Raw genomic sequence first — 118,170 nt, forward strand, 5'->3', positions numbered from 1 at the left:
TATATTATTGGCAACCTGCTAGAAAAAGCTCTCTTATAAAAGAGCACAGTAAAATAATAGTAAATGGCATGGGTAATTTCACATAAAAAATATGAAATCAAATGAGAGCATGGACTCCAACAGATATTTGTACAGCAATGTTCATAATGACATTGTTCATAATAACCAAATCATGGGAACACCTCAATGTCCGTTACCAGATAAATGACTAAACAAAATGTGGTCTATTCATATCATACATGGAATATTACTCAGCCTCAAAAAGGAATGAAATTTTCATATACGCTACATCATCGGTGAACCTTGAAAACATTATACTAAGTAAAATAAGTCAGACTCAGAAAGACACATACTGTAAGATTCTACTTATATGACAGGCCTAGAAGAGTCAAATTCAGAGAGAGAATGTAGAATGGTGGTTACCAGGGACTGGGAGAGGGGAAATGAGAAGTTATTGTTTAATGGGTATGAAGTTTCAGTTTGGGATGATTAAAAAGTTCTGAAATACTTAGTGGTGATTGTTAAATAAATATGTGAATGTACTTAATGCCACTGAACTGTACACTTGAGAGTGGTTAAGATGGTAAGTTTTGTGTTATGTATATCGTACCACAATAAAAAAAATCAAATGAGAAATACTAAGTGGCAAGTTCTTTTATGATTTTGACCCATATGACATACGCTCAAAAAAATACAAACAACAGAAGAGAGGTATCGGCCACAGCATTAGAAATATTAATATTTCTAATATACACCATCAAATAAAAACAGACGTGGGTTCATCAACCCAAAGCCATTTATCCTGTGTGTTCGTTACTAAAATAACAAATGCCCACCATGATTATGAATAATGCATTTACATTAAGCACAAGTTCCGACCAAACATACAGAGAAAAAGACAGAAGTTGGAGCAGTGAAATTGTGTCAACACACTGACACAGCAACCATCTGTTGACATTACTGTCCTCTGAATCCAAGGGACCAAAGTCATGTGGTAGGGCTGGGAGCTTCACCTTAGTTGTGAAGTCCTACTTTCATGTCATAGGGCACTTCTGGAAGGAAGCCCCGTCGCGGCCAGCTCTAAGTACTTGCAGATTTCCTACGAGTCCTACCAGGAAGTCATTCTTGTGTCTCACCTGCGTGAGTTCCTGTTATGAGGCCAGGGGGCTAGTGAACTGAAATCCAGTTTCAGGGGGTGATGTCATCGAGTGAGCTATGATCCTGGTGACCTGCTCCCCATCCTGGTGTTGTTGCAGCCCTTTAGCTGGGGTTCAGGTTATAAGGGGACCAAAAAGGAAAAAGGGGGAGTAGGATAAGAGAAAAGGAAAAAAATGCTTGCACATTTCCTTTGTTTCACTAAAGCATTTTCTGCTTCCATTTAATTTGATGAGAGGACCTGGCCGATGGCAGATGGCAGATGCTCTTGGAATAGGGGTGGGCTCTCACACACATCTCGAAAATACAAAGGACTGGAACATACAGAAAGCTTTCATTATTTCTGGTAGCTCCTAACTTGGAAATGTGACTTATTCTTTTTTCTTTAAATAAAGTTTAAAAAAAAATACATTAACACTTTTAAAACATTTGTAAATTGTTGTAAACAATGTATAACCCCAGGATCTATCTTAGCAACATAAAAAAATAATACAAATGTTTGGAGATGTGCAAATACTCATTTTCTTTCTACACAATGTCAAGTAGATTAGGAGGTCGATCTGGAAATCCTGTCACTCTAAGTAACAAAATAGGATTGCCATTCAATTCCATTTAGATGAGATGCTTTGGTTCTTCATATACCAAGCCAAAAACTAAAACAAAGTCAAGCATAAGATGTAGAAATTGCTAACATTCCAATATGATAGGAGGAGAGGGCTTTCTTAAAAAAACAACCACAAAAAACTTAAGCAATTAAATGAAGGACAGATTTAAATTTTTACCATGTTTATTTTACATCATGATTTGTCCTTATTAGGTTGATACAATCTGGGGACATAAAGACTCCCTCTCCCCTTTTTGTTGCATATGGATTAGTAAGGGTAAGAAGAGCAGAATATGGGAGAATAGGCCGGGGTGTTGGAAGTGGAAAGACAAAGCTGGAGAGAGAAAGAGTTTGTCTGAACCCTTCCATGAGCAGTACCAACCAACCAAGTACAAAGCTGACGCCGTGACGTGTTTTCCTCCCACGTGGACTTCTGAAAGTATGAGACAGTTTAAGACCACATTCAACATACAGTAATTATACAGAATCCTGGTGCGTGTTTCCTATCAGACATGATGAGTATATTCATTTTTCCTCACTTTTTAATCTTCACAGATGACATTATTCATGAAGCACTTTTTATGTATTATTCAACAAATGGCAATTTGATCCTGCAGACCAATCCTGGCCAGCAGAGAGCATGGTTAGCTGCCACGTACAGGTCCTTCTTTCAAGTAACACTCGGCTGTACACTTGGCACTTCAGACCAAAGGAAGTTCTGGGTGGGCGTTCCTTTCAGTTGGGTTCACAACTCATCTGCAACACTAAATGCAGATAAAATAAAGGTCACACCTTGGTTAAAGGTTTGTACAAAACAGCCTCTTGCAGATGTAGCCAGTATCTTGTCCAGAGGGTGACTGAGAGGAATTGTATGTTAGCCTTTTTATCCGCATTTCCTCTAAAGGTCTTCAGCCCAAGCTTTGCTGCTCCACGACCCCGAGGCCGAGCTGCCTCTGTGCTGGGGACGCCTGTCCCAGAGAAGATCAGCATGTGTGCAGATGGCCCCGCGTCATGTTCATCGCATCAGTTCTGCCCAGTCCACAGGGGTAAAAAATGGGTGAGATTTTATATCTTCAACACCAGCGACTCCAGCACCGAGACGCTCCAGAGGGTTGAACTGCAAGAGCTGAAACAGAGGGTTTAGTGACTAACAGGAATCCAATGAGCGAATCAAAGGGAAACAAACAATATGAAAGGAAAGCACTTGTAAATTCAACCCCAGAGAGAAACACACTTAATAGCCAACTGACTATACTTTCTTGAAAGGCAGCTATGTCTAGTAGCTGTGGGGTCGTGGGGGATATCTGAGTTTGTGGCTTTTCAGCTGATCTGAAACATGATCTTGAGTAGCTCACCTTCTCTCTTCCTCATCTAGTTATACTTATGAATTTCCTATTCCAAAAGTACAGTGTGATATTCATGTGATACCGCACCAAATTCCGAGAGGTCCAGTTACTCCTTTCATGACTGGAAAGTTTGGGAGACACAGTCAGTCTTTCACTCCCTAGTGAATTATATGTGCCCTGGGATTAAATTTTACCTCAAGTCTGAATTAGCCAACTCGTATTCCAAAATTATTTTCTTTAGAATAGCTGATTCACATGGAATAATTTACTCCTATGAGTAAAACATGTCTTGACTTCTCCCCTGTTAAAATTTATGTATAAAATAAGTTAATAATATTACATGCAACAGAATTGTTGAGTGTGGGAAAATATAGTAGTCATATACAATTACTGTAGATCAGAGGCACGCTGGAAGAATGTGTCTTGAGACAGTCATTCATCCTCGAATTTTTGTTTCAACAGCTTTACAGAGGCATAATTTATATAGCACAAAATCCACCTATTGTAAGTGGTATGTAATATAGCCACTCCCACTCTCTTATGGTTACTGTTTGCATGGTTTTCTTTTCCCATCCTTCTTCCTTCAACTTTCTTATGTCTTTGAACTTAAGGTGTGTCTCTCGTACACAGAAGAGGTTTGGATCTTACGTTTTTATCCAGGTTAACTCTCTCTGCCTTTCGTTTGGCATGTTTAGACTTTCACATTGAACGTAATTATTGGTATGATGGGTTTACATTTGCCATTTTGCTCCTTGTTTTCTACATCTATTGTCTTTTTGTCCCGCTTTTACTACTTTCTTTTGTGTCAAACACTTTTTACTCTAGTATTTCAGTTCTTCTATTAATTTTATTTTTTTAGTGGTTGCTGTAAAAATTACAATATATACATTTGAATTTATCACAATCTACTTCAGATTAATACTAACTTAATTCCAGTAAAATGTAGAAACTTTGCTCCACTATAACTACATTCCTTCTGCTTTTTTGGCCTATTATTGTTATATATATTATAAATTGCATCTATATACATTATAAACCCAACAGCACTGTGTTATAGTTAATGCTTCATACAATCTTATGCCTTTTAAAAGAAGTTTAGAAAAGAAATTTTTAAAAATATATTTAGTCTTTTTTATTAACTCCTATTTACCATCCTAGGGCTCTTCATTTCTTCCTACAGATTCGAGTTACTATCTGGTGTCATTTTCTGTCAGCCTAAAGGACTTCTTGTGTTATTTCTTATAAGGCAGGGTCTACCAGCAATAGATTTTCCTAGTCTTTATTTGGGAATTCTTTATTTTATCTTTGTCTTGGAAGGGTTGACAGTTACTTTCAGCACTTCGATTATATCATTTCACTGCCTTCCGTCTTCTCTTTTTTTTTTTTATTGAGGTAAAACTGACATACGACATTATGTAGTTTCAGATGTACCACATGATTTGATATTTGCATGTATTATAGAATGATCATCACAATAGTTAACACAGTCTTCAATTGTTTTTTGATAAGAAGTCACACATTAATGTTCCCCTGTCTACAAATTGTTTTTCTTCTGCTGCTTACAAAAATCTTCCTTTGTTTATGTCTTTCAGTAATTTGACCATGATATGTCTACATGAGGATCTCTTTGCTATTTTCCTACTTGAAGGTCCACTGAGTTTCTTCAATGCGTATCAATGTTTTTCAGCACATTTAGCATTTTCAGCTATTATTTCTTTGAATATTTTTGCTGCCCCTTCCCCTCTTCCCTTTCCTTCTGAAACTCCCATTATATGTATACTGATATATTTGATATTGTTTTACAGGTCTCTGTAGCTCTGATCATTTTTCTGGACTGTTTTTCAGATTGGATAACTTCTATTGTTCAAATTCACTGAGTCTTCCTTCATCTATCTCACAATTGCTGTTAAAATGAATTTGTTTCCCTTAGTGACTTCTTCATTTCAATTACTGTATCTTGAACTAAAGAATTTCTACTTGGTTCTTTTGTTAAAAATGTAATTTTTATATCCTTAATGAGAATCTCCATTTGTTGATTCACTGTTGTCATACTTTCCTTTAATTCTTTAAACACAGTTTCCTTTAGTTCTTTAAACATATTTATAATAACCACTTTGAAGTCTTTGTTAAATCCAAAATCTGGGGATACTTTAGAGACCATTCCTATTGGCTGCTTTTTTCCCCTGCATATAGATGATACTTTTTTATTTCTGTGTATCTTACATTTTGCTGGGGGAAAAAGGACATTTTAGAGAATATATTTTAGCAACTCTGGAGTCTGATTTTCTTTCCATGAAGACTGTGAGCATTGCTGTTGGATGGTTTAATAACTTGTTTCAGCCAAATCTGTAAATCTGTTTCCTCCACCCCACTATAATAAGCAGCTGTTGATATCCCTGCTCATTTTTTTTTCTTGTTTTCATTTTTAAGCTTGGCTTCCTAGGGGTCATCCCTCTGTCTGCATAGCTTAGTGGCCAACCAGTGATTAAAAAGAGATTGAATTCAAATATGACAAAGGAAGCAAGGACATACAATGGTATAAAGACAGTCTCTTCAATAAGTGGTGCTAGGAAAACTGGACAGATACATGCAAAAAAAATAAAATCACACCACTTTCTTAAACCATATACAAAAATAAACTCGAAATGGATTAAAGACTTAATATAAAACCTGACACCATAAAATTCCTAAAAGAAAACACAGGCAGTAAACTCTTTGACATCGCTTTTAGCAATAATCTTTCAGTATATGTCTCCTTGGGCAAGGGCAACAAAAGGAAAAACAAAGAAATGGGACTACAGTATCAAACTAAAAATTCTTTGCACAGCAAAGGAAAGCATCAACAAAATGAAAAGGAAACCTACTAAATGGGAGAAGATATTTGCAAATGATACATCCAATAAGGAGTTAATGTCCAAAATATAGAAGGAACTCATACAACTTAACACCAAAATAAACAAACAAACCAATTAAAAAATGGGCAGAGGATCTGAACAGACATTTCTCCAAAGAGGACATACAGGTGGCCAACAGACATATGAAAAGATGCCCAACATCACTGATCATCAGAGGAATGCAAATCAAAACCACAATGAGATGTCACCTCACACCTGTCCGAGTGGCTACCATCAATAAATCAACAAACAACAAGTGCAGATAGAGATGTGGAAAAAAGAGAACCTCCGTACACTGCTGGTGGGACTATAAATTGGTGCAACCACTATGAAAAACAATATAAAGATTGCTCAAAACATTAAAAATACAGCTGCCATACAACCCAGCAATTCCTCTTCGGATATTTATCCAAAGAAAACAAAAACACAAAATCAAAAAGATATATGCAGCCCTATGCTCACTGCAGCATTACTTACAACAGCCAAGATATGGAAGCAACCAAGGTGTCCACCGATAGATGAATGGTAAAGAAAATGTGGTGTATACATGTAGAATGGAATATTATTCAGCAATGAAAAGGAATAAAATCTTGCCATTACAACAACATGGATGTTAAGTGAACTAAGTCAGATAAAGGAAGACAAATACCGTTTGATTTCACTTATGTGTGGAATCCAGAGAAACAGAACAGAAACAGACCCATAGATATAGAGGACACGCTGATGGTTACCAAAGGGAAGGAGAGTGGGGAAATGGAGGAAAAAAAATACTACAGTCACTGAAGCTTCCATCCTCCAAAACACATTCAAAATTTAGGCTACTTGCAAGTCTGCCCTGGTTTTTCTTTTCACTGGCCCTCTCCCTGCTCCTATGCACATGCATGCAGCCTCAGGGTAGGTCCTCATGGCCTGCCCCAATCTGGCAGAACCTGCATACCTGACCAAGCAGGGGAAAGAGAGTGGGAACAGCCCAGGCAAGAATGCCAGACAGTCCCACTCTTCTTTCCCAAAGGACTGCTGTTTTTCTAGCATAAACACTTTTCAGATTTTTGTATCCCTTTGATCAATTTCAAGAGCTCTGAGATGGTTGTTTTTGCCATCACAGACTTTATAATTCTAACTTTATAATTTCCTTTTTTGAGGAGAGAACTTGCCAACTTCCTCATAAGACTATACCATTCAAATCTGAGAATATTCCCATAGCAAATAATTTTTCCACATAATTTAGCCAACTGCAACTGAAACATTTAAATAATTTCTTTATATTACTTACTGATTCTATAGATATAGAAAATCCCACTATTCAAATTTAACCACAACTTCTATTTCTTTATCTTTCATTTCTATTTTTTCTTTCATTCATAATTCATTCATTCCATTATTTGTGAAAAAAAGTATCGACTGATTTCTTATTACACGCCAGCCCACTACTTTTTTGAGACCTTTTCATCATATCATTAGCAGTTGCCTCACTCTTATGTTAGCAACCCTATAATTCAACTATACGCTTCATCACATTACAAATTACTATATGCCATGAACTTTCAACACTATGTCCTATCAATAATAATAATACGAAAGATTTATATGACACTTTTTGTGTGTTCTAAGTGCTTAATATAGGTTAATTCATTTAACTCACAACTCTATGAATATATATACCATCATTTTCTCTGTTTTATAGATGAGAAAACAGAGACCCAGAGAAGTAGGAAGTAGCAAAGACAGGATTTGAATTCAAGCACTATGGCTCCAGAATCCATGCCCTTACCACAATGTTACACTGCCTCACAAGTGTGTGACCTGCAAGGCCAAGGACCTATTACCTCACTTTGATATTACCAAATCCACAAAGGGAGCGAAGCATATACCTCAAAAGACTGTACTCACAGTCTTTTGACTTGAAATTATTGTATCTAGCATTCAAAATGACTGTTTATTAAGTCTAAATGCTCAAAGGATTTTTGTATTAGAAGTTGCTAAAATGTGTTAAGAAAAGCTATTATAAAACAAACATAAGAATATCCTAAATATATCAAACCCATTTTCATGTCTACTGACTGAAATGTGGAAGGCATCAGACATTTTAATATAAATGTAAAATATCAAATATTGGTAAAATTAACTATGACTACAGCGTATTTTTTAATATTTCAAGAAACATGTAAGTTCTTTCTTCTTTGTTACAACTGGCAATAAAGCTGAGCAATAAAGACATAGAAATTTGTTTTGAAGGTTTTTTCTCATATAATATCTTCCAATTGTGTCATCATTAACTAAATGTACGTTGTAAAGTACAAACAGGCATGCTCTGAGGACCCATAAAATACGAGTATCTCCTTTAAAAACTGCATTTAAAATTTAACTGTGTTTACTTTAGTACCATTCATTTGACTGAGAGGACTGAAGCATGGATACAGGGGATTACAAGGTCTAGGAAGAAAGTAAGACGCTGACAGACCAAAGAGAGGGGAAATCTCCCCAAAGCAGAATAAATATTTCCATAAAGATCATTTTCTGATTTTTTTTAAAAGGACCTCTATGACCTGTGAGGTAGTGGAAGAGGAAAGTCAAAGTGACAAATTGCTAATCATGCCAAGAGACCCCTTTTCCCCTTCCTGATGATGTTTCCTCGACATGAGTGGTAGTTTCCTTAGGCAGGCCAATGACAGAATGCTGATTTACGACATAGGCGGTAAGTATCCGTATTGGGGATTTAACATACTTAAGCCTAGACTCCTTTACAACATAATTTCTAATAAAAACAGGAGCAACAGACCTTTATAAATTAATGTGGGGAATTCTATTCTAGACATTATACAGGGGGGGCAAAAGTAGGTTTACAATTATGAGTATGGGAAACAGTTTTATTCTTGTATTATTTATTATTTTCCAGACGACCAACTGTGAACCTCCTTTTGCCCCACCCTGTATAATAATGACTACTTTAAAGAAGAGAAACAAAAAATAATTTAATTCCTTAAATCATTTACGAAAAAAATGCTTTAAATTTACCTTTTTGTGCCATAACAAAAAAGATGAAATCAAACAAGTGGCTGTCCTTTTTCCCATTGGAATGAAATGTTTTATATTATCTTTGCATTATCTCTTAATTCTTTGGCAAAGTATTCTCATCTCAGGGTATTCTCATATCAGTATTTCCAACCTGATTGTGTTGCTTTATATTTTCAGAAACTTCGTGAAGTACAGTTCTGATCCTTCCACTCTTCTGTACAACTTCAAATCTCAACTTTGTTCTGCATTAAATTCTATCGCTCTACCCCGCCGTTCATGATAATAGAACCCCAGGAGAGAATCCCAACTTATCTTTCCACATTCAACCCTATATTCATCCCTCCACTCCAGATAAACCAAATTGAGTCTTTGAGACTTTTCCCTTTGTTCATTCCACCCAGCTATTTCTCCCACATCCAACCTTGTCACGCTGGAATTCTAAGGCGCCACAAAAATAACGCCCGCTGCACAAAACTTTCCTAATACTACCACTGGGTCAGCAATAACACTCCTTATCTTTACTTGCCAAAGCAACCTGTTTGACAGGCCTTACCACCCCGCCAGCAGTGCAGATATCTATGTCTTACCTTTACAGCTTACAGCACTAGGCCTGCATATATTTGCTACATGTAACCAAAGTCACTCTTCAGATACTAAGTATTTCTCTTCTTAATATATTAGCTGTTCCTCCCCTTTTTAAAAATTTTGTTTTCCCTGATAAAAAAAAAATAATTCATGTTTCATTAAATAAAAACTTTAGTTCTTGATCTTTTTCAAATAATCTTTTCCTTTATGTTTCTTATAAAAGGGTACAGACCCCAGGCCTGGCAATTATTGCTGATTTGCTGTGAGCCTATCATACCACAACACAGACAACCCTCAGTGCACTCACCAAATCCGCTATTCAAAACTGGAGGAGCATCATAAGTGTAGGGTATCAATTGAAGAAGTTAACCAGAGTTCCAAGACTACCTCTGGGATACTGAACTTTAATTATCAGTTGTCTCTTTCCTCAAAGCCACCAAAAAAGTGCACTAACTGGCACCAACACCAAAGTTCCATCAGTGGATGAAGCTAATTGAGAATCACCTAATTGGGCAAGATTTTCTAACACCACTTCTCTCCTACGCAACCAGAGTAGCCCATTTCTAAGTTTATAAATATGAATTAAAGATTGAAAATAACCATTTATATATCCTTACAAAATGTAGCAGCAAAAACAGAGCAGCTCCAGACAAGCTAAAAGCAAACACTTAAATCTCACACCTATGCAAATACATGGAATTGACTAAACATTAGCCTGGATTTTTGAAAAACAAATTTTAATACCAATAAGTTTTATCTGTTCTCTCTGACCTCATCAATACTTAGTTAATAGCAGGAACCTAAAGACATACTGTATTAGTTCTGAATTTGTGATTAGTAGAGGTCTTTCTTGCCTGAAACTGATTTCTTTAAGGTTCTGGAGCTGCAGGCTCTGCTAATTTGCATGGTTGATATACATGGCCAATAGGTCAATTAAATTACCTGTTGAATGAGTGAGCGAGCCTCTTCAGAGACACATTCTGGCATGTTCAAAGTAGTGTGAGTAGTTATTCCTGCTGGATGGCACTCAACCAGAGTCTGAAACAATCAATCAGGTACAATTCTTATCCCAGGACTGATGGACAGCGAGTACAGAGAACGCAGTGACAATCTTAACTGCAGGTGTAGTCACCAACGGTTTAGCATGAGGCTCTAAACCTACACAGCTTCTAACTGGAATGAAGGCAATCAGTGAAATCGCATCATAAGCTTACGCTTCTAGCCCTTTTCCCTTAGTTATAAAGAAAATGGCTCAAACATAGAAGAGCTCACATTATACACAAAAACTAAAAAGGGACTTTAGATATCTCTAAAAACTTTTTAATGTATTAAAAACCTTCAAAGTTTAGAATTTGTTAATAATATTTTTTTATATATATAGCACATTATGACTTAAATGTATGCATAGATGATTTATAAATTCCACAACTGTCTTGGGAATTCAGTATTATCTACATATTTAAGGTAGATGACTACTTACAAAACTATGTCTGTTCATGTCCCCTGTTTCCTTCCCAAAAGGCAATCTGCACAGTACTCTATTAAAGTCTATTAACCTCAAATATCTTACTTAAAAGTTATTGATCAGAGAGAGTATAAATTCTGTCCTTAAGCTAGAACAGGTAGGAAAAATATACAGTAGAGAGAAAAAAGATGTTACCGTTCATATCTACATTTATTTTCTAAAATGAGAGTTCCTTCCTGATTTCAGACGAGATGTTTAAAACATCCAGAGAATTCTAACATCCTGATATAAACCTTAGAGATTTAACTCTGTTAAAAGTGAATCAGAGAAAATAAAGAGAAAAAATGTTTAGTCTTATATCTTATTGTATACTAACATTGCAACATAACAGAATTTTACCATCAATCTATTCAGTGTAATACAACTCAATTTTTACTTAAATCTAAAATCTTGATAAACTTGCTTCGTGTGTGTGTGTGTGTGTGTGTGTGTGTGTGTGTGTGTGTCTCAAAGGTTTTCTTACCTAATCCCTTATCTAAAAATTACAGGCAAAGGCTAAATGTTCTCAATTTGAAATCAAGGTAGCATCTGGGTAAACTTATTAAGCGTCCAGGTCACTGCTTACCTTGCCAGTGAGAAGTTCAAAGAGGACAGCACCCAAACTCCACCAATCACAAGCTTCAGTCTCTTCAGTGATTGCTCCAACCTCTAAACACACCAAAAAAGGTTGATATTAAAATTCCAAAGGTCAATTAAACTTTCAAAATTAACATGTATTAGCAAGGTGACCTTTTTAATGCTGAGAGAGCATATCCTAAATACTACTGGGCTTTCAAAATTCCTGAAAGTTACTTATCCCTCTGGTCACCTACTGTGGTTGCATTTTTATTTTTTTTTGACGCAGTCATATATTAAACTGAGACATTTGTTCTTCAGCTGATCGAAGGACACCTTCAAGATGCTATACTTAAAAGTTACATGAATCTACTAGATCAGCATTTTGCTTAATTTTTCAAATTTGAGAAAGTGTAGCCAACTCTACCTCAGAGGTCATGTTTTGTTTTAAAAATAAAGACTCTAGGTTCAGAAGGAACTGCAAAAATCATTTAAAGCAGTATTAATTATCCTTGTACAGATTAGAAAGCAGAGAGGTGAAATGCCTTGTCCAATGTCACATAGTAAGTCAGTAGCAGAACTAAGACCTAGTTCATAGTATCATCCCCTCTCCTATAAAATCGTTTCCAACTAAAGACAGAGCATGTGAAATGCAAATTTACCCATTCGGTTATTACAAGTACAGAGAGATATGTTGTTTTAAGCCACAACTGAAACTACTGGCTAAGATAAGGGATTTTACAGTGTCTACAAATTACAATTTTGTCTGTTATCCCTCTCTCACCAGCACAAGTTCCTTAAATATAATATGAGTTTTCAGGTGTCATCTTTCAGGTTTCTCTACAAATCAGCAAAAACTCCTCATTTTACTATCTCTGAGGCTTTTAGCCCTTAAGTCACATTTGAGATACTCTTGTCCTTTCTAATGACATTCAGTTAGTCCCTAAGCCTTATCGGTATCTGCCCTTTCATTTCTATCTGACGACAAAACATGCTTATTAGTTGTCTGCAGGTAGCCCACAACTCATAACAATAACATTCACAAGGTCTTATAGTTAGGTCGGGACTTGGAAAGTAATTACTGGAAGTGGTGCTCAGGTGCCCAGCCCTGTAACCAATACTTAGTAAATCTGTGTGTGGGAGAACCACAAAACTCAGAACTGCTTGAGCTTTAAGTCTTGAAGCAAAGGCCCGAGAAAGCAAAAAGAGCCATTCCTATGCAAAATACTGAAATTACCCCTATTTGAGCAACAGCCTTCCATATCCCTGCACCCACCCTCTTCTTCTGGGTTTCATGACATATGTAGAATGACACCCCTCCGCAGGCCTTCCTCTCCCTACTGAACTTCATGCCAAATCACAGCCTCCACTCTCTAATTAGCTGCTCTCACTTAGGTGGCAAAAAGAAAACAGATATTAACTATTATGTGAATGACCAAGTCTCCTGGTCCTCCTAGATCCATTATCATTTATAAAATAGCAGCTTGTTTTAAAAAACAGAGAACTACCTGTCTAACAATAGAGATTTAATTATATAAAGTGGCACATCCCTAGGATGGAATACTACTACATAAGCATGAAAATGATGGATTCATGCAAGGTTTAAGTATATAAGTCAATGTCTGGATATATTAAATTTTAAAAAAATCTATAAAACAATAGAATTCTAATTTTAAAATCAGTTTTTTTAAAAAAAAAAAAAGATTGATGAGAAAATATGACAAGATATTTTGGTGGTTTGCCTCTGTGGTAGTGACAGTTTTACTTTCATTCCATACTTATTAGCCTATATGAACTCCTAAGTGGTACAATTTTAAATGTAGAACAAGATGACATGAAAACACTCAGGCATGTTGGAGCAGGGAAGACGAAGCTATATGTAGGTCAATCCTGCCCAAGAGTCTGCTCGCCTACATGATTTCCCCAACAACCTGAATGCTATCATACATTACAGAGCATTGGACTAGGAATCAGGAGGCCTGGGCTAACAGCTTTGAGGAATTCACTTGATCTCATTCATAATATGAGGGTTAGATCTGAGGGTCTCTACGTTAAATTTAGCTCCAAATTCTATAATTTTGACACTCAAGGATTTCCTAAAATAATGATTTTCTTTAAGAACGATTCAGAACAATTCAGTGGGGGCTCTCATTCAAAGTGTCCCTCCCAGATTCAAACACACTGCCCCACACTCATTCCCAACCTCCCCACTGAGAGTCACTATCACCTTCAAACACATGCTTTGAAAACTTTAGGAAGAGCGTGTGTTCTTAGAAATTTTACCAAAGTAAAATAAATTTACAGTGGTCCTGTCATCAAATATAACACTTTGCACATTTCCTTCCAGTATAAGCAGTCAATACAGCTTCCTGTTCAAAGCTGTGAAACGCCTTCTTGTTGACCATTAAATAACATTCGCCGGTCTAGCTTAATCAGGCTGCTCTACAATCAGGCCTGCACAGTGAGGTCTCAGCCTGTCAGAGGCATTCAACCAGCAGACAAAAGCAGCACAAACTAGGCACTATGTGAGGCACTAGGCACGATTCCTCCACAGAACTCCATGCGCTGGCCACATCACTAAGTAACATGAACTAAAAGTCAGCTTTCCCACTGGCACAGTTAGTGGTTTTATCTTTTAGTATGCTTTTGCTGAAGAACTTAAGTTATTCCATTTTCTTCAATCATACAGCAAGTAGTACATATTTCTTAGTTCCACAAGTCAAGACCCAAAATCATTGGTCAGCCATCTGTCTTGAATATGCTACCAACAAGTCTCACTTTTCTGTGTATCTTTGTTGCTTTGCTCACAGTAGGCACACACTGCAATGATGGTAATGGCAACAATAAAATAACAGCTAACATTTACTGACTGCTTGCTATATGTAAGCAACTATGTCTAATATTTTATACACATTATTTGAAATTTCCAAGCTGCCTTATGGAGAACTTATTTGGGTAGAGTGACTTTGGAGAACACAGTAATTGGGCATCCTGGGAAAAGAGGAACATCTGACCCAATCAGAAGTTGTGAAAATTAATAAGATGGTTTTATAGGATCTAACAACATGCCCTGAAAAGCTCTAGACTAAAGCCACAGGCCAAGTCTCTGCTCAGAAAGGTTTCCTGTTAGAATTGAGCAGAGGGTCACTGAGATAAGTCTACATAATATAATCAATGGCTAGCAATTTATAAAGGCTCCTTTTAAATTCAGCCAAAGATCCAAGTGCCATTACCAGTGTAGCCTAGACCATCAAAAGGGACATGTTATGCCAGTTTCCCATATCACTGCTGAGAATGTCTGGGGGGAAGGGGCAGTGAAATGTGTCACTCTGTGTGTATGTGTGGAGGGAGGGGTCCTTGAAACTACCAAATAAGCACAGTACATCTTCCTGAGCATAAAGATTTTTATATGTGTGGAAGGGAGCAGGATATTGTTTTACTATTAAAAGAAACACAGATCTATTATGGAACAGAATGTAAAATTTGCATGGACTCGCAAGATAAAAGACTTCAAAGGAACTTCAGGATCATATTTCACTAGTCCCCTGGGGTACCCATTTCATATCACCTCTACAATCAGAAGCACTTGGGCAGAAAAGTTTGAGAGGCACTTCAGGAGACAGACAAGGTGTATTCTTTCATTGGCTTCTGTGAACTTGCTCAACTGAGGAGTCTAAGAACTAGGTTCATTGGTTTTATGCTGCTTTGAAATCCCTCGCAATTTTCTGCCAGAGTCCTTAACAGGGAGGTAATGACCAACATACTGCACCAAATGTGAACTGCCACAGTGTCTGATGAGCTCCAATCTGAATATTCCCTACTATTATTATAGTATAATATTAACATAATATTATTATACATTAGCCCCAATTCTAATTCTTAGATTAAAACTGTAAAGACAGACCCTGAAATTACATTGACAAAAAGAAGTCTGAGGGTGTGTGGCTGTCAAAAGCACTTCTCTAAAACTGCTTTACTTGCAAAATCTATATAAAAAGTTTAAGCATAAACCAAGAGTACTGATTTATATACAAAGCTACGTGATAGCTACTACAAACACCAACAGGTAGATGTGTCTAGCTTCAAAAGTAGAAAACTTAAAGAAATAAATACCAAATAAGTTTGTGAGGCTATTTTAACAATAAAACGTGGCGAAGCTGAGAAATCCCTTTAAAATCCTACCTTAACTATTTTTAATCTCTCTAAAAAAAAAGAAGAAACATTTTAAAGGATAAATTTTACCACTGCTTTGTCAATTTTCAAAATATTTTTCCTATAAAACCCAATGTGTTAAGTTTCTATGCATGCCCCCCCACCCCCACTACATTCTGATTTGCAATTTCCAGGGCGGTAAGTAAAATAGTGTCTTTATTCTCACCAGGTGCAGCAGTGCTATAGGCATCGAACAAAGTGATGGGGGGGAACCACACCCTAAGAAAAAACATATTCTCAGGCTATTCCCACAAAAACTCAAAAAGGGATGGTGCTATCAAAGAATCCTACATATTCTTCTTTCTGAGCCAAAGAAATGTATTGACAGGGCTCGAGTTATGCTGCTGTGCAAGCCTGGCTCGGCACGTCACTGAGCTCCTCTGAAAATGAGGCCAGCCAGACCTCTAACCTTCTTCCTACCTGTATTTTATGATCCTGAAACTGTTCTCAAAAGCACTCGTGAGCCCTTCTCATAACTTTTTCTCCCTCCATTAACTTAAGATGCCCGAAGAGCAGGATTATGCTAAAATGAGCTAGCATCCCTCACTGTTCCTTTTCCTCCTATCTACACACAGCCGCTCTTCCCTTCCCTAAGCGACCTGGTGGCAGGCGAAACGAACCACTGTCACTAAACATAACTGCTACCACCTTTCAATGTAATGGAGACAGAATCAGCTCCAGATTAGATTTCAAATCATCTAGAATTTTTTAAGGACATCAAATATGTGAGAACAGCTTAGTAAAAGTCAGAGAACTCTTGCATAAGCACTATCAATTCTCTGATTCTAACACAACATAGAAACTTATTTTTCCTTAACTACACTTTTTTTTATAAAGAGAATCTTAGAAGCCTTATTTCTTTTCACTCTCAAAGTAATAGTAACTGTGGAACTATTATTAAGAGGTTATATAAGTCTCAATAAAAAAGCAGCAATTGCTGCAAATAAGTATTTATGTAATAGTCAAATTAAACCAACATTTAGATGCTAGAAGAATTTGTCACATAAATGACATAGCACTTTATCCAAATATCAGAAGGACAGAACAATTTTAAAGGCACAGATCTATATAATACATTAAAATGATAATGGGCAGTAAGTATATTTTGGGGATGAAGGAAAATACATTTTTCTAATTCCACAGAGTTTTTTTCCTAAATATTTTTAAAACACATTTTTTCCCCAAAATAATTTTTTTTTTCTCCAAAATAACTTTTAAAATTTTTTTAAATTAACCTAAAGAATTCCAACTCTTTCTTTTAGAAAAGAACCATAAGTAACAAAATACATTAGCTTTTGGAATAAAGGGCAGCTCTTCCATGAATAAGACATATGAAAACCAAGCCACATTCTTATAAACCTTAAAATTAAACACCATGTACATTTTTATAGTGTCAGAAAAAAAGTTGGGAGTGCCTAAATTTTCCATAAATTCTATAAGTGTTCAGTAAGATTTAAAATGCTGTTGTAAATGATCAAAAATTTGTTAACTTCCTTCCAAGGGAGTCAGACTTCATTAATGGCCTTAGACAGGAGTAAAGAAAGATTAACAAAACAAAAAAAATCTGACCTATCATTAGTGACATGCTGACGTACATACGTGGACAGAGGAAAAGCACGACCTTCTCCGCAAGGAGTATTCCATGTCAGCTAGAGCATGGAGACATTAGTGCTGTGTTCCGACACAGACAGCCTTTCCCTGCAGCATCTGTTGCTAATTGAAAGGGGCTAGAATTACAAAATTCTAGTCAATTTTTCTCACCAGCTCTTGCTGTGTATAAAGATTTTCTATGCAGGAGCTGAGCATTAGTCTTCCACTACAGCTGATGACTAAAGAGCAAAGAGAAAGAAACACAGAAGAAAGAATTTTTTTGTATCCAACATTATATGGAACCAAACCACTAGAAAAGGGACAGCTAAGCATATCTTTTGTTCGCTTGGTAAATTACCATTCTATAAATACAACTATTCACCTATCAAGATCTATTAATGTCCTACTTAACCAATAGTATGTGTCTTCTGTTTGGGTAATCTCTTTTATATATATAAATCTTCAAGAGTAACTGTCAACATTACACCAATTATGTCTTTCTTTTATTTCTAACTCCTAGACACAGTGCCTGGGAAACAGGAGCCACTTAATAAATGTTTGTTGAATAAATACATCAATCTTGTGTTTGGTAGCACTGTTCAAGGCATTCAAAGCACGTAACAAGGCCTCACCACACTCATTTTCTTTAGGTCCCATTGGGCACTTTTACATGTGATAGGCTAGAAAGTTTCAGATGTTATCTAAAGTGCGGTCTGCCTGCTGGATGAAACATAAAAGCAGGGTGAGTATGGAAGTCAGTCAGCTGATGACTGCAGTAGTCCAGGCAAGATATGACGGTGGCTTACAGTGGGGTGCTGGAGGGACACCTTGCAGTGCTCCCCTCTGCAGAGATGACGATCCCTAGAGTTTGTTCTGGCATAAATGGCATGTGGCAGAAAAGCCCTGGGAGCAGGAAGAAGACAGGTTGGGAGCTATCTCAAGGATTCCCCCGGCCCTTATCGAAGTAAGGAATCCAGGCACACAAGGAGATGAAATGTGCTGTAAATGTGTAAGCTGGCTATAACATCTGGCTGCTGGCCTGGTGACATAATTAGTATCAGTTAGAAATTTTATTTAAATGTTATCAAAATCAAATTCACTCAAGTGCACTGAAGGACAACCACACTACCTAGTTTTCTCTCAAAATACTATTTTAGATAAAGGACATATTTTTTAAAGTTTCCACAAACAAGACAAAATGTTGCAAATGAAAGCAAAACTAAAAGCCACACCAACTATGAGAATAAAATTTCATTTTAATTCCAAATCTGGATTGTTCCTCTAATATCTATAGCCTAAGTCATCAAAGTTTAGAAATTTAAAGTTTTAGTCTGTTGGTGTACAACTGTTGAAAGATACTGTGCCTTTGAAATGAGCTACTTTGGACAGAAGATATTTACTCGCCCAGGGTCTCACATGTCTCGGTACAGAGTATCTCAATTCTCAGGGTGAGAGGCTAGCTAGAGCCTGAAACTTGCTACACTAGCCTTTCAAATGGGCATTTTCCTCCTTTTTGCTAATTTTATCCCATTTCCGAAAACGTTGGCTGCCCACTTAGCATTTCTACATTGCATAAAGTCCTCCAACACTGTACTCAAATGATTATTCAAATGCCGTATTTGCAAGGCGGGTATTTGGGCTGTTTAGAAGTTGCCTGTATCACATTACTCCAGTTCCTTAGAGTCTTCCAGACAGGGTCAATGACAGGCTAGTGCTCTGCAGAGAGAAGTCTGCAAAGCTGGGGCCCTGCTCACCAGGTGGCCACTTGGTGATGGAGGGGTGTGGTGCTGGGTCCACCTTTCACACTTTCTTGGCTCATCCAGGACTCTAGCCTTGCTTCCTGACTCTACAGCATTAATTCAGTTGGTTTTCAGGTCATTTAATTACCTGGAACCCTGGGCCTGTTTTGTCATAGGTGGGAAACTAGATGTAAGTACACACCACCGTCAATTAATTCTGGATAGACTTGACAAAATACCGAATTCTGCTTTTTTCCCCACTACCTGGCTCTACATTTCTTGTTGTCGTGGTGACCTGGCAACCATGCTCTGAGCCTTCCTGCAATTATCTGCACAACTTGAGTCAAAACTCCTTGATTTAACTTGATTCAGCATTCCAGAGCCAAGAAATACTTGTTCAAGGGAGCTTATAGGTATCATTACTACACCATTTTCTTGTGAAATAAAATAAGAAATGGGTAACTACCATGTGACTTCTGGTTGACTGATTATAATTATAATTCTGAGCTCTATTCAATCTTTCTCACTCTCTCACCCTGCATTTCTAGTAGGAAAAAACCAACAGCATGCTCCATTTTCCATTGATCACATCACAACAACTCCATTCTGAAGAGCCATCGGGTGGCACAGTGTTACCCAACCAATGCCATTAAAGCTGATTGATGGGAAAGAGGCTAACTAAAAACTGAAAATGACAGGCACAGCTCCCTCTCTCTGCTGCTCTGCTGCTGTGTTAGGCTGGCAGAGCTACATGCACGGCTATGAAGGAACTTTGGGAATTTCACTTGCAATATCATCATTAATTTTTAAAAATCTTACCATTTTAAAACATTTATTTGAAGGAAGTATTTGTGAATAATTGCTTAGGAGGAGTAAGCCCTGGTTACTTCACAGAGATTCAAAATGACAAGATTTTACATGGCGGAGAACTGATGACTTGGTCAAAGTAGCCAGCCAACAGTTCAGGTACGTAATGTTTAACCCAGCATTGCACCTTCTTTGTTAAATATCAGAGGTAAAGAGAGTTCACTTTCTTCTTTAAAGTAATATGGTGGAGTCCTGGCCAGTGTGGCTCAGTTGGCTGGAGCACCATCCCATACACTGAAAGGTGGTGGATTTCATTCCCAGTCAGGGCGCATACCCAGGTTGTGGGTTCGATCCTCAGAAAGGGAGCATATGGGTAGCAACTGATTGATGTCTCTCTCTCTCCCTCTCCCTCTTTTCCTCTCTCTAAAATCAATTTTTTTAAAAAAATTCTCCAGTGAGGATTAAAAAAATAAAATGAAATGATATGGTGGTGAGGCCAATTAACTGAATAGTTGCCAAAAATCAATTTAGACCTGAAAATTAAGAACATTACACTGCAACTATTACTCAAAACTGCATCTAATTTTGTGGTCCTCTTCTAAACAAGAAATTTGTCCACGATCATAAATAAAAAGGTCTGGAGTAAATAAGAGGTTAAAATTAACCTCCTTTTAATAGTTTCAAGCTCAAGTAAACTCTCCATTCTCCAATATCAGGTACATTATAAAATGTGCAGGGATAATTTTTCATAGAGAAGAGGTGAAATAAACACAGTATCAATTCCTTCACCCTTACAAATTCTCTAGTTCTAACAGGTAAAGAATTTCTTCTCTTGAGAGGGCCCAATGTGTTATTCACTAAGGTGCCAAACAACAGAAGCTGAACACATTGCTATCACTCGCTCATTCCCACCACTAGGGACAGATCACATTCTGGCCTGATGAGAAGCGTGACTTCAGAACGAGTGGCCTTGCCATGGAGGCGAAGGTGACTGGCCCATCATCAAGGGGTTGTGAGGGGTCCAGGATACAGGGGTCCCACCTAGGGATGGATCCCAAGGGTATAGAACCTCAAACCTTTATAAAGCAGCCCTTGTAATCTTTCCATCAGAAGGGCTTCGCCTGGACAACTGAGACTTGAGTTGAGCTGAAGCTCTTCTTGCTTATCCTAACATGGCTCTATACTCAGGGCACAAGTTTCTTCAATACACAGGAACTGCATCAGGGAAGTCTTAGTGTAAAATTTTCACTGTTCTATCACACACTTGAGAAGTTACTGGTTCTCTCTCAAAGATACAGATTTCATTTTTATGACAATAGCAACTGAAGGTAAAAGATTAAAAGTACTTGCTAATCAATCATTCAAGGAAAACACTAAAACATTTACTATGTACAAGAGAGATACTGTTGAAGTTTTGCTTAAGGGTAAATCAAACAAAAGAGTTACTGTTTGAAATATAATGTTTAAATATTAACCACAAATATTTTACCTCTTTTTAAATTATTTCTAAAAACTACCTCTTGCCTTTTTCTTCTTTCTTCTTCGGGGGGAAAAAAGACTACACCAGGGATACAGCTGTATTTCCTGGTTATATCATTATTATTTCAAAATAGACATCCATATTTGTTTGCTTTCTCTATCAACTCTCTAAAATTAGACTCCTCATGCTTTAATGAAGTTTACCCAGGGCCCCAAAATTCTCAGATCTAAATGATTCTTCTTTAAACAATTTTGTCTGCTGAGAATCCTGGCATTCAAATTTCACCCTACTCAAAAGTTGGCTCAGCTTTTTCCCTCTAAATAAAAATATTTTCCATAAATCCCTCATTTCTACAACATATTTTTTTTAAATCCTCACCTGAGGACAGCTGAGAGGAAGCGGGAGGGAGAGAGAGAGAGGCATCGAGGTGACTGAAACACGGACTGGTTGCCTTCCACAGGTGCCCTGACTGGGGATCGAACCCGCAACCCAGGTATGTGCCCTGACCAGGGATTGAACCGGCAGCCTTTCAGCGCACAGAACAACTCAACCAACTGACCCACTCTGGCCCGGCTCCACAATATATTCTTTATGTACAAACTCTATGAGTAAAAATACATACTTAGAAAGTAAAATAATTCTTTTATTCCTACTGTTAGACAAGAAATCAACATTTTTCCTTGAGTAAAAAAAATTCTTGCCCTAATAAGATGGATGTGAATTTTGACTAAATTTTGTATAAGAAGGGAATTAGGTGATTTGACACCTGTGATCTTTTTTATACTCAACAAATCTATTTTATTACCAGTAAAGTAAGGCCTGGAAAGTCTTAAGTAAGTTGCAAACAAGATCATGCAATGAGTTAATGGCAGATATGGGACAATATCAAGGTTTAGTAATTCTCAATTCCATCTCAATATTCTAAATTTTAAACTTAGGATGGCCTCATGATATTTTAAACCATTCATGGTCTGAGTCCTAGATCTAGTTATCAAATACATAACTATCACACAGAGCAGCATGCTTAAAAAGCAACAAACTGTGTGTAAAGCATATTTATGGAGAAGGACAGGGGAGACTACTCTCAAAAAATATATTCATGGACTACTTGAAAGTCAGGCTAGAAGAGCATAGCATGGTAGTAAATAATTGTGATGCTCTAAAACTGAACTTCGGAGATAGTGTTTAGCATGATTTTTCTGTTTCACTTTTCCCCGTCAGCTGTGAGCTGTTTCCAAGTGTGAAATCGCCTGAGAGAGGGAGCAAAGCTGTCATTTGACATCTGGGAGCATGGAGACTGGGATGCCGTAAAGAGCATTTTAGACTTTGTCAATTTACACACATATTCACCTATAAATCCCCAAGTCTAAAAAGTACTCAGTGAGAAATATTAATGTAAATTTCAAGGCTTACAACGGGGTGGAAAACAAAGGTGAAGGACACACTGATAGGATACCATCTCAACCTCTTAAGACTAGAACGAATGGGGAAACTTAAGTGATAATATTAGCATAATAACAAAGATATGAACAATTTTACTCACTTGTCTTAGGCTGCATATTAAACTGTCAAGTACAGTTGTTTGTATTTTATAAGCTTAATATTATAGGTTCTGTTTTCTAGCTGCTTTTTATGATGAGTCAAGACTGCTAAAAAAAATGCTAATAAAAGAAAAATATTTTCTTGACATTTTATTTTTCTATCATACTTAAAGTGCTATAACAAACAAAAAAATTATTCTATATGATAAATCACTCCAATGATAAAATACACAAAATCCTTTGTGTACATATGTGTGTGCAAAGAGAAATAAAATCAGAGCAACTACAAGGAAGTCCTGGGGAGGCTAACAATCAATTTACGCCAGCTTTTACTCTATAATCTCTCACAATGAGAAACAGGGCGCCTGTCTAAAAGTCTCTTAATACAGTATCTCAAAGTCTCCTACTATGGAGACTACACACTGTTATACTTACATTGTCATGCTATACAATGTATTACTACTTTGGGGACTATTTCTTTGCCCTTTCTCTTCCTGAACCACGTTCTGTTTCTCTGGTATGAAAGGAACCCATTTACCATGAATGATGTTTATTTAAAATAAAACCTTTCTAGAGAGTCATCCTAGATAATCTAAGGGTACAAAGTGAACCTAAAAGGAAGGGCTTCTACTTTGAAAACAGGGCTGGGTTTGATCAGTGAATTCGTATTCTCAAGACCCTCTTGATGGGCCTGCAGCTGCAGCCATTTATTCGCTGGCTTTTTCACAGATGTAGATAGAGAACACTCCATGGTTTTTGTCTTTTTGTTGTTGGATTTGTTTTCTTTAATATAAAAAGTGGCAACTTTTTAAAAGACGTTCTTCATTTTGTTATAGAAGCTTGTCAATATCAGACATCCTTGGTAGTATGCATTGTTGAAATGACTATGGCTTTTTAAAATCTATGATCAAAAAGTTGGCAGAAACTATACTTAAATAACAGAAGGTGATCATTTGCATTTCAAAATTTATCTATCTTGCTTTTCCCTTCAATTAGACCAAAACATGTTGATTCACAGGTTTCTGTGTGTGTGTATGCATGTGTGTGTGTGTGTGTTTCTTTTTTAAAACTTATTTATAGAGCAGAATAATGGCCCCCCTGCTAGTTTGGCATTTGCTCAAGTTTCTGTCCATGTAAATCGAATCTGTTACTGGAAATTTTTCTCAAAATATAAAGGCACATCATCCACAAGATAAAAAGATGCACTGCTGATACTATAAAGGACAGGGCAGGTGGGTAATGTTTTTAGGACAAATACGTGATAAGGATTCCCAGGAGGCAGGAGCAGTAGGGGTAGAGGTTGCACACTGTTTAAACAGAAGTGAATCATTCTCATCATAATCTTATGACAACTTTACTTTCTAAGCAAACATCAGCGGCTTAATATGCTTTAGAGTTACTCGGGCAATAATACTAAGGTTAGAGATGGGAAATGAAAGGGCAGGGGTGTGTGGGAGACTTAGTTAAACCCTTAGTGTTTCTAAGGGTAGATCAAAAGAGGACTGAGTATTCTATGTCCCCCTGAATTCACTGATTTGTGATTTTTAAGTGCTGACATACTAGTATATTATCATTACTCCCACCCCTGTGAGAGAAAGAGGAAAGCCTACTTGTAGTTTTTATCGGTAGGACTGCTATTCCATTTTGAGACACAGTAATTTATAAATTTTTGCTCCAATTCCTCTTGCATTTTAAGCAAGGGGCAGGAGTAGACACACTTAAAGGAGTCCTGTAACTCTCTAGGTTTAAGATCATCTAAATTAGAATACTAGCATTACTCTTCAGTTAAGGCCATTATTGGTTTTATTTTATCCCATTGATAAAACAAATTAATAAGTCCAAGGAATGAAGGGATTTTCCACATGTTCAATGCAAACCATAATGCTAGGACACTTTTGCAACTCACAAAACTTGAAAGCACAATTCTTTTATGCAAATAATTAAAACAAAGCCCTTCTTCAGATTACAGGTTTTTTTGAATGTTAGTGAAGGACAACCTGGAAGATGAGAGCAAAAATCCATTAATGGTAGACTGCCACCTGCTGGTCAACTGTAAGAATTGTGATTTCTGAAAAACGGCTTAAAAATTAGAACTTGGATACTGATGTATTAAATTCAGTATTTCAGTATATAAAATTGGAAGTTGTATCTATTGATGAATGTAGCATGGTTTTGTTCCACATATATTTAAGCTCTCAGCAAGTCAACATGCTATAATGTTCCAGTAAACATGACTACTTTAAACTGAAGAAAAATAACCAGCTGGAATGACAAAGTACAACCCTACAGAGTTTCCAATAAGAACGTAACAACACTAGTAGGAAATAATGAATCAGTTACAAACATTAAACATTTGGTTTTGATGTAAGGTGTATACTGCACCTGACTTCAGGATTTAACAGGATTTCATTTTTTAAAAATCCCCAGATTTAATTTTGATTCTAAAACCTCCAGTTCATTATAATTAATACATCTATTTATGTACACTGGTACCTAAAATGTTATTTCTCATCAAACTAGAAAAGGGGAGGGTCTGTTAAAAAAAAAAAAAAAGAAGAAGAAGAAGAAAGAAAAGAACCAGATAAGCATAACAAAATGATCTTACTATGAAAAAAATTGTTATTCCATTCACTAAATCACACTAACAAGGTCTCAAAAAACCAGCATAATAGTATGTATTTGAGAGAAACAAAAAAATGTAAGCAAGCTCTATTGTCCCTGGGAAGACATAAAAACAAAGAGCCCTAATTTGGAGTAATGGTAAGAAGAAAATCCAAATCATTGTTTTCAGAAAATAAGTTTTAGGATATTTGCTCTGGAAGTTGAAAAACTTTGAAATTCCCCAATACAAAAATCATTCTTAACAATGAAGGTTGTAACTAAAAACAATATAGGTCTTTCAATCCTAATTATAATCATTTCCCATTATGCAGGGAAACAATGTGAGCATCAATAACACACGGGTTAGCTAGTAAGCACTTAAACACTGTATTAATCAACTAAGCAGATCATGTCAACATAATCAGCTTGAACCTCCTTTGAAAGCCAGTGGGATGACAAGAGAAGAAACTTTGGCCATCCAAAGAGGCTGAATGCTAGGCAAAAGGTGAACAAATTCTGGATTCAAATATAGCCCTATCTGACAAAGAGAAACTAACTCAAATATAATTTGTACGCTAATGTGACCTGTAATTATGGACAAAGGATCTAACACCTCCAGAAATAAACCTCTAATTTTTTTTAAAAATTAAGACAATACATACCGTAAGAGGAAGAGAAGCCTATTATATCAAATATTTGGCAAAATAGGCTATTTTAAAACAAGAAGAATATGCTTCCAAAAGTTTCTCAAACATAGAAAAAACTCTTTAAAAAAATCTTTAAAATGCCAGGTTGGCTCATCACTGAAGTCACAACACTGCTTTTTTTTAAAAATTCTATATTTTATCCATATTTTTAGCCTTAGGAATTTTACCTGTTTAACCAATTGCCTCTCACATCTTAATAAAAAAATCATCCATTTAAAAAGGTTCAGGGTATCTAAAGGTCTTTTCCAACACTAAGAAGTTAAGACATTCCTAAGACATTGCCAGTTCCACGAGAAATACAAACCCATTTAACAACACACACACACACACACGAGCGCGCACACTACAGATTATATAATGGTTTCGTCCCCCAAATTCCTGTTTTGAAGGATTAAAGAGATAACCAAATCCAACATATATGTAAACTGCTAGTGAAAACTACACCTTCCATAAAGAAATGAGAGCTGCCGGACTACTTTTTCAAGTGAAGCATTGTAGGAGACGGCTCTAACCTGGGGCACAGTACATTCTCTCTATGGCATCGCTGTCACAGGAATCTTCAACCTCACTCCACCTGCTAAAATACGTTAGCTGAATGTGTCCTAAAAACAAAACGACAGGAGAAATCAAAACATTTTTCTCTTCCATTTTCTGCAGAAGTGAACTGTAATTACTCCTTTTGTAGCTAAAAACAGTATCATTAAGAATAATGGCATCATTAAGTACTAGAAGCTATTACTGGGGGTGAATTTGCTGCACTGATAATGAAGCTCTAGATAGGAAATGAAGATACTAATTACAAGATAAAACGCCTACTCAGTTAATTGGAAGCAACAGCGAATAAAAAGAAATGCATTTGCAAAAGTTCCTGACCTCTATCATTCAATAAGATGTTGTTTGGGTTCAAATCGCGGCACACAATTCCCTCTCTGTGTAAAGCATCAAGGGCTACCACCATTTCAGCTGCCCATCTCTGAATGCAGCCCTCTGGGATGTAAAACCTGGAGTTCAGTGCTAATTTTTTATCGAGGTCCTCAAAAATCCGATGTATCTCCTTGTCTCCTTCCAGGGCTAGCCCACTCGCTCCCCTAGTCACAGAATCTCTCTGAAACACAGCCGGTTCCTCTTCAGCCAAGCCATCAGCTTGATCTGTGAACAGCAATACCTCTTCAGCGTTTACGGTGCCCGTGTCTGCACTGTGCTCATGAGCACCTGAGAGTGGGTCAGAAGCAGGGAATAAGCTTTCTCCTGCATCATGTGCAGTCACCAACGGCTCGACCACTCCAAGTCCTTGAAAGTTAGGATCCAGGCTGTGTATCGAGGACATGTCTCCTGAACCACTATGATCAACAGCAGCTACAAATAGCATCCCAGGACCACCCTGCACATAGTGTTTTTCGGTTATACCATGAGATGGAAGCCTAGAGGGACCGCTCACTTCCTCTGAGCCTTCCTCTTGTGCTTGGCACTGTTCAGCACTGAGCCTAAGGCATAAAACATCGGGGGCTTCCAACAGTTTACTTTCTATTATGCCTGCATTAGTCTGTGTAAACTTAGTAGGCCCCACTGCTGCACCATCTTTTGTTGGCTCCAATTCACCAGGTAGGTTTACAAGAAGATCAGGCCTTCCTTCATCAGTACCACTGATATCATCAAAAGCAGCATCTTTAAAAGAAATAACTGGGACAGAGTCATCTGAGCCCCTGCTAATAGTGTCCTGAGCTATAACCTTGCTTTCACTAATATTAAAACTCCTGTTTCCATCTGAAAGAGTAAAAAATGGTTTCAAAGGCTCTGACTTTAGACTATAGATTTTTTCTCCAAAATCAAGTCCTAGGAGTTCACTAGTGCTGTCCTTACTGTCTATCCTAAAGAATTCCATGGGGCTGGTTTTAGATCTACTGAGGGAATCTGATGTCCTTGGAGAGCTTACTGCTTCCAGGTCATCGTTTCCAGAGAAGAATTTAAGCTCATGAGCTATCCGCTGAGTGCTGGGGCTGTCACTGTCAGCAGCAAGGTGCGCCGGGAAGCCTTCAGCAGCTTTGATATCAGCACCATTTCCTTCAGTCTTCGTGAAAGGCTCCTCACTCAATGACCCTGGTTCAATCTTCTCTTGCCCATATTCATTGCATAATGTTAAATAGCTAGTAGTGCATTCTTCGTCTGAACTTGAGCCAGAGTCTGGCCACTTTGGAGAGCTATCTTGGCCATCATCGTCTTGGTTGCTATCATCTTGAGAGCTCTGGGTAAGACTAGTCTTCAAAGGTAGAACTTGAAGCATGGCCCCACCGTCGCTTCCTCTGGATTCAAAGCTGCTGCTGTCCTGAAGACTAGAAGTTGGCTGCTGCAGGTGAACTTTAGTAAGTGCAGATTTTTTCACCTCCTCGATGTCAAAGCTTTCTTCAGGACTTCTGTTTAGAAATTTACTGATATATGACCAGAGTTTGCCACCTGTGAACAAGTATAACAAAACAAAAAACAAAAAAATTTTTAACATCCCCAAATTAATGGTTACTTATTGAAGCTATTAGAAAAGCAAAAAGCATTCTAATAATCAATTAAAAGCCACTCAATGATACCCACACATTAATATACCCAGAATGCTGGTGGACAAGCATTTTAATAAAGTATCTTTTGTTAATGCTGACTGGTGAGTACAGTTTCAGCATAACTCCTAATACCAATTATTTTTGAAATGACAACCTATTTCTTCCTTTGAAGGGAAATTAGTTATAACAAATAATATGAAATCTCACAGCTGACTTTCTGCTTTAAAGTTAAATATAATTTAGCTTTAGAAACATATGATTGTGTTCTGATTTGTTTATGTAATAATTTTTTCAAGCATGGCCCCTTGGTCAAGTGGAAATTCATAAATAAGTACTGCTTAAAATTGTATACTTTACTGGGGGAAAAAAGTCAACAATATTATTGCATTTTGAAAATGCCCATTCCAGGATTAGAGGAGAGATTTGGCATCTGGTATATAATTATGCCATTATAAATGACATATTAATAATATTTTGCCCATTTTCTCCCCTCCCCATACACATCATGTGTGGTATGAGACCAAGTAATGCAACTGAGAAATATTAATTGGGCAGCCATTAATGAGGCAAACTATTGTAATTCTAATTCTGAATTATGATATATATCAGAAACCTATAAAAACCAAAAACATAAAAATCAATTTCACATAAATCATAGAAATCAAACAAACAAACAATAATCCAATGTTTTACCAGCAATACTTGTTAGGCAGATATTTCACCTTAGCTTTCTTTTGTTTAACCATTAAAAACTAAACCTCTTTTGCGAATCAGAGTCTTTGAATAAACAAACTATGATAAGTATCAAAACCCTACAAAAGCTCTACTGACTAGAAACAGTATTACAAGAAGAAAGAAGAGTTAAATTTAATCCAGAAATCTTAAAAACAGTAATTGCAGATGCACACTTTGTGAAGATATAACTGTAGCTTCCAAAAATGAGAAATAATGTGTTAAAAATGAAACCCTCTAGCCTGGCCAGTGTTGCTCAGTGGTTGAGTGTCGAACCATGAACCAGGAGGTCACAATTCAATTCTCAGTCAAGGCACATGCCCGGGTTGCAGGCTCGATCCCCAGTAGGGGGTTCAGGAGGCAGCCAATCAATGACTCTCTCATCACTGATGTTTCTATCTCTCTCTCCCTCTCTTTTTCTCTCTCTGAAATCAATAAACATGTTGTTTTTTAAATGAAACCCTCTATTAATATGGTGAAGGCAACTTTTTCAGCACATTTTTAATGTTGTTATTAAGCATCATATACCAAGGGTAACTAAATCTTAAGGGGAATAATCACTGACAATTGTATGTGTAAAAGGTCAATGGAAGCATCCAAAAAAACTCTTTCTACTTCACATTTCACTTCATTTAGAGAAATTCAATAAATACATAAAAAGCTCCAGGTAGTATAGCATAGAGTAACTGCTCCATAAGGGGTAACTGTCATAATGTTAATCCTAAAATATTCATACACCTCCTCTACCAGTGACCTGGTTAACAGTCTTCTTCCATTTTGATAATAATTAGTGGCACAGGACATTATGGCATTGAACTTTCCCATCATTTTCTCTTAGGTAACTTTCTGTCCTCACTACATATACTTAGTTTTTCTTATCTCCCCACATTCAAACTGAAGTTTAAAGATTCACAGGTGGCTTTGAAACTCACTCACTCATATAAGGAGCTATGCACTGATTCCAACTTTTCTTAGTCTTCTGACAACAATATCCACACCCCTTGTCACATATACCTCTACTGTGGCACACTAACAGTAATGCCTAATTCTGTGTGCAATCCAAAAAAGCATGTGTTGTTTCAATTCATCTAGAGGGTGACTACTGTGAGGACAGAGCCAAGTCTTTTTCATCTTTGCACATGTACTTCCTACACAGTGTGCAGAACATGACAGGCACTCAGTCAACGCTTGTTAACTCAGACGGTAAGTCATCAGAATGAGATGCACCATCACAGAGTAGACAGTATCTACAGCGTAAAGCTCCAGGGATCAGCGGGGAACAGTATCTACTGAAGTTCTAAGAAAAGTTTCATTCATTCTTAGGCGAATTCCACCTGGATGAGTGGCTGAAATCTAAAATTCAAGATGCTTAACTTCTTTATTTTTGCCCCCAAATCACTTCCTCTTTCTGACTTCTCAGCCATTTTGGGAGAAAAGCTTTGGACCAAACTTGGGTTATTTTCTCTCCCTTGTTCTTTCTACATCTGACAATTTTCTAAGTCCTATAGGATCTACCCATAATGTTTGTCACAGTTTTCCTCTTCTTTTAACTCCTTTGGCCACTCTGTATTTCTTGGAATAATGTTATAGCTACAACTAAATCTCTACAATAACTGCTTCCATTTTAGCACAGATCTTATGATGTCATTTCTCCATTCAAGAACCCAAATCCCCTCCACCTACTGAATGAGACTTGGTAAAGATAATCTAAAATAGTGGAAAATTTGAAAACCAGTCTGTCTGTGTCTTTAAGACAGATTATAAAGATTTTCTATAATGCTGCAGTAAATTCGGTTGAAATATCAGCTTTAAAGAGTATAAGGGAAGGTGAGAAGACGGCAGAAGAAAAACTGAAGTATGGCTTGGAGAAGGAAGAGAACAGGAAGAGGAAGTTGTAAATAGCAGGGGTAAACTAGGATTGAAAATTTGCCACAGATAATCTCCAACATGAATAATCCACCCGGGGTAATAGCACATTGGCTATAATTACATTCATCCTACTGACCTTGTTCTAAATTATTATGGATTATTACTGCACAAGTTAGTTTTGTTCCACACCAGAGGTGGTTGTATTCTGCTATCAGATGACATGACCTCTAATTCAATAATGTCTGTAATGCACTGGTATCCTCAGATAAAAGCTGTCTATAATGTCTGAACAAAGGTGAATTAGTTATCCAATTCACACACGCAATTAACTCTCTTAATACCTGAGAGACCATGGAGCCCCTTCTGAATTTCCTATTAAGTACCACATATGGAGGTCTTCCCTCCATCTGTAGTTATCTTGTGCTGTACTTCATAATAAACAATATTAATAGTTTACTGCCGTCAAAAATCTTGCATTAGTTCTCATAAGAGACCTCAGTCTGCAAAGCAATGGCTCATTTTCCTGGGAAAATGCATTAAATTCAAATGTTATGCCTATTAGTAAAGCACAATAGTCCTCTATTCTCAGTAATATAAAAATAATAGCAACACCTTCATGAAATACAGAAAATTTAATTTTTTTCACCATTTTTAAGAACACCTCTTAAAAGCCAAAAGGCAATATTTATAATGTGGATTTATATTTATATGCTGTATTTAATCATTTTATATAAGAAACTATTTAAATTCAGGCACTGAAGGGCAAAAACAAATCAAAACATAGTATTTTTGCCACCTGTTCCCTCTACTCAGAGCGAAATTTCACAAATAGTTTGAAAGCAGAGTAGTGTGCCTCTCTCTGCTTTGTCCCCATATGTGACGCCAATGGCTGCATTCGCAAAAACCCAGATTAGAACAACTAGGTCATGTCAAATGTCAAGCAAATACCCAGGCCTTCTAAAAGGGGAGGTAATTAATTAATTCTTCAGGGGGATGCTTTTATTTAAGTCATCTAACATTAAAATATCCTTCCAGCAGAGAACAAGAGAACAGAATAAAATCTGTAAAATTAAACCTGGCTCTCTTAGCACACATTCACCTGGAATTCTCATCCTATCAGGTCAAGTCTAGGAGAAAGCAAGTAATTAAGTATATCAGAAGAATGGTGCTGCAGTTCCAGTGAAATCTGCTGCTCACCTAGGTTTTCTTTCAACATTTGACCTCCCAAGTCAGAGTAGGGAGGGAAGGCAGAGGAAGAAGACAACAGTTTCTTACACGTGTTTCATAGGTTTTATCCGCTTGTGTACTGACAGAGGAAGGGCACTCTAGAAACTAAAAAGCTAAGTAGGTGACATTCTTTGCTCCAAAAACAAATTAAAGTACAAACTAACCTTCTACGTGCTGCAGCACAAGGAAAACCGACTCGTCGGAAACGATGTACTTGTGCAGACACACCATGTTGGGCACGCAGCGGGGGATGATGGTCTTTCTGTTCCTGCTGTATTCACTGCTCTTCCTTAGACCCTGACAGAGAACAAAAAGGTCAGTTGTACCCTCAGTTGCCTTTGGAGCCTGCTGTGCTCTGTGTTTATCAACCAAACTAATCTATCCGAGTTACTCTGGGCTTCAGAGAAACCACTCATCTGCTGCTCTATGCCCCTCAGTCCCTGGAGGCTCCGCTGATGGCATCTGGCGTGAGTCCAGAGAACGGAAGATGCCACAAAGCTGCCATTAAAATCAATTACGTGGGTCAGTGTTTTTATTAGAGATGCTCTCAAACTAAGTCATCAGGATGACACACAGTTATTTCTCTATGACCTTTTCTTAAGTTTTATTTACTTGTGTATATCGTTAAAGCAGTAGACATTGTGAGGGCAATTCAAATTTCTGAGACACAAAAGGTATTCCTAGATTAAACAGGCAATTTTAGAATTCTACTCCAAAAAAATCACAAAGATTTTTTAGGTTTCCTCCAGAGGAACAGGTGTGTGTAGTTCCTGGTATCATTACCTTGATTTAAAAATCTGGGAAAATGCCAGTGATAAAGTATACTCATAAAAAGAAATTTGTTTCAGTATATGTCAACGTGACCTACTGCTATGCTGATAAAGTAAAATAAAAAGGATCAGAAAAAGAAATATAAAATTCATCTGAAATGGATTAATTCTGGATGATGTGGAAACGCTTAAATTGGGATATTTTAGAATGTGTACTGTCACAATCCATTTCAAAGACAATTTCAAAATTTAAAAATTGAAGGGATTTTCCTTCCTTATTCATTTAGTTACAAATTGAATTATGTAAAAGACTCAAAATAGAGACCAAAAAGAGGGCCAGGGATGTAGATAACAATATCCCAATTATTTGTCACAAAGACTTTAAGGTAAAAGTCTGCACTTAAGAACTGCAATCATAATCATAAGTGAGGCGGTATGTGGTCTCCACAAATTATACATAAAGTATTAGAGATGAATTTAAACTGTACAGTACACATTTAAACAACATGAAATGATTCTTCAATTTATCCAAATTATTTCCACCATACTCTATTACCTAAAACACTTTTTAAAATGTATGCTATTGAGTATTTATCAACTGGGATGAAGGACAAAAAGTAAAATAAACTCGGATCACCACAAACATAAATGCACATTCAAAAACGGAAAAACACCCAGGAAAATAATATTAAATCTTTTTTTTTTCAGAGCACAATTTGAAAATAAATTTCGAGATCATTAAACATACAAATAAAATTTAAAAATAAATTTGAATATTACTAAAAAAAGAATAATAAACATACAAATTCTACTTACTTTTAAAATGAATGTCTGTTCTGTCCTTGTGTCCATTACAAGTAAAACCTACATCAAAAGCACAAGTAATAATTATTCACAATACGATGAAACATTAACTCATAACTTTTTAAAACTACACTTTAAGGGTTTGAGGAAAGGTACTAGAACTGACTCCACCAAAATTGTTAATTTCCTAATAAAAATTTTTTAAGGCATCAACAGGATTAAAGAAGTCTTATCTAAAGTAGGTTTTATTATGGTTTCCTTTCTAAAAATACCATATTTTAGAAACATTACTGTTTCCTAGATTTATTTTAAAACATATTTCCTAAAAGTAAAGAAAAAATTATTTTAGACAAAGAATTTTTCCTCATGAAACATTTATGGTTAAGAAGTAAAAAAAAAAAAAAATTGCAGGAATTGCCAAAATCTCAATTTTCTATCTAAAATCCCTTATGTGGCCACTTGCTATAAAGTGATTTCGATAACTCAGGCTCCAGTCTAAGACACTCTTACGGTCCTACTTCTCCATGGTGGACTCATCCTAGCTCCTCTTTTTCCATCAGCAAATCCTGCCGGCGCATCTTTTTCTTTTTTATCTTTATTGATTTCAGAGAGAGGAAACGAGAGGAAGAGAGAGAGACAGAAACATCAGTGATGAGGGTCATTGATCGGCTGCCTCCTGCACGCCCCGGACTGGGGATCGAGCCCACAACCCGGGCATGTGCCCTGACCGGGAATCGAACCCCGATCGCCTGGATCCCAGGTCGATGCGCAACTGCTAAGCCATGCCCAGCCGGGCTGGCCCATCTTTAAAATGAATCTTGAATCTGAACAGGCCTCATCACTTCACAGCTACTTCCCTGATCCAAAGATGCATCTGGATTACAACCACTTGAATGGGCTTAAAAGTGGATTTTCCCCCAGAGCCTCCAGTAAGGAACGCAGCCCTGCCAGCACCTTGACTGTAACTCAGCATGACCCATGCCAGACATCTATCCCATGTGACTCAATAAATTTAGTTGTTTTAAGCTAAGTTTGTGGTAATTTGTTATGGCAGCAATAGAAAACTGTACAGAAATTGTGTCTTCTCCAACCTATGTGTGTCCCATAGTAAATGTTCAAAGTGAATGAATTCAGGTATAAAAGTTTGGAAGGTAGATGGCAATATGGGAATGGAGCTTAGAAAATAAGCTGAAACTAAATGTTTATATTTGCGTATTCTCCACAAAGATAACCGCTAAAGACATGAGAACAAACATACCCCACTGAAATGCTTACTTTATACCAGGCACTGTGCTGGGATTTAAAGAATTAAGTCACGTAATGCACTCAACAATCCAATGAGGTAGGTATGCTTTACCCAGTTTTACAGATGAGGAATCAAACGTGAAACTATGAACTTGCCCATGCTCACAAATCTAAGAAGTGGCAGCGGAGAAATTTAAACCCTAGAAGTCTGGCTCCAGGGTTCTTCCTTTTAACTGCTAAGCTATACTGTTTATGTCTAAATTTTGAAAATTATACATAGTTGTTATATTGAAGGTATATAGACAACAACCAACAAAAGTATAGTGAGAAAAGTACAAAGAAAACCAGAAAATGTAGTGGTTCAGAAAGAAGAAAATCATTTGGATGTCACGGGGGGGGGGGGGGGGGGGAAATGCTTTAAAATGAGAGTAATCATCTAGGAGAAGCCATAAAGAGTGAGAAGGGGGAAGGGATTACTGCCCAAGGCATTAGGAAGCCACTGGAAACTTGCAATACTGCTTTATGCAGTGAACCAGTGGGAGAGGAGCCAGACTCCTCCGAGTTAATAATGGGTGATAAGGAAATGGAGGTGACATATATAAATCTTTTAGTAGAGAAATACGTCAGAAGAAGGAAAACCATTAAAGTGAAAGAGTTGGTAGGATCATCAGGTTAAACCTATTTTCAGAGGGTAGACCTAGTTCCCCATAACTTCCCTCTGAGCTACCTTCACCGCCAATCTTGGACTTCCACGGCATGGAAACACATTCAAAGAACTTGAACCCTGACAGCTAAATTAACACATCATGAGAGCAAAAGGAGGCGCAGGGGCCTTGTCTTCTCTCTCTGCAAAAAAGGACTCTATGAACCCTGAGTCTGTGAAGACATGTAGGGTACCTCAGATCTCATTTGTTTTCATATCAAGTTGTGACTCCTTTAAGCCACTCACCAGAATGCCAGTCCTATTTAAACAAGATACATCTCTCTGAAATAGAAATGTGTCGCTGGGTAAAAGTATGGAAGCTGTACAAAGGAAAGAACTTCCTTCTCCAACCAGAAGCCTCGGAATTGCAGGCTCTATGTGCATAAATCAGAAGTGATATCTCTCTTCAGGTCTCCCTTAGCCAGGAAGCATGAAGTGGATCAGACAAAAAGGCCAAATGAAGATCTATAAACGTGGCTGGGAAGGGCTGCTTTGTTTACATTTACTTTCTTCTCCTACCAAGTTTGTTTGCAGCTAGACAATGTTCACATTGAGGCCATAAACACAAGAACATATGTGGTTTTTTTAAAATGTGCCCTTTGACTGTCAATTTCTCCCAAACAGGTGTTGGCTAAATGATTATAAATTGGCCTCTGGATACACCTCTTCAACTGAGCCGTACAGGGCTGGTGATAATATAATTAGACCTAAAAACATCAGGCCGGTGAATGCTTTCCATCTGTTTGGCAATAATGTTTAGTTAACAATAGTCTTTAAAAGAAGCACCTTCAACTTCAGTTCTTAAAGTTATTTATAGAGCCATTCTTAACACACCAGCACTCCTGCTAACAAGAGCTTTAGCCACTTGGAAATTATTAGCCATACGGCTGTATACAAAGAGAAACGACTGCATTTAACATCTGTATCTTTCCAAATTTACACGCTTCAACCTCATTTAAAGTCATTTCTTAATGAACAGAGCTGTGGTGCTGCATTAATATTATAGTTGCACGCACAAAGATCATAAGGAGCCAAACATTTTTTTAATGCCAACAGTAGGCCAATCTGTAATGAAGCTGTCAGCATAAAGGACAAAATAATAGCTTCTTTAACCCTCAAACAGAATTTGTTCATTTGTAGACTAGAACACATCAATTTAAAAACTGCTCATGGGTTTGCTCACCTTTATAAAGACAAAAATCTAATTTGGTACTAATTTGATACAATTGTCTTTTCAATAAAAGGCTCCTAAACCCATCTCTTATTTCATAATAAAACAAGTACTATAACTAAAACTGTCATGAAGTAATTATCTCGGATAGCATACCTTATTGAGAGAACACAATTAATGTATTTCTCCCTTTCATTTTTCACACTTACTTATCAGCACTATATCGGCATATGGTCTAACACAAGAGATCACTCCATCTTTGCCCATAGTAATATCTAGAAGGACTGCTCCTCACTGGGGGAAAAAGCAGACGACTTAACCACAAAGATGAGCCTCATCTGTTCTTCAGTTGCACCAGCACAGTGAGACTTGCCCACTGTTCTTTCACAACAGTGGTAGGAAGAGCTCCAGTTGATCATAGGTCTGGATCTCTCCATTAACTAGAACACAGAAGAACTAATATTTAACTAGGTACCAGCTTTGGAAAGATAGGAAGGGTAGGGAAGTATAACAAAAGCATCAAATGATGATTACTTTTAAGCATATGAAGAATAAATTTGGAGGAAAGAGATACAATCATCAAGACCCTATGACTGTGCTGAAGTATGGAGAGCTCCCTTCACCAAAGACTGTCACCCATTCTTGAATCTTTTTAGATATTTAAATGTTGACATTCAAAGTCCATAAGTCTCTAAAAATAAGTTCACCTCCAATTCCTCTTAAAAGGAAGATTACCTGGGTAGTTTAAGGGAATATCTGTCTCTATTTGGTGCCTGTTACTTCACAGGACTCCAGAACAATTAATAAAGTTAGAAAAATATTTAAGAAAAGTCTACAGAGAAAGTCATTCTGGAGCAGCACAGCCTTTCCTTAATGGTGTCGCAGTACTATTCACATTTGCTACATACAATCTGAATGACCAGCTGTACAAGTTACAACGCTGGGAATCCACACACCGATAAACATACCAGGGAAGAATGAGGTCAACATAGTAAAGAAGCAGAGAAAACGTACAAGCCCAACTGTAAGTCCGTTCTTCTCCACATCATTTCAGGTGCGTAAGGTGATACTTACTGTGTTCTCTTTTACAATAGCTCACACTTAACCATTTTAGCGAGGTATTAATGAAACTCATGGTGGCAACATTACAGAAGCTGGTAGTAATATTATTCTGTAGGAATGGTTTTGAACAACCCTTTGCTTTCCCCCACACCACCTGATGATAACCAAATGTGATTTACATTCACTAAAAGCCCATCTCCTTTGGCATGCTTATTATATTCAGAATGTATTTCTAAAACTGTTCACTGTTCATCCCATACCTTATTCTCACAAGGTATCTCTCTTAAAAATTCAATGACCAGAAAACAAGGAGTAGGTGACCTTCAATACCAACAATTCTCCCCCTGGGGCCTGTCTCTTTAGCATCCGAAGGCTAGCAATGTTCCCAGCAAACGCAAAAGCGAAAGACACTAAGCCTCCAGTATTAGCGATCGGAAGTTGCAGCGTCAAGAGCATCAGCACGAACAGACTGTGCAGGGGCACTTCTCTCATGTGATGCCATGAAACCAATCTGTTCTTGGTGGTCAGATGCTCACAAAAGTTATTCCACCGATGAGAACTGGAGTATAAAGAGCAAAATTCGACACGGATACTTATAACCTTTAGTCTAAAGAATGTTTCCATTTACTATTCCCAAGGATCTATTTTCAGCAGAGAAAAGTATAAAAGGTATCTCGAGGATTTAAGGGGAACAGAAAAAAAAATCCTTTGGAGTCTTATCAGTCTCACTTGTCCTAGAACTTTCCATAAGCCACAGTATCATGAACAAACAATCCAAAACGAGTAATGCTTTGAGGATCGCTGGCAGCAAAATCACCAACCAACTCAGAGCAAGATGAAATACATCTCTCGGAGGCAGCTCGAGCTCTCAGGCTTCTGCAGAACCTGGAGATGTCTACGAAGGCAGGAACAACAGACCAAATCTACAGGGCTGTATGGAGGTAGCACTCAAGACCCACGCTTCTTTCTAGTTACTAAAGTCCAAAATACCATAATTCAAAGTATACTTCGAATGTTTATCCAATCACCCTTAACTCCTAGAAAACACTCCCTATTTCAGTTTATTTAATTGTCTTAACTACAGGCAAACTGGGGCAGGGACAGCGGGGAAAGAGCCACATCCAGAACAGCAAGCAGCACAAAACTAAGCTGGTAAATAACTAATTTATCTATAAGAAAACAACTAATTTTAGATTCCTCTAAACGCCCAGACGTGTGCAAAGGTTTTAGTATGCTGATTTTTTAATTAAAAGATATTTCAGCAGTGAAAGCTCTTTCATATGCACTACTGATTCTTCATCAAACGTTAACTCTCCAACTTAACACCAGCATAGCCGGTGGGAGCCTGAAGGTTTACCATCTGCTGCTACCCAAAGCCACTGTGGCACCTTCAGAACATATGCATCAAAGCCCCAAGATAAGAGACGGAAGGAATGCTGCCGAAGTCAGCATAAGGGGGATGACGGACCCAGAGGCCGGCAGCAGGCAGGCTACCAGGGAGTACGGCACACCGTGGACCCCGGTCACCCCTTAGAATGCGCACCCAAGGTCACAGGGGGCTCTATGGCTGAACCAAAAGACAAGAGAAATGCTACTTCTAATGGAATTTACTTAAGTAAGTAAATGTGATGATTTTTCTTTTTTAAAAGAGGAGGGGATCTAGTCACATTTAAAATCACCTCTGATTTTATTCAAAATAAGTATACAATGAGTAAAATATATAAAATTTAAGGTGTTTAAATCAGTCTGTCTATGAATAATAATATAGGTATATATTTTCATGTAATCATAAAATAAGGCACTTTGTTTTGAAAGGTTTGTTTCCTGGGTACCATCACACCCACAATCCAAATGTTACCCAAGAAAAATGTACTTTGAGATGAGGTTTTATAAAATCCACAAAATACCAATTAAAAACCCTGATTTCTGGCTACTCAAAAAATGCCATTTATTTATGGTAATAATCACATTTACTACAATACCTCATAAAAAAAAAAAAAAAAACAATGGTGTCTTTTAAAATATTTTTTTTTTAAAGATAATCTCAAGAACCTGGGTATATATTTAATTACGATACTGAATAACTAGCATATATTCATCTTAAAAGAAATTCACTAATATGAAATTTTCTTGTCCGTCTTTGCTTTCTGCTTTATAATTTTTTTTAATTTTTCATTTACTGACGAGAGAGAGAGAGAGAGAGAGAGAGAGAGAGAGAGAGAGAGAGAGAGGGAGAGAGAGATCTTTTTGTTGTTCTACTTAGTTCTGCATTCACTGGTTCACTTTTATACATGCCCCGAAGGAGAATCGAACCCACAACCTTGGTGTACAGGGACAATTCTCTAACCAACTGAGCTACCCGGCCGGGGCTTTGATTTCTGCTTTTTCTTTAGTATTTTAAATGCAGCTAAAAGAAAATCATTATATCATTATAGAAAATAACTTTTTAGAAAATAATGCAAAAAGCATTTTTTATTCTTAGTCTGGAAATGGCAACAGATACATTAAGTTTGCATAATTCTAACCTAAATCCAGATTTTTAAAAGTTCTTTCAAAGTTCCACAGGGAACTAGTTATTAATTAATTTAAAATTAGGGCATTATTAAACATTCATGTTCCGTAAGAACTGCCAATGAACCCCATTTGTCCTGTCCTCTATTTAAACTGAATGCAACCTTAACCTGTTGAATGCAACCCGGGACGGTTTCTATAACCTAATACAATACTGCACTGTGTATATATATGCCCCACGTGAACTCAATTTATACCTTTATATATTTAGTAAATTCAATAATAATTACAATGATTATTTAAGGGTCATAGTTTTTCATTGTGATAACTGAAAACAGTCAATGCCACCAGAGTAACTTTATCTTGTAAGATAGGTTATAAATATGCTATGAATCACACGGTTGGAAAAAGAAAATAACTGTATTTTGGTGGTACTAAAGCAGACTTGCCAATCCAAGTGATTTACTCAAAATGTAAAGCCTACAGTGTTTTCTTTCCCCAGAGGGCACTGAAATATGGCTGGCAAAGTTTGTTTTCTTTGACAGACTAATATCAGGATCAGAAAAGAAAAAGGGTTTAGAAAATGTTTCTCTACCCCCATCTAAAAGTCACTTGGCCAAACCTCCGGATTACTCACCTTTAGGCAAATAGCTAAATCTAGTCCTGTCCTACAGCAACACAAAATACATGCATTCTCCAGAAAACAGTCCAAGAAGTAGACTACTTCAACCACAAACATGAATTTAAAATTCCTTATATCCCTATTAGCCAGGGTCAATGAACGTGAGCCATCGAGGTCAATGACATCTCATACTAGGATGTGAGGTTAATGATTTAGTGAATAAAGCCAGGCAGAAATGTCTTTTATATACATACAAAAAAAGAGTTCTACTTTGTGTAATTTTCAAATCCTAGGCCTATTGTACATCTATTACTTCATAAGACCTGCTTCCAGAGGACACGGCGTGTCTTTGTAAGAAAACTGGATATAAATATAGCAAAAGGCAGAATATAAAAGACAGGAAAAAACTGGGTTTAAAACAGAAATGCTGAAGAGCTCGGAAAAAAATTCACTTAGGAGGCTCTTCTCAGATCCAAAGGCTTTAAAAGCCAGATCTCTACACCCTTGTCATTCTCGTTTTGTCTGTTTTCTGTTTTTGTGAAGCAACCTGCCCAAGGCCACAAAGAAATTATGCTAAAGACAGGTAAAAACTCTGGCACTGGCTGGTGTGGCTCAACTGCCTGGGCAGTGTCCCGTGTACAGAAAGGCTGCTGGTTAGATTGCTGGTCGGGAGCAGCCCGGCTTGTGGGCCCACGTGCAGGAGGCAGTCAATAGATGTTTTGCTCTCCTATAGATGTTTCTCTCTCTCTCCCTCTCCCCTTCTCTCTCTCTCAAAATCAATAAAAAAATCTTTACAAAAAAAACTTTGACATTTACATGAAAATTAATTCAATTAAAAGTCTAGTCTGTTGTATTTAGCTTTAGGTCCCTTATTTGCATTTGCTAGAAAAAACTAATACTCTAGTGCTGATATAAACTATGTCTATTCATACCTTGGTCTAATATTTTCATTCTGCTGCTAGATGTGTTCTATAAATATGCATGAATCAATTTGAAGGCCCTGAAAACAAACAAAAGTCCATAAAAAAACAGCAAGTATGCCTACATAGTTTTATATAGTGTTCAGAATTGGTACAGCGTATATACTCAGTTAACAAATGCTATCTTGTAATGATAATGAACACAGAGGCTACATCTTCAAGTCAATCAACACATATCCAACCAAGTTGCCAATGTCAAAGGTAGCCTGATTGCAATTCAGAAGAAAATGCCTCAAGGGCAAGGAAGCTATTATTTTTTAATGTTTTTAATGAGTTCTGTACTTTTATAGCAGATGGGACTGAACTTCTGGTATTGATTAAAATTGAACAATGTTTTAAGATGACCTAGAAAATTTATTTAGTATAAAAACACAATGTGTTCGTGTTCTGAAAAGTTCCAAAATATTTGAAAGCATATATGTAACACAAGGCACAAGGCTCATTCTCAAACTGACAATTTCATTGACTGCAACAAAGTACCCTGCCAACAATCTATAGGTGTGCTCTGTGAGAGAAGGTGAAAGGGGAGGTGGAGGAACGTTCTGACAGTTTTCAGTTCAAACTACCCTCTTGCTCTGATCCTGCAGGTGTAGTGTATTTTGAGGTGCAGACTCGCTGAGTATTTGAAATCTTAAAACCCATATATTGTCTCTTTTTGTTCCCTTTACAACTATTCAGCAAGCATTTATTGAATCCTTATTGCATGGACAGCACTGTATTCAGTTAGGCATTATCAGAGAAAATAAAAAGGAAGAGATGTAGTTCCTGCCCTCTAGGACAAGTTAACAACATATTTAAGGCACTAAAATTATACAAGTGAAGATAACACACAACTGAATGCTAAACTTAATTCAAAGAAAGAAACAATGAGTGTGTGTTAGAGTTGTAGAGGGGTAAGCTTGCAGCTGTCTTGGAGAATGGCCCAAATACAGGTGGCCAAGAAGAAAGAACTAGAAGAGCTGAAGATGCTAGATGAGTCCCCCACACCCTCAGCCTGGAACACTCTTCTGAGCTAAATCCTGCTCAGCCCTCCTTTCTTGGCTTTGCTTACTCTAAGAAGCCTCTGGAGAGCCCCACGCTAGGTGCCCCTCCTGAATGTTCTCACAATACCCTAGTGTACACTTCTCCTTCACCCAAAGCACTTTCACACTGTATTGTAACTGTCAGTGAATTTCTATTTCCCACTTGATTATAAACTCTGAGAGGGCAGAGATATGATGTGTTTGATTCACCGTTATATCTCCAGGGGCTAATACCACCCTTGACACAGAGCAGAAGATCAATAAATATTTGCTGAATGAATGAATGAGAAAACAGAAATGGAAAGGACATGCAGAGAAGTGGTGAGGAGGCATGCCAATTATAATAGTTTCAACACATATAAATTGAGTATCTGCTATTTGCAAGTCACTAGGCTAATGCCAAGAATCCAACATTAAATAAGATATAGTCACCAAGCTGCTGTTTGATATGTTATAGAGACGAATTCTCCAAACACATAGATCATGAGCACAGGACTTAGACTATCTTTTCTGTCTAACAGATGTCTGTAAATACAGTGCCAAAATAGATTAAATGTTCATTTTTTAATAAGAAGAAAAATGCTTGATCACTTGAGGGATATGAAGGCTTATTGTAGGAGGCAAAGAAATAATGTCAAAAGAAATCTTTAAAAGTTATATAATATAAAAATCTAGGCCCTGACTGGGTAGGTCAGTTGGTTGGAGCATCACCCCAATATGCCAAGGTTGTGGGTTTGATCCTCAGTCAGGGCACATATAAGAATCAACCAATGAATGCATAAATAAGTGGAACAACAAATCAATGTTTCTTTCTCTCTCTAAATTAAAAATAAAAATAAAAAATCCATTCAATGCTTGAATTCCTTCTACAATATCCCCACCAAAGATCCTTCGGCTTTTCCTGAATATCTCTAATGGCGGGAAACAAATAAGATATGAAGGAATCCAGTCTGCCTTTGGTCAAACCTAATTCTGGAAAGGTATCTAATCACTGGCCAAAATTTTGACAACTTATATTCCTTTAGTTCTAGTTGTGTCCTATATGGATTTTAACAAACAAGCCTCATCCCTTACTACCTTTCTCCCAGGAAAGCCAGACATCCTGGTTTGTCCAAGATGTTATTCTCGCATAATTAATATCCCCTTTCACCTTCAAGATTTGAACATAGTCCCTCTATACTGGATAGCCCTCAAAAATATAAACACCAAGCATGTTTTTATCAGGTTAACCATCACTCACTTTTCAGCTGTTCTGCGTAAGAAATTATTTGGAGGGCCTTCCCCAGCCTATGATTCTCGCTTCTGAATGCACACCACGTTATTTAGAATCCAAGAGCCCTAATGCTTAAATTTCTTGCTGCATATATATGTTAGTGAAGGATTTCCTAATCCCAATTGAAGAACAAAAACTCATTTATTTACCTTTGAATACTAGCCCAAAATACAGCTATGGAATTACTGTCCATCTGGCTAAAGACATCAGAGTGTCTTGAACAGTGGTGCAAGGTAGCAGTCTCATATTATACCAGCAGGTGTCACTCTATATATAATAGAGTATTTAAAGTTATTTAAGTTTCAATTCATTAACTAAGTATTTACTGAGTGCCCATTATGTGCCAAGCATGATTCTAGGTGCTGAGAATACAGATGTGAACAAGAAAGACAAAATCTTGTTTTTAAGAGCTTACGGTCTAGATATTAATCTGCTTTATTTACTTTCTATATAAAAGTTTATAAAATCCTATCTTAGGGCCTGGCCAGCGTGGCTCAGCTGTTGAGTGTAGACCTAGGATCCAGGAGATCACAGCTCAATTCCCCGTCAGGGCACATGCCCAGGTTTCAGGCTCAATACCCAGTCGGGGCCTGCAGGAGGCAGCTGATCAATGACTCTCACATCACTGATGTTTCTCTCTCTCTCCCCTTCCCTTCCTCTCTCTGATCAATAAAGATATATTTAAAATAAATAAATAAAAGATTAAAATCCAATCCTATCCTAAGGAAATTTTATTTTCCTAAGTTAATATACACTAACACTCAAAATAACCCATAAAGAGGAAATACTGTACTAAAGCAGAATCCAAGAAACTGTGCTCTGTGCAGGCTACAATAACGTATCCCGTGCAGTTTCTGGCCACAGCCTATTCACCCCTTCTCCTTCACACTTCAAGCCTGTGGAACACAGATTTCAGGTCCTCAATGCAACGGGCAGGAATTCAGGCTCAAGAACAATTCAAAGTTTTAGAAATCTAGTTACTCATGGTCTTGCAAAGTAGAGACTATGTCACATATTTTAAAAGATTATTTGCAAAGCTTATTTAACTCCCAGCGCTGGCCAGGTACTCAGCTGGTTAGAGAGCCGTCATGATACACAGCGTGGGTCCATCCCCGGTCAAGAATTAACCGACCAATGCCCAGATACGTGGAACCACCAAACAGACGTCTCTGTCTCCTTCTCTCCCTCCCTCTCTCCTTTCTTCTCTCTCTCTAAAATCAATAAATAAAGATTTGCTCTAGCCAGTTTTCCTCAGTGGTAAGAGCATCAGCCTGTGGACTGAAGGGTTGCAGGCTCAATCCCCAGCCCTGGTCACCTGTGGGAGGCAACCAATCGATCGATGTGTCTCTCTCATGTCGATGTTCCTCTCTCTCCGTCTCTCCCCTCCCTTCCACTCTCTCTAACAAATCAATGGAAGAAATATCCTCGGGAGAGGGTATAAATAAATAAATTAATTAATTAATTAATTAATTAATTTTAAAAGTAATAATAATATGCTTATTTAATTCCCATACATATTTCCTTATCTCTACTTAGAGAAATTAAACGTCACCTTCTAAACACCAAACACACTTTCCAGGTTAACAGAGTGAAGACAGTAATGAATTAAGCCTCGGCAGGCTTCAGGAATTCCTCCACTATCAAAGGGCCTTAGCTGCATAAATCAGGACTTCAAGGTGACTTACTCATGATTAGAGCATAGCAATGAAAGGACACACTTTGTCAAAATAAACAGGTCTAAGACAGGAAGCAGACGCTGTACATCAAAAAAATGTATCTGCCTGCACAGAAATCCAAGAAGAGCCTCGGAACTATTCAGTTCCTATTTTGCTTCTCTGTACTCTCAAACTGATCGTTCTGAAAGCTAGGGAAAACATGGTGAAGGCATTACTTCAGGCTCCAAAGTCTTACTGCGTAGAATTCTTTAAGTTCAAAATTCAGTCATATGAATTTATTTGAGAGAAATGATGCTTGTAAGAATTTAATGAGACACTGACAGCTTCATGTAATATCCAACCTATTGTTCCTTTTGGAATACCTCAATCAATTACTGTCTAAATGACCTGCGATATACTACATATAGTCAGTCTCAGCATGGAATCACATGCACACTTTAGAACACAAGGAAGAGCTCAGTAAGTTACAAATGACCACTAAGGTGCTTCATAAAAGATGTTAATGTGAAAAAGATCTAAATTAATTTATGCCTTAACATTAACTAAGGCATTTTCTTTGACTTTGAAAGGTAAAAGTAGTGGTTGATCAAATATATTTAAAACACAGTTTATTAGGTATGGTTTTTAAATTACACTTGTAAACTCTCTAAGAGGCCCAGTACTCTTTGTGTCTGACATATCTGAGATGTCACCAAATTGGGGGAACTCAATGGCAGATATCTCTGTCATCTCAGTATTTTTATTCCAAATATAAAAGTGTGTGTGTGTGTGTGTGTGTGTGTGTGTGTGTAGGGGGATTAAGTGTATTAGAAAAAGCACAGCTTTTTAAGTCACCAAAGATCTAGGTTTGATTCCCATACTACCCTAAATTAGCTAAGTGACCTTTGGCCAAGTTACTTGTTTTAAACACCATTTTCTCACCAAGATTCAAATAACGGAGTTGTGAGAAGGGTTAAATAAGTTGTTTTATATAAAATGCCTCGTATATGGTCTGACACATAGGAGGTGCACAATAAATAGTAGTTGGGAGGATGCCATTTTTCTTTTCAACTAATTATACTGTCTACACCAGTTAATGCTGAACAACTACTGGCTCCCAAGTTTTCGTCACTAACACAAAGTGTATCTTTACCCTGCTATAACAGATTTAAAAGACCAAACCCCTACTCCACTGAAGGCCAACAAATAAACAGGCACCCTCTCCTTTAGCTCCAATGCATTTTGCATGACCTTACGTGAATTGCTTAGATAAAAGCTTTTTCTCTCCTGCTTTTGTTATTTTAAAGTGCAGATGCATCTGAGTCATTTTCTCCTTTTGTTTCATATCCTTAAGATCCAAAGCTTCAAAGACATAATGTCAGCATGCAGTCGATTTATGACTGAACTCTTGAAGAGGCACAGAAGAATTACCTTGTCAATCACCCCAAGGACTCTGAAGGCCTTCAGCTCCTCGGCAGGGCTCCTTAGGTTCCAAGGGGGCCTTGAACTTAGTGATCCTGGAGGCTAATGGGAGATATCAAAGATTATACATCAATCAGGGAGGTACTTGAAGGAAGACTGCCTGCTGAAGCAAATGCCAGGCCAAAGGAAACTAAATTTATCATAAATCGGAGAATGGAAAGATGAAAGAAGTTTCTGTTTGTCTGTAATGTAAAATAAAATAAAAAATAATAAAATAAAAAATAAAGAAAATCAAAAAGGAAAAGCAAGAAAAAAGTTGCAAGTAAATAAATCATAACATTTTTAAAAGAAAAATTAATGAGCTTACAGTTTCTAGCACAGTAATTCAGTTCATAACTGTACAACTATAATGAAACTTTATAACAAATGAATAACTGAGCCAGCAATTAATCACAGCCTTATATTTACCTCAGGGGCTCAAGAGTAATTTAGAACAGAGAACTACAAACTATGTAAGAATAGGTAAACTTAGGGAGTAAGGGAACACAGCCATTCTCTCTCATCATGCAACTACAGTCCACTAGTGTTACTTTATAAATACATAGTATGTATTGTCAGAGGGACTGGCAGATTCAAGTTCAACCAGAAGAATTGCCATAATAGTGGAAAATTAAGAAACTCTACCATATAAGCAATAATTAATAATTATTAGAACTAAATTTGTTTAAGGTAGAAAAGAGATGATTTACAGGAGAAAGGAAAACTTCTTAAATATTTGAAAATCTATGTTGTGGAAAACTTAGTCCACTAGCTACAAAAAAGCCAGTGAACACAGGAAGGCATATCTCAGGACTGTGCATAATAAAAGAATAATCCTAACTTCCCATCCATTGATCTTGCTTTTTCCTGTCAGGAAAGTAATATTAGATAGGATAAACTCCAAACACACCTCCATTTCACATATATAACCAGAAGGCAATGCTATATTAATCCTTGTACTAAAATGCTGATGCTACAAAGGGTGACAGGAGACACAAGGCTTTGTTTGTTTTATTATATCCTCAAAGCAGATCTTTTTGTTGTCAAAAATGGAAACATGATTCCCCCATGAGTGGAAGATAAATATCCTGGTTAATCAATTGTGATGATTAACAGTTACTGAGGCACCATTCTTGGTACTCAAGTGCTTGTGCAGACCAATATCACCAGACAGGAAGCTCCTTGAGAACAGGAAATGTGTCTTACTCATCTTTGCTGTCATAATGCCTAGCGTGTTAGCTGAAAGGAGAGGGGAGGAAGAGAGGAGAGAAACAAGAGAGGGACATTGCATAGATAAATCAGGCGTCATTTACAAATGGAAAAATTTACTTGTGAAATTTTCTAAAAGCAGCAATTCATTTTGTTGTTGTTGTTTATTTGTATTTATAGGTTCAGCAAGCAAATACTAACTTCAATATGCCTGAAGAAGTAACGTTTGATTTAAAAAAGACAACTTTTTGGAAACACTTGAGAATGTTGGTGATAAAAACAATTGAACTGGATAATAGTTTTAAATGGATTTAATTTATACATCTAGGATATGTTTCAAAAATACTTACTAATATTTCATGAGATGCTGAGCTAGATGACATAAAAAATAAAAATAAAACAACAGATACATCTCTGTCTCCCCAGAAGCTTAAAATCCAAGAATTTTTAAGAATACAAAAACACTTAGAAGGGTATTTTAATAAACATATAACAAAAATAGTCTCTTCTATCTTAATTTACATAATTTCATCTTTCTCCCTCACTCTGCCCTGAGTGTAGAGTACTTATAAGAAGTTATTATAATCCTCATTTTACAGATAAATAAAGGGAAGCTCAGAATAGCTGAGTGTTTGTGGTCAGAAAGAACAGTGGAAGATCCTAGCCTAGACCCCAACTCTACTGCTTGCAGTCTTCCTACTATACAGCAGTCTGACAATCAGAAGTTCATTTCCCCCTACTCTGTTAACAAGAAAGGGCAAGGCCCTGGCCAGGTGGCTCAGCTGGTTGGAGTGCTGCCCCACACACCAGAAGGCTGCAGGTTCGATTCCTCATCAGGGCACATACCTAGGTTGCTGGTTCGATTCCTGGTGGGGCACTTATGGGAGGCAACCAATTGGTGTTTCTCTTTCACGTTGATGTTTCTCTCTCCCTCCCTCTCTGAAATCTCATCCTTGGGTGAGGATAAAAAAAAAGAAAGAAAGAATATGGAGTGCTTGTGATTTTGGTAAACGAAATGTTGAGGAACGTTTATAGAGGCAAAACGAATAAGTGATCATTTATCCATTACATTCATCTTTGAAAATAAGGCCAAATGTGTCTAGCATCCCTATCTCGTACTTGTACGTTCTTTTTTTTTAAGTTTTTATTTATTGATTTTAGAGCGAGAGGAAGGGAGGGAGGGAGGGAAAAACATCAATTTGTTGTTTCACTTACTTATGTATTCTTTGGTTGATTCTAGTATGTGCCCTGACCGGGGATTGAACCCGCAACCTTGGTGTATCAGGGTGATGCTCTAAGCAACTGAGCCACCCAGACAGGGCTCCTTGTACCTTCTCATTCACTGATGTCATTGGATCAGTTTCCAAAAGAAAGTTATCAGTTCACTTTAGCAATCTCAACAGCAGCAATAGCAAACTACAAAAGCTCTACTGCACCTTTCAATAAATAATTACTGTGTGCCACTATGTGCATGATAACTAAAGAGGATCTAAATCATCAAAAGGCATAGTCTTTAGCTTCAAGAAGTTTACAGTTTATTTGAGGAGATAAGCCAAATACATGAAAAGGTAAATAGCAATTAAACTTTTTCTAAAAATACAATAGAGACAAATCACTAGTTAGTGTATGACAAACTGGTCGCAGAAGGAAGTGGAACGAAAGGTGATTTTAAATGCTGTGTAGAAATTAGGTTAGGGAAAGGATATTACATATAGAATTGGGAGGAAACTGGCCTGGCTGGGGGGAAATGGTCAAATTGTAGAACTGAGGAAAATAAAATTACATTTAGGGTCAGTCAGCTTTAACAGGATTTGAATGCCGGGAAGAAAAGTTGAAACTATATTCTCCAAGTCTAGAAAACAAGTTTCTGTATGAGAAACAACCCAGGGAAAACAGTGATTTAAGACCGTTACTTTTGCAAGGACAGGAATGGTGAAATTGTAATGGCGGAAGACCAAGGTAAAGTGATCATTAAAGTTCTTTTTCTACTTTAACCATCTGTACAAGTTAAAGATCAAAGAAATGAACAAAGAGCGATCATGAAATAAAATCATCAATAAAAAAAATTCCTCTACTTCTTATATGCAGAGTTTAAATTGGGTAGAGTCCGTATAGATCTATTCCTTTTTTCACATGGCAAAGCGAAGCAGAAATCCACAGAATTTTAAGAACAGAAAGAGACTGAGATCAAGTTCAACTTTCCCTTTTTTTACATGAGAAAACTGGGAAGCAGCAAGGTGAGGCAATTTGTCTAAGATGACAAAACTAGGTAACAGATAACAGGGGATGAAATCTTACTTATAAAGTAATGGAAACAGCCAACGCTGTGGGGGCGGGGAAGGGATCAGTATATTACTAGGCAACATGGCTGATTCCCTTAATTATTAAAAAAAAGTAGAATACTCAGTTATATGTGTTACTGCAGCAGATGCCTAGAGAAGCAAGCAGCAGTGTAGTCATCTATATCAAAACTAAATACAGCGGGGGAGGAGGGGGGAGAGAGAGGCAAGAATATTGATGACCCAACAGTCTTCAAAACCAAGCACAGCAAGTACGTATCACTCACCGGCTCAAGCCCAGGGAGACATCTCTGTGAATCCCACACTCTCTCACTACACAGAGCTCCTGGGCAGCCACTACTGCGGGTTAGAGTTGGCACAACAGTAAAACCTATTCACTATTCCTGTTCTGCATTTTCTAAATGACTAGGTGAAGCTTACCTTTGTTTTTATTTTAAAGGGGTTTTTTTAATTGCTGTTTATCCTGCCCACGGTCTTTTTCACTTGATATTATTCCCTGTCCTCAATGTGATCTATACCTATTCTTATCAAGCTGTTAGTACGATATTTCTCAAACTTTAACATATATGTACGTTGCCTGAGGACCTTGTTAAAATGGAGATTCAGATTCACTCAGTCTGGGGGGACCCTAAAATTCTGCATTTCCAACAAGGTCCCAGGTAATGTGATGCTACTGGTCCAGCAACCACATTTGAAGTAGGGTTAGCTGTTTCTCCTTAAATAATCTGAGAGTAAGTCACCATTACTTGGAAGGAAATAAGTAATCAAAGGCAAAAGAAAAATACTGCAAAGAACTTATCTAGAACCCACACTCTGAACCCTGATAGCTAACTACACTAGTTTCTGAACTTGGCTTCATCTGTAGATTTTTGGCTTTGCCAAGACTTTCATTAGGAGCTATTAACCCTCAATACCCAGCCTCCTAAAGCCTCTCTTAGATCACATTTCAAGCATGACTCTTTATTTTTTTGTTAATTTATCTTTATTGTTGAAAGTATTACAGATGCCCCCTATTCCCCCATTGACCCATCCACCCTGCACCTGCCCCCCCAGGCCCACTGTACTATTGGCTGTGTCCATGGGTTATGCATATATGCATATAAGTCCTTTGGTTAATCTCTTCCCACACTTCCCCTCCCCCCTTCCCTCTGAGATTCCTCAGTCTGTTCCCTGCTTCCATGTCTCTGAATCTATTTGTTCGTCAGTTAATTTGTTCATTAGATTCCACATATGAGTGAGATCATGTGATCCTTGTCTTTCTCTGCCTGGCTTATTTCACTTAGCATAAAACTCTCCAGGTCTCTCCATGCTGTCTCAAAAGGCAAGGGATCCTTCTTTTTTACAGCTGCATAGTATTTCATGGTGTAAATGTGCCCCAGCTTTTCACTGAAGTCCTATTACTGATCTGGAATACCCCTGACTGCCAGCTCTGCTTTCTCATGTCTAACTAAGGGTGATACAAACTCATTTTAAATATTTTTCTCTAAAGAATTAAGAAATGCCAATAATACCAGCAAACAAATTGCACAACAGAAAACTATTTTCAATATCATTATAGCAATTATATTCAAAATCTACAAAATAATCAGGGAAGGCATACATTCTATATGTTAATTTTCACTCACACCTGATAATTGCATGACAAAAAAATATATTTACACTTTAGAAACTACACAGTCTTTGATGTCCTAAATTTAGACTATTTACCCTCTTTTTCTAAATTTCATTGATCTTGAGTTTAAAATTTCTAGAGCTAAAAATAGCAACAAAAAAAAGCTATAGCCAGTCTTTTCCAGGGAAATCCCCTTTTAATATTCATTCTTAAATCATTCAAAGTAATCTCCAATTTAATTTTTTAAAGTTTAAAAAACCTGTCTCCTTCAGTTAAGAATTCACCTTTACTTCAAACAAATATCTTTTCCTTTTTTCTGAAACTGTCCCTTTCTTGGCACCTCTCAGTAAAGAAGTAATGAAGTAATAAAGAAAAATAGTAGAAGAGAGCTTTTGCTCCTCCCTGTCCTTATTTGAAAAAGATATTACCATCAATGACGGGGAAACTCAGGACTTCTATATTTACTATGAAAGAGTCTCATAAATAAATTCAATAAAGCAAAAGCTTAAACCACCACAGAAAACTCGAGTGGAGTTAGTCATGACCTGGAGACCTATACCAAAAGGGAAAACAGTAATCAAAACATTTAAAACCAGAAAGGATCCCTTTATTTTCTTAATCAACCAGGCTGGAAAGAAATGTTTGCACATGGATTCAAAAGAGAAATAGTATTTGCTTTGCAAAGAATTTAAGAGCTAAGAGGTCCTCAGAAATCATTTATACCAGTCCTCTCACTGTGTTCATTGAAAGGAAGGCCCAAAGAAAGTTAACGGAGACAAGTAATGAATTCACCAAGCTGATCAAAAACCTCTAAAAGAAATTTAAGTTCAATTCTAGACAAGAAAATAATCAAGCATGTCCCTGACCTAATAAGGGCCAAGTTTACTAGAATAAAATACAAAATGAAAATAAAAAGAAATTGCTTACCATAAAAGAAAAACATCTTGTTCTAGCAAGACAACCTCTCCTCTAGTCTTCTTGCCTAAAAACTGAAAAAAATTCCTAGTATATCAAATCTGGTACCCCTCTTGACCCTTTCTGATCCAAGTTCCCGTTATTCCACACAGCTCTTACCATTCTCTCTTTTATTTTCTGAATTAGGTACATATTTTGGGTCTCAATTATGCTATAGGGTTTGCAAGAGCAGAGACTGTCATCATCTTTTGTATGACTCCAAAATGTACCTAGTTTGCTTTTGTAGACACAGAGTCTTAATAGATGCTTAGTGAGTTAATATAAAACCTAATACAACCAACTTTCCTACAGTATACCTCTTTAGTTTTATTTTCATTAAAAGCTATGCTTGAAGGGAAATTCTGACTGACATACTTCATGGTTCCTTTCTCCAAGTCAAAAACTATACAGTTAGTTTTATACATTTATTTTCCTAATAAATTATTGCTCATAAAAGTGATTATGAGGAACTGTAACAGGGGGTGCAAAAGCAGGGAGTTTGAATGAATAAGTGCAGGTAAAATATTCAAAGTTACTGTTAATGGAAAGAACAGAATACTGGTAACTTTGACTCTGTAAAACTTTTAGAATATTTACATACAAGATGATTTAATAAAACAAGTAAGTTCATACAGACCCATCCTATTTAATACATTTATAATGTCCCTAAAAATAGAATGGAGAATATGCACATCGGGATTGCACACCTGGGGGGTTGCCAACTCCACAAACAATAAGAATTGAATTCAAAGTAATCTTCAGATAAATAGTTCATTTTAAAAAGATATAATTCCATACTGAAGAGTTAAAGGAATTAAACAATGTAATTAAAACAATAATAGAAATAGGAAAAGATTGATAAACAATACAGAAGAGTCACAATAACAATCTGAAAATGAGTCAGCAGGTATCTTATCTAAAACATATTCATTACGTTAGAACAAGTCACAAAAGTATAATGCTTCTAAGCTGGAATATAATCATTTTGTTCCAAAAGGAACAGATAAGTATACTTTTGATAACTGAATGTTTTAAAAGGTCACACAGGAAATGAAAAGGGTTCAGAAAAACAGCAACGAAGAGTTTTAATGGTCCAACAAATCAAGATTAAATATTGGGCTGTTTTTTAACTAGAAAATTGAAATATTTTATAATTTTCAAAAGGTATATAAAGCATAAAAAAAAAAGATAAAGTTTATAAAGCAGTACACAAGAGGAGATGAAAAATAAGGGGAAAACTTATTAATCTAGTCTTATAAGTTTGGCTTATAGGAGGGTCTCTTTACAAGGTGGGCACCTGATTGGTATTTGTGTGTGTGTGTGCGTGTCCATTTTTTGGGTGATTTAGTTAAACTCAATGAATCCTAACAAGAACCCAGCATGGAATTACTACAATCCTCATCATTCAGATGTAGCAACTGAAGCTACGAGGTGGTTGAGCATCTTGTCCAATCTTCCATGGCTTCTGGGGATCTGAACAAGCCTGCCTGCCTCTTAGATCAATTAAGAAAATAAATACTTTCTCCCATCTCTAGGAGATATGATTCTTAAATTGCATCAAAAAAACTTTGTTTAATATAAAGAAAAAAATAACAGAAAAGTTTTTTCCAGAAACATGCCAAATCAGATAGATAGGATATAAACCAGTAATATTGAGCCACAATGTTTCAAGCATTCGTCTGCTTTTGAGACAAGACAAAGGGCGGTCCCAAATAATCTAAACATCCCTTCATAATTCTGGGTAATCAGATGCAGCTACTTGCAGGATTTAGGCTTAAATGGTTAGTTTTAGCACGAATCAATGAAACTGTACAGGAATTGTATGAGAATCGTAATTTAACTTAAAAAAATTTCAAATACAATTCCATATAAATTAGGTTATTAGGGGTAGAGTAAGAATAAAGGGCCGAGAAAAAGAAGTAGAAAACAAGCCCCATTTTATTCCACTTTTGGTGGTTTGCTTTAATGCTTTTCTTTCACCAATAACTGAAGAAAATTACTGATAAAATTCCAAAGACCAAAATTCTCAAACACTCTAATTAGAAATAAAGCTGAGAGGCAAGGCAGCAAAAGTGGCGAAAGGCAATGCACACGAAACATAAGACATACCTGAGATGCATCATCCAACCGAGGTTTTCTGTAAAAGCTCGAGAGGCTCTCGGCCCGCATGAGATACTCTGCTGTTCTTTTCTTCACAGCTTCTCGCCGACTAGGGCTGGATTCTCCTAAAAGGGGAAAACAAAACTCAGGACAGGGGAAAATAAATACATTTTCTTTTTTCAAACCTGAAGAGTAACCTCCCATTACCCAATGCACCACTGCTTCACATTTCTAACTGAAAAGAAGAGAGATTCAAAACTTGAACAGACATCGAAGTTATTAATACAGCAAGGTCTAAGTATTTTTTATTTGTCAATTGCAGTTGACATTCAATATTGTTTTATATTAGTTTCAGGTATACAGCAATAGTGGTTAAACATTTATATAGTTTAGGAAGTGGTCCCCCCAATAAGTCTAGTACCCACCTGGTACCATGTATATGTATTATATGATTGACTATATTTTCTATGCTGTACTTTCCATTCCCAAGCAAGGCCTAAATAATACCTACACGAATTTTATTTATCCAAATTCTGAAATTCTCCTACTGAAATATGTACACAGAGATTTCAACATTATTTTGTAAGAGGGGTAGATATGTAAGAAATGTAGTGTAAAAAGCTCTGCAGATAAAACACTAGCCTAGTCCAGACAGTTGTCTAACTCAACAAATAGTACTAAGTACAATAGATGTTTAATAAAAGCTATGACATGGATATGATATGCTGTAAAAGTACCACCAAACTGAAGAATACAATTATTTAGGGTAACTCTGAATTCACTCTAATTGATTTTTGTAAGCTTCGTGATTTTTTCATTAACAACAAATTGTCACTCACCTTACAACTGAAAACAAGAATGTGATTGAAATCCCTGTAATATGTAATTATGTGAAAGTGACAAGTCATTTATTTACCCTGTCTGGTTCTGTTTCCCTAAACAAAAGGTATTTAAAAGTTGCCTCCAGAACACTCAAGATCTCAAAAAAGAGGTGGTCCTACCCATGGAGTACTGGGCTCTCCCCTCTCCAGAGCAGGATGATCCTATGCTTTTGTTCATTTTATATGGTACTGTGAACATTTCATGGCTGAAAGTCAAAAACTTTGAGAGTCACTAAATTACTTAGGATCTCTAAGGTTCCTTTCCTAAATAATATTTCATACTATTCATGACTCATTTTTATCAAAGCACTTAACGCACAGTACAGTCAATAAAAAGGCAAGTATCAAATAGTGGGAAGTGTCCTGGATTACATTCCAGAAACCACACTTGGGGTAACTGAATTTGAATCAGGTTACTCCACTGATACTGAGCAGAACGACAACAGAAGCACAGAGCACAGTGCACAGTGCAAGTACAGATGAGCATGGAAGCAAAGACGAAGAGGAAGAACAGGAGGAATTGAGGCAGGAGCCTACCGGACACATAGCAGAGGACAGTCAGAGAGGAGGGGAGACGGGAGGTGACAGACACGCACACAGGAAAATGACAGCTGCAGACAGGCTAAATTCCACACTGTGTAAAAGAGAAGGGACCTGAGAAAAACTGGTCTCTCAAACATCCTTGTTACCCAAGGATTTCCTTGTAAAACAAAGGCCTTTGCCCATTTACCCACAAAAAAAGCAGAAAGGCATTTTTATTCATGGAACTAATGCAAATCAGTTGCACAAACTAGAATAAAAAGTTCTTCCAATTCTGTTATTCTACCCTTGTAGCTAAAAGAATCCAGCTACCGCCTCGTCACTGGTTCATCAAAAGACAAGCAATGCTGAGGGACTGGCCACGCTACACCTCTTCGGTGACAGTATGTCCACACCTGTATTCCATGGGAAATTTTAAGAGATTTTTAAGAGTATTTTGACTGTACTTGATTTTCGCCACCTGCATTGAATCTCCACATAAGACTCCACTTAGTCGCATCTTATATTCTTCTCTCTAGTTCCACCCTACAAACACTCCCCGGGGGCCTTGCCGCTGCACTCTTGGTCAAGCATGTGTAGTTTCATTCAGACTTAGCACATTAGAAAGAACATCCAAATCAACCTGGGTTTGCTGGAGTGAGTTGTTGTTTGTCGGTATTTCCTTTTATACTTTTTTTTTTTTTACAACTTTGGTCACATAAAAGAATATGCCTGTTTGAGATGGCCTTGGTGATTATATTTTTAAGTGCTGATTTATTATATTTAATGGTATTTTGTTCTTTTCAGATACAGCCTACCATTCCTGACTTATGCTAAGTGTTCTGCCAACAAAAGGCAACCTTGAGAGAACAGTGACTTATTGTCTTAAACATCTACCACAACTCGAGCCATGAGCCTCTCCGTGTATAGCACAAACCCGGTCAGTCAGTCAGGGGATCTGCTTCCCATTTGCATTTAACCAACCCCCTATAAATGTTTTCACAAAACCAAGTTATGTGACCCCTCCAAGTTCAAAGAGTCACCAAAGAATAGTAAAAGCCAAAGTAATAAAATTCATAACCACGCATTGCCTCAATTATGATTGTTTTCAATGCTGTTTAGCAGTTTTTCTACCACTGATAATACTGAATGAAAACTAACACATCATTAGATGATAAAGTATTAAATGCCCACAGAGAGCCTTCTCTTAGATTCAACAATTTCTTTCTGCTCCCTAATCTCTTTTTCTGTTTTGCAATTTTAAAGAGGAGTACCCCAAAAATTAATCATTCAATCTCTTCAAAACAACACTGCCTAGCCAGTCTCTTTGTGACAATAAACTCTTGTCAATAAATTAAAAAATTTAAAAATAATCCCCTAAGTGTCCCTTATGTTCTAATCAAATGGCTTCTAAAAGATTAAGATAAAAAGATTTTAAGGCCCTGGCCAGGTAGCTTAGTTGGTTAGAGCATCGACCTTATATGTCAAGGTTTCGGGTTCAATCCCCAGTCAGGACACATACAAGAAGCAACCAGTGAAGGCACAAATAAGGGGAACAACGAATCGGTGTTTCTCTCTCTCCCTCCCTCTCTCTAAAAATAAATAAATAAATAAATAAATTATTTTTATATTTTTAAATGCTAGAGATATAATGAAGGAAAAGGAATAAAGAATTAAAACCAAAGAGCTAAAATTTTACTTTGTGATATAAAATAAAAAATAGTATCTCCACAAACTTAAGAATTTTCTTATCTGCTGTACTGGTAAATACGGAAAGTACCCAACCCCCCCAAAGGCTTGCACTCACTCTTTCACTGGCTGGAAGAGACATCTTAAGAGACGTAGCAAATCTACGGAAGACTCTCCAAGTCCAGCATTTTTTTCTTGACGTTGTGACATTGAATCATATTTTTTCTTTGAGATGATGTAAAGTGATCACCAGAGTTACTGATTATAAGCAGTTAATTCTTCTCAATACTAAAAGTTTCACACATACTTTTAATGCATCTCCACCTTAAAAATTAAATTGACTTAGTGGATACCGGAATTACAATAGGCTCCATCCCATCTTTCTTCATCTCTACATTTAAACAATTCAAAGAATTGTGTCAAGCAATACTCCCAGAGGGGCCCATTTTTGGATACCAAAGAAAATCCTCCCCAGCAACTGGCTTTCTTTAAGTAAGCCACCACAGTGAAAAGTTCTCCATACCCCTTTTCAGAGAGATACCTAATAGTTACTGAGCATCTATTGTGTTCCAGACACATAGTCAACTCAATGTTTAGTCATTTCAACGCTGTCATAGAACATTACATATTGAAGGGCCTCAATAAAATTTTCCTGAACAAATGAATGGAAAACTAAATGAATGATTTTGCACCAATATTACATGGTCAGATAACAATACCTTTAAGCCTAGAGATGCTCCAATCCCCTCTTTCTCTAACTTAAACAATAGCTACACAAAATGCATGTCAGAAAATGTGTGTAATTATTGTCTTTATCATTTGTGTAGTAGGTGAAATGCATAAAAAAGGAATAGAGAGGAACATAACATACAAGTGGCATGGTTGAACAAAAAAGAAAATCTACATTTTTAATTAATTTTGTGAAAAAATTGTTAGAACAGTTATCAATGAGGAAAATACAGTGCAGATATTCTAAATAATTAAAAACCATTGTGTAAAATAGAGTGAAGTCTACGAACTCTTTTTATTGTTTGACAATTACAATTTTGGGAAATGTGTCTGCACAATGGCTGGTTATTTTTCAAATGAAACACATGTGAGACTACTAATGGCAACACAGTAAGTTTCTGAGGAAAAGCAGATTTATGTTGTCAAAACTTCCTAAGAGAACAGATACGCTGAACTTCTTTGCAATTTATACAAGACTCTATGTTTAATTATTAAGATATAATTTAAGCTATGTTGTATAAAACCAGGTAACTCAAGTAATTACAACCCTGGCCGGTGTGGCTCAGTTGGCTGGAGTGTCATCCCATGCGTGGGAAGGCCGCTGGGTTTGATTCCCGGTCATGGCCCATACACCTAGATCGCAGGTTCGATCCCGTCAGGATGCCTACGGGAGGCAACCGACCAATGTATCTCTCTCACATCGATCTCTCTCTCTCTCTCAAATCAATTAAAAAAATAATGATGATTAACTCTTTCTCAAAGTGCCTAATATTACCTGCTAGTACGAAAATAGCAGTGGTCTTCCATTTAGGGAGTTTTAGTTATGTTTGGCTTATTCTAAAATGCTTATAGATAACTACATTTCTTCTGATCAGAATCAAGGTCTTTTCCATAATCACAGGGATTAAACCAACCCCCTCATTTTAATGTTTTGAAACTGTGTGCTAAACATAGAAAAATGTGGTGATACTGATGACAGAGCCCATCTCATAAAAAACCCTTCGAGAATCCGCATCCGTCTCTCTGCTTTTGCTGTAGAGCAGCTGTGCCTCACACAGATCCACATGAATGAAAATATTTAGATGAGAAACCACCCACTTAGTTTATTTTCCATATGACTTTCCTGTAATTATTTTGTAAACTGTTCACACAACAATACATAAAAACATCTGCAAAAACAGGTAATTAATGTGTCAAGCCAAACTAATGCATTTTTTATGGTGTCCATGCTTCGTCAACTGTAATTATAACTCTTTTTAAGCAAATGATGATGTGTTTGTTGCAATGTGCAAGTGGTTATTTTAGATGCTCTGTTTACTATTCATACAATCTGAATATAAAACTCCACAGTTACTTCACCCCATACAGCAATGCTTTACCTAGCTTTTGGCAAAAGCAAGAAAGTGGTTCTCTCTTCTAAGCTATATTTTGTAGTAAACATTTTTCACATTAAACATGAAACTCTCAGCATAAAAGTTGACACCAAAATAGCCAACAACTCAAGAAACATATGCCAGCAAATGATTCAGCCAGACTTTCTTCCTTCAGTTGTAACCCTGCAGGAAGCACAGCACATGAGCCAATCGGCTGCAGTAGGCTAAAACCTCCTGGGTATCAGAAGTTTAGAAGGCTCGAAGGTTCATCACTGTTGTTAATGTACAATATCCATTCTATCTAAACCCACCAAACACACGTATCTTTGACATGAGACCAACAAATGAAGAAACAAATCCTGCCCAAAATACAGTTTCATAATTCAATTTATCCTGCTTGAGTTCTAACTACATGAAAGATCATTATCATTATTACTATTATTATATAATAATAATGCATATTAATAACTGTCCTGAAATGGAAATTCCTGAAGGCTCAAAGTATGTGATCTCTAAAGCTCTGTTTCCAAAGCTAACAAAATCTAAAACTAAGGAAGCACAACCCTGTGATTTTTTCTACAATCCTTTCTCTTTTTAAAAAAGGCAATTTTTAAAGCGTCTACGGTGATAACCTGTAGTATAGAAAAACCTTGTAATAAAAAACTTCCAGAAAACAAGGTTTTCTCTTTATTTATTTTCATAATCAAATCTTTTTAGAGCTAATACAGAATTGGCCCTTCCAGGTTCAAGTGTATGTAACTCTTTATTTTGATACAGATATTTCTAAACTGAGCTACTCCACTCTTCCCCTGAATATCAGCCACTATGATATGCTACCGGTGTTTAATCAGCTACTGGGATCTGCTATAGGTGTCTGCCTATCCCCACCTTGTCCCCAAAAAGAACATAAGAATTATAGCAAACCAAATGAGAGCTTCCTAAATGCCACGCTTAAGTTTTAGATCAAATGCTTATTTTAGAGAATGTGGAGCTGGCTGTGATCAAAAGAGAACAGAGTCCTAGTTCCAAGCATGCTGGAATAAGAAATGCATGACCAAGACAAAAGTTTATTTATTAAAGCTAAAAATCAAACTCGGGGTCAGATTAGCAAGAAGTCTCAACGCTGAGTTCCACTATTTATAAAGCTACAAACATACATGTAATAATGCATATAACTCATGCCATTTCTAATGGCTGAATTCTACACCTTGTGAAACCTTCGGGACAAATATACTGATGTCCATGTGGAGTATTGATAGACCAGACAGGAGGCATTTTAAACCTACTTGATATTTTCAGAAGCTACCTTAATGCATACTGGCTCTCTACTACACATACTTTAGGATTCAACTTATTTATCACCTCCTCCAGAAGCCTTCCCTATAAGCCTTCCTCCTGTTGGTCAAGTTCCCATTTATACGTATGTACAGAATCATTCTCATTCAAAAATGTTTACAGAGAATGTCCCATGTAACAGTCACTATGCCAGAAGATACAGTAATGAGAAAATGCCCAGCTTTCAAGGACATTACAAGTAAATAAAGAGATATTCATTCAATATATAATTGCACAAATAATTATTTCATTATATATAAGTACTTAAAACAGTGTGCAATGACAACAAAGTTCAGGAAATCTACTGTGGTCTGAACAGAGGTGAGGAGGAGACCAAATGAAACACAGTAAAGCACTTGAACAGAGCACAGATTATGTGGCAGTCCTAACATGGGAAGGACCTTGGTGCCTTCCAGGAGATAAAAGAAGACCACAGTGGCTACAGAGTAAATGAAAAGGCGTGGTTCAAGATAAGAATGGAGAGGGAGGCAGAAGCCACATCATTCATAGCTTTGTAGACCGTAGGATCTTTAAATTTTACCCTCAAAGTAATGGGTTTAAATCATCCCCATTTCAAGGCCTTGTATTAAAATGGTCAAATAGGCAGGGTAGCTTGGCTATAAAGAAAGCCTCGACAAGTTTCAAAAAACTGAAGTCATTTAAAGTTTTTTGAACACCATGGAATTAAGCTGGAAATTAATAACAAAAAGGTAATTAGAAAAACCTCGACCGCTGGAAAATTAAATAGTATACTTACAATATTCTTAGAAGTATGTTACTTAGAAGTAAATTCACAGGTGCAGTAGGCAGACCAACAGACCAAAGATGTCTATGTCCTAACCCCAGAATCTGTGAAACTATTACTTTACTTGGCTAATGAAACTTTACAAATGTGATTAAGGTTAAGAATCTTGAGATAGGGCAATTACTCTGGATTATCAGGGTGTGCTCAGCCAAATCACACAGGTCCTAAAAATCAAACAGCCCTTCCTTGCTGAAGATCACAGTGAGATATAACTGAAAGAACGGTCAGAGAAGTCCAACTCTGCGGGCTTTGAAGATGGAGGAAGGCACATCCTGTGTTCATGGACTGAAAGACTTAATAATTGTTAAATTGGCAATACTCCCCAAAGTTAATTATAGATTTAATGCAATCCCTATCAACATTCCAACAGCCTTTTGTGCAGAAAGCTGATTTTCTAAAATAATTAAAATTAATTTTTAAATAATGAAAATATGTCAATTATACCTCAATTAAAAATATAAGTTGACTTTCAAATTTACATAGAGTTATAAGGAGAACTGAATAGTTAAAATTTAAAAAGAGCAATAAAGTTCTCAAAGGTGACCATAAATGAAAAAAGCTAGCAGCCAATGCATTAGAAGGGAAGATCACACAATCCATGTCTTTTAAAATAAACAGTTTCTGGTTCTCTTAGCCTTACACTGTATCGCATTTTGTACTGAACTAGGAAACCCCCTAAACATAAAATAGGCCAGACAATATTTTCATATCTTCAGAGTTATAAAAACAAGCCAAATTAACTTTATTTTTATAGTTACACATTTTCATTTCTGGAATTCAGCAATAAAAAAATCATGTCACTTACTTCCCTTTATCAAACACAAACTTACCTCTACCTTTCTCATATATCCACCCATTCTAAAGCAAACAAGTTTATCCTTTGGGCATCTCATTTTGAAGGGACATCACTCAATTTTATTTTATATTTTTACCAAAAAAAACCCACAACATTTTATATTCACTATCATAGTATCTGGTACATACAAGTAATAAAAACTTGTTGAATGGTGAACTGGATGGATAGATGGTTGAATGAGCAAACAAGCGGGTAGAAAGAAAAAGAATGATTACCCAAAATAAAGTTTAAAAATATTAGATACTAGAGGACTTTTTGCTTCTCCACTTTAAAACACTAATCTAATTAGGAGAGAAGTGTGTGAGAGGTAGCATGACATAATGGAAAGAAGACAAGATATGAACTCTGAAAGACTTAAATCCTGGCTGAAACTCTTGCTGGCTTGTGTCACTGAGCAAATTGCTTACTTTGTGTATGTCTTGGTTTTCTCCACCTGTAAAATGAGGATTATAGTAGCTACCTTACAAACAGAGCAAACCAGCAACTTTTGCACCTACAACAAACAAAACCAGATCTCAAGTCAACTGTGTAATTCATAATGTAGCCCACAGATGGATGTTACTAACAATGCTCACCATCTGGTAGCTTTCTGTTTTAAATAATTATTCTTGCTAACTATAACTAGGTGCCAACCTTTTAAAATCACTTTATTAAATGTTTGCACTCTCTAAATTATGGTGTCCTAAGACAAAGCCCAGTATGATCAGGCACAGTTCAGCTTACAGGCTTGTTCTGAAGATTAAAAATAACATTAGGAAAAACCCCTTGTACAGTAACAGGCATGTAATAAATAATAAATTGTTGTTATTTAAACATATAATTAATAGCTTTATGGCATCCATTTGCCACTCTACATTATCACATTTATTCCAATAAGCTCACACTGAGAATACAGATCAATCTTATCAGCCACTTGCAGAAATACATAAATAAGACAGAAATGAAAAGACATGTATCAAAACATGCTCTTCAAAGATTCAAGTTGATTCCTTCAATCTTGACTTTTGGATTTTCTCTCTGAAATCCATAAAGACCTGAGGACCTAGAACCTTAATTTCAAGAGCCATTTCTAGACTGACTGAATAAGAAAAGTGTCAGGTTCAAAAGGAAAATTCAAAGTTGCCACTATCAGGGTATGCTTTTTCCCTGCCAGATGGACAAACAGGCTGTTGCTACTGTGTTTTGCATCTAGTCTCAGCTGTGCAAACACCAGTTAAGTAAGAAAATCATGCCATCTTTATCAGATCTACAAACCCAGAAAAACTCCTTTAGATGAACAGTTTAGTTAGGATAAATAGTTAGTATTTACAGTAACAAAATTTGCCGACTCGTAAGAACCCTGCATAAAAAGCACTCCTGCTTTCCTCTGGAAGATTTCTTTATCTGGATTATCAGATATCCAGAAATAACTATAAAGCATGCCAATCCAAACCAAGGTCACAGGTAACAAATCTTGTAGCAAGAGTTGAATTAAAATGACATATAGGTATTACTGGTTACAGTGGTGTTTCAGTAACAGTTCTGCCACACTAGAACAAACTTTCCCCAAGGAAACATCTCTTCTGCTCGTAAATGCCAAGTCAGCTCATAAGCTAGAACCCTCTATTTTCCCCAAATCAAAGAATAATGTCCGTTATACTCAACATCACACTGGTGATAAGTTGAAAGCTTTTCCTCTAAGATCACAAACAAGACAAGGATGCCCATTTTTGCCAGTTTATTCAACATAGTACTGGAAGTCCTAGCCAGAGCAATTAGGCAAGAAAAAGAAATGAAAGGCATCCAAGTCAGAGAGGAAGACGTAAAACTGTCTCTATTTGCAGATGACATAATACTACATACAGAAAATGCTATGCTACCAAAAAACTGTTAGAACTAATAAACAAATTCAGTACAGTTTCAGTATACAAAATCAATATACAAAAACCAATTTTGTTTCTATACAATAACAACAACCTACCAGAAAGAGAAATTTTAAAAATAATCCCATTTACAACTGCACCAAAAAGAATAAAATACCTATGAATAAATTTAACCAAGGAAGTGAAAGATCAGTACACTGGAAACTACAAATCATGGGTGAAACAAACTGAGACAAAAATAAATGGAAAGATATTCCATGCTCACGAATTAGAATCATTAATATTGTCACCTGGCAGTGGCTCAGCGGTTGAGCGTCGACCTAGGATCCAGGTGATCCGGGTTTGATTCCCTGTCAGGGCACATGCCCGGGTTGCAGGCTCGATCAATGACTCTCTCATCACTGATGTTTCTCTCTCTCTCTCTCCCCCTCTCCTTTCCTCTCTCTGAAATCAACAAAGATATATTTAAAATATATATATATTGTTAAAAATGTACATACTACTCAAAGTGACCTACAGATTCAATGTAATCCCTATCAAAATTCCAATGGCATTTTTCACAAAAGTAGAAAAAACAATCCTAAAATTTGTATGGAACCACAAAAGACCCCAAATAGCCAAAGCAATCTTGAGAAAACAACAAAGCTGGAGGTATCACATTTCCTGGTTTCAAACTATATTACAAAGCAATAGCAATCAAAAGAATAGAATATTGACATAAAACCAGACAAACAGGTCAACGTAACAAAACAGAAAGCACGAAAATAAACCCACACATAGATGGTTAATTAATTCATGACAAAGAAGCCAACAATATACACTAGAGAAAGGATAGCCTCTTCAATAAATGGTGCTGAAAAAAATGAACAGGCACATGCAAAAGGATGACACTAGATCCATACCTTACACCACACACAAAAATCAACTCAAAATGGATTAAAGATATGAACATAAGACCTGAGACCACAAACACCTAAAAGAAAACACAGAGGGATAAGCTCCTTGACATCAGTCTTCGCAATGATTTTTTGAATTTGACACCAAAAGCCAAAGCAACAAAAGCAAAATGTGAGACTCTATCAAACTAAAAAGCCCTACATAGCAAATGAAACCATCAACAAAATGAAAAGGCAACATTTTCAAATCATGTATCTGATAAGAGACTAATATCCAAAATATATAAAGAACTCACACAACTTAATAGCACAAAAACAAACAATCTGATTAAAAAATAGATAGAGGAACAGAGCAGACATTTTCCCAAAGGAGATATATAAATACCCAACAGGTACTGAAACTTAACATGACTAATCATGAGGGTAATCCAAATCAAAACCACAATTAGATATCTAGCACCTCACACCTGTTAGAATGGCTATCAAGTACTTGAGAGGATGTGGAGAAAAGGGAACTCTTGCACACTGTTGGTGGGAATATAAATTGGTGCAGCCACTATGCAAAACAGTGTGGCAGTGCCTCAAAAAATTAAAATACAACTACCATACAGTATGATCCAGCAATTACACTTTTAGGTATATATCCAAAGGAAACAAAATCATTATCTTGAAGAAATATTTAAACTCTCATGTTCACTGCAGCATTATTTACAATAGCCAAGGAAACAACCTATGTGTCCATCAAAAGATGAATAAATAAAAGAAAATGTATGTACACACACACACACACACACACACAGGAATATTATTCAACCATAAATATGAAGAAAATTCTACCATTTGCTACAGCATAGGTAGACCTTGGGGGCATTATGCTAAGTGAAATGAGTCAGACAGAGAAAGATAAGTACTATATGACCTCACTTATATGTGAAATCTAAAAAGAACTAAACTTTTAGAAACAGAAAACATACTGGTGGTTGCCAGAGGCAGGGGTAGAGGGTGGGTGAAATGGGTGAAGGCAGTCAAAAGGTACAAACTTCAATTTATAAGATCAGTAACTTCTGGGGATGTAATGTACAGCACGGTTACTACCGTTAACAATACTGTATTGTACATTTGAAAGTTGCTAAGAAAGTAGACCTTAAAAGTTCTCATCACAAGAAAAAAAATGTATAACTATGTGAGGTGATGGGTGTTAACTAAACTTACAGTGGTAATGATTTCACAATAGGTATATATATCAAATCATTATGTTGTATATCTTTAATTCAATATTATGTCAATTATGTGAATTAAACTGGGGTAAAAGCTTTTTTAAATAATGTCCATGTGTCCATTAGGAGACTGATACTTTTAAATATAATCCATGGAGCTCTGGCAGGTGGCGCAGTTGGCTGCAGCATCGTCTCGTACACCAAAAGGCTGCTAGCTCGATTCCTGTTCAGGGCACATACCTAATGTTAAGGGTTCGATCCCAGGTCGGGACGAGTACCGAAGGCAACCAATTGATGTTTCGCTCTCCAATAGATGTTTCTCTCTCTCTCACTCGCTCTCTCCCTTCGTCTCTCTCTAAAATCAATAAAAATATATCCTTGGGTGAGGGTTAAAAATAATTTTTTAAACATATATAACCCATGGACCAGAAGCACTGCCCTGATATTACATTTGACACATAACCATGAGGACTGAAACAGAGTTTACTTTACATACTGGTTAAAAATTAGCATTCTGTGAGAACAAAAACTGATCACATTATGAAAAAACAATAAAAGGCTGCAAGCAGTTAGTTTATTACAACTTTTTGGATCTGATGGCACATTAACAACAAAAAACAATCCAGTGCAATAATGGATATGTGGTTTCAGAAAGACAGTCATACTTTAAATAGGAAAAATATGTTTAAATGATAACATTCCTTAAGACAGAGGTCTAGTAGGTCTGGTATCAAGTTCTAGTGGAAAAATAATTCACCATCATAATCACAAAGTAACTAAATGATATATTTTTTATTTGCTGATATGCATTCATAATTCTCATTTTGAAGCAAAGATTTTTTATTTTTCTGGTGCCATCAAGTGGTAACATTATGAAGTGTTCTAGGGTTAAATGCAAATAGCTTTTAGACAAAAGAATCCCACTGATGTGTTTTATCCATGTCAATTAAACACTAGTGATGTTTTAGCACAAAAATTATCTAAAAAGAAAAGGGAACAATATCAGAGCCAATTGTTTGCAACTCATCCCTATTTTAAACTCCCACCAAAATAAGAGTTACGACAAAGAAGAAAAATGAGTAGATCTTTAATACCAGAATGCTCCACTAACAAACAAAAAATTCCAATAGACTGTGAAACTATTTGAAAAAACAAGTTTGTATCAAAATGAAATACATTATCAGTCCAACCAAAGAAAAATGCTCCTTCCTGAAACTCCATTCATATGGCTGTAAAATAATTATTTTTAAGGCAAAATCCCACAAGGACAAAGAGATTGAGAGAAAATATAGCAGCAACAACATTTTAGAAGCCAGAAAGTAGATGGATGAGTGGTTACAGACTTAGGGAAACTCCAGAAAGCTGCCTGACTTACATGGCACTAAATCTCTCCCACAGTTCAGGAACCGGTGGCATGAGGTAGCTGTGCAAATGAGAGGGAAGGATTAAAAACAAGAAACTTAGTCAAAATTAGTTAAAAAGCAGTTAGGATGCCACTTCACACACTTCTTCACTCCACACAGCCCAGTAGTCACCTTTACACCACGTTGGAAGAATGAACGTTTATACTCTTGGAAGAATACGACTCCATTTCTAGACTACAAGCGTAATGAGGGTGGGAATAAAGTGTTAGTAATACAGGAGGCTGCGGTAATCTGAACGGTACTAACAAGTCAAAGACCACCAAAAACACAACGGAAATGATAATTTGCTGGAAAGAAAACCACTGTAAGAAGGTCTGATGGACGTTGGATTAGTGTCCAGGAAGTCACGTAACTGACTGCAGCACGCTTCAGTCTGCTGCTGAAAGGAAAAGGCAAATAAACAAAAACTGATGCTTAATAAAAAGGTGAGTTCCACGTAGCATTCAGCAACATTCAACTCCACGTGCCCCATGTCACTCCCATTCATTAGCTGAGAATTTACTGCAGCCAACGAAGAACAAAATAGCAAGTAAATCCGAGAACCTTTTACACTCTTAGTTTAAAAGCCCATCTCATCTCCACTCTTCAGGCCACTGAGAGGTAATGCACTAAACAATCTCTGTGAACACTCCTCAGAGAGGTGAAGGCGGCAGAATATTGGCCATGTCAGGAAAAAAACACCCCAAAAAACCCACATTATTATTTATCATAGAGACTTGATTTTTTAATCCTATTTTGTTGTTTGATCAGAATGGAGAGTTAAGTACATCTGATACTGCATGTAACCAGAAGAACGTATCCATATTTAGGTCATTTAATCTCTAGTAACTTCTCATTTTCAGTCCTGCTTTTACAGAGGATTATATGTAAGATACAGTTATATGTATACACCTTTTTCCCAGACATCAACATAAGAAACATTAATATAGATAAAACTGTACCTTGAACACCTTCTAGGAGTAAATCAACTCCCTTCCTATAAAAATCAGAAGCAGCTTCATAGTCGTCTTCTTCTTCCTTTTTCAGAGCCAGCTTTATTAATTCTCCTGCCTTCTCCAAATAACTTCTCTTGCCAAGCTTGGATTTTAAACTGCCAGGGAAGATGCTACGAATTTCCCGCTCTTCTTCTGTTTTGTTCTGCTCGCTGTCATAAGCAAAAGCCCCTAGTGCCGAAGGATCCGAAGAAAGATTGAGACCAAAAGTTCTGATGGGAGAATTTTGATTGGAAGCCATTCCATCATCTAACTCAGCAAGAGAATCCACATCAACAGTAAGGGATATAAGGTCACTGTCACTGGAGACGCCTGGAATACGATCACAACAGTAAACATATTAAATTGAAAATCAGCCGAAGGAATACAAATCATGCCGACTATTCATTTTTTCACACGATCCAAGTCACGTAGGAAGGCTGTAATTTACTGATGAAGCTGGTATCTAGGAATTTGTTTCAGCTGAGTTCATGCATGTTTTCAATATTTTTATTATTTTATTTATTTGTTTGTTTGTTTGAATCCTCAGCCAAGGATGTGTTTATTGATTTTCAGAGAGAGAGAAAGGGAGGGACCCTGGGAGAGAGAGAAACATCAATCGGGTTGCCTCCCGTACTCGCCCAAAAGGAAATCAAACCTGCACCCTAGGTATGTGCCCTAACTGGGACTGAACCCACAACCTTCTGGTGTACGGGACACGCGACAATCAGCTGAGCCGCCCAGAGAGGGCAGTTCGTTCATTTCTGCACTGCCTCTCGAGAGCTCTGGAAGACCATCTCCTTGCCTTAAGTATCAAACTAAAACTGAAGACAAGTCTTTATCTAGCCTTGGCGTCAAAAAGAGCCTGTACCACAAGATCTTGTAGACCACTTTTAGAAAGCGGATGCCTGCACACACAGCTGCTGTGAACAATAATATTATGACAAAGGGAAAAGAGTAAGAGCTTTAGAGTAAGTAAAAAAGAACTTTTTGAAACCCAGATCTTAACACTTATTGTGACCAACAGCAAGTTACTTAACAGTATTAGTTAATGCATATGAAGCATAACAGACTATCATCAAATTATAACTATTATAGCAATTATATAATAATTATTTAACTACTAGACAATATATACATAGGTGTGCTTTTAGGTCACCATTGATATCTGGAAAATGTATGCCATTTACTGTGGATTTTTATAATTGAATTTTTAGGAATTTCTGTTTCAGGCTTTTCCACAGCTTTTGGAGAGAGTTTTGCTCTATATTCATAACTTAGTTTTCTGACAGAAAATGAAAAATAAGTGCTGTTAAAGGTTTTAGCAATGAAAATTATTTCTTCCATTTCATATAACTGACTTCATAGTAAACGAACATGATCTACAATAATGGCTATTAAATTTTTTGGTCTCAAAAATCTCCCTTTACATTCTTAAAAATGATTGATGACCTCAAAGGGATTGTTTATGTGGATTTGATCTGTATATATTTACCAATCTTGATATTTAAAAATCAGACTGAAATTTTTATATGAAACATTAAAGCCCATTATATGTTAACACAATTTTTGTTTTAAAAAAGCTGTATTTTCCAAAACAAAGAATATTTAGTCAGAGAAGTGGCACTGTTTTACATTTCTGCAAATCCTGTTAACAGAAGATAGCTAGATTCTCATATCTGTTCTGCACTCAATCTGTTATCAGATGTTCTGGTTGAAAGATTTGAATAAAATGTCACACAGATAGGTAATTGAAAATGGGGTAAATATTTTAGAAACCTTTTAAAATAATTTTGGACACTGTCTTTTAATACTACACCAAAACTTGACAAATGGTTGTTTCTTAAAGCTTAGTTGCCATGTAAAACATAAATTCCTATCATTGAAATTTCTGTTTCTGTTACACTCAAATCCATTGGTCTGTCTTACATACTGAATCGACCTTTTCATCCATCCTGAGTTTGTAACATCAGACATTGGTCATTTTGAAAATACCGGTTTCCAGAGTTATACAGATCTTCCAAACAGGGACAAGTTTCATATTACAATATCACCCCAAAACCACATTTGTTACTATCACCACCAATTTCACCAGAAAATTCTATAAGTATTGGGAAACTGTCAAGTTCAAAGCGGAAGACACAAGTTCTCCAAAATTCTAATTTGGGGTTGCAAACTTAAATTTTATCAGTGGCAACAAATACCGTCAGTTGTTTTCCTTCAAGTGTCAGCTTGCTTTGGTCACTTTCTAAAAAATATGTGTCAAATTCCCAAGTCTGAATAATGATAGTTTGTTTGTCAATCATCGTTTCAAGCAAATATGGTGTTCCAGGAAAAAAGCAGCTAGTTTCTGGCTCGAGCTACTGCTCAAGAACTTTTCCTCAACACAACCATGGCAGTTCAGTATGCAGAAGTGCTCTATGTAAACTTCCATTTCATCACACAGAATGGCAAAAAGGCATGTACTCAAAGACTGAGATTTAATATGATTAAGTTCTTACTACTTCTTCAAGGACACAGCACTGGCATTTCTACAAGTGTGTGCAATGCTTACTGTTACAGGCTGGTGTCACTCTCGATTCACACTCAACACACTAGTTTTACCCGCCACAGTTTCCGTGTCATCAGGCAAATATCAACACAGGGCAAAAAGCAAATAGTTTTCTAGATTATTAACAAAACATTTCTGCCTTGGGGACCCCCTAAAAAGATCTCAGGAATTCCCAGGGGTCTGAAAACCATACTTTGAGAGCTACTGATCCATATCATTAAAAAGATTGGCAATAGGGTTATGTAAAAGTTAGGTTTGGAAACAGCTATGAGATCTGCATCATTGATTGCCAAGTTTCTCAGAAAAGTAAATACATTAAGAAGGAAATTATTTCCTCAGTGAATCAAAATTAAAGGTGGATTAGACTCTATAATTCTAGATGATCAGAGATCAACTAACTTTTTTGACAGCCAAGTGTGAATATTTTAGGCTTTGTGGGCCATCTTCCACGACTAATCAACACTGCTATTATAGCACAAAAGCAGCCACAGACAATACATGAATAAATAAGCATGGTTGTGTTCCAATAAAACTTTATTTATGAATGTTAAAATATGAATTCCATATAATTTTCACATGCCATAAAATAAAATTCTTTTGAAGTTTGTCAACTATTTAAAATATAAAAACCATTCTTAGCTTTGAGGTCATATAAAAACAGGTGGCAGGCCAGATTTGGCCCACAGGCTATAATTTATCAACCCCTGTTATAGACTCAAGTTGTTTATTGCACATCAAATAAAGTAAGTTAGGGTAAAAACATGTTACTGGCAGCTAAACTCAAATTTCAAATCAGTTTTAGATACAACTTTGGCACCTGTCAATATATTCTGTTTTCAAGGTTTTTCTTTCAAATCCTCAGAATGTCCATAAAGAACTAATTTTGAGGTACAAACTTCCAGTTATAAAATAAATAAGTCAAAGGGATGTAATGTACATCATGGTGACTATACATAATACTGCATTGCATATTTAAAAGTTGCTAAGAGTAGATCTTGGAAGTTCTCAGCACAAGAAAAAAATCTATAACAATGTATGGTGAGAGATGTTAACTAGGCTGACTGTGGTGATCATTACGCAATACAGTTGACCCTTGAACAACAGCAGCTCCCACCTCCATGCAGTTGAAAATACACATGTAACTTCTGACTCCCCAAAAAGTTACCTACAGTCCCTCAGTATCCACAGGGGGTTGGTTCCAGGATCCCTTGCAGGTAGCAAAATCCACAGATGCTCAAGTGCCTTATATAAAATGGCATAGAACATGCATACAGTCATCCCTCTGCATCCTCAAGTTCCCAACCGTGGATCAAAAACACTGTTTTCAATCCACAGTTGGCTGGACCCACAGACACAAAACCTGGGGAATATGAAGGGCCAACTGTACATTTATTAAAATAAATCTGCATATAGTGGACCTGTGCAGTTCAGACCTGTGTTGTTCAGGGCCAACTGGGTGTACAAATATTTATTCCATCATTATGTTGTACACCTGAAACTAATTAATGCTGTTATGTCAGTTATAACTCAATAAAATAGATATAGATAAATAGATGAGAGACAGAAATAGAGATGATAGAGATAAGAGAGATAGAGAGATAGAGAGATGATAGAGATAGAGACAGAGATATAAACAGACAGAATTAAGTTCATTCTGAAAAAGCAACAAATTTCATTAAATGCATAATCTGAGATGAAATTCATTGGACCTAGTGGAAATCTCTTTTCTCTGACATTTCAACTGTACAGATAGTACTTCAAAATCAAAATCTTTCCCAGCAATCTACAAAATTATCTACTGTTCTGGAAAATATACATAAACTTTATGAGATTTTAAAAATAATTTTTAAATATTTTATGTATTTCAATGAAAATTTATTTCCTTAAATGGTGTCATTATATAACCTAGTCCACTGAAAGTAATAAACAAATAGACCAACTTCAAAATTTTTTTCTGGTTCATACAGCTAATCACAAGAAAGGAAATGCTGTCAGAGATCTTTTGTTGGCTCTCCCGGGTCTTGTCACTATAACCTTCACACCATCTATCACATGGTACTGTCTTATGCTTTGCCTGATTTTCCTTTCTAACGAGAACAATAACACCAAAGGGCAAGAGGGTAAAGTTATGTACACTCGGTTTTTTGGCTTTTGAACACAAAAATCTACTGTCATAGTCATATTTCCTCTTACCTTTCCAACCTTATTTTATTAGCAAAGGAAACCGGGGTTAAATGAAATTAGATCAGAAAAGTAAGACCATCAAAATACCTAGGGAGAAAGTCAGATAGCAAAATGAAGTAAGAAATAAATATTCTATACAAATTATTTCAATTTCTATCTAATTCTAAATGAAGAATCTTTCAAAGTAAGCAAGCAAATAAAAACTAGCAGGTTAGGAAGAGGAATGTCTTTAGCCTAACTGGAGAAGCAAAGAGAAACAAATAAGACTGCTTCTGGTTTAACCTTGTTGGAGGACAGTTTGGCAATGCATATCAGATGCAAGAAAAGGTGAGTATCCTTGACCAAGCAATTCAGCAATTTATATAAAAGCAATCAGGTATGAAAAAAGATCTACATATGACTATCTACCACAAAAATTAGTGAAAATTTTGCAGTAACAAATTTCTAACAATAGGAGATGGCGGTTCATCCCAATGATAAAATATTATACAGCTATTAAAAAGTATGTTATAGAAGCATGTTTAATGCTACATAGTATTCATGTTCTATTATGCAAAAATGACAAACTGCAAAGCAGTATGCAAATACATACTATAATTCTAATTTAAAAACACAAACACAGGTACACTAAACACTAGAAGTAATTTTCTCTGTCTGGTGGGATTACAGGTGATGTTAATCAGATTCCTTGAATGTGTATGGCAAGCCCTTGAGACTCTGAACATGAAGAATATCAAAGGAGATGCAGCGAGGACTAAATTTGGGAATTTGAGAATTAGGATGTTATACAGCCATTGTTTAATGACATGCTGGCCTGTATGAATTATTCAGCAGCCGGTGCCCAGGAATTCCTAACTTAAGAGAGAGGACAGAAATGATATAAAGACAGATCTGTTTAAAGCAAACTAACCCTGACCCTTACCTGCCTACCCTCTTACTTTAATTCTCCTCCCACGATGCACCCTTCCACAACTAAAAAGCCTAACCCTCTCACATCTTTTCGACCATCCACTGCAGTGAATCACCTTTTCCAGTATTCTCTGACACTTTTCTATATTTAAGCAATTTCTAAACTCCCTTCTTCTCAATGAAGTATTCCCCAAACAGCTCACGAAGAGAGCACTCCCTTTCACCACCACAGCAATAAATCATATATATATGTGTGCGTGTGTGTGTGCACATATGTACATATATTCAGTACCTAGTTTATTCCTCTTAAATCCTTGATGTACCTACTTCACACAGTGCTTGCTCAAGTCCTGGAAATCAGAGTCCTGTCATTCAACCTATTTTATACAAATCTAAATATCCCATGAAGTGGAGACTAGCTCCTATAACCCAGGAAGAAAGTTAACAAGTAAGATACAGGGAGCAGCAAAACAAGAAGTTCTCAGTTAAAGTGAGTAGGAAGAAAACTGTGGATAAGGCAGAGCAACAACTGACAATACAGAGACTATTTGTCAAAAGTTAAACCAACCTGAAGGCAATCCACGTTTAAAGGGGCCCTCTAGGCCATCATCAGAGTAAAAGGCGCATCCTCCACCCAACGCCGTCACGTCAAAAACCGAAGCCTTTTCTGGAAGGGATGAGGGCAGGGGGTGGGATGGGGAGTCAAAGGTTCTATGAAAGCGTTCTGCCTCCAGATTCATCTCACAGACATTCAAGTCTCAGGGCTATTAGAGGGCCCCAGGTGACTGGTTAAAAAGCAGCTACAGATATGAGGCGTTTATTTAACATCCTAGTCTACCTACCTACCCTCACCTTCTGTGCTTTGAACTGCTCAGAGTAGGGCAGTATAGTGCAATCTGTCTAGGACACCATCTCTGAAGGACAAGCACCAGGGGAAAAGGTTGAGTTGCCACAGAATAAATCTTTATACTGTAATATCAGAAATCTGTATTTGAAGACCATCTGCAAAAAGATGTCAGTTTTCTTTAGAACAACAGGTGGTCTCTCATGGTCGACTATATATAAAATACATGGCCTCATTATTATCAGCTGATAGCTCTCACCGAGCCCTGAGGTTCATATACTGCCAGTCAACGAAAGGGAATCTCTCCTTTTCCTAGGAGCACACACAAAGCCAGATACCTAGCCAGCGGAACAAAGGTCACCCTGAGCTGGAAGAAATACGTACCAGTCTCCATTAAGCAACAAGCCCTTATAAATATGATTTTAAGTGAATACCTAAGTCTAAAACTAATTAAGATTCTGATGCTAGTTAAGATTCCTGTACTTAAAAAAAAAAAAGATTCCTGTACTTGATTACCAACTCATCATTTAATAATCGCTACTGCTACTAAAATAACCATTCCTTTGATGTTTCACATTTTTATAATGTCCTTGGAACATGTCTATGCTTCACCCTTGAAATTTTATGAAGAGAGCATCAGAATATCTGCTGTATATTTGGTGAAAAACAGAATGAGCTCAGAAAACAACATATTCATCACAATTACAACCCTAATACTGTTATCTTATCATGAACAACAAAGATCTATGAGTTGGCTTCCCTTTCTACCTAATGAACTTTCTCGCTGCTCCTTCCATAATCTTCTCTGCAAATCACACCTATTTGTTACCAGCACACAAGCAGCTCACACTGAGCTTTCTGTACCAAATACGCATTCTCACTGTCCTCCTCTCCATAAAATTAAACCTCTTCAGTTCACAAAATATAGTCCTGTGACTGCTATTCAATACCTGGAGTGCCCTGACTGCCATAGGCACATGGCTTACCTTCTCTGAAATTCCAATTTTAATTGTAAACTAAGAGATCTAACTCTAAAACCCATTCCAACATATAACTTTATTTGCCTCACCCAATCCCCAAAGTTCTAGTTCAACATTATCCTCAACAGCCCCAGGGTTTTAAGAGTCAATATTTATAATTTATATCATTTGTTTTACATACACACATACAATGACCCACTCTCATTTGTGTTTATCTTGAGAATAATGACCTATTCTTTTTTTCCTATTTTAAGGTCCCCTACCAAAGACAATTCAACTAATAAAAAACACTGAATAAAATTTAAGAGAAAAAGGAAATTCAAACTGAAGAAGCTTATTCTAAATAATAGAGAGCCCAGACTAATCCCAGTAACAAGATTTGGAGTTCTCATGGTGCCACCTAGTGGACATTTGCTATAAATTCCTCTTAAATTTAAATTACTTTTCATTAGACTTTCTATACTTGTCATCTTACACTACATGTAGTGTATAAATTTTAAATTTGCCTTAAAATATATTTAGGTTATTAAATAGCCAATAAACTGAAGAATATTACTTTTTTAAATGATCTTGTCTCAAAGCATCAACTTTAAATCAACTAAATGAAAATAATACAAATAATAAAAAGTAAAAGAAAATATAATAAAAAGTTATTTTAAAACAGAAGAATTTTTTCTAACTTATATAACTATATCCCTTTCCAATTAGTCCCCCTAAAATAATATAATGTTGATTACATTTAATTTCTTAAATATAATCAGCATTATTCTATTTAACACATATTAATTACAATCTTCATGTTTATCTACATAATGCAAAAAAGTATTACCCTACCATGAAATAAACACACAAATCTTGGGCTGAGAGTTATTGTACGAGTTCCCTTACAGAGACCAGCAATAGATGCCATTCCCTTCAAAATGTACATCTCATTTACTCTAAAATGGCTAATTCAAGACAGCATAATAAATCACTTCTGAGTCTACAATTGTTAGAATAAGCACTTATGAGCTCCTAATCTAAAATTTACAGGCAAAAAAAAAAAAAAAAAAGAGGTAGATTTAACTACTCCAGGAGACATTTAAGAATAGTCACTCTTAAGATCTGCTACATATTAGATGTTGATCTCTCAATTTGTATTTGTGGTTATGATTAACTAATTATTTTCTCTTATTTGCTGCATACACCTGGAAAATGTCCCTCCCAAAACTGCAAAGGAAGTAAAGTAATGTATGAGGAAGAGGAAATGACACAGGTTACCAGATGAGACTATACCAACATCAAAGGCGCCAATATCAAGGCCAGGATGGCAGTAAAGCAACCTACATCCTTCCAACAGGCCAACAGATGAGAGAAACATGTCAAGGAGCTCAATTCCCATGCATCATTTTGGCCAGGTTTCCACAAATGTCAGTAACTCTATAGCTAAGTTTAATGCAACAAATGATGGAAGTTTAAAAAGGAAATAAGATGTTAACAATCAATTAAACCTTTCATCTTTGAGAAAATATATAGTTTAATTTCCCTGAACAAAGATCAAGAGTAACCAGCATTTCATTTTTAAAACATAAAACAGTATTAACTTTTTATCTAAAAACCTACTGAAGAACTTTATAATTTTCAATTTCATATTAGATCAAATATATTTACCAGTTAATTACCAAATTATTGGTTTTATGAAACCTTAAAGGGGTTTCCTCTATCCCACGGTACTATACAATAATGACAATTTTTTTAAGCCGCTAATCCAGCACTTTATGTTTTCCTCAGAAAACTTTCTTTCAAGGTAACTTAAAACTTGTTGATTGCATTTTTATGGTACTAATAAAAATAATGATCACTTAGCCTCCACATCTGTTCTCTGAGAGGTGATAGACTTGCCATGTCATTCTAACTCCACCTGAAGGACCTTGAAACAGCAGACTATATATTAAGATTTGCCCTTCTGGCTCATTCCACCGGCAAACTAAATCATAAGTATAAAAAATGACTCTACCTTCAAAACACCATTTAAAATACTGCACTCAGAGGAGTTGTTATGGAGTGAATCACCTCCTCACATTTTGGCTCTAAATCCAACCCACAAGCACTTGCCAACCACAATCCCTCTACAACCCTCCATTTCACTGCAGACCTGTGGGGCTTGGCCGGCTGCCCGCTTTCCTGCTCTTCCCTCTCTCTTGTTTGTCTCTAGGGTTTGCAGACCTTTGGTAGGAAAGTAAATCTTACAGTTGCCCAGTGTGCCTGACAATTTCATGATATTTAAAGGTCATTTCCCCTCTTGCCCTGGCCAGGTAGCCCAGTTGGTTATAGCGTTGTCCTGATATACCAAGGTTGAGGGTTTGATCCCAGCCAGGGTATATAAAAGAATCAACCAATGAATGCATAAATAACAGAACAACAAATCTCTTTCTCTCTCCTTCCTCTCTCTCTAAAGAAAAAAATCAATATGAATAAAAACACTTTTTTTAAAAGTCATTTCCCCTCTCAAATAGCAATGAATTTGCAAGCTGTCTGACACTCTGATTTGTATTTGTCAACAAGGTGTCTTTGAGCAGGATTAATTAGCCAGAATAGAGGCTTTTAAAGAAAGGGGGTAAAAACATAAGTATGAACAGCATTTCCAGGTCCATGTTTTTCATTCTTAATGGATTACAGTGTATTTTTGAATGGTACTACAGTTGGAAAACTAAACTACGCCTTGAAAGGATATAATGTCACTATTACTTTTAGGTATCATAAGTCTTTTCCTGAGTTGTTAACACAAATGTTACCCCTAATTTACTTTTTCTCTCATAAAAGTAAATTCCTGAAAGAGAAATCCTTCCAAAGAAAAGCCATTTTTTTGAAACTTCGCGGTTAAACTCTTAAACAACTGCTTTAGATAGGGTGGCCCACAATGCCCAGTTTGTCCAAGCAGCCCTGGTTTATGCCTGTTGACTTATTGTACTTATTAATAGCATCCTCTTAATTCTGAGAAGTCTCCCAGACTAGACAATAAATTACTAACTCACCTCAGCTTTAAGTTATATCTCTTTTAACATGAATACAGCCACCTTTTTTACCCAGAAAAGCTTTGCATCTTTTAGAATAGCATCTCAAGAAAAGTCATTCCTAATAATAATGCTCCTCCCTTTCCCTCCTAGACTAAAGCAAGGGACACAAGACCTCTGCATTGCTCCCATCCCTGATTACTTTACACTAAAACAGGCTCCTGAAACACCCTTCTCTCATCATGGCTGACTCCCACCTCGCAACAAAGGCTTATTATGACTGTCAAAAGAACATAACCATTTCCAGATCAAACAACCTTTGATTCCTGTATCAAAAAACAAAGAGAGCCCAGCCGGGCATGGCTCAGCAGTTGAGCGCCGACCTAGGATCCAGGCGATTGGGGTTCGATTCCCGGTCAGGGCACATGCCCAGTTGTGGGCTCTATCAATGACTCTCTCATCATTGATGTTTCTTGTCTCTCTTCTTCTCCTTTCCTCTCTCTCTAAATCAATAAAGATATATTTTTAAAAAAAAAACAGAGAAAAGCTTTTCTGTCATTTCTAAGAGCTGTACTCCTCATTAAATACTCTCCTACAAATATTTCTAACTGTCCTACTTGTCCTCTACTAGACATCATCAGGTCAGCACATTTTACAGGCAGAAAACACACTCTCCTCCTTTCTCAGGAGGAAGGTATCTCATCTCTAAGGCAACAGCCAGAAAAGGTTATCCCAGAGAAGTTACCTTCCAAGGAAACTAGTTCTAGAAAGAGAATCACATTTGGAACTCAAGCAGGGACTAGATTTTTCAAAGCCCAACAAGGATCTCAGATGAAAACAGGTCATGGAGAATAGATATATTTTCCCCAAAAACATGATGAATTATAAAGTAAAATTATTATCAACAATGCTTTTCTATGACCTTAGCCGATTCACGATGGAGTCAAAGATATTGAGGTCTCAATGGAGGCCCTGGGCCTGAGGTCCCCACACATTACACAGAACACTTTGCTTTTAAGTCAACAGGAGTCACCACGAAAAACAAGAAAATTTAATTACTTCTCAATACAGTAGAACCAAAAGAAAAATGTCTTTAAGTGCATCATCCCATACAATGGATGGGAACTTGTTGCTCCTCCAAATCAAGATGGGACTCTATTGCAATAGGTCTATCTCAATGTCTGTCAATATATGACATCAGTACATATCCCCCACAAAAGCATCACTGCAATGAAATGGCTACTTCCCAAGTTAATTTCATAAAGCATCCTCCTCTACTATAAACTCTTACTTATGAAAGAGATTAAAAAATATTATCTAGTCTATGATTTTACCTTTATATAAACCAGACCTAAGTGAAATCAAACAAATCTAATTACCTATTTTTAAAGATTCTCCCCATCCCTGTCCCCAAATCTTTTTTAAATTTCAAAATCTTCCCTGAAAGAAAACTAGCTAAAGAAATCTAAAAATCCAAAAATGTATGTATTTTAAATCTTCATAAAATTGAAGGATGGCTTTATAAAGGAATAAAACAAGAGATTCAGCATTTTTGAATTAAAGTGATTTAAAGTACAAAAATTACTTTGGCTTAGACTCATGTTATTATAAAACATATCAAAAACACTAAAACTGCCTTAGATTTTTTTTACCTGGGTACATGACTAAACTTTTAATGCCAGTCTTGAAATTAATTGTCTAAAAATCAGATGCTACTAAATAAACTTAAGCAAGGCATTCGTATTGTAGAGAAGACAAACTCTGAGCACTCACTATACCACATTTCATCAAATCTAAGATGCCATTAACTGTAGAAAGAATCATTATCTTATATATCACTAAGAAAAAAAAGGCTGTCAACTAAATGCAAGGTATCATCAACCCAGTACCATGCACCCAATACCAAATATTCTTAAATTCCTATGTCCACTTACTTTTTGCAATGTAAATATGATTTATCATCTTCTGCAATCAAAACCACTGAAATGAAAAAAATATAAAATCTCTTACCTTCCGTACTACACTCAGGAAAGCTTTCAGTGAGGGAATCCGAAAAAACTTCAACAGGGCCAATCAATTCAGAACCATCATGAATTATTCCACCCTAAAAAGATCAGGGTAATAGTGTTTCATTATCAATAACAGCATTTTAAAAAATCAGTAAAAATGAACTATAGAAATCTCAACTGGGTATATATAAGGATCACAAAAACTACTTATCTATTAAACTAGATTACAATTGCTTTTTAAAAATCAATAGAAATATCAATATTGGTTCATCAATTTTAACAAATGTAACACACCAATGCAGTATGTTAACCATAGAGAAACTCTGTGAGGGAGAAGGGGGATATATGGGAAGACTCCATACTTTCTTTACAATTTGTCTATAAACATAAATTGCTCTAAAAAATAGTCTGTTATTTAAAAATTCAACAGAAATATTATGTTTATAATAATATGTGGCTTTTTATAAAAGCATATTTTCAAAAATCTCTCAAAAGTACTCATTTAAAAATGCAGAAAAAGAAAACACCCTCCAGCTAAAGAATATTGTTCAGCATCCTTAGTGACTCGTCATTCCAATTAGTGATAAATGATCAACTCCATTAGGAAGTCATTTAATTTTGTCAAATTAAAAACTACAATATATCACACAGGACCTCAGGATATTCCAGAAGTGACTTAAATTTGAAAACCACTTAAATACAAGTAAAACTAAATAAAAATATTTTTATTAAAGAAAATTTTAATAATATAAAATTGATTTCTCAATGTGACCATCATTTTAATTCTATATTTAAGTTTGCAAATTTAAGACTCAAAAGACTATTTTCTCCTACTTACATGTAACCAGAGAATGCTATTACCAGGCAAGTGATAGTGGTATGATTCTATGCTGTGGCTTTATGTACTGCTCCAATCATGAATATATGGGCTTATAATCTTTACATGATTATAGCATTAAAATAATAGCTCTTCTGCTCTTTAACATCTTTCCTTCTACCTTCCACCAGCAGTCCTATGCCCCAAAACACTACTTCTAGGGTAGCAAAACCCAAGGGGAATACAAAACCCCTACTTCCTGTCAGGCCAAGACAAAGAATTCAACAACTATCTTTACCTAATCCAAAGTCTACCTGCCAGCCCTGGCCGGGCTGCTCAGTTGGTTGGAGCATCATCCCATTCACCAAAAGGTTGTGGGTTCAATTCCAGGTGAGGGCACATACCTAGGTTGCAGGTTCGATCCCCAGTCGGGACATGTACAGGCGGCAACTGATCAATGTTTCTCTCTCATATTTTTTCTCTCTCTCTCCCTCTCACTCTTCTTCTCTCTCTCCATCTCTCTCTCCCTCCCTCCCTCCTTTCCTCTCTTTCTAAGATCAATAAACATATCCTCAGGTGAGGATAAAAATAAATAAAAATAATAAAAACTGTTCTATAGGCACTAAAGGGAAGTAGTAGAAAACTATGCCACAATCCTATTTTAAATCTTTAGTTCAAACATTAACTTTTTAATGTTTCTGATTATGAAGTAAAAAGAAAATCTTATTACAGAGCTTCTCAAAGTTTTTGTTCATGAAAGTCAGTCTAAAGGAGGAGTTCAGATGTGGTAGAATAAGCAATTCAACAAACGCTCTCCCCAGAAGACAATAATATAACCAGAGAAAACTGTCTAAACAACCATTTGAGAGCTCTGGAACTTGACCAAAAACATAAAAGCAAATGAAGAAGTGGTTACTCATGAAAAACCGCAAAACCGCAGGTAAGAACTGTGGGAGCCTGGGGCACTCTTGCCTGGGGTTGCTCCCATCTTCCATCCCAGCTGGGTTGCCATGGTAATTATACAAGAGAAAGGCAAGCCTTGAAAACCAGCAGATTCACTTGTAGAGGAGGCTGGCATGATTTTGATTGAAGCACAGAAAAAAATATCTACCCCAAACAGCATCACCAGTAATAGAAGCAATCTCAGTGCCAAACAAATGGCAAGGAACAGCGAGTGGCTCAGGAGGCATAAGTTGCAGCAAGCAAAAGACCAGAACATTAGTCAGACATTTACCAGGAAGATCCAGAAAGTAACACAGCCATAGGGGTTCTTAATAAGTTCTCTACCCATCCATGTAGGAGAGACCAAAGAGTAATTAAGCTATCTACAAATCCCTGGCAAACCATGAAAGATGGTGCATACATACAGAGGAAATTTGATAAGACATCCCAAAGGAAAGTAAAACCCAGGGCAAACTTAAAAACTGCTTGAACTTTGAAAATACACAAAGAGGGCCGGCGGGTGGAGGGGGAGAGAGTAACCAAAGAATTTATATGCGTATATGCACAACCCAAGGACACGGACAATGGTGCGGAGAGGGACTGGGGAGGAGGAGGGGAATGGGTCATTGGGGAGAAAAAGGGACATCTGTAACATTTTAAACAAAAATAAAATTTAAAATAAAAAAAAAAAGAAAATACACAAAGAATCATCAGCCTAAGAGAGAAGCATATAATGAAACAAAGTGTTTAAGTACAAGCAAAGACCAAACGCTGGCTGTCCACTAAATTATGATGATACAGGGCTAATCCCTACTAAATCAGGTTCAAAAATATAACAAAAATTAAAAACTGAGCATAAGTATCAGCAGTCACATACTACACAGTAAACAAACCCCACAGATTTAGTACAGACATGTTAATAAACATACTAACAAAACAATGACAACAACCTTCAGGGGAAAATAATCAGAACTCAAAATTTCCAGCTTTCAACAAAAAAATTATAAGGCATACAAAGAAACAGCAAAAATGTGTAATTCATATGGGCGGGGGGAGCAGTTAATACAAACTAACTCTGAAAAGGCAAAGATGTCAGATTTAGAAGGCAAAAAGTTCAAAGCAGCTATTTATAAATATGTTCAAGTAACTGAAGGAAATCATGAATAAAGAATTAAAGAAGAGAATAATGCCTATGACTCATGAAATAGCATATATAAATAGAAATTATGTAAAAGAAAAAACAATGAAGCATTATCATAGAGCCAAAAGTGGAGAAAATCCAAATGTCCATCAACTAATGAATGGATAAACAAAATGTGGTATGGCCATATCCACTTAATGGAATACTATTCAGCCATAAAAAGAAATAAAATACTGATACATGCTACATGGATGAAACTTGAAAACATTAAGCTCTGTGAAAAAAGCCAGATGCAAAAGGCCACATGTTGTATGATTACACTCATATGAAATGTCCAGAATAAGCAAATCCATCAAGATGGAAAGTAGATCAGTGGTTACTTGGGGTGGAGCATGGGGGGAAGAAGTGAGTACTAATGGGTACGAGGTTTCTTTATGTGATAATAAAATATTCTGGAATCAGGTAGTGATAATGGTTGCATAACCTTATAACCATACTAAAAATCACTGAACAGTACACTTTAAAATGGTGAATGTTATATTATGTCAATTAATCTCAATTTAGACAAAAAGGAAAAAAAAAGACCCAGATAAAAATCCTGGAGTTGAAAGGTACTTTAACAAAAATTTTAAATTCACTAGAGGAGTTCAACAGCAGATCTGAGAAAGAACAACCAATGAACATGAAGATCAACAGAAACTATCCAATATGAAGAGCATAGAAAAAAAAACCAAATGACAAAGAGAACCAGAGAGAAAAGTGAAATAGTATCAAGCATACCAACTTACATGCAGGAGGCAACCAATCGATGTGTCTCTCTCACATCAATGTTTCTCTCTTTCTCTCAATCCACTGATGAAAAAAATTGGCTACAGACTGATAATTTTTGAAGCTGAGTAATGAGTATCGGAAGCTCATTATACTATTCCTTCTACTCTTCTGTATTTTTTTTTTTTTAAATCAAATCAAGCCCGGCCGGGCGTGGCTCAGTGGTGGAGCATCGACCTAGGATCCAGGCGATCAGGGTTCGATTCCTGGTCAGGGCACATGCCCGGGTTGTGGGCTGCAGCCGATCAATGATTCTCTCATCATTGATGTTTCTATCTCTCTCTCTCTCCCTCTCCTTTCCTCTCTCTGAAATCAATAAAGATATATTAAAAAAAAAAAATCAAATCAAGTGGCTACATGGTTATTTGCATGTGGTACCTATCGTGAATGTTTCTACAAAGAAAAAACTATGCTCTTATTGAACACCTTGTGGACTGACTACCCAAAAACCTCCCCTCACTCTATACCTTCATCCACAATCAGAACTAGAAAGCTAAAAGTCACCTGCCCAGACTTCTCTGAAGCTAAGGATAGTCCTGTGGCCCAGGTTCTGTTCAATGAGATATAAGGACTATCTCTAGGTGGAGAGTTAGCTTTACTGCCTTTCACAATTTCTATAAAGCAGTATTCTTCTTGCTTAATAATGTTGCCTTTTTCTATAAGCATAGACTTCACATAGAAACAGCTGTAACTGAGAACAGAAAAGAGCTAAATATTGTTTAATTTTGACTTGGTCTTTGATCCCAAAGATCTGCATTAGGTCACAAGCAGAAGCCAAATTCATCATCTTGGCCTAGTCTAGAGAGTAATGAAAAATGAAGCAATAAAGTCAATCAGCAGGAATCTTACTGTAACTACAAACTTTTATACTACTATTTCTATTTCTATTATGTACTATATAAGTCATAAGTTTGTAGTAATGTCTTTCAAAAGATCAATTTCCTTCAGTAAATTAAAATAGGTCATAAAAAATAAATTCCTTGTCCTGGCCGGTGTGACTCAGTGATAGAGCATCCGCCCACGCACCAAAGGGTCAAGGGTTCGATTCTTGGTCAAGGGCATGTACCTGGGTTGCCCTGGGTTTCAGGTCGATCACAGGCCCTGGCAACCAATCAATGTGTCTCTCTTACATCAATATTTCTCTCTCTGTTTCTGTCCCTCCCTCTCTCTCTCTCCCCAACTCTCTCAAAAAAAAAAAAATCAATGGAAAAAACATCCTCAGGCGAAGATTAACATGCATACATACATATATAAATAATTGCTTTTGTAGATCCACTAGCATCATGAAAATTAAGAATCCCACTACTCATATGCCTCACTGGCTATACGTTGTAAAAAATTACATTTATACAAATGAGAAGATTTTTAGTTATAGAAAGAAAAATAATTATGACATAATCACTTAGCTTTGTTCTAGAAGGCTAAGCGCAATAGGAAAATTGTGGTCATTAAAAACACTAATATCGACCAACAGCCTGCACAGGTTCAGTTCAAAATAAATTTTAAAATTATTATTAAAAATTATTATTATAAAGAACTCAGGTACTTAATACACAAATATTCAGTGATCTCTGGTAATATAATTTGTACTAGCCTACCTCTCTAAAATTGTATGTAACTATTTTTGCTCTATCTTTAAATAAAGTAGTATAATTAAAAAATACTTAATACAGACTTATAGTGGTTTCTATCCCAGAAAGAAATCTACCACTAAAAGGAACCTCAAAAAGTGGAGATAACTACTGGAGTTTTATGATACTTTTAAAAATGTTTTTAATGTATTTCCTATTATGATGGAGTGATTCAGATCATCTCTAAGCCCTATTCATCAATTTTTTAAATCTATCAATCAAAAATCTTATACATTGCTACACTAAAAATAAAAGATATGCCATAGACAGTTATTAAGCTACTAACTCCTACTTATATTTAGTGAATCATGAAATTCAAAAGTAAATGACATTTTCTATTTTTTTAAAAAACTTGAATCTTGCTTTATTACACATTATAAAACACAGGTGTTTAATAAAATATAAAATATTTCAAAAAGACCTCCAAACCTTGAAAAAATCTTCAAGATGTTTACTGTTATAAAGAGCGGGAATATTAGCAGAGAACTGTAGCAGGTCTTCAGCACACTGTCTCCTCTCTTCAATAACAGTTTCATCAAATCGTCCTACAATTAAATAAGAATCCACACCAATAAAGAGGGATCAAACTCCGGCTTATGACAATGTGCACCGAACAGAGAGCAGCAGGCCTGTCACTGCCCGTTTGCTGTGCTTACTATGCAACCTTCTGAAGTGAAACCTAGAGTCCACAACTGGAGTCAGCAGCACTCTCACCAGAAAAGAAGATAATGTTTCCGACAAAACAAGAGGTAGAGATGTCAACTCAAAAATAAATGGTGCCATCATCATCTAAGGCCTGTCAATATAAGAAACTTACCATTTAAGAAGCTGGCGATTTGAAACTAAAGTTGAAAAGAGAATCATAAAGAACTAGAATGGTTTTCTATAGTAATTTAATACTGTAATTACTCACATAATTTTCCCTTTCCCACTCTTTTTGACTTACAAAGGAATTAAAGAGAGGGAATTATGAGAACATCTATATATCAATAGGGTCAAAAACCTCAGTTTGAAGAAAAAAACTTTTTCAGGCCAAATTCCATGTGTGATACTGTCAGTGTCCATGACAGCGCGCTTGTGAGAAAAAAAGAGAACACACAGCACCAGTGAGCTGTTTTACAAGGTGATGGAAAGGTGGTGTTCATAGAATTGTTTAATGATATATACAAAGTTGAGTGCTGATAAGACATTTTCATATAAGACCATTTTTCCTACTCTCAGACCAGACTACCAGTTGGCATTTGTCGCCTGCCATGTATCATCTTGATGGCAATAGTTTTTAAGAAAATACAAAATTAAAAGTAACATCATCACCTGCTTAAACATTTCCAGTAGCTTTGCAAAACGTTAACAGAAAGCTGAGGCACAGAGATTCCTAGTTCTATTACCCAAGGCAAGAATTTGAAACTGAACCACTAAATACTTCGGCTCAATGAGTCTCATGCTTATGGTGAAATGTCTACTTCCTGGTAAGTGAAAGAAATGGTTTTATTTTTTATTTTTTTAACTTATTGGGGTGACATTGGCTAATAAAATTATATAGGTTTCAAGTATACAATTCTCTGATACATCATCTGTATATTGCATTGCGTGACCACCACCCAAAGTCAAATCTTCCATCACCATATATTTGACAAAAATATGGAACACTTCACAAATTTGCGTGTCATCCTTGTGCAGGAGCCATTCTAATCTTCTCTGTATCGTTCTAATTTTAATATATGTGCTACCTAAGCCCAGTGTGTCTCATGCTTACGGTAAAATGCCTACTTCATGGTAATGTCTGTCTCAGCAATAACGGCACCAGGTGTTAGATCAGTGGAATCGGACTGGATCTTGCTTCAGCAACCTTGGTACTTGAATTCTGGCTAAGAAATAATTCAGAACTAAGACACACAGAAAGTCATATAGTGGCTCCGTCTAATGTTCGTGTTGTAAACTGCTTAGGTTCAACAGCAGGACAACACAGCCTAGTGTGAATGCCAGGTCAACTCTAAGAAACACCGAGGATAAGTAGTGCCAGGCCGGTCCTTTCTTAGCTCTCAGGAGCTGCTTTTCTCTTTCTCATAGGAAATCAGAGTGTGATGAGAAATATAACAACAACAAAATAATCTCATCATGACAAAACAATCAGATCAAGATTGTGAAACCTAAAAACAACTGTCTTATACTCTTTTACAATGTCAATGTAATGAAAGAAAAGAAATGCACAAGGAATACTCTAACTTAATGAAACAAATCTAGAGGCATGATCCTAGATGCAAAAAAAAAATCTAAAAAGGATATTTTTAGGACAGCTGGGTATATCTGAATATGGATTGCATATTTGATAATATTGTTATTAATGTTAAATTTCTTGAGTGTGATATGGTAGTGTGGACATGGTAAAATATGGGAAACAGGGATGAACTATCACAATATCTGTAACTTACCCTCAAATGCTTCAGGAAGAAAAATGAGACACACACATAGAGTGTTATAGACAAATGTGGCAAATTGTTAACAATCAGTGAACTTGGGCAAAAGGTATATAAATGTTCACCATACTATTCTTTGGGGGGGGAGGCTGTAAATTTGAAAATTTTGCAAATTAAGAAAATTGGCAAAAAAAAAATTTTTAATTATTTTTTTAATTAAAAAAAAAATTGGGGGGAGAAAATGAGTTAGATGCTAACTCATTGGAAGGGGAAACAATTAACTCAGTTTAAAGGAAACATGGAAAGGTTCCTGGAAGAGGAGACATCTAAAAGTCTGAAAGGCTAACCAAAAACTTCACAGTGGAGCGGTGCAACACTAAAGAAAGAGATATAAGAGAGTATGTATGTTAGAGAAATGGTAAACTCAGCAACATATAATGGCTAACAACAGCCAATATGTGTCGAACACTAGTCTAAACACACACTACAGATATAATCCTCAAAACAGGAAGGTATCATCCCTATCTTACCAATAAGAAAAAAGACTCAGATGTTAATTTGTATATAGAAGACTTGAGCCTAAATCTGATTCCAAAAGATATGTTCTTTTCACTACAACACTAGAACGGTAGTAACTATATATCTGATGGTTCTGCAAGTTAGAACAGGATTGTCTTTTGCTGCAGAGGCTTACATACTAAAAATGTAAGAGTAGCTAAAAAGACAGATGATTAACCCACAGTTCCTTCCACACAACCACAGCTGCTGCCTGCAGGGTTCACTGCAGTTATCAAGTATTACAAATGGACTGTAACATTATCTGAGTGTGATAAATTGGTTACTTATTAAGATTAATAAAAAATTTTCACTCTATAATATGTAAGAATGAGGAGAAAAGTTGAAGATAATCCATTAGCGACAATAATAACTAAGAACCAATTTGGAAGCCACTCCCTTTCACCCAGTGGCAAGCTAACTGTTTTCAAAGCCAGGCTGTATATCTTCCAACATTAAATGTAAAGATATGTGTGCACAGTTAAATTCTACGGTACTGAAGGTTTAAGGTAAAAAGCAAAAACAGCCCTCCTCCCATGCCCTCCAAGGTTTTACATGTTATACAAATGTGTGTAGGTGCATCTTCTCACAAATATGTATGTCTATTTAAACATAGAAAGGATCTCACTAAACACATTACTGTGCAACGTTTGTTTTCTGTATCTTAAAAATATACCCAGGACATATTTCCATATAGTATATCTCAAATAGCTGAAGAAGTCTATGAATGGGCTAAATTATGGCACATCCATACAATCACATACTGTGAAAATTCATTTTATTTTCAGTATTCTTCTACTGAAAATGCTGCACGAACACCCATGTATATGTACATATGTGTGTGTAAAACTCTGTGTGTGTGTGTGTGTGTGTGTGTGTGTGTGTGTGTGTGTGTGTGTGTGTGTGTGTGTGTGTGTGTGTTTTTTCAAAATGTGGTCCACAGACTGCTGAGGGTCCCCCAAGGACCACACAAGAGATCGACAAGGTCAAAGCCATTTTCATACTAAGACAGGGGTTGCATTTTTCAGCACATTGACATTTGCACTGATAATCTAAAACCAATGGCAATGAAACTGCTGTCCTTTTAGGAGGAGTCAAGACAATGGCACCAAACTACACTTACTAGTAATCGTGATTCCTTACTGCCACTCACTTGTATTAAAATTTTTTTAAATGCCAGTTTCACTTAAGAATGTCCTTGATGAAGCAGAAAGTTTATTAACTTTATTAAATCTCAACCCTTGAGACCATTTATTTTTAAAAGTCTATGGGGAAGAAAACAAACTGTAACTATTCAGACTTGCCATCCAAGTCTAAATATAATTTGATTTTTTTTTTATTTCTTTTAGAGATCTATATTAACAATTTTTTGATATATGATAAATAGGTCAACATTTGCAAGAAACATACCAAGTATAAACATTAAAAAAAAATTTTAATTCAGAAATATAAGAATAATTCAACATCATCTTTTCTTATGTTCTCACACTTTTTTTGATTGGTTGGAGTTGTGCTGCTGCTTCATGGAAGACAGGAGTAAATGCGTTTTGAGTTAGTAAAACTATACCAAAAAGATGAAAAACTTCAGGTGCCTGATGCTTGCTGCATGATTATGAATTATTATAATAAATAAAGGGGCTTCTGACTTCATGGTATTTCAGGGTTTAGCATATATGCATAATGAGTTAATCATCACGTTTTAAAATCACAAATTCAAAATAATCACTTACCAAACACTTTTCCTTTAGCAAACGGAGGAAATAATTCTGAATGGCAGAATAAGTTTTTGTGAATTTGCCACAGTTCTTTGTATAGTTTCTTAAAGTCACTGTATCTCTTCCACACAATTATCTAAAGAGAGAAGAAAATTAAATGTGTATCTCATAGTAAAACTATTTAGGTTCAGATATCTGAACATAATTGTTTCATTAAAGTGCTCAAAATTGTCATGCAAAGGAAAACAAGTATATTTCTAACCAATATAGTTAACTGTCTAAAATTAACTAATGTTTGCTTTAAAAATATAAAACAGCAATTCTTCCTCCAAATGTTGTGTCCTAATTTTTAAATTTCATTTTAAACAGTACTGTTTTCTTCATACTGGCGAAATATTCCACCTGCTACGAAGAAGGTCTACCCTACCTAAAATGTCATTTAACCTCTTCAAAAGCCAATTACTACCGGCCATGGAAATGAGCTAGATGTAAAAAAAATATATACATATACATATACATATACATATACATATACATATACATATACATATACATATACATATACATATACATATACATATACATATACATATATATATATTCTGTCTCAAAAACAGCATGTTTACACCCAGCAGGGCTTGGCTCAGTGGTTGAGCGTCGACCTAGGATCCAGGCGATCAGGGTTCAATTCCCGGTCAGGGCACATGCCCGTGTTGTGGGCTCGATCAATGACTCTCTCATCATTGATGTTTCTATCTCTCTCTCTCTCCCTCTCCCTTCCTCTCTCTGAAATCAATAAAGATATATTTTTAAAAAAAAACAAAAACAGCATGTTTACGAACACAAAATAACTAACTTAGACAATTTTTAAATACAAAGCACATTCTCAGTATTTGTCTAAAAGGATAAACAAAGTGAGTAACAGTGAGGAAAAATAGCTATGTAGCAAGTAATTAAGATGAACTTTTTTATTTCCTAAATCTCCATTTAAAGCAGTAACAAGATTTCTGGAAGCAAGGTGAATTCTGATCAGATCACCATTAAAACTAGCATATTTCAAAAACAACAATAATCTATATTATACAACATGTAAAAAAGTAAGCTTACCTTCATTAGTTTCAATTATTGTTTAACTTCATTCAGATTAAATTAGAAAAGTTCATAAAGAAAAAAATTTTGAGCAAGGCCGAGGTATCACTGATTCGCCCTTCAGCCTCCACAAAATGAGTAAAACTAAGTTTTAAATTTCGTCACCTTGTATACTGGGGCATTTGCTTAATAATAATAAAAAAAAAATCTACTCACCTCACTCCTAACAAACCCAATATTAGAGCACAATGCCAATAAGCAAAGCATTAAGACTCTTGTCAAAAATTTACTCTCTTCATATATGAAATTCTTCACTAAACTTTGTCAAACTACCAAATATTCTACTATGGTTAATAAGTTTCTTGTTTCTAACTCAAATACACCCCTAGGGGACTAGACAGACTGTACGATGATTAATTTACGTAAAATGCTCCCTCTTGAGGCTTCCTTTTAGTCATTTACCCAACAACAAAACCAGTCCTCCAAACAAGTGTTTCCACGGCCCGCTCCTGCCGGGCACTGCGCTGGCACACGCCGAAGGGGTGAGGCGCAGCCTAGCGAGGAAGGGCGGCCCGGGGCCCTGACAAGGCTTTCCAGAGAGTGTTATCTCGGGCGACGGCCTGAAGGGAAGCAGTGACTAGGCCGACAAAAGCGGGAGAGAAGGGTTGCGGGCGAAGTTTCTAAGGGGAGAGAGACGCCAGGTCTCGATACTGGAATTCTGGCCCTGCAGCTGGATAAATGGTGATGCTATTCCCCACGATGAAAAGCCAAGGGAGAGACGTTATCTGGAGATAAGAACAAAGTTCAGCTTTAGATTCATTTAATTTAGTCGCTCGTGAGGCATCTAATTAGAGATGTCCTCGAGGATGGATGGGCCTGGGGTTCAAGGGCAAGAACAGCAAGAAGTACTGATCTGGGGCATGAGCAGAGAGGTGGTGACCCCTCAGGAATGGTTTCTCAGCGTCTGTGATGAGAGGAGCCTCACAGAACGGTAGGGAGCCTTAACCCTGAGGGCCAGCCAGGCGTAAAGAAGAGAAGACCCAGCGCCAAGTAAGCGGTTAGGAAGCTTGACTGAGCCCTGAGAGAGGGCACATGGGTGGAAGAAGAAATTTTATTTTTAAATGGAAGTGAGTGACACAAATGCTGAGGGCAAAGAGCCAACCATTCCAGTAAAAGACAGAGCAAGAGCAACCGAGAGAGTCAAACCAGTATTTAAAAAGCAAAAGTCCTCAGAAGAGTGAAATTACAGAGATTTTACTTTTCGTATTTTGTGCTTCTCTGTAGTTTCTAATTTTGATACATGAACATAATTCTGCCATGGGGGAAAAAACAATGATAATGCTATGTTTTAAAAAGAGATCAGGTTATGGTGGTACCACACTGCAAGAGCTTAAGGAGGAAGTGGGTGAGGCACCTGTAAGAATAACCCCATGTAAGGTAAACGTAGAGCCACCATAAGCCAGACGTGAGAGCCACTCAAGAGACCATAGCTCACGGAAGCAAATCTGCAGGTAAAATTTACATTCTAGCTAGGGTCACTGTAAAATAAAGGCAGAGCAACTTAAGGGGAAGTTAACCATTTAATCCCAATAATGATAATAATTTATATAACAGCAGGCTGTCAGAACAAGAATAAGAGCCCTCACCTGCGCAGGGTGAGCACCTGTGCTCCTTCACCACATCTGCATTTATTCACTCACATGTTCCCTATGCTCAGCACTAGACCTTCAGAACTGAAAGACCTAGGAGCAAATATAAGCCCTCAAGAAATGTGGGAAACCCAAGCACCACAAAGTATCACCATTCACTGACTCCCTTTCATCTTACTTCTTTTAAGCTCGGACATTTCTAGAAAGCTTCAAAATGGAAAAGTGAACAGAAGCACACTCCCATAACATCAACAAGTATTAGTGTATATATAGTTCCAAAAGATACATGCAAAAAATTGTTTTCTCTAATAGTCAATTTTTTCCTATTATAAAAAAAAACAAGGGAGGTGGACAGAGGTGGAAGAGTGCATAGAGGGGATAAATGGTGATGGAAAAAGTAAAATAATATAAAATAAAATAAAATAAAAATTGTTGTATAACAGCTATCGCTCTATTGAACCAATTCTGCAGAAATTTCTTATTCATTACAGTTATGAGTAAAATTCCCCAATTAAATATTAGTTTAGTGACAATTACATAGACTACAAATTTAATAAAAGCTTAATTATTATTAAAAACATTCCCTTAAATATTTTTACATTAAAAAGTTTTAAGATAACTTTATTTAATGACACCAAAAACCTTTAGCTCTCTTGTATTTTACAAAACCACTCAATTCAATTAACTTTGTACTTTTTACTCTTCTATAGCACAGGACTTAGAACTTGCTGGATCATCTACCGTACTATTTGCTATGGATTTTCTTTCCCTTGACACATTTCTGACACCAGTGAAATTTACTACCTACTTTTTTTAAAAGGTGGGGGACAGAGGGCACATTTCCACCTCTCTCTTTACTCACTACAAGTATTCATGCTCTAGAGAATCTTCTGAAAGCGAGGCCACATTGACTGTTGTTGTCCCCCCTCAGCTTCACCCATACTGCTCTTAAATAAAAATTTAGAGGAAATGTTTAATAGATAAGGAAAAAAAGCTATCCGATCATTTTTTATTGTTTAGCTTTAATTTCATAATCATAAAACTTAACTCTGCAATCCAGCTAGACTTGGAAGAAGTAAAGAAAATAGAGAACCCAATGAACTGCAGAGACAGCCCAAAGATTATAGAACATCCCAAGGAGATGGGGGTGAAGGGGTGCTCTCCTGAGCTACGGAAGGAAGGGTCTGGTGGTTAAGATAAAGCACAAGTCAATTTATTAGTGCTGTCCACAGTCAGTAATGGTGATCTTCTTGCTGGTCTTGCCATTCCTGGACCCAAAGCGATCTCATAATTTTAAATTATTTATTCCAAATTAGTATTTAAGCATTCTTAGGAAGAAAACATTGCATGTGCCAAGGTATGCATGTATGTATGCATGTACATATGTATAATCAAACAGCAAAATTTCTCCAGTTTTATAAGGACAGTATATTAGTAGCCTTATATTTGGTTAAATTAACTATACATCTACTAATTCTCAATAGCCCTGCGAAGCCTAAATTCTAAAGCAGTAACTAAATTAATCAGTTAACAGAGAGAGAAAGTGAAGGGAAAGGAAATGAAAACAAATTCTTGGAAGTAAATTCCTCTCCTGAATGAGAATTCCAATGTTTAAATGAAACATATGAGAATCTAAAAAGTTATAATTTTGAGGTTATTCTATATTTTAAGAAGCCAGATAGAAGACATGGTTTGTTTGTTTTATAGCATTTCTAACAAAGGACCATGCAATCTTCTAACTAAAGGACACTTACAAGAGTTTTGTGATGAATGGTTCACCAACAGTTGTTATTATAAAAGAGTTTTCCCCAAAAAAGGATTAAGGAAATGGCAGAGAGTGTGTTCATGATAGGTTGGTTCAGGATTCTCCCTGGAAAAGGGGAACATCAAGCTACAAACTACAGCACAGCAATCAGACAATATTTTCAAAAGAAACACACCCATTTTCAGTTTTAACAGAGTTGTAAATTTTCAAAAGCAGAAAACCCTGCTATTGACTATTCAACATTCTAAAGAATTCTAAATTCTAAAGAACAGTTCATACTAATGAACTGACACTTAAGTAAAGAGAATACCTCAATCAATGGTGCAAATTACTTTCACTGCCATTTTAACTTTATTTATTTTAATTTATCTTTATTGTTGAAAGTATTACAAATGTCCCCTTTTCCCCCATTGCCCCCTCCCCCCTGTACCCCTCCTCTCAGGCCTTCACCCCACTATTGTCTGTGTCCATGGGTTATGCATATATGCATATAAATTCTTACATTAAACTCTCCCCACCCACCCCTGCCTTCCCTCTGAGATTCCTCAGTCTGTTCCATGCTTCTATGTCTCAATCTATTTTGTTCACTGGTTTATTTTGTTTATTAGATTCCACATATGAGTAAGATCATGTGACACTTGTCTTTCTCTGACTGGTTTATTTCACTTAGCATAATACTCTCCAGGTCCCATCAAGCTGTCTCAAAGGGTAAAAGATCCTTCATTTTTAAAGCTGCATAGTATTCCATTGTTTCCCTGACATTTTAGAAGTCTAGATATATAGATATATATTCTTTTCTTCCAAAATGACAGTATTACAATATTCTCTTCATGGCTATTGGGGGCAGGGCAGTGGGAAGGAGTTAGATACCTTAACACCCTAAGAAAAATATTAAGAAATCTGTTTAAAATGCCTTTTATTTAACTATTTTAACCATCAGAATAGATATAGTAAGAAATGGTAATATATAAAAGTCAAAATACATTCTAAACCTGATGTCACATACTCAAACCAACCAGTACCAATCCATCAACTTAAATGTATGAATCAAACCAGATTTTTCAGAAAGAAGTAGTGGGGCTTGTGGCTCAATAGAGAGTACATACCCCACCCAAGACATTAAAATTCAATTGGGGGGAAAAAAAACCTGTTGCAGAATCAAGACTGCTAACTTACGATGTCTGTTTCTTTAGTAAGAAAAAAATCCCCAATATACTACGTCCTCCTAATCTTAGTGAAATGAGATAGAGTGACCACTTCGGAAGGTATATAAGTGTCTAATGAATATGTCATGCGCCTGAAACTAATATAATACTGTATGACAACTGAAACTGGAAATAAATTCATTTTTAAAAAAGGAAATGAGCAAATACTAATATGAAAGAAAATCAAAAAACTTAAAATAAGTTCCTCAAATAGGATTCCTAAAGGTATATAAGTATAAAGTAATTACAAATAGAGAACTATGGTTTTAAGCAAAAACATAAGAAACTAGTATCATTTTAGAGAGGGAGTATTCAAAAGAACTTAACAACTACAAACGTTGAAAAAGAAACATCTACGCCCAAAGCAGTTCTCCAGGATGTCAACATGTCAACTCAATGTAAAATGGAAATAGACAGAAACCCATAATTTAATATTATAACCTTTAAAATTAATACTAATTACCAATGTTCATTTTTTTATTAAACAGGCATCATGATTTTGAAATAGGTAAACAGGGGCCTTTAACTAATATTGAAATCTGATGAGTGCTACCTATCAGAAAAATTATCACATTATTAATAAACAGCACTATGATTCCTGAAAATCCTATTTATACAATTTAACACCTACTAAAATCTAACACATATTTAATAGGTCTGAATAATTCCTCAAATTCTTATTCATATGCCTTAAAACCTACTACAACTTAAAATGTACTTCATAGGTCTGAAATGAGACGCTTCTGCTACTGTTTTGTGATCTGAAGACAGTCTCCACACAAACATACAAATACAAAGACTGACAATTTAGTTTACTCAATTGGGCATTTAATTAAATTTTTGTCAAATACATAAAATAAAATTTTCATATGAATAACATGTTTACCTCCTGGACATCCTCTGGATTTCTTCGTGAAACAACCTGAAACAAAACATACACAGAAATATCTCATCATTATCAAAATTTAAGATTTCACATTTGTGTCATTACTTTCAACAGTGTTTGTATGAAAATTTCAATTTGCTTAAACGAAAGGAAATACTACATGATATCACTTACATGGAACTCAGCTATATAACTTCACTATCTGAAACACTTACTAAAAAGTTAAGCAGAAAGGCAGCTGCAATACAGTCCACATGCTAAAGTTCATGTATTACATTCATAAGAGAATGCCTCAGGCCCTCACTTTTTCTTGACATTATTCTACCAAACCTGTCTAACCCCCTTCCCAGCCTTCATCTGAACAAAGTACACAGGGACTGTTCTGTATTACTTCTCACAACTAGGTGTGAATCTACAATTAGCTCAATAAAAATTTCAATTAAAAAAAATACAGCAACAATGCTCAGATACATCAGTATCTATGAGAAGTAATCACTGACCACCTCATGAAGAAGGAAACAAAAGTAACTTATAAAAACTCATATATAGCATTCAAGGACAATCCTTTGGGCAAAGGGGAGGAGGAAGGACTCTTTCAGACTTCTCTACAAAAGCCAGAAAGTCTAACACCATTTAGAAAGACTTCCTGGCAAAACTCTGAAAAGAAGGTTGAGTGCTTAAATCATCTGAGATGGAGAGAGGAAAAATATCACATTAGATACATAATAGTATCTTGTGAATGTAAAATTCACGAACTTGTGCTACAATATGCATTTTGCAAAAACAAGCAAAAAGATACACCAAACACATAAAAATGGCTGCTATAGATGAGAGGAAGAAAAACTCTTTGAATGACTAGTGACAATACCATGAACTGGGGATTAGGATCAAATCGACACTACTACAGCCCCCAAAAAAAACAATTACCACTTCGAGTCAGATGCACCTGGGCTCAAACTGCAGCTCCTCTGCTTCCAGGCACCATCTCCTCTGTAAAACGGAGGTAGCACCCTGACTGGCCTGGCTGTCGTGGACATCAAGGAAGACTCCAGAATTTAAAAGCTAGCTCCCTCTGTCCCTTACTAGAGAATTTAACTATCTTAAAGGGCCCCACCTAAGAATTCCAGAGAGGAAAGGTCTCCAACTTCCGGCGACTCTATTTTCCAACTTTCAGGATACATAAATTTAGTAAAGTCTCTTAGCAACTGTCATTAATTTAGAACAGAGCTGTCGAACAGAACTTTCTCTGCCGATGGAAAGAAATGTTCCCTAACTGCACTGCCCAACACAGCAGCTCCTGGCCACATGCCTGTGTGCGGCTACTGAGCACGTGAAATATGGCCCCTGTGACTGAAGAACTGAATTCTTCATTTTACTTCACTTAAATTAATTTAAATTTAAATAAAAATATGCTAATGGTTAGCATACTAGACAACAGAGATTTAGAGTAAGAGTCTAGAACAGGTAACTAACAACCATATATTATTTGAGTATTAGATTTTAGCTATTACTTTCATATACCACCCCACCCTTGCCCCACCAAATTATGGTGTTGGTGTCCCACATAATAAAATAATTTAATTTTGCCTCATAAATTTTTCTTATATATTTGTAAAATGAGCTAATAGGAAGAAAACCAGGGATAATCAATCCACCAGTAATCCACCTACCAAAAATAGTGAACACATGGTCACTGGCAATAAGGTTTATTCAGGTGTACCTTACATTCTACAAGTTACATTTTTCTGAAAAATTAATAGACTTCTTGAATTTACAACTCAATCATTTTATAAATATACTAAGGTATCTTACTATTTTAAATAACCTTCCTTTACATGTGCAAATGAGCTTTTTGTGACAAAAGAAATTGTCTCCTGGTTTGGTGTACGTATTAGAAGTATCGCATTTTGGATATTCTTCAGGTAAGCCATCCCTGGAAATCAAATATATGTATACTACATCAGTAAAAATATGTTAGCCATCGCTAACATGACATCTACAATTTTAAAACCATCTTACCAGAAAAAACCAATGTGATTTTCACTTCTCATCCATACTCTTAGTGGCTCACGTGCTTCTGCCATACACTGGGGCTATGATATTAGCAACCAAGACCCTGCCTTCAGGATGCTCGCAGTCTAGGGGTACCCATAACTGTGGGGGGTGCAGGCAGGGAGTATATTTCCCAAACTTATTTTAGTATCTCAGAGAACAGTAGTGTGCCAAGCAACAGATTGGGAAGCAATTCACACCAGGTCCTTCCCATGATAATGAATGCTCGCTGTCCAGACCACAGTTAGCAGACTTAAGACATTTAATGTTTTCATGATAATAAGTTACTTAGGTTATTGAAGAAAATAAATAAAATCAAAGTTTAAGTATTCTTAAACTACCAAGTGCAGGTCTTTAATTTTAATCTTACAGGAGAAACTTTTCTTCACCCTCAAATACTTCTCAAAAGGGAGAACATCTACTTATGCAGAGTTCAAAAAATTAAATCAAAAGTTTTTGTTGATTATTAACTATGCCCTTTCCCCAACAGCGCAAGCAAAGCTTAGTGAAAAGCCAATCTAGGAAGTAGAGGGTTCTGACTTCCTGATTCTCCTCTTCTCTTTCCTCTCTGGTTCTTCGCTTCTCTTTCGTAGGTTCCTCATTCTCCCTCTTCCTCCCAGCACTCATGTGAGCTCTCCTACAATCAGTCCTAGACTCTGTTTCTTAGCTTCTTTTTTTTTACTATTAAGAGAGAAAGTCTCTATTTGTGCTAATACCTTTCAAGGCACTATGCCAGGCATGGAGAAAAAAACCTTGACTTTATGCATTTACATTTGCAAAGCATTTTATATTAATGATTCATATTCTATTAATCATATTCATGATTAGTATAATAATCATTATATTAATGATTTATGTTGCCTATAAATTAGGCAAGAGTGGTTATTACAAGTCCCTCTTTTACAAGACCCAGAGACTTGTATACTGTCATATGGCCGTTTACCTTTAGCTGTGGAATTAGAACTCAGATTTTCTGACTCCTGGTGCTCTTTCCACTGTACTAAACTGCCTCCCTCCATGTATCTGTGGTATTTTCAGCAATAATTGTTTATTTACTTCTACAAAACCCTGTCACTATTAGGCTTTACTTATTCTTTCACTTATTCAACAATTTTTAGTGCCTACTCTGCAGGCAGGTACTGAAGTATAATGGAGAATACATCTATGTCACTGAACTATAAAAACACAGTCACTTGCCAGATACCTTACCAAGTTCAACCACTTGGCACCCCCCCATAATGGATTCAGCAGTCCCACATGTGTAATCTCATTTAAATAAGTTAAGAATGAGTCCTCTGAAATGGACACCCAAAGCACAAAAGGGTTAGATAACATGAGCTGAGCCCAAATGTCCATTAGTAATTCTTTTCAGTAGAACAGGAAAAGTGATGAAAAATAAGAATATCAATCTGAAATCTGAGGAAAGAATATGACCATACTGAAAATGAACAAAATTGAGCCCTCGGACCCAGATATTTATAACTTTTACTATTCTATTAGCAATTATTTCAACAAGGAATAACTCTATTCACCCTGATATAGATTGCTAATACTTAGCAATTTTTCTCTGGGGTGAATTTCAATATTTTGTCATAAAATTCAGCCAAGAAACTCCACAAAAGTTGGAACTTAAAGCAGTGACATCTTTCATTAAAAGTTCATAAATTTCCATTGCTAATGGCTCAGTAAGTACTATATATATCCTGAGAAGTCTTAAGATACATAAAGATAATTCTATTGCCAGGTCATCTTGAAAATTATTATCCTAGAGCAGTGCTTCACAAACCACGCCGAATGGAATGCTGGTATTCTTTAAAATCAGTGATCTCAAAGGATTAATGATGAGCTCAGTTTACCTTTGTTTGAAAAAGAAACACATAATACATTATTATGCCTTGTAAATCTCCAAAAGGAAGATATATAGTATTTCCCAAGGTCATCTATCCACTAACTTTCTATCTTTATCATATGTTGTTTATTATTTGATTTATTTAGTGTGACATCTACTAAAATCTGGAACACAGTTGGGAAATGCTACTGTAATGTTTGTGGTTCATCTGCCTCTGTTGATGCCAAAACCAAATTCTGAATTTAGGAAAACAAATAAGGTAACTATCTCCTACTGTGCTAAGAAATTAAATATTTTCCTTCATTCTATCATCACAATAACCCTGCCTTGTAGGATGAGATAACCAAAGTCCAAGAGCATACATACAGTAACATACTTATACTAATACGAATAATATTAATCAGTAACAGACAAGACTGGATCTCACAACTCCATGATTCCAAACAAAGTGCTCTTTCCACAACATAACTAAACTGGCCCTCCTAGACGTTAAAATTCCAAGTACATATGCAAGGAATATTCCTAACGCCTGTTAGGTAAATCCATTTTGTCTTTACGAAGAAATGCCAATCAAAAGTGGAAGCAGCACTTCGGCAGAACAGAAAGAATTAAGGAGAAAGGGATTTGAATACTAGCTCTGGCACTAGCCATGAACTGCTTTTTTACCAGTTCAGTAATAAACAAAAAAAAAAGCAATCTTTAAATAAGCCCTCTTGCCTACCCTTAAAGACCAGATGTTGCAGCTTGGCCTGGCCCAGGCCCATAGTAATCAACAGATCATATTATCAGAGCCTCTAAATCCTTTCTAGTGTGCTAACTTATATTATCTACTTAACAAATATTACAAGGTTCCTTAAAAATCAAGTCAAAGGCTCTCTTTTACCTAATTACCATTATAGTAATGATTTTAAATCACCCTCTCAATCCACACATATTCAAAAAAATTGTCTTCTTCGTAAGATTAAGAAATAGCTACTGGAAAACAAAACTATCAAAATTATTCAAATATAGATATTATATGTCCTACCCAAAAAAAATCACAAAATAAGTCCCTTTACAAAAAAGTAGGTTACATATACATTTTAAGAAGATACTTTTATGAGCAAATTATTTCAAGTCTCTGACGGCTACTTCACTATTAGTGTTAAACTGCTAGTTTAGGGTAATAACAGAGCTAAGAGGAAAAAGTGTTTACAGAAGTAACATGTTTTGTTTTTTTTAATTAAGTGTCAAGACACACATAATCAAACACGAAAAAAGAAAAGAGGGACATGCCCTTTCTTCATTTCTCAAGGATATGACTCTCCAAATGTAGGACAGGTTTAAAAGGATATACAAAAATGTAATGCAACACTATACTGAGCATTTCCCATTGTGGTGATTAGGTAAACTAAATCGCACATTCCTCAGCATAATGCATGCAATCCTGGCTTTCAGACCTTTGACTTTCATATAAATATACTGACACTTTTAAATTGCATTTCATACACACACAAATAGAACTCTGGCAAGAAAAATCAGTGCCTCAAAGCAACCAGCTCACACAGGCAAACGTCCCATTACCAAACTCAACCTCCCGCCCACCCCATCACCTGCATCTCAGCTCCTCTCTCCCTCTTTTCCCTACAGGGCTGCAGGTGTCACTGGTTGGCAAGAATATTTGGACTGGTTATCACCCACCAGCCAGGTAGTCTGAACCCAAGAGACAGCACCTGCACAAATCCTAACTAGACATTCCATATGTTTTAGTTCTCTGGAGTGGAAGAACTCCCACATTAGAGAAATCAATGGGGCACATTTTAGACATTCAACTTTCTAACAAGTTTTTATGAAAGTAATACATTGAAAGGGAGAAATTTCTGCTTTTTACATTATTAAAATCCCAAATCTCAAAAGAGAGAATAAAGAAATTATAACAGCAAGCTACCTCTAGTTAGGCAGGACATTCATTTGGACTGGCCCTGCCAAGGCACCCGCAGGTAGGACTCAAAATTCAATAAATCTGGAGCTTTTTTCATAGCTAATTTTTTAGGTTAATAATTTTGTATGGCCGGCAAATGATGTTATAAATATCCAAATGCCCTTGGGAGAAAAAAGTTCCCATCCCTGCTCTAGATAGCCAATAAATGTTTGCTGAAGTTGTTTTCTCACTTAAAATTTTAGCGATTAGTATACCAGCACCCTAAGTTAAACCTTGAACTTTCAACCAAAATTCAAGGAAATCAAAATCCTAATGTTAAAGAAAATTCACAGTTTAACATAAAATCTTAATATCTGGGTATACATGTTGTCAACAAACAAGATAAAAACAAAAAATTTTAACACCAAACTACTAAAATGTTTGGTATATGAGATAATCTTCTACTAGTAATATTAAGAGTCAAAAAACAGAACATGCAAAATAAAACAAGAACCTGGAGAAAAACTGACCTTGAGAACCATGGTTTTTTCAAAAACTTTAAGCAAAATACATTTTAAAACAAACTGATCTCCCTCCCTACCCCTATGGTTACTCTATTTTCTGAAACTATCTCCAGATTAAGCTAAAACCAAGTATTTCTTCAAGAAATCTTTATGGAACTACTGTTTTAACAAATGAACACTAATAATTCTCACTGTTTTAATACTGGGCATTTATAATAATGTAAGAGGTTAAGGGTTCAAAATTTAGTGGGTTCTTTTATTCCTTTAAAGTGACTTCAACCCGGCCAGTGTGGCTCAGTTGGTTGTCAGCTGGTTTACCAAAGGGTCACCGGTTCAATTCCCAGTCAGGGCACATGCCAAGGTTGCAGGTACATACAGGAGGCAACTGGTGTTTCTCTCTCACATCGATGTTTCTCTCTCGCTCTCTTCTCCCTCTCCCTTACTCTCTCTCTAAAATGGAAAAAACGTTTTAAATAAATAAATAAAAGTGACAAAAATATTACTTGAAATGTTTATGAGTATGCACTACTTTCCAAACAAAAAGCTAACAAAACTAAAAATGAAAGCATGCTGTCACCTGTATATAAAAACTCTGCAATGAATATCATACTCAAGGGTAAAAGACTGGATGCTCTCCTCCTAAGATCAGGAACAAAGCAAGGATGCCCATTCTTATCACTCCTGTTCAACAGTGTATTGTAGATCCTAGCCAGTGCAATCAGGCAAGAAAAGGGGAAAAAAAAGATTGGAAGAAATAAAACTATCCCTTTTAACCCAAGAATTTAAATACATTTATGCATAACCCATGAACACAGGCAATAGGGTGGTGAAGGCCTGGGGGGTGTCAATGGGGGGGAAAAAGAGGGGACATCTGTAATACTTCCAGCAATAAAGATAAATTTAAATATATATATATATATATATATATATATATATATATATATATCCCTTTTGCCAGACAACATGAATTGTCTATGTAGAAAAAAATTAAAACTCTACCAAAACTCCAAGAACTCGTAAGTCACCTTCTTGGGGCACTGGGTGAGAGAGGCGAAGGAATTAAGAAGTACAACTTGACAGGTACAGAATAGTCACGGGGATGTAAGGTACAGCACAGGGATATAGTCAGTAATATTGTAATCACTAGACATGGTGCCAGGTGGGTACTATAGTTATCGAGGTGATCACTTTGTAAGTTATATAAATGTCTAATCACTAGGTTGTACAACTAAAACTAATATAACATTGTATGTCAACTGTAATTTAAAAATTAAAATTATCTTAAAATAAAGACTTAGTATTAAGCTACAGTTTACAAGGCTATGTGCTATCAAGAGACATAAAAGCACATATCTATATAAATACTTGTATACAAATGTTCATAATAGCTGTCTTCAAAACAACCAAAAAATGGAAACAACCCAAATGTCCATGAACAGGTGAATGGATTAACTGTAGTATAACCCTACAATAGAATAGTGGTCAGCAATAAAAGAATCAAAACACACAACACCAATGAATCTCAAATAATCACGCTGAGTTAAAGATGCCAGACCAAAAAAGGTGCATTCTGTGCAATTCCAATTATATAAAATTCTAGAAAACACAACCTAATCTACTGTAGAAAGCTGACCAGTGGTTGCCTAGAGACAGGGAGTGACTGCAAAGGAGCATGGGGGAACCTCTGCCACAATGACTGTGGTGGTGCTCACACAACTATGTACATTGTCCAAACTCATCAAACTGTTCACTTAAAGCTGGTGAATTTTATTATATATAAATTATGCCTCAATATAAACAAACTAAAGTCATAAGGCAACACTGTCTTTTTTACAAAAACACGTACCTTCTGCTTTCCATACTCATTGAAAGAATACTGGCAAGAACTACCATTCGCTTAATGTTGTTGAGAAATCTAATTACGATAAGAGAATTTTGTAAACTCAGCATGATGAAACAACCCAAAACTGCTAATGGTTCTTTTATATCTCTGTCTGCTTCAACTAAACAATCAAGGAAACCTACAAAAAAAAATTCCAATTCTGAATAGAGGTACTTACTCTAGATAAAAATTAATAAGCAACACAGAGTTTAATTAGGAAATCTGGTAACAAGTTTGTAACTGGCCACAAGATCACCTAAACCCTCAAGGTTCCAGAGAACTGTTAAAAATAAATAAATAAATATAAAGGATATTTAAGAAGATGCAAAAGCTTCTATACTACCCAAAATTTAATAATGGTACTTCCAATGATTCTAATTCTACCCCTACATAAAGAACCCTGCAAAGAACAAGAATATAGAGAATATTCCCTAAAACTGAGAGTAAATCAGTATTAGGAAACACAGAAAAGACAATCCTAATTTTTATCTCATGAAGTTCTCCCAGGAGAGTACTACTTACCAGGTTAATTCTCCTGAGGAAAGATGTTTTTCTCCTTAACTCTCAAAAAATAATAAATATTTTACTTGTTTTATAATATTATGCACAGCTACTTTTTAAGTATATCTCCGTGTTGACCCTCAAACATTAAAATTAAAATCTGTAACATAAGCAATAAATGAGTACATAAACATTTACAAGAAGAAAGGCAGTGTAAGCAATTTTCAAGTTCAAATAGCCACAGCAATATGTAGTATGAATATTACATAAATTTGGTTAGGTCTGAGGCAATGTGCTACTTTATGTCCTAATTTATGTTGTCATGAAAGTTAGTTCAGTAAATAGCTCACAGCTTAAGAAAAGATATCTAAGATCTGAGTTGGGTTAACCTTTCCTTTTGTAAAGTAAGAATACAGGTAATTATCATACACAGTTGCTATTCAAGTTCCACACACATTTATACCTTCAAGCCTTTATGGGCTCTCTCCCTTCTACACATCCTTCCACCTATGATGCCCTCTCCTTTTACCCCACCTGTCTGGATCTTTCCCATCTTTCATCGTGTGTGTGTGTGTGTGTGTGTGTGTGTGTGTGTGTGTGTGTGTGTGTGTGTGTTTTATGCAACCTTGCTTAATTCACTTATTAGTTATAGGAGTTTTGGGGTAGATTCTTGGAGTTTCCTATATAGATGATCATGTTATTTGCAAATTGGAATACTTTTATTTCTCCTATCTCATCTGTATGCCTTTTCTAGCTGTACTGAAGTAGCCAGACCTTCCAGTACTATGCTGACTGTCAGTAGTGAGAGAAGACATATTTTATGTCTTATCTTAGGGAAAAAAATGTTTAGTCTTTCCCTATTAACAGAATAGGAATCATTTTGGGGGAACGAAATGTAAGCAGAGTGCTATGTGCCACTTTTAGGACTGGTCTACCAAAACTTCTAATGTACCATCCCTAACGTTCAATCTCTATTTCACCACCTGTCTTAATTGGTACATGTTCCCCGATCCTTTGAGCCAGAACAATTTCTGTCTTCTGAAATCCTATAGCTCTCTCCTAGTCTCCTATGACACTTAGCACTTTCTGTCTTGTACTATACTTCTTCAAATCCTCTTCTACTATGAGTATCCTTAAAAGGAAGGTCCATGCTTTACTCAGCCTGGCATCCCTATAGCATTTAGTGCCTGGAATTAAACATTTATTGAGTGTGTTGCTTTGAACAGAGAGGGGAAACGTTCAACAATGTTTTTAGACATTGTGTGCCATGAGCTGCCTTAGTTGTTACAAAAGGAAACAAATACCAATGATAGTGGCCTATTCTAAATCTACTAGAAACATAGACATAAAAACAGATTAATACAATGTAATTGCAGTGTTATAATAAGGGATGAACAGGATGCTATGAGGGGAACATTACATATGTTGAAAACGTTCCAATTCCACAAGCTATATTAGGAAACTAAGCCTAGATTTTCGAACTCTACCACAAATGACTGCTATATCCTCCAAATGGACCCTATCTGTGCCTCTCCTTTTTTAACAATTAACGATGATGATAAAGCTAACTCTTTCTTAATTTTGTATATAACTTGGAGTTAAGGCAGAAGCTGCCTCAAATCCCAGATGTGCTATGGACTTGCAAGGCCAAGTTGGGCAAGTTACAAAACTTCCTTCAACCTCAGTCTCCTCATTAAAACCAGTATTGACTCGGGTGATGTGTACACAATAGCTAATATACATGCATACTCATACGTACATACATTAGACTTAATTATATTATTCTTTCTTTTCCAAGAAGAGAAATACAAACTCTCTTTAAAAGGAGCAAGAGCAATGAAACATAAAGCGGGTACTAAAAATTGGACCGGCGAAGTTATTGTAAGGGAGACTCGCAGCCTTTAAAAGTGCCCTCAAGACAACTCACATTAGACACCTGCAGTGGAATTTCTCCAATGTCTCCTATTGTGAACCATGAAAAAGTCAAAGGCAAAAAGAGAGACAGAAAAAGGTCCTAGAACGGTGACCCTGCCACAGACATCCCTCCCGAGAGCCTGCCTGCCTCGGTGCAAACAATGACGCTGTAGAAACGGTGGAGAGAAGAAAGATCTGTTACGTAGATAAAATAATACACGCACTATTCCTTTGGATCTGCCTATCCCTCGGAAGCAAGCAAAAGCCCTTCTGCAAATCTCAGCCTCAGAAGAGAAAGTCCAAACAGAATGGGGACGGAGTCATCAATGGAAAACCATCGCCCTCTGCCCCACCCGGGAACGGGGACACTCCCGCCGCCTTCTCCAGCGGAGTCCGGGCATCCCACGCTCAGCCCTGCCCCAGCCTCCCTGAAGTCCCCACCTCCGCCACCAGGCGCACCCCGTCCCACCCTGGGCTCTGATCCGGGTCAGGTCCCCCCACCCCAGGTCCCCACCCCAACCGCTCATCTCCCAATTCAGGATCCCACCCCCGCCTGGCACCGGCACTCACCCGGGCGGTGACCTTATACACCGTGTAGCCCCTTGGGTGTCGCTGAGGCTCGGTGACAGTGTAGAAACGGGCCAGGTCGGCACCCCGCTCCCGGGGAGAGGTCATCCTCCCGCCGCCTCTGCCGCCGCCGCCCGCCGAGGACCATCAGGGCCACCCGGCGCCGCGGCTCCGGGGCTCCCCAGCTGCGCCCCAGCGGCGGCCAGCTGCGCGGGGCGGGGGCGGGGGCTCCGCCGCGGCGCTGCCAGCGCGCGGCTCTGCTTCCGGGTCGGCAGAGCAGCTTCCGGGTCAGGCTGCTTCTAGCATCTTCCAGGAGGGAGCTTTCGCTTTACACTCTGAACCGCACCCGGGCCTGGGTTTGGCAAGTCGGCGAGGGCCCGGGGGTCGCACCGCCGCTCTCGTCGCCGCGGAGAATTGAGACGTCTCTCCTAAGTCTCCTTGTGCGCCACCTCCGTCGCCTTCTAGATTTTGTGACCCCCCCCCCCTCTGTGAGAGCCACCGCACTCCGGGGACAGCTTGGGCCACAATCCCTGCCCAGCCTATGGACGCATTTGAAAAGGGATGGAGAGATACCCCAGCCCAGCCGAGCATCTTCTTTCCTTCCCCCTTCACGCTCTGGCATTTTCAATACCCACACCAATGTCTGAGCTCTCCGCAGGCATAACCCTTTTTTCTTCCTAACAGAAATCCTGCCCTCCCCCCCATCCACCCCCGTGCACCCGTCTTTCTACTCGCACAGCAAGCCCCAACCCTGTGTCAATCTTAAAATTCACCCCCTCAGATCCTGAAAGCAGGAGCCCACGTCTGGCTTGGGGGGGAGGGGGGGCGGGCATCGCAGGGGCTCTCAAAACTAGGACGACAGTGTCCGGTTTCTATTGATTCTACCCACTGCTTGGCAATTCCTTTCCCTTTCCTTGATCAGGATTCCTTCCTATTCCCCTTAACAGTCATTCCATGTCTTTGCCATTTTCCTCCATCTTCCGTCCCTCTTCCGCTTGCCTCCCTGCCCTTTGCCCTCCGCCACCACGTGACGGGAAAATGAGGAGGAGCCCTTAGTGACAATCCCACAAGTCCATTTGGATCTGAGATGTAGGCCTAGCCTTCCTTATTTTTGAGACTAATCACTCCACCTGTGCGCTGAAACCTACCCTCTTTGGCAGACATTGTTTCACCAATGGCATCACAACTCTGACCAAAACTGGCTCAAGAAAAAAGAAAAAATCCGAATAGGCCTATAAGGAGTAAAACTATTGAATCAGTAATCAGCGGCGATGACTGCACACTCTTGTGAATATACTAAAAATCACCGACTTTAAAACGGTGAGTTTAATGTTATATAAATTGTATCTTTTTTATAAAAAAAAAAGATACAGTGAGATACCACCTTAGAACTGCAACAATGGCTAAAGTTTTTTAAACGGACACTACCCGATGTTGCCAAGGACAGAGGCAACTGGAACTTTCATAGGTTGCCAGTGGGAATTCAAAATGATACGGCCACATTGGGAAACAGTTCAGCAGTTTCTTATAAACATACGCTTACTAGATGTCCCAGCAATGAAAATATATGTTCGTATAAAGACCTATGTGTGAACACGTATAGCAGCTTTATTCATAATGGCCAAATGTCCGCCTAACAGACTGTGGCACCAGAATGGCTAAAGATAAAAATACTGATAATAATAGCAATTTCACTCCTGGACATACACCAAAATAGAGTGGGTATATCCATTAACAGAAGACACATAAAAAAGTTCTGAGCACTGTTATTCATAAGGTCCAAAAATTTGACAAACCCAAGTGTCAATCAGCAGTAAAATGGACAAGTTAAATGTGGTATAAAATCATACGGTGGGATATGCACAGCAATTTAAAAGGATGAGCTCCTGCCCAGCCAGGCATGGCTCAGCGGTTGAGCGTCGACCTAGGATCCAGGCGATCGGGGTTTGATTCCTGGTCAGGGCACATGCCCGGGTTGCGGACTCAATCAATGACTCTCTCATCATTGATGTTTCTATCTCTCTCCCTCTCCTTTCCTCTCTCTGAAATCAATAAAGATATATTTTTTTAAAAAAAGGATGAACTCCTGCTACATTCATCAGTAAGGATAAATACGGCACACATAATGTTGAGCATAAGGAGCTAAACATAAGGGTACATAATCTATGATTCCATTTGTATATGAAGTTCAAGAACAATTAAAACTATAGTGATAGAAGCCAGAATCGTGGCTCTCCACAGACTGTGGGCTGGAGGAGTGGAAGCTACAATGGGTATTGCCTGGGAAGCACAGGAGAGACCCTTCTGGGATGCTGGGAAAGTCCCTAATGTGGTTAGTGGTTACATTTATCAAGCTAAACATTTAATATTTATGCACTTTACTATGTGTATGTTGTACCCAAATGATAAGTTTTTTTTAAGAAAATAAAAACTACCCTGGTCTCCCTAGTCCTCTCCAATTCATCCTTCATATTCTCGTTAAAATTACCCATTTTTAAAGCATATGACATTAGGTTACTCCTCCGTAAAAGTCTTCATTGGGTCCTCTTGCCATGATGTCTCTGTTATAGTTTTTAGGATTCATCATGTCTAGTCCCTGCTTAACTGTCAGTCTTATTTCTCTGGGTTTCAGCCAAACTCTTTGCAACTTGCACCTCCATATCTTCAAGCCACCTGGTCTTTTGGAAATCCACACCAGCCCTCAGGAATCGGCTCTCTCAAGAACTAGTTTCTCCCTGAAGCCCTCTTTCACAGCCCCATGTGTTTTTTTCAAGAAGGATTACATGCTCCTTCCTCTCTGCTCCCATGTCTCTATTCCACATCTCAACCACAACACACATTACAGGGTGGTGAGATTTATGTCAGCTAATTTAGGGCTGACGTGTTTTTATCCCATTTACACTGTGAGCTCCTTAAACGCAGGGGCTATTCTTTTGTATTCCTACCCCCAGGATCTGTGCAGTGGATGGAAGATAAGAGGTATTTGTGGAATGTCTGGACTCCAAGGTTCTAAAGATTTTTCCCCCTCCCGATCAAATTAAATATATTAAGTTATAATTATTTGTTTTATCTTCTTTGGCATAGTCATCAACATATAAATACTGATCTGAGCTTCTGACCAAAATGAAATAATACACGTATCCATCTTAAACCCATATGTATTATCAGTCAAAAGCAGAGACTCAAGATTTGGGGAAACCTTTGCTTCCTTTTTGCACTTCCCTTCAATTTCTATTAGATTTTTCATAATATTGTAATAGCTCAAAGACTTCCTTAAGTCTATTTTTAATTTAAAGTCTAGGATCCCAGACTTTTCAGCTTAGATAACTATTTATAAACTAAAGAGTCATTAAAGAGTGATCCGTACCTTACACTTAGATACTAATCTTCATGAAGCACATCTACAGCTTCCAACTGATGTCTACTTTTGGCAGGGGCAGAGTCAAAATACTTGGTAAAGGTACCACCAAATAGCCACTTATTTATTCATCATGTAGACAAACAAAAGACATGATTTCTCTCCTCAAATAGATACTAGACAACCACAAACAGTGTTTTGTTGCTTCTAACGTGCAGCTTTCACAGGCTTTCCTATGCTGTTCCATTTCTTAGCCTCTTCACTGTCCTTCGCGTCCAAGGAACCCTCGCTCAGATCTGCCCCTGCTCTTGACTACCTTCCCAGGAAGATAACTCTAGGAGCCCCAACACAGACTAAGGAAGGCAGCAAGATTATTTGTCAGAATTGAGCTCTCAAGTCCACAACATCCATAAGGGTCTGCACTATAGGAACTCACTAGTCTGCAAAGCTCCTGTTCTGGGACTGAGAGATGGGACTAAGAAAGGGTTTAGGGCTGGAGGGAAGAGAAGGGCTAACCCGAAGTTTATGTCCTGACTACCATGTTCCTATCATTGTTTTAAAAACCTGGACAACAAGAGTTTTTTTAATTTAATCAGCCCATACAGGTTAAGAAATGAGAAATTCTAGGAAGGACTGGGTACAATAATGTTTTCATCAAGGGCCATTGCAGGACATACGCCATGGAGGATTTCATCAGCTTCCCAGACTGATTTGCTTATTGCTGTAAGATTAATAATTACACCTGCCCTGTTCCAAATTAAATCTTTAACTTGCCACCATTCTAGCAGGCTCAGATGTAGTATTAGGCTGGAAAATTGAGACACAGTATGAAAAAAAGAAAGATCCCACGACTGTAAGGAATTAGGAAACCACTGCAAGACAGCAAGGTGGTTCAGGGGACGTAATGATGTCACCATGACAACCTGGGATATTTTTATTGAGAGGGTTGGTAGGTTAACAGAAACATTTTCCAGAATTTGGAGGTTGAGAGTGAAGTATAAGAACATGTGTGGGAGAGACATATCAAGATGGAGGCGTAGTAACAGCTGCACCCACTGCCTCCTGCAACCACATCAAAATTACAACTAAATACAACCAGGATCACTCAGAGCCTCCTGAAATCTGGCTGAACAGAAGCCCTACAACCAGGGAACTGAAGAAGCACTGAGGCTGGTAGGAGAGGCGGAGAGGCGGGCGGATCAGGGCTGAATTTCGGAGCATCGGCTGCTGGCCCACACCCAGTGCTGCCGTTTAAACCCAGGAGGGACAGCTCGGTGGTGGGGGTTTCCCGGAGGAGTGAGGGGTCTCACCCCACAGCAGGCCCCCAGCCCAGGGCTCCAGGGCCGGGAAGAGAAGTCCTCACAACTTCGGGCTGAGGGTCGCAGAGGCTGCGGGAGCCCAAAGCTTTCCCTTTAAAGGGCCCCACACTGACTCACTCAGACGCGCTCCCTCCTGAGCCCCAGCGCTGGGCAACAGCTTAAAAGGACCTGGGACACTTGGGGAGGAACTAACCTGCCTGGAATCAGGGCTAGAGGTGGAGGGGCAGCTTTCTCCCACGCAGAAGAGCTGGCAGAGGCCATTGCTCCTTTGGTGAGCCCTCTCTGCACACAGCCAGCAGGCAGGTACCATATTTGAAACTCCAGCACCTGACTCACACCTTCGGCCCCACCCCTCCCTACTTGCAGGCTCATCCAGGCCATTTCCAGGAGTTTTTCTGTGCAAGTGGCCTCTGGAGCCCCATGCTTAGAACTTTCCTAAAATCTCTCAAACAAGTAGCATCGTGCCCCATACATCTTGATAAGTGGCCCCAGGGCTGGCACTAGTGGCAGCCTGCATTGGTTCATAGCTTGTCCTCTCCTGGACACTTCCAAGCCCAGCACAAGTAGCAGCCAACTACGGTTTGCTGTGTAGCTCATGCTGGGTGGCCCTGGGCAAGGCACTGGCACAGGCTAACTTTTCACCTCCCGGGAGGCCCCAGAGACAGTGCACCCGGTGGTCAGACTCGGCCACACTGGATTACAACCCTACCACATCCACAAGTGACACACTCAAGGGGAGCACTTGGTGAACACCAAAGCCCCACTGAAGTAAATCCTGCTCTACAGGGGTGTCTCCAGCAAAGCAGCTCTCTGGCTGTAGTTGCAGCTGATTGGCCTGGGGGTCAATTCCTCCCAGTGACGCCAACAGCAACCAAGGCTCAACTACAACAGGACAGTGCACACAGCCCACACAGGGGACCACCTAGAAGGCCCAGCTCAGGTGACTGGGGAGGCTGAGCCACTGGACCCTACAGAACACCTACTACACAAAGCCACTCTACAAATTCCAGGAGACATAGCGGCTCTACCTAATACATAGACACAAACACCTGGAAGCAGCCAAAATGTGGAGGCAAAGAAACATGTCACAAAGGAAAGAACAGAAGAAATCTCTAGAAGAGGAACTAAATGAAATAGATCCAAGCAAGCTAACAGATACAGAGTTCAGAATTTTGTTTATAAGGATATTTAAGCAGACTATTAGGGAAATAACTGAGAAAATCGATGACATAATAAAGTACCAATTTGAAATGAAGGCTACTGAACTGAAATGAAGAATGATTTACAGGGAATCAACAGTAGAGTAGAGGATGCTGAGATTCAAATCAGCAATTTGGAACATGAGGAAACAAAAAGCACCCAGCCTTTTTGAGCAAAAAGAAAAAAGAATCCAGAAATATAAAGATCGTATAAGGAGCCTCTGCGACAACTTCAAGAGGCCCAACATTCGTATTATTGGGGTGCCAGAAAGGGAAGAGAGCAAGAAATTGAAAACCTATTTGAAAAAATAATTACAGAAAACTTCCCCTACCTGGGGAAAGAAATAGACCTACAAGTCCAGGAAGCACAGAGGGTCCCAAACAAGCGGAACCCAAAGAGGCCCACACCAAGACACATCATAATTAAAATGCCAAAGGTTAAAGACAAAGAGAGAATCTTAAAAGCAGCAAGAGAAAAGCAATTAGTTACCTACAAGGGAGCATCCATACAACTGTCAGCTGATTTCTCAACAGAAACCTTGCAGGCCAGAAGGGAGTCGCAAGAAATATTCAAAGTGATGAAAAACATGGAACTACAACCAAGATTGCTCTACCCAGCAAAGCTATCATTTAGAACTGAAGGTCAGATAAAGAGCTTCACAGATAAGAAAAAGCTAAAGGAATTCATCACCACCAGACCAGCACTACAGGAAATGTTGAAGGGTCTTCTTTAAGAAGAAGCTAATGAACAAAATAATCTGATGAACTAAATAGATCCAGAGTCATTGACACAGGCAACAGATGATCATATTTCAGAGGAAAGTGGGAAGGGGTGGAGGGTGGGAAGAGATTAACCAAAGACGTTATATGCATGTACGCACAACCCATGGACACAGTAATGGGGTGAAGGCCTGGGGAGGGGGTGGGAGCAAAGTGGAGGGGATCAATTGGGAGGAAAAATGGGACACCTGTAATACTCTCAGCAATAAAGATAAATTTTTAAAAAATTAAGTCATTAAAAGTTTAAAAACTGGTAAAAAAAAATTACTCATCTCACTATTTCAGTATATACTGTTCATTCAGAATAGTCTTCTGTTTGACAATCAGTGGAATTCATTACATACTAAAAATAACACCATGTTTATGCACAAATAAATTGATTTTCCCAGTAAACAACAACAACAACAACATGTGTGGGTGTTGACTTTTCAAATTTGAATTTTAATCTTTATTTTTTAGCTTTCCTGTGTA

The 118,170-nt window shown here is 37.0% G+C and overlaps 1 protein-coding gene and 1 non-coding gene across 5 annotated transcripts; both read right to left on the bottom strand.

Moving 5' to 3' along the window:
- Nucleotides 1–639: 639 nt before the first annotated feature.
- On the bottom strand, nucleotides 640–111,152 carry RPS6KC1 (ribosomal protein S6 kinase C1). Of its 4 annotated transcripts, XM_087827857.1 has the most exons (15): nucleotides 111,047–111,152; nucleotides 99,855–99,890; nucleotides 93,276–93,396; nucleotides 89,003–89,118; nucleotides 83,216–83,309; nucleotides 70,715–71,077; nucleotides 56,197–56,312; nucleotides 47,983–48,075; nucleotides 34,320–34,367; nucleotides 32,898–33,030; nucleotides 27,230–28,807; nucleotides 26,869–26,958; nucleotides 11,690–11,772; nucleotides 10,542–10,637; nucleotides 640–2,885 (listed from the first exon to the last, which is right to left on the bottom strand). In XM_087827857.1, exons 1-15 carry the CDS (start codon nucleotides 111,149–111,151, stop codon nucleotides 2,775–2,777), a joined length of 3,183 nt encoding a protein of 1,060 aa, XP_087683983.1. In that variant the 5' UTR covers nucleotide 111,152; the 3' UTR covers nucleotides 640–2,774. The 4 variants fall into 4 exon arrangements, with proteins under 4 accessions (XP_087683983.1, XP_087683984.1, XP_016080092.2 ...); XM_087827858.1 differs by lacking the exon at nucleotides 99,855–99,890; XM_016224606.2 differs by lacking the exons at nucleotides 56,197–56,312; nucleotides 70,715–71,077; nucleotides 83,216–83,309; ... (2 more) ...; nucleotides 99,855–99,890; nucleotides 111,047–111,152 and adding an exon at nucleotides 54,061–54,122.
- LOC148090922 (U6 spliceosomal RNA) lies at nucleotides 90,209–90,311 on the bottom strand. Its single transcript, XR_015716152.1, has one exon. It is a non-coding gene; the product is annotated as a U6 spliceosomal RNA (small nuclear RNA).
- Nucleotides 111,153–118,170: the final 7,018 nt, after the last annotated feature.

Source organism: Miniopterus natalensis, chromosome 19 (genome assembly GCF_054644295.1).
Source record: "Miniopterus natalensis isolate mMinNat1 chromosome 19, mMinNat1.hap1, whole genome shotgun sequence".
Taxonomy (NCBI): domain Eukaryota; kingdom Metazoa; phylum Chordata; class Mammalia; order Chiroptera; family Miniopteridae; genus Miniopterus; species Miniopterus natalensis.

Coding starts and splice junctions, on each gene's coding strand:
- RPS6KC1 (XM_087827857.1), bottom strand. CDS start 111,151: ATGACCTCTCCCCGGGAGCGGGGTGCCGACCTGGCCCGTTTCTACACT. Junction 56,313..70,714: donor ACTCCTAGAAGGTGTTCAAG/GTACAGTTTTAT, acceptor TTCCCCTTTTAG/GAGAATCCAGCCCTAGTCGG. Junction 2,886..10,541: donor CTCGCTCACTCATTCAACAG/GTAATTTAATTG, acceptor CCTCTGTTTCAG/CTCTTGCAGTTCAACCCTCT.